At 38.5% G+C, this 144,179-nt stretch overlaps 1 protein-coding gene across 1 annotated transcript; it reads right to left on the bottom strand.

The window, feature by feature from the left end:
• Positions 1-23,279: 23,279 nt before the first annotated feature.
• Positions 23,280-120,999, bottom strand: TFEC (transcription factor EC). Its single transcript, XM_059816546.1, has 8 exons — positions 120,799-120,999; positions 60,326-60,577; positions 57,961-58,056; positions 38,325-38,439; positions 37,402-37,458; positions 32,853-32,928; positions 24,581-24,728; positions 23,280-23,660 (listed from the first exon to the last, which is right to left on the bottom strand). Exons 1-8 carry the CDS (start codon positions 120,997-120,999, stop codon positions 23,280-23,282), a joined length of 1,326 nt encoding a protein of 441 aa, XP_059672529.1.
• Between the last annotated feature and the right edge of the window lie 23,180 nt (positions 121,000-144,179).

The raw sequence follows: 144,179 nt of genomic DNA, 5'->3' as shown, positions 1-144,179 counted from the left end.
AAAATACATGTGGCTTTAAATTATTTGTTTATATTCCTCTGAATTTAACAGAAAGTAAAAATTTAACAGGCAGAATTATAGCTGGTATAAATCTGTACAGCTTCACTGACTGTTCTGATTTATATCATCTGGGGATTTGGCCCACAGTATTGCCTTGTCAAGGAAAACATTCTGTGTTTGCTTGATTATTAAAACCAATGTATGTTTCCTCATTTAACAACAAACTTTTTCCTTTCCTTTCCTTTCCTTTCCTTTCCTTTCCTTTCCTTTCCTTTCCTTTCCTTTCCTTTCCTTTCCTTTCCTTTCCTTTCCTTTCCTTTCCTTTCCTTTCCTTTCCTTTCCTTTCCTTTCCTTTCCTTTCCTTTCCTTTCCTTTCCTTTCCTTTCCTTTCCTTTCCTTTCCTTTCCTTTCCTTTCCTTTCCTCTCCTCGCCTCTCCTCGCCTCTCCCCTCCCCTCCCCTCCCCTCCCCTCCCCTCCCCTCTCCTCTCCTCTCCTCTCCTCTCCTCTCCTCTCCTCTCCTCTCCTCTCCTCTCCTCTCCTCTCCTCTCCTCTCCTTTGTTGAAAATTTCCAGAAACACAAAATGCAACTTGTAAATAATTTTTGGCTTGGCGAGCTCTCCTCTGCACTAACGGTTTACATATTGTTCTGATTAGGCAAGCTAAACATGGTACTAAATATGCAGACGTGTTTCAACTCATGATGACAGCTTGTGTATGATTTACAGCACTGGCTGCTAAAGGCAATTGTTCTGGTTCAATATTCCTATTTATTTATGCCAGCATTTTGCTGTAAACAAAACCATTTATGTATCAGATGGCTACTGACAAAGAGTTTTTTGAAAGCTCAGTCCCAATAAATGCGTGGACATATATCCACACTTCAAATAAGTATGCTGGTATTCTTTATACTTTTTTGGGTTGAATCAAGCTTAAAAGATGTTTCTATGGTAATTCAGAGGTTGTTTTTGTCCGATTCTCTTTCCTCATAAACAGAAATTTAATGCCAACCCAACAGTCTGGTAATATCCCAAACACCAAAACAATGCAAATGTGATGGCTAAGGAGTCTTCATTGTACAATTCATACAGGGAAAGAAGCCATCTCCAAATATTTCCTTTAAGTCAGAATTAATATTATAGTGAGAATTTTGTTTCGTTAGACTCACAATGGATCTCGGATGTAATATTATTCTCTTACTACCTATGCCCTGGTGAAGTAGGGTTACAAAGTTCAAAAGCCTTATAATCTGCTTCAAAATATGTAACTATGTGGCCAGAAGGCAATATTCTGATTTGCATAGGCAGAATGGGGAGCTTCCATTAACAATGACTGGCAATGAAAAAATCTGCCTTAGTGAGAAAATTTGTTATACTTTTAGCAAATGGGATGAAAATAGACTCTCTCTCTCTCAAGCTCTCCAAGGGTATTGGATCCTGGACTTTTGGTGGTTACACATGAACTATCACACGTAGTGTTTCCTAGGCAAAGGAGTTATACACATAGGCTTTTCTTTTTTCTAGGCTGGCAATTGTAAAGCTTAACCCATATTTCAACAAGAAAGTCACTGGATACCTGACCTGATCCTGCCAAACCAGTGGCAAGACCAGCAACTACCAGTCTGCACCGCAGTGAGCAGGCTACCGGCTTGGATCAGAAAGCACCAAGCTCTACCAAAGAGCAGCATGTGCAAACTGAAACCTCTGCATCAAAATATACGGATGTTTTTCCCTACCCAATATTATTTGCCTTTTGAGTTTTTTCAATTTGCGAACTTCACTCTCCTCTTTTATTTTACAAGATGAAAACCAGTCTCCAGAGCACATATGTTCTCCACAGCATCTTGGGAGGGGTCCTTCCTCCTACTCCAGGTAAAATGACCTTCTTGCGGTGCATGGTGGCCTTCTCCTCAGAAGCCATCCTTGGCCATTGGATTTTCTGACAATTGCAGCCTTCCCCAGAAATCTCCACCAAAGCCATTGTGAGGTCTGACATGCAGGGAAACATCTTCCCTAAAAAGTAGCATAGGATAATGATTTGGCTAGCACTGCTGCTAAAGAACATCACCTATAATCCTCCCACACTGACCATATATTTTTTGTCCTACGTGAATGTAAGAAAAAAAAACCTTACCAAAAAACCCCCTGCAAATCACAGGAGTAGGCTAATTGAAAGCTGTAGCTACTACTGACACCAGGTGAGGGGTCTGCAGAACAAGGACACTTCGAGAGATAATACAATCCTTTCTCATTTTCCTAATTTATAGTAATAGTCAAGCCAGAGTCCAGGAAAAGATGAACTAAAAATATTGGGGTCATGGGTCTATTTAATGCAGCAGTTAGCAGCAATGGATTTACGGGAGAAACTAAGGGGCACATACACTGGGTCATGAGCTGAAGAAAATGCTGCGCTCTCTGTATCACCATTACAGCTGCATCCAGCTCCAGCTAAGGATGTGGCAGCCCTTCCCCATCACTTACTAGGCTGGGATGTTTCCCCAAACAGGCAAGGCAGTGGGTCTCAGCCTTAGCTGTCACTTGCAGTCCCTAGTCCAAAGCAGTACTGAGGCTGCTCTGCCCCAGGAGATGGGTAGGAGTTACACAGCTTATTGGACAGACACTGGTACTTAATGCATTTCTTACCCCTGACGCATGCCAAAGACAGCATAGCCCAGTGGATACACTGCAAATCGGGAAAACTGCGTTCTGCCTATGACCACTCTGTCTCTCTGGATTCATTCCCTCTCCCTTCAGTACAAATGAATAATGAATCTGGTCTTTCTTTCCCCTCTTGTAAGCCCTAGCAGTAATGACAGCCCTCAGGCTACAACAATCCGTGTGGAACTACTGTAAAGGATGGAGAAATTAACTGCATTGAACATCCACCAGGATTTCGAAACAAAAATGGCCTCCTCATACAGGAGGAGAGGATGAGGAAGGATTCTTACCCCCACCTTCCTCCTATATAATGGAAAGACATTTGCAGCCAGTGGGCTTGGAGGACTGTGCAGCCTTGTCAGCCTCCCAGGAGGGACTTCCTTCTCCACACTGAGTCAAGAAGATGCTCACTGCTTACAGGAAAGTTCTGAGTTTAGTGATCTCGCTCTCCTACAGACTACTGGTTTTACCCTCATCATTGTCCTCTCTGACTTCAAAAAACTACTTCTTTCCTTGCTTGAACAACAGAATTTAAACACACAAGCTGGTGGCTGCACAATTGCCATTCTCCTCTGCAGAGGTAAAACAATGGTGTCTCATCAGAGACACCGCTTCGTTAAAGTAGGCCAATAGTCTCACTGTATGTATCAGCCTACCTTAGCATAGTCAGGGTGTCTGGCTCTGCGTAAGCCACGTAGTAGGAGTATGATGGTCCAAAATTTGGTCTATTAAACATTTAAACAACATAATTCTACTAAGAATTATGACTGCATGATTTTCTACTACCTAGCACCTGCACAGGTTTATGTGCTTTGGCAAACTGAGTGCCAAGGGGCAAAATTGGGAAGGTAGCATTCTACACCCATTCTGGAAAGGTGGAAACAGTGAGGGAGATGTAAATGGAAAATCAGGCCCTTTAAAATCTTTAAGAGAAATATTTTTTTGTTACTGAACAAGGAATTTGGAATCACAAAAGGAACAGCAAGAATATCTTTGCTTTTTAAGATACTGAGTGTGATCTCACTGTAAATAAGCAGTAACTCCACTGAGATTTCCAGCTGCACTACTGTGAAAGTAGTGCAAGCGAAATCAGAATCCGGACCTACGCTATCATTTTAACAATCCCAATAAGATATTGTGGGGAGTATGTATTCGCATCATAACCCCACTTCACAGTTTGTTAGTAGGAAATAGACTTCAGCTTGAATTCTTTCCGCACAGCCTGAATGGTGTGATTATTGCCCCATAATATTCCCTTACAGTGCCTTCTTGCTCAATTCCCAGTAATTTGTGCTACAGTATCTTTTTCCATAACTTTCTGGCTTTTTTTGATCTCCTAATTTTGGCCAGGTTGTATCACCCTACTGCTACTGATTCAAAACACTTTGTTTCCCTCCACTGTTACACAGTGCTTACCTCCATTTAACAGGGGAATCTCCTCCCTTATTCTGACTTCCTTCAGCATGATACTGGCATTGATTTGCTGTAGTATGTTCTTCTTTACCTCCTACATGCAACTCCCTGTGCTAAGAAGATGCTCTCCCCCTTTCTTCCTCCACCGTTCTTGGAAACTGGAAAATTCTTTTTATCCCATGGATATTTATATATCCTTCTAGCTATTATCAATGTGCTTTGCCATACTTTCTTCAAACACAGGTTTGCCTTGTTTATGGAGATCGGATTCTGTTTGCATTTCGTTCAGTTTTCACAGAATCACAGAATCGCAGAATCACTAAGGTTGGAAAAGACCTGTAAGATCATCAAGTCCAACCATCAACCCAACACCATCATGCCCATTAAACCATGTCCCACAATGCCTCATCCACACGTTCCATGAACACCTCCAGGAAGGGTGACTCCATCACTTGCCTGGGCAGCTTATTCCAGTGTTTCACCACTCTCTCAGTAAAGAAATTTTTCCTAATATCCAGCCTGAACCTTCCCTGGCGTAACTTGAGGCCATTTCCTCTTGTCCTGTCCTTTCTTCATGTCCTTTGCTTTTATTAATCGGAAGAACGTAACTTTATGTAAGTTGGATGATGCTGTGTTCCATCTGTGTAGCAAGTATAAGGAAAGCAAAATCCTACAAGAATTTAAAACAGTAAGAACATGGTAAACAAAGAAGTTTGATTTTTTTTTCATAATAAGGTTGCAATAAGAAAGATTACTACTACAGTTAATATCCCATTTTTTATTAAAATAAAAATGCATGACAAAGTGGAAGTAGTTGTACTCTAGAACTTTACTGCCAACTCATATGGGAAAATATGCCTCTTTTTTTCCCCCAAAAAGAAATAGAAATTAATGTAAAAGGGTCCACGTTTGCAATTACGGGATCTAAGTGTATACCAGATCCTAGGTGTCCTCAGGAGAGTTTGAAGTATCGTGCTGTCTGTCTCTCAATAGTAAGGCCCTTTTACCATAGCATATTGTCTTATCTGGTCAAATTTTCAACCTTTCGGAAGCCAAGGTGAAAGCTCCAACTTCTTTGCTAAAGTATATCCATTGTGTATTAAAATATCCAGGATGATTCATTCAGTCAACCCAACATCTACTCATCAGCAGGAGAACAAGCTAAGGAGGCATTATATCTTTCTCTAGCACACCACTTAAAGTGAGGCATTCCAATCTAAAAGGCAGGATTGTTCCTTTGAGTAAAATAATTAACGAGCGCGGGAGCGGGAAAGCTGTAACGAGAGAGACCTCTAGTGGCGGGAGCACCGCGCCCTGGCCGGGAAGGGCCTTATTGTCCTCGCCCCGCTCCGCACCGCCCGCCGCGCTCCCCGCTCCCCGCCGCGCCGCGCCCCGCTCCGCTCCGCTCCGCACCGCCCGCCGCCGCTCCCCGCCGCGCCCGGCGCTCGCCCCTGGGCGGAGGGCGGAGGGCGGACTGCGGGGCAGGCGCCGCCGAGAAAGGGGCTGCGCTTCTCTGCGGGGATGCCCGCCGGCATCTTGCTCCTGCCAGCGGACGGTTCGGCTAAATGGGCAAAAACGCCTTTCGCTCAGTTTCAGGCGTTAATTTACCGTGTTATGCAGCAGTGCGCTGGGGGACGCGATGTTCAAATGTTGCTATAACTCCCAGGTGACTTTTTTTTTAAATATAAAATATTTCAAGGTACAGAAAATTGGGTTTGGTTTGCTGCGACTGTTTGTTGAGTCCTCTTTTACTTACTTAGGAGAGTGATTTGGAAAAACACAGGATTCTGTGACGCAATTTGTGTTCTTACTCACTAAAAAGAGCCTACCCTCTGCTGTCACACCTTAATAATTCAGTATATTAGCGTCCTCTTACTTTACTTGTTTATGGGAAGGTTCTTGTTTACTTTTTTTATTTCAATTTCTATTTCATCTTAGCAGCCCAGACAGCAACTATCTGTCTCAAGTGATTTGCAGCTACAATCACTATTCAAAGCCTCGTCTCACAAAGTCTTCTTTCGTCCTGGATGTAAGTCTGTGCAAGTGGTCCCATTGGTATCACGGCTGTTAGCACAGAGATGTGTCCGTGGGACAGCTCAACCATCATGCCCAGTGCAAAGAGTTTGCACAATTAGGTCCAAAGTGTGTGAAATTCAGAAAAAAAAAAAAAAAATCAAGGCTATTTTTTATTTTAATAAGCAGATTCAAAATTCGCAGGGGCAGAGAGAGGGGAGACATGCAGTGTGTATTAAGTGCAGGTTATCAAAAAGAAACTGTCTCTGGATTATGTACAGTTTCACTTGACTGAAGCTTCATGGAAGATTAAGCTTCTTTTGTTCTCTGTGCTGTTTCACATAGATCAGTTGATGATGTGCAGAATAATTTTAACCACATATTAAACAGTGGTTAATCTAAGATAAAGAGATGAGCAAATATGAATAGTGAATAGTGTTTTTAGTGTTAATGCTAATTAGAGATGGAGCAAGCAGTTCATCAGAAATTTAAACTCCTTATGCAGGATTCTCAAAAATGTATGTACAAAGAGAAGGCCTGTTTACTATCGCAATGTTTACCAGCCAGTCTCCTGTGTGGTACACATAATTTATAAAGGAATCAATCACTCCTCTCTGATTTATGGAGAATAATAGCACTGGGGTGACTGACTTCTGGAACCGCTGCAGACATGGAAAATAAAATAGGCAGAAAGTGTTAAAATCCAGGACACTGTGTCAAAGAGTTGCGAGTATTAAGCTAGTTGGGTAGCATTTTTAACAGGAGAGGGAGGTAGAGTTGTGGGGTTCTGCAGCATATAAAAATAACACATTGTATTCTCCTAAATTATGGCATTTCCAAAATATTACACTTCAGACTTTTGCTGGCCCCACAGGAGACCTTTTCAGTGCTTTTTCTCTTGTAAAGATTTAATTGATCTCTTTTGAGGCTAGGAGAGATCTAATATTTTGCAGATCTATTTTTATTTTCAGCTTTTGCCTTAATCCCCTCATACACCTTTAATTTCTTCATTTGAATTAATTAAGCTCTCCTCAGATATATGAAGATGATGAGGTTTCTCGACCCCATTCATCACACAGGTTATTCACAGTTCTTTCAGGAATTTTACCAACAGTTCTCAGCAATTTGCTGAGGAAACATGTTTGTTACTTGTGTGTATTTTTGCAAGCCCATGAATCGGTCAACCGGCACTGTGGAATTTGCAGTGAGAGCATTTATCTTTTTCAATAGACTCTAATAGCATAAAATTTGTTCATATACCTTTGTTTTCTAGGTGACAATAGGACGTCACTGGGGAAAGAAATAAGTGCATAGTAGTTTAAGTAAGCAATGACATTACTAAAAGAGGGAGAAAAAGCTTGAGTCCTTCTTTCTGAATTTACCTTTTTTTTCTTTTTACTTTTTTTTCCTTCTTGCTTTCTTTTTCGTTTCCGAAGACAAAAGACAAGTTAATGGTACAGGTTATACGTTGTATTATCTCCTGTCAGAGACCTGCTTTTGTGCTCCGATCACATTTACCCTTACATGGTGCATCCTCGTTTTTCCTTCCTGATCTTTCAGACATTTATTGCGTGAAAAAGAGCCTTATCAATCAATTCCTTGAATATATTGCTGATGGCAGAAGAACTATGGGGTCTACTTTAGTGAATAACTTCATCTTCTTTGCATCTTCATTTCTGATCAGATAGGTGTCCGGGCTACTTTTCCCCTGTGGGTGGACTCCTCTCTAAACGTTATTTAGACTATTGCTGGAGGTGGTCTGCTGAAGAAATGTATTTGGCACTGTGATCTTTGTGCATAAAATATGTGCTGATCTTTTAAATATGGAAAGATTCATTGCTAGTCCTGCAAAAAGGTAAAAAAAATGGAGAAGCGTACCATATTAGGAACAAATAGGAAGAAAATGGTTAACCAAATGTAATTCACCAGTCCTATAAAGACAGACACATGGTTTCAATTTTCTTATTGGAATTGAATTATTGGTTTAGGACAGGTTGGCAGAGTAAAACAATTTCATATGTAGCTGGCCAATACTCCCTCCCTTTCCTTTTAATCTCCTGAATATATCTGGCAAGTTCAGAGATTGTTTTCTGGAGCCAAGGGATCCTAAATTACAGAATCTTCTCACTATGATATTCTTACTTGCTTCTTATTTTTCTATTTTCTGATAATACAAACAGATAGGACTTTGTAGACTTAAAATGTCAGAGAAGTCTTTTCTCTGCTTTTTGAGTATACTTCCCTTAAACATCTGTACAGGCAAACAAACTCTGTCCCTATATCCCTCACAGGAGAGGAATATGTTTAGGAGTATACTTTTTGTTGGGAATTAGGTTAACTACGTTCATAATCATTACTTGAATTACCAGGGAAAACACCTAGGAAATATTTTTATCCTTTTTATCACTATTGCAAGCCACCAGACACAAATATTCCAGTGCAAATGTGAAAGAATATCTCAGTAATCATTGAATTTATGTTAGTCTTACAGGGCACCTAAATTTCTCTTTAAACATCTGGGCAACATTTTGTGGCATTCACAAACTGCTGCTCAGCTGTCCCCCAGGTCTGTATGTGCACCATGCTTGCACCACAGTAGTGAGAAGTTTGCTTGCAAGATATCTGTAGCTGCTCTGTTTCTGAGGCTATTGCTGTTCACCTTCACTACAGTCTCTTCAGAGCTTGACTCAAGTGAACCTGTTTTTCCTTGTACTGGAGTCCACCATCGGAGGGCCTCACTATGAAACCTGAAGGGTGACAACCAACGACTGAGTTGCGGTTGCACCTCACATTGCTGTAGCTGCTTTGCAAACAAGGTTATGCCTACACACACAGTTTCTTTTCGTGAACATACACAAAACTACCAAAGTCCTGGAGATCCTCAGTCACTCAGAGCATCAGAACCTGTCAAAACCCATCTAGCAACCTGCATGTATTCCGCCTCCTCCACTTAACCCACCAGTGCTGATTTAGCATATATCTTTAGCGTACATCTAAGCTGCACGAGGTACACTCAGACAAGAAGACTGTATACAGTAATTCAAAGAGCAGCACTCTGGGGGTTCTTACGGGATGTCTGAACCTTAATGTCACTTAATCTGATCTGAGGTCTGTTGTTGTCAAAGAAGCTAGGCTGCTCCTACCGCTAGACTATTATACGCAGTTGAGTTTTTTTAATAATCTCTCCTGTCTGATTGAAACAATTTCATGTCCTATTAAAAAACCAAACCAAACCAAACCAAACCAAACAAACCCAAAAATGCGAAGTCAATTGGGAAGAGATTTATGTCTTATTTAAAGTGCTCATCAGTGACATGGATGGAAAAAGTGCTAAGCCTGACATGAAACAAGTACTTCAAAGCCAGATCTCTCATCCTTGGATGATTGCGTGAGCCACTCTTTTGCTGCGGCAGGCTTAATGGCTACATCTTTTTCTGAATTTTCCTCTAAATACCACTAACACATCATGCCAAAGAAAAATTAATGGCTACAAGAAGAACAAAATAATGTCCATCACTCAGGCACACAGAAAAAGGTGGAAGTTCTGCCCTTTTTGTGGCAGGTTCCTCTGGTCTTGGTCAGTTGGTTCCTGGTTCTCTACCCTGAGATGCTTAATTCCCCCTCCTCTTGTTACGGTGAGTTTGAGCTGGAGGCCCTGTGCACCTCGTTATGAAGTGCTGTGCTGGGTGCCAAGCCCAGAGGTGCCCCAGCCTGTTGGGGAGCGAATAAATGATGTGGGGAGGCAAACTGAAAGGTCCTAGAGAAAAAGAAAAAAGGACATTCAATGAGAATGAACAAATAGTGACAGCTGAAAAAGACTCCCCAGTTTGGGTCAATGTATCCCATAAAAGGAAAATATGTGGCAAACTTATTACTGCACAGGGGTGCAGTGAGCACCATAGCTTTATTCCCTTGCTTTGTTGACTTATCACGCCAAATGACATCACGGAGCTGGTGTCTGAGCTCCAGAATACAAAAATAGACTTTTTAATGAAAATAAACAAAATAGACCTGGGAGGAAAATAAGAACATGGCTCACAAACATTAGATCAAAGTCTGAAGAGCTATTTTTTTCAGATGGGTTTCTTTATTAACACCATTCCTTAATATCTATGTGAATAGCTTTTTGTTCATAAACCAGGGAGTGACTGATTAATAACTTTCACTAATTCAATCTGAGAGCAGGAACAACACCATTATATCTTGGAGAACAATCATTGCCATGAAAGAAATGCTGTACAGGTGAGGTAAAATGTGTGTGAAAAATTGGCTGAAATATGTTTTGATAATACATATAAAGCTCGGGAATTACAAATACTTCTGCAGAAACCAGGACTATGAAATAATTCCCAAATGAACAAAAGCTGGGAACACATTTGTGTCCAATTACGCTATGTGATTCGTTCTAATAAATATTATCATTTTCCCAGGTAGCTTTAAAAGTATGAAAAGATGAACATAAAGACCATTTCAAAATAACATACTTCCTTAGCATGATGGATAACATTTATTATTTATTTCATCAAATACTTCATTAACTCAATGAATGCTTCCAAGTTCCAAAAATAACATTTCCCAGGGTTAAAGTCTTTTAGACAAAGGATATGAGAAGAAAAGTGAGAGCAAGTACATTGAAAGTAGGAGAGAAAATCAAAGAAGAGAGAGGTGGTAAATACAAGCCTTAACTCAGGATGCTCTCCCACAGCAGGTCCTGCCGGTTCTATGAGCCGTTGCTGTCATCCTACTGCTTTGCCTGCCAGGCAGTCCCTGCAGGGATTTCCGAGCACGAGGGTGTGGATATGCTTTATGGTGGACTCCTCTTAATTTTTTTTTAGTATTGGAAAATATTTTTTGCCTTAGCTAGAAGACTGTATCTCTAGGGAACCCTGTCAACATCTGTTATTTCTTTTGATTTCTATAGACTTTTGGAAATATTGAAGAATTCATAGATTGCTTATACAGGTATAATTAAAAATTCATATTGTTTTTCTGGATTATAAAGCATCCTCTGAAGTAGCAGAAAATGAAATTATTTGTAAATACAAATTATAGTGCATATTTTCAGTGAAACTTAGAAACATTGACCATATATACTTTCAGAAGCTTGAAGAAGATATTTTCCCTTAAGGTGGAAGGAATTTTTCTTATTTTAACCAAATGTATTTTCTGTAGCACTTTCTAAATTATAATCCATTTGAACTGTGATGAGTGTAAGTCTAAGTACAAGTTGATCTGTTTGGTTCTGTTGATCAGTTTGGTTTATAAGCAGTCCTATTCACAAAGAAGATGATACAGACAAATAAAATGCTGTATTTGAAGCATGAGCAAATAAAAATCTACCTTCCAGATCGACCCACAGAAACAAAGTTCTGCTCTGAGACCCTTAGAGGGAAAATGGCCACTTGTCATATTACAATCACGAATATTTCTTATTTTCCAGCCATTACTGGGCATGTTTAAGATACTCATGAGCTGTTTTGGCAGATACTTACTGAGGCATTTTAAATCTTTTGTTAGCTATAGTCTTTAGTCATTTTAGTACATTGAGAACTAATCTCCAAGTCTGTCAGTCCCATTTTGCATTACAAATCATTTGTAGTTTTATAACTGTCATTTCCAAGGACATCTGGAAAAGATGGATTTATGAAAGGTTATCGTGCATTCTAAGGAGGCCGGGAATTAGCATGACTTTGTAAAGGTTCTTGTAAATTGAGCAGCAGCCATCACTGGCAATAAGCTGTTTTCTGCTCTAGTCAAGTATCTTTATTTAAATATTAAGGAAGAGGTATGACCTTTGGCCTCAAAGATCACTACGATACAGCGATAGCACAATCTATTAGCTGTCAATGAAGCATTATGGCCCTGGCTCTCTCAAGACACCTATTTGTGGACAGTGTTATAATAACCCTTCCATTAGGCATCCCCAAGGCAAATAACCTTGGCTTTAACAGAGTCAGTTTAAAATTCCTTGGAGTAACATTAAGAGAATATCTGGTTTGTGTCAGTTTAGGATCAACTACCAGCATTAGTCCCCTTCTGTAAATTGTAAGTAGCTGTGGATTTATTAGAATTATTTTATACATGCCCACAGGTAAATATTAAATACAAAGGATGTGAAAACTCATATTGCTTTCTACTTCCTACATGGAATGTATATAGATTAATGGACACCTGACAGGTCTGAGCGGTTTAAAACAGGATCCATTTTCTACTGTATACATTTCATTTCTTTTGTTGATGGAAATTATACAGTGCCACTAGAATTAAATAGCACAAAAAAAAAAAAAAAAAGAAAGAAAAAAAATAAAACAGTAAATGTGACAAAAAGTAGTCTAGGTAACGTCCCTATGAGTTGGTATGTTGTCCTGTGTAAATAGTTAGGTACAGCTACAATAAGATTAGGGGACTATCTAAAAAGCTGAGAAATCTTCACATGCTGTGTCTTGTTTGTCTCCACTGCATTTCCTGCTCTTCAGGTATCAGTATATTTAATACTCAAAGTTAAGTCCAAGACCAAGTATTTTTAAACTTGTGGGATGTTCAGAACAAGTCTTTTCTTCAGGTTTCCTCTGTTGTTCAGACAAAATAAATCTGATTATGCTCCCCTAATATCAGCTGAACTGCTTTGAAAACTACAAGAGTTTCCCTACATATATAAAATCAGCTAACGTTGATTTTTTGCACCTTCTGCAAGGGAACAGCTCTAAAACTACCTTCCTTCAGAGGTAACAATCAAGGTCAAACTCCATTTAAATACTTTGAAAAATCAGAGGTATCTGCAAGTATTAAAAATAAACTGCTAAAAATCCTATTAACATTTCAAATATTTTGGCCAGTATACTGGTTATAGTGTTTCTTCTGAATCCAGCTTTAATGTGTAATACAAACGGCTTTTGTTGCTGAAACACAGCAAACAATTGAATTGAATGTTGTGAAATCGGAAGAAGTTTAGCTGGTTCTGCAAGTACAGCTTCTCTACAACTTTATTTTCTGTTGATTTTTGGCGGTAGTAAATCATTCCTTAGGCAGTAATAAAAGCATTCACGTGATGGGAAACCACATGAGCAGTCCCCCAGTGAGGTTCCGTGCCTCCACACCGCCTCCCTGCCCCCAGAAGGGCTTTGATGGAGCCAAGACAGTGATGGATCCCCTCCAGCCACTGCCCCCAGGACTCCTCTGCTCAAGGAAGGTTTACACCTTGCAGAGGAAGAAAGCACCTGAATTAAAATAACTCAGTGCTAAATTGGCCAGTTCTCTCTGCTTAGTTTTGAAGAGTCCCCTTTCCACCCCCTCACCACCTGCAGTTCTTGACCTCCTTAGGGGGTTTTATAGGAGGAAGACGAATAGAGAGAAAAAAAGCTGTGGAGACAACAGTCTACCATGCTGCGATCCACCTCTTAATGGGTGCATTGGGATTTATCCCCTTGCCTAACGAAGTCAGAAGAGGCAATTTCTACCTGGGTCACGACTGGAAATATTCAAAACTCCAGTGCAGATTCACGCTACAGCCGAGAGAGTATTTGGCTCCTATACGAATGCCATCACTACCTGGACAACATGGGCTTCAGGACCAATCTTTCCAGCTAGGGAGCTCTGCTCTACCCCAGCAGATCCTGGCATGGCAGCCAGCCCCTGACAAGAGAAAGAAGCTCCTGAGTCACACTGGACAATGCCAAAATTTTGCAGCAGCTATTTTGTCCCTGACATTCTCAGAGTTAGAAGCTGTGGGTCCAAAAAGTACCGCACAATGAAAGATGGCGTCACCTTTCTTGTGACCCTGACAAGCTTATTTCAAACCAGTGCTAGGAAACTCCACATAGTTTCAAAGCAAACAATTAAGTTGAGGATTACAGTAGTTGTTTTCAAGTGTTTGGTTCTCACGTATTGCACACTGTGAAGGCAATATTCGCTGTCAATAAAGGGCACTTGACTTTTGGTTCATTCTCCCTTCAGCACTCCGCTTACAGTGACAGTGGATACAAAGCCATTTTCTTTCATAGGGCAATACACGGCAGAATCTAGGGTGTAATTTAAGGGGCTCTATTGATATCATAAATTACAAGAAGTCTGCTGAAGCAGTTTATGAATGGCAGTAAAAACCTGAAACTGAATTACATCGTTAGTATCATGCACCACATACATGTATTATTATTTATAATACAGACCTAAGTATCCCTATATTTTATAGACAAAGAAGATACCACAGAACCTTGTGCTGGATAGGAATAGGACTTTCACAGCATCTTGCTAGCAGACATGCTCCAATAATGGAATAGAAAAGCGATGTTTATGAAATTACTTCATAAAGGAGGAAAGAAAACCAGGTCTCTCAGCCTGGGAAAGTGCGGTATCACTGCAATGCTTTCTACAAGATCAGTTCCTTGTGCCATCCTCTGAGTAACACCTTTGCTGCACACACCAGAATTGAATTTGAGGAGGACACTGAGGATCTTAATTATTTCAGTATACAGAATCTATGTCCATATTTCAGAGTATATATATAAATCTGATTTGGGCAATAGCTGTCAATCAGATGATCACTGTCTCTGTGCTTTAAAATTTTCTGGCAGGTACCATGGTCTAGCACAAGCACTTTAAAAATACAGTTATTCAAAGAAGGAAGGAATAATAAGAAAGCTGTAGTCTTATAGAAACTGTGAACGGTCCCAAATCACTTGATCTCAGATGGCTTAAGAATTTAGTTCCCCAAAACAAACTAAGGCATGGCCTGTATTGAGACTCCAGACATCTGCTTCAGAAAAGGAGCTTTGAAGGGGTAAGACCAAACAGGGACATTTTTGCAAATATTTTCCTGTGAAACGTACTTACTTCTCTGCCTTGCTACGCTGGCAAAACAGGACATGAGGCTGATAGCTGCAGTAATAAGCATATTTTTATTGGCCTATCAAAAAGACAGTTTTGTAAGCTCAAGCATAAAACCCCTTATTTAGAAGAAAGTCCCAGTAAAGCCAACAGGCCCTTGGTGTAAAGTCTGTTCCCACCAGCAAGGTTATCAAGAGCAAGCCATGTGCACCTGCTGGTAACACTGAAAGTGCCTGGAGCCAACAACCATCCAGTTTGGGATTTCAGGGGCCTAAGGGAACCAAACATCTATTTATCACTGTATTTTGATACACTGAGCATCAAAACTAAGTTAGTTCCTCTGAAATGGCAAGGCTTAAAGGGCAAATAAGTTTATTTTATTCCCACGCTTGGTAATATTGAGGACCAAGATATGTAGAAAACTATTTCTGACCTTTCAAATAATCATATAATTACTTGTCACCAGTAGTGCATTGGCATTGTTGCACAGCTACCAACCTGTTAAACCACTGACCGATCTGCCAGGCTCAGCTGAGGCTGCAGCTGGTCTCTGAGAAGCGGGAGGAGCTGATGCTCCTCACACTTGCACCAGCCTCTGGAGGAGGAAGAGCGGTAAGGAAGGGAGGGAAGAATATTTGTGTTTTATCCTCCAGAATTTGGCACAGTTTGAAAAGGGAGAGAATGATGTGAGAGAGGTGGGTGAGGAGAGGTACTCATAACTTACCCCACTGGAAGCTGCAAATACCCTGAAATAAGCTCCTTTCTTTTCCTGTGGGGACAGGCTCTGCCAGAGCCCAGCCTGGTACTCCCCTACCTGCTTTTTGGGCTGACATTTGCCCTTGAGCAGAGATCTTCCCTTGGCTGCACCAGATCCCTTTTGTGATATTTTGGGATCAAGAATGTGTCTTCTTTTGTTTTTCATGCTCCTTAACCTCAGGTGTCTCAGGCTTTGCTTTCACTTGCCCAAAGGATGCTCTACCCACTGCAAAAGAGCAAGCCAAGTTTAGTGTAATTTAGAGTGTAAATTCCCAAGTGGAAACAATGCCCCTTGAGTTTTTGTTGCAGAAGTCAGTTCTCTGGTCCATGCTTACGGTTGACCATGCTTACTTTACTTCACAGTAAGACTAAATTTCTTTGTGTAGGTTTGTTTTTATGGCAAGCTGGCTGTGTATATTAGCTCCCTGCAGTAGAAACTGTTTTCCAGTGGAAATGATGGAATAGTATTTCTGCAAGGACTTTGGGTATTCACTTTACTTTCCTAATGGCTCTGTAGCAATGCAGGATTTTTTCTTGGTGAGGTTCCGCCCCCTAATGATGAGGAAAGGTGCCCATGCCACAGACCAACTAATTGATAAAAAGACATTATATTAAGAATTTTTAATGTTATCATCTTATGTTTTAAAAAGACACATTTCCTTTAACTCAGCCTATTCCTGGGAGAGTATGTAAAATACTTAGCTAACAAATTTTTTCCAAATTCTGTATATTAAACTTAAATAATTTGGAATCATTTGGTAACTGAAGGCAAGTCCGTTACAAGTAAATACAATGTACAACTGCGTGTTTATGTAAAATGCTTAAAAAAATAGCCAAAAACTCCTGTTAACCACCATTCACAAAATTAATGTTCTCACAGCATTTGTAGTAGGGAGAGCTCTTGGCCTGCGCTGGGCTTTGGCTAGCCTCCTGTTCAAACCCCCTCAGGCTCAGCCTGGGAGGTCTGCAGAGGAGCTCAAGCGCATTGCCAAATCCTCGCTCGCTATCATGGGCGACCAGATTGTGTAATCTCTGTTTTGTACTTCGGGATTTTGAACCTGTTAGGTGTTAGCAGGTTTGCAAGGTGACCCCCTCTGGATTTGAGGCATGACGATTAGGAGACCTGTGCCAGCTCCGAGGAAGAAATCCAGGTGGAAAGTGAAGCTGGGGAGAGGTGTCCCTCCTTGGAGAGATGGGAGGACGGGGCTCACCACCAGAGGCTTTGTTCATTTGACACTGCTGGTGATGGGACTGGTTGCAGAAGAGAGCAATTGCCGCCACTTCCGTCTGCATTGGACAGACACGCAGTCCTGGGACATCCCTGGGGTATCCTTGGGAGGTGACTTAGGGCACATATAAGTTATGTGCTTGAACTCCAGAGGCCTAAAAGAGAAAGTAAATTTCTAATCCAAGGAATAAGTTTTTAAAATGCAAAAGTACTTTGAGGGAGCCATTACTTTTTGAACGGTCCTCTTTTGCAAGCACAATGCCCATCTAGGAATGTTTCTGTTTTGATTTCAGAAAATTAATAGATACAGTAACACTTGAATAAAGGCACTTCACAGACAACACTGTTTATTGCCTCTTTTCACACAGAGGGGAGTTTCCAACGTTAATGTATCTGCTAATCGCAGCAATCTTTGATGTTGCCTTCTGGATAACCTGGCACCAAAAGAAATTATTTTTTTAGTAAGTGAAAATTAACATCTTAAGTCCCACCTAGAAATGAAAGGGAAAAAGATCTTGTCTAGGGTCTAGGTGCTAATGCAAGGACTGCTATGTTTTCCAAGGAAGCAAGATGATTAGGATAACTGGCCATCCAAATCTTTTGAGATCTACCCTGCTATACCACCCTGATATACTGCTGTAAAATAGGAGAGTAACAATGAGAGTCATGAAATTTTCTGAGGAAACTACATGGCAGGTGGGGATGACAACGTGCTAAAGTGCATGAATGAAATTAATGTATTAGTCACGATCTTAGCAATAAGTACATCTACTTAGGTACAGGGATCTTATTTGGGGGAAAAAATGCAGTTTGCAAAGTAACCGAGATGATGTATCTCAATGGCATTTGAAAAAAAATACTTGTTATTTCTTATCATTTGGGGCATTTCCCCTTCTTATACAAAGTGTTGTCTATCAAACTCATAAGCATAAGAATCTCTTTGACTATACTATTGTTCAATCCGCCTGTTCATAACTCAGCCTCTTATTCCATTATAATGCTTGAATGATTCACATGCAATGTTTCCAATCCACTTTTCCTATCTTGTGAAACTTTTCAATGAAATGTTAACATTTGCAGGCACCAGATGTTTTGACATAAGGAGAAGCAATATGTAAATTTTAATCCATGCTAGGAACAATAGCCTGGAGGCACCTTTTTCTTATTACATGAATCATATACTTAACCACAATGTGGTGGATTATATCAAAATCATCACCACCCTGAATATAGAACACTTGTCTTGTGGTTGCCAATTAATGAAACCGATATATATTTAACTTGATGGGTACCAGTGATTTAACCAATAAGCCTTAACATACTTCACTGCTGCAGCCTCCTTTATAATTAGACTTTTGGTCTGATTATTATCATAACTTCATACATTTTCCTCTAATCTCCCATTGGTTATCAGTACAAATGATGCTGACATTAAATCTGTCTGTTGATTGCAAATATCACTACTTTTAATCAAGCAGTGCTTTTCTAATCTCCGAAATAACTTTTGATTTTATTTTCTGATGCTGTTTATTTAATCGTTAAGTGTCTAAGTCTGCAAAAGACTGAGCACTGCCTTTCTTCAAAGTGAACTGAGGGCTCTCAGTCCCTCACAAAGGAGCTGAGTACCTTTTATGATCAAATCCTAAGTACATAATAAATATGTAAAAAAGCAAAGCTTCTTTCCATGGCTAATCACTGAACTTTAAATAATATTTATAATAATATTCTGTTTTAATACTGTTAGGGGTGTCTTAATGATTTGATGAAATAAAGAGCCTGGAGAACATCTTTATTACAAATAGAATGTTTATCTGATGTACACAAACAATGAGCACTATTTTACATGAAACAATGAACTATGACAAAACTATAGCTGAAATATGTATCACTACTCAACAACTTTTGCATCATTTCATGCACAGAAAGCACCAAATATCTTCTAAAGAAAGCAGCACTTTTGATATTAGGAACTCAAAATGCAATCCCAATCCTTACTTAATTCATTAAGGAAGAGTATCTTTTAGTGCCAAATGCTACTTAATTATCTGCTTTTAAAAAATGTTTTACATCTTAAAATACAATATTCTGTTTATCCTAGATTGTCTGGGGAACATCTAGTACATTAAAAGGTTTGTGTAGAGCTTCTTAGTGATTTAACTGATACCATCATGCCTGCTAGCAATTTTGCAACATTCTGAAAACACTTTCCATAAATCAAAGCCTTAGCAGCAGGAATAAGCAGATGGCAGGAGACCATATTAAAGAATGTATCAATTATTTTTATTAATGGGAGGCTACTGGATCATGATGTATCATAATGGACTAAATGTTTAGCAGTTGTGAAGTGTTTTGTCTGTTAGGTATCTCAGATGTTCTTAGCGGATGTTATTATATTGTCTTGTGATGGCATCCTTTGAGGGACTGGATAGTGAAGTTTCACAAGGGACATATAAAGAGATGTTTTAATTTCAGTCCTTTAATTGTATTCATATAACAAACATAAAATACCAGCATGTATAAAATGTAATTTTAAAAAGATTGCATGTACAGTGCGTAATAAAGTACATTCTGTCTGCATACATTGACTTAGAAAACAAGATACTGTACGGTTAACAATGAAAAATAGCAATTATTATAAAAATATTCTACAGTCTCATAATAGTAATGTAAATGCCTTTACTTATCTAAGAGACTTAACATAATTTTAAATTACAATAATTTTACATCCTCCATTCATATATACAGCCCTATTAAAGTCAAAAGGTATTATAATAACAATGTTCTTATTAAGATTAAATGACTGAATTATATTTAGTTATTTTATTATATAAAGCAACTGTGTTCCTGTTTGTTAAAACTGTTTGCACTTACTGTAGCTTTTCACACTATCCACGCTATGCACAATGAAATAATTTAGGTTTCTGTTCTTAGTATAGTATCTATATCCATTTCATGAATTAAACAGGATGTTAATATTTCAACTCCCTTTCCTTCTGTGTTAACATCAGTCCACTGTTTGGTGTATTCTGTAGGAATATGTCCACCAGCTTTGAACAGCTGCTACTGAAAACAAGCAAGAACTCTTCATTTAATACATCTTGGCAAAAATAGACGGTTCCCCTCACCCACTGCCCCACTTGAGGTCAAACTTTGTTAAGTCTTTAAATTCTTTTCTAGGCCCAGAGCCACAGACATATTATGCATCTCTTTCATGAGATTTCATTAAACAGATCTTTGTAGGAAATAGCTAAAAAGTGTATTTCGCTTGCACCACATTTTAGTCCAATAAAACTCGCATGAACAGCAAAGAAATTCTGCCTGAGGGAAGACGTCAGGATTTGTCCCTGTAGTCATGAAATCCCTTTCCTCTGTGCAAGCCGGTAGGACCCTGCTCTGCTCTGCTCTAACAGTCCTCTCAGCTTCACAGCAGCCTCATCAAACCTGGGGTGAGAAAGGGAGTGCTTACTCCAGAAAGTCTGAGATATGGTTGCCAGCACACATATCTCCTAAATGCCTTCAGTACCACCTATTTATCCCCAGAATGTCCTAGATTGCTGTTTCTTGCACCCTGTATCACCACTTAATTTCAAGGGTGATATTGTAATACAGGTTATAGTTATTAGCTAAAATAGTAATTACAATGACTTCCTACTAGAAAAAATGTAATGGTAGTGAAACAACATTGCCATAATACACACCTACAGGTATGGATACATTTAGTGTTTTGGGCAAGGGGGTTGGGGATTTTGTGTGAGTGAAGAGAGCTTGAATACGTTTAATGACAGGTGCAATATGGTATATTGCCAAAGAAGCATTCACTATCTTCTGTTAAGCTTTTCATGCAGGAAGAGAAAAAAAATCTGGTGCTTCAGACTGAAGCAATTGTCAGAAGAATAAAAATCAACTTTAAAAAATTTAATGGATGCACTATAATGTTTTTTTAGAACAGTGCTTATAAAAGTGATGAAATTCAGGATGTTATTTAAAGTCAATATAGTTCAGAAGTATGGTCTAACTCCCATGTAAAAGTTCAATGGGAAACTCATGTAATACATTCATATTTAATTTCTTTTTCTCCATTATGAGCAATCCACACTGGTGTATTTAAAACTAATGTAGTAGAAACTGCAGTACAAGGACAAATGGCATTTGATATCAACCAAGTATCCCCTCCTTTCATCAGCTGAAATGGACAATACACATCCTACATTAGACATAATGTAAGCATAAATGTTACTTTTAATTCATCGTATTTTGTATTCAGATGTCAATATTAGCTAGTCTTTGGCAAAACTATGACAAAGTGGTTCCTCTTTTAATGAGCTTAATTTATAGAAGCACTCCAATTAAAATGCTGATCAGTTCTACGTTCAATTACCTTTGGTTAATACTCATTTGTCTTTCCATTCTTTTCTTCCATGCGAAAAGAAAAAAAACAGAAATGACCAGAAGACTGTTTGTTGTTGTTATAATTTTAACCATGCAGTGGAAGCATATGTTAGCCTCTTTAGAGGGTCAGGTGTGTGCTGGTCTGTCTGGGACCCCACACATATGCAACAAGAAGATCAGTTCTGCTCATCCAAGTAGTTTGCTCAGGCTCATAGAAATCCTTGAGTTTCCTAAAAACATAAATATTCTTATGAAATTGGATACTCCATCATCTTTCGCAGCCATCCAGACGTAATTTTTTAGCCTACTGCTAACTTTCCAATTAAGAAACTATCGTGACACTATCTGGGTTGGTGAGGAATGCGCTATGGCCCTGGAGGAGCACAAACCTCACAAGGACTGCGAGAAGGACCCAGGTACCAATAACAGAAGAGGCAATAGGAAGAAACAGTTGCTCTGTTCTTGGGTAATATGTTTAAATACATTTAAAACATTAATGCAAACAACAATCCATTTTAATATCTTCTTACTATTTCCAATCCTGTGACACTTCTGGGGCGTGAGGCAGGTTCAGTGACAGCAAAATTAATAGACACTTCTGAAACATATTTTGAATTGTAGAGAACTCCCTAATGTGATCTTTTGGTTCTGGTTGAGGAAGAGCTATGAAGAACCTGTGCCAGCATATTTTCCTATGTATTAATATTACAATTAGAATGATTGCACTTAATGTCCTCCAGGAACATACATCACTCTCCAGAATTTCACTATGTATACAAAAGATATGCCTTCTACCTGCCCTCTAACTGCCAAGCCTTTACTGAGTCATCAAAAAACATTTTCTGAATGCCCCCTCCTAGCAAGCTAGTTATGAGCAGCACTGCATCACATCAACACTTCTGAATATCCCCTTCCTTTTGAAAAAGCTTCCTTTTCAGCTTTTCTGTAGTGAATCCAAAGCCAAATTTGAAATTACATTCTCTTTGTTTCAAGTGTATGCAATGGGAATCTTGTCATTTCCCTCCGTTTCCAAATGGATCAAAGGCATGCGTATGGATAGAGTCCTATTGGAAAAACCTTACTATGCTGCCAAAGGACACTGAAAGAGTTGTCCAGAAGCACATTGTTGTGTCTCTGAATTCTGATCTCTTCCACACAAAAAAGGACACAGTTTAAATATTCTTGGAATAAGCAGCTGACATAGCACTGTTACCAGTAGTGCTTGTTTTAAATTGTGCTAATTGTAACATGGAGTATCTTTGTTGAGTCTTGTACATCCATACAGTCTTTCTGCTGAAATGTCATATCTTTTTCTGAGTTCGTTTGAGTCTCTGTCATTATGTTAGTTTCCATTTTTCTTCTGTATCTTTAAAACATATATTAAAAGTGTGTTCTTTTTCTACAATTGAAATTTTTAAAAAATGGAATTCCATGAAAACCTTAATGGATTTTCTTCTTTTAAAGAGAAGCCTACGCAGTTTAAATTTTGTGCTCACTTTACTTGTGCAAAAGCACTACCATCTGTTTTTTCAGATTTTAAAACCTGTAACGTATCTATAGTTCCCAGCTTAAATATTTCCCTGTTGCCACATGTTTTGTAGAATTTTTAGTTATATATAAAAAAAGAAATTTAAAAATGACTAAAACTCATGTTTATAGCAGAGAATAGTGAATCCAGATTGAAGAGGGAGCTTGAATACACTTTTGTAACATGGGTATTCCTTTTGTGGTAACCGTTTTCATAGTGCTGTAAAAACATCCCAGTGAAGAAAGATTTGTGCAAATGTCAGCTGTGAACAGAAGGGTGTGAATTTAGGGCAAAGTGGTATGAGTTCATGTCCATCTCCTTTTCCGGTGAAGTAAGGGCTGATTTAAACCCTTGTCACGTAGTAACTTCACAGTGGCTCTCCTTATTCATGTTTAAAATAAGCACAAACACTATGCTTACGTTGAACTCAGTCTTTTATCAAGTGGTTTAGAGAAGTATGAGGCTCTTTCTGCTTTTATAAATCATCTCCATCATCTGTGCTAAAGCTGCTTCTCCTGCTGCTCTCTTTTGATGCAGCTGGGGATGTGGAGGACAAGAGTGGGTCGGTTCCAAATGGTGACACTCTGTCATCCAGTAAAATTTCCTCTAGCCGTTGCTCTTCTTTTAAAGCTGCGCTGAAGGACAAATCCGTGAAGTGTGAAAGTGGATCAGAAAAGGCTGTAGATCCATCGCAAACATCAGAATTTGGTCCATGTGCCAGAGGCATTTGTTGAGAGTAGTCTACAGAGTTCTCCTCTGGATAAGATTGTTGCTTGAAGACCTGTGCAGCTAAATCGACAGCACTGAGTGAAGACATGACTGGAAGGCCATGTGCACGTGCCTGGATCTCTAGTTCCTAACAGTTCAAACAAAAACAGTTAGATAAGGACTCTAAAAGACAAAACAGTGTCTTCAGAACTATCGCAATAAGTATACAGATCATACATACAATTTAATTTTACCTTTTGTCCAGCTGTGAGACTACGTTTTAAAATATGAAATTGTTAATCTATGAACATTTGACAGTGTTTTTCTTTTTCTTTCCCATCCTGTCTTTAAGCAATTGTCTTAGAGGAGCATGAGGTAGGACAGCTTCTCTAAAACCATTGCGTAGTGAACCCAGTAATAGTGACAGAAAAGCATTGCAACTTTCTAGTTCGTTATGCACTGCTATCCGGAGAAACAGAAGATACTCTACTTGATGATGCTTATGATATACAGACGTATGTGTAAATCACGATATATGATTGATTTTATGTCTGTCTATCTTTCTGATATCTATCTATCTCATCTTCATATGCGTCTATATTCAAATCTTGCATTTCAAGCCATGCAGGGCCATATTCTGCTGCTTCATGTCACAAGCAGATAGAACGTGGCACATTATACCCGAGGAAGTGTAACATGTGAAATCGTTACAAAGGGAAAATGAAATATTGAAGGGAGCTTTGTGTCCAGTATTGATTTTTGGCTGCAGGGATATACTTTTTTGCTTCCTTTTTTATATATCTCTGGCTCTAATACATACATAAGGAAACTGTTTGTACAAATACTTTATTAACTTTCCATGTATTCCTTTATGTAAGGTCTAATTATCAAAGCAATTTCCTAGAAATCTAAAAAATACCCCTCCATAATATACACAGCAATAAATAGGGAAAGCCAGTTCATTTTTAATAAATGCCATTTGGGGAAAAATGATATAGATTAATAAATTTTGATGAGGGATAAGTACTGAGAAAACTTTGTAGTCCATGGCGACGCTCTTATACAAACCTGAATTCGGAGTAGAAGTCTTCTGTTAGCATGCTCTAATTTCTTCTGCCTGTGTTCTAATTCTCTGGCTCTCTGTTGTTCTTTTTGTAGCCACTTGATGTACTCCACTGATGCTTTTAAAATAGTTCCTTTGTTCCAGCGCATATCACTGCAGAATGTAGAGATAACCTTTTCACAATTGTGCATGTCAGCAGAATTCATAAGAACTTACAAAATCTTTTACATTAATATGAAATAATGATTTACATGACTATTATTCACTCTTAGATATTATTGCTTCTGAATGGAAATTTTAATAGAATAGTTAAGAAGCCCTTATATAGTAAAATTAATCCCAGAATGAAAATAAGTGTCAAAAGAAAGTAATAAAGTGACTTTTTGTGGGAGAGCTAAATGCAATATCATGATTCTACCATTACAGTTTTTATATTTTTAGTGAAAATTGCTTTTATTATTAACTCTAAGATTAAAATCTATGTGCAGTATTTCTGCATTAATGAACTAGGAAATATACATTACTGAGGACTTAAGCCTAAATTTTTAAAGATCATTTTGAATATACTACTCCTTTTGCCTGACTTACTAATGAGGTTGCTTTTATGCTTGTTGAGAAAAAAATGGTCTGTGCTGAATGCCACTCCTCATTGATGATAGACCAGAGGAATCATACTTTGGTAACCATAATGGCTATGGAATGACAAAAATCCCATTCAAAAATCTTGAAACAATATAAACCAAGTTAAAACCCACAGCTACATGCAGACCCCTACTCAAAATATAAGCCTTGCAAAAAAATAAGATTAAACCTGTCCATCATTCAGGAAATCATAGCTTAACATCCAGCTTACAAGCAGTCTTACTAACAACAATACACTTGTTCAAATGCATCTGTTCAAGGACTTCCAAGTACCCCTTTATCAACTTTCCACGTATTCCTTTATGTAAGGTCTTGGAGGCCTTGGAACAAGAATGAAATTTGTTGAAAATGTTTAATTTCTAATAAAGTTCAGTATTTTATGATACAGGATGGGCCCATTGCATTAAATACACAGGCAGAAGGGTTTATCCAAATGATACACTTCACTGCAAGATGGCTTAGACGGAGCAGATTGGCAGAGGTTCTGGTCCTATAAAACAACCTGAGAAGGAAAAAGCTATTTAAATCAGTAAGAATTGGAGGTTGGGAGTGACAGGTAACCACCTTAGTGCATTGTTTTTTAGTACCTATTCAAAAAACAGATACTTATATGCTGTCATTTTTAGAGTCAAAAAGAAATATAAATTATACTCCAGTCAATCATCACTTTCCATCATTCCTTGGTTCCTTTAGTTAATGAGACTTGCTCTTACTCACATGCTCAGCTATGGTGTGTAAAACTGGTCTGGAGTGGATTTATTGCAGAAGTGTCTATGCTTTACATTTAGTCTCTCAGAGTTAGTGCCTAAGGAACCTTTCACCCTTACCCCAAGGCTAAGCACCCTTAGAGACTTCCACCAAGGCAGCTGTCTTTCTACTGAATATACAGGGCAAAAGCCAGGCAGGTAGAGGATCTGGGGACCCAGACAACCTGGCCTTTCCTGAATCACTGAACTAGGGATAAAACCTTATGGAGCTGATAGCTTTAAAGATGTTCAGAAGAACATGCAAAATTATTTGTGATAAAGCATCACAGTGTTTAACCATATCCTAGAATTTAGGTCATTTGCTAGAGATTTGAGAAAGCCAACTTTTTGGTCAGAGAAGGCTTGAATTCACATCTCTGTCCTCTCTGGGCAGCACACAAACAGTGGGCCTCCAGCACACTGGGACCTCCCGTTGTCTCAGTGATGTGGGCCAGGAATGCACAGCTTTTGGGATTAGAATGTGACGTCAGAAAGAAAATAATTATTGTCTCAGACCCTGCTGTCTACAAAGCCAAAACATCAGAGGCTGCTTGCTGAAGAGGGTATGCATTCTCATTTAGACCATCCCTGGTCAAAAAAAACTAAAGCAGAGGTGGGAGTGGGAGCCAAGACCAGAACCTGTCTCCCTCATGACAGCTGAATCATCCATCTCTTGGCAGTCCCTCTGCCTCCTCCTTCCTCTCCCTGTACTTCTTGCCCAGGTGGGAGGACAGAACATTTTCCTGACACCATCCCATGGACTCCCTCCTAGGAGAGGACTTCCTCCTCACGTGTGGGATACCTATGTTCAAACTGTAAAGGTTAAGGAAGCTTTTAGTACACATGATGATTATTTTCTGGACAAATCTTTGACTACCACATTATAATCTTGTTTTCTTCCTTCGGACCTCTTTGGAAAGTTAGGTAAAATACTGAGAGTTCCCTATTTACATCTGAATTTGAAAGGCAGCGAGGTGCCTGTCTGTCTACACCAGAGCACACCTGAATAGGTAGGAGCAGCTAAAGTTAGGAGGACAACAACATTTCAAACTGGGAATCTCCACTGCCATCTCAGATATGAGCTATATGTGCTATATGTAGCTCAGAATTACAGTAGGTTTTTGTTTAATTTCAAGTGAAAACAACTGATTTTTAGGACATACTCATGGCAACTTTGAAAAGTGCTATAGTAATAAGGAAACCTATAGCATAAACTCTGGAGAAACACAATCTGCCTAGGGAAGGAGGGGGTCAGCTCCTCCTAGCATGTAATTAAGACAAAACTAAGCCAGTTTTGGACTGATGGTCTGAACATAAAAACGTAGCAGTATGAAAATAGAAATTAATCCATAGCTGGCAAAATGGAAATAATTGAGACATGTAACAGCAGGAGAAAAATATGCATGTATCACATATTTGGCAAATATTTCATAGTGATTTCATAAACAATTTCATGTCAGTTATAAAATGTTATGAATTCAAAATCAAATTCAGACAAAATATTTTTGGTTAATTTTTCTGATTGACATATGAATAAGCCATATATTCAGGACTGTATTGGGAATCTTTCTGTCATTAAATTAATTCATGTTACACATAATTGACAACCTTTGTGATATTGCTTACTTTTAGTTCATTTTGCCTAGATAGTTTGAATTTTTATGTATATTGAAAATAATATTTTTTCTCATAGGTTGAAATAAATCTTCACTGGAGGATTAATTCCTGGATTCAAATTGCCAGAGGGATGGATCTGGTCAGCAGATTCTGCATGAGATACATATGGACAGATATCTCTTGTGGTAATATTTACAAATTTAAGAGGCAAAACTATCATGAAGATCTAGGATGAAAATGCTGTGGTTACTATTACCATTTAAGAGACTCTTATTTTACGTGTGTGTCTGTCTATCTGTGCACGTATCCCACATATCTTCTACATCTCTACTCCTATAGATATATACTGGTTAGTGTCTTACTAAATGAGGAATACTGAAGTTAAATCTTCCAATGTCTGAAGGAAACACAGCAAAGGATCAGCTGGTGACCTTAGAAGTCAACATGTCTTTCATTCCATGTCTCTCTATACCAGGAGCAAAAGAAAATACTGTAGATGTCTGTGTGGGTTCTGCATTGCAGACATTCTCCATCCATTTTAGCCCAGAGCACCATACAGCAGTCACAGGACTGTGCTATGGAGAAACAGAGGCTCTATGCAGGTGTGCAGGGTTGGAAGAGTAGCAATATAACTAGTGAAGATGATGGCAAATGGTGGGAATAGCACGGGGGAGGTGCCTGCATAGCAATAGTCTGCAACACATCTAGCTCTATTTTAGCAGGCAGGCAAGCAGATTCATCTCTGATGGGAAGAAAAAAACAACTCAGCATTTGAAGATGGATTAAATCCAAGCACAGCAAGTGCATAAGAAGAATTCAGAAATCAGTTATTGGTTTTCTGTTATTTCTCTGAAAATGTCGAATTCTAAATTGGGTGCAAATAAAGTTATCTGAAAAATTATAAAAGTGGCAGTAGGAAATTGTGGTTTTTGCTTTTTAGAGATTTATATATTGTGCTTGCTCAGTATATAATAGAGATAAAATTTGAAATGACAATGCCTACAAACCCATTTGAGAACCTTTAAAAACTGAGCAGCCACTGGCAGTTGTTAGTCATTTTATTGGAAACTGCTTCAGAAAAAATAGACAAAACAGTTGCATTCGTAACTGTTTTGAACCTACAAAGTTCAATATAGATCAAATATAGTCTTTGTAGATGGCAGGAGTTCTATTTTTCATTTTACTCTTTCATTGTCTATTAATTCTTTTCTTTCCTTTTTTTTCCTTTTTCTTCATTTTTATTGTATGTATGTAAGGTCCATTCTGTAAATACTGAAACACATGGGAAACTCTCCACGTGAAACAAGTCGGTTGAGAGCAGTAAGAAGTTTTGTTGGTCTGGTCATCAGCAATGACCTCTGCAAAGGAGGATTGTGTCTTTTTCTCTGTGTGTGCATGGGGTATAATAAATTGAAATTTTTAGCAAGCTATGCGTATGTTATCTAGTTTAATTAACAGAGGTCTACTACACTTAACATGATTTGCATGGAAAAGTAGCAAATAAGTAAAAAACACATGGTGTTTTACTAGTCTCTGAACCCTAGCTCCTCCTAACTTTACCAGCTGAATCTCTCTACAAATCTCAAATGCCCAGACCAAAACATGTAACTCTCACCTAGGTGAGTTTCTCATTTAGGAGAAAAGATATATAGCCATGAGACTGATCTTCAGCTCATTTCCATTAAGGTAACTTTTCTGAAGTCAAAGGAGCTTCCCTAGTTTATACAAGTTGAACTACTGAAGGACTGTAGAACTGTTCCTGTAGAACTCCTTCCGGATGAGAGCATCTGATCATTTAAGATTTAAACTAATTAATGGAAACAGAGTTTGGGAGATAGTGATAGTCACAGAGTTTACCAGCCACAGAGCAGTTACTAGTAACAAATACATTTGTGAAGTTGAGGCTGTTTGCAGACTATTTCTGAGAAATTAGCTTTAAACTATGCTTGCTAAAAAAATACTATGAAGGACTTCGTACTTGTTTTGATGACCTGCACAATTACAAAGTATATTCTTCCAAAAGGGGCAGGAAGTTTCCATTTTATAATAGCATGAGTGTACACAAGCTTTTCCTTTACAAGAAACATGACCATGATGACTGTTAGTGGGTCTGTCCACAGACAACAGACAGAAGGTCAGGCACAGGCATATGCAGAGAGCAGAGAGAGAGTGAGAGCAACCCACTAATTCTGCCCAAATCCTCAGTGGTTCTCTTAACATCCTGGTTCCATAAGATGACTAGAATTCTTAAAGGAAAGGGTTTTTTTCTTAGTATTTCTGGCAATTCTTGTCCAGCTACCAAAAAACAGTTCTTGCATAGGCATTTTCAGACTCTATCACAACATGAAGTCCTGTTAACCACCTAAAACTGGGTTCTGAAAGGCTGAACACCAAAGAACCGTGAATGGAAAGGTAGATATATTTAAAGGAGCAGGTTATGAGTTTTTCAGCAAGGTATGACTGCGTATTTTGGGCCTTTTTTAATCTATATTTGAATTATTCTGTATAACTGTTTTGCATTTCTGAATCATCTACCACTTGGATATCTAAGCATTGAAAATTAAACAAAAGAGTCAAAGTTCTTTGCAACTTATACTTATCTCCATTTTCTAATGCTGATGAAGTGAACTTAAAACACCCATTCATTTAAGCAATGTAATCCACACTTTTCATCATTAAATTAAAAGGAAAAAAAGTGAAAAGAATAGGGGTTTAAGCCAGTCAAAAGAAAGTCCCTGCGGAAGCTCTGCAGGAGCCAAACAAGTTCACTATATAACTAACAAAACAAAAGTGAAATAAAAACCCCACACACCACTTCTAAGAAATATAAATCATAAAAGGTTTCCAAATAGCATGAAAAAAGTTCTTTTCTGTTCCTGAGTCTGAATGCAATCTTCTTGAAGCAAGCCATCTGGGACAGGCATGCTAACCACAATGGCTTAGTTGTAGTAGTATTTGCTCTTCAATGCAAAGGCTGATTTGCTTCACTGTCATTAGTCCAAGCATCAGTAAAGTTTCTCCTTTTACAGCTAAGTTCCCACTATAAGAAGAATCTTCTAAAATCAATATATGAGGTGAAAATGCTATGTGTGATGAAATGTTACAGATAAAGTATTGTACGAGATGATACATCTCTTTCTTTCAAAGAAGAAGAGGGCAGATTGGGGGCACAGTAAGGTGTTATGAAGGAAAAAGCAAGAACTGAAAGAGAGAGTGAGGACACTGAGTTATGATTTGGCAACATACCAGAAAGAAATAATAATCCTGATCTGCTCAGCCAACAAAACAACATGGTCAAATTAATGTATTTCTACCTACAAATATAAAAAAATTGTGTTTACACTTCTTTGGCTTAATTTAACCTGGCACCAAGTTATAGCAAAGTTATGTTGTAGCCTCATTTTTCAAAAGTGTCCTGCACCTTTTGATGCCTCTTTTTTCTTAACACCAACTTGAAAGATTTTAAATAGGCCTATTTTCAAAAGGAGTACTGATTACCAGCCTTTTGAAGACAGCAGTCCTCAGAACATGAAACACTTAAGTCCACCTCGTGCTTTTGTAAACATAAGCCACTTTGGGACTGTCACACTGTTGAACTCAGTCACAGGTTTGCAGACTAAAACAAGAAAAGGCGATGCCTTCATGATCTATACCTGAAACTTTTTCATCAGGCAACAACACCAAAATCTGTGGGTAAAATCCATCATCCACTTATTGGAGCAAAATTACAGGTCCAGATCATTCATTTTAAGAAGAGCTTAAGTGATTGCTCTAGGTATTAATGTTTTGAATAAGTTCATAAACCAAACCTGAATCCAGACCAAAACATGTCGTTGAAAAACCTCTGTAGGCGATCAAAAATCACAACTGGAATTTGCACCTCATGCCCATTTCTAGTCGCAGTATAACTTGCTTCCATTATTGCTTTATAGCTGCAAACCAACAGTGCCATCCACTGTTTTTCTGAGAAATCTTTCAATTATTTGCCCAAATGGTCTTGAATACTGAAAGATGCACCAGCAAAATTAAAACTCTTCTACGAATCCGTGTTTGCAATGGATCACATGTGGCCAAAACTTTATTTAAGTACTTAAAGCAATTCTTATTTTAACTCAGCTGTAATACCTAATTCTATATTAATAACAAGAACATGCCCATTTCTCTAATCTTGGGTGGATGCTGTAGAAGGATCAGAGCTCATGAATTCTCTAAAATGGATGCGGTATGTTAACTTTCTCTCTGGTGATTTCACTCCAAGTGGCTTGTTATGCCAACCTTGTACTTATGTAATTCTCACACAGCTTTATATTGCTATAGAAATCCTTAATATAATCAAAAGTTTCTTAGTCCTAAGGAAAAAAAAAATAGGCTAAAATATCAATAGATGTTTTCATTTGAAGTATCATGCAGATCTGTATTGACATGCAAATGATAAAGACAAAATCTGTATAATCAATTTTATGCAAGTCACAATCATGCTAGTGCATGGTCTTAAGGCTTCCCTGAGTGACATGAGAAATCTAAGGCTAAAGTTCAGCATTAAATATCACACTGAACTGTTATTGCTAATCCTGCAATAGGCTTTCCTACCAAGGCGGCTTTTTTCATATTGATGACCAATATAAGCTTTAAGGGAATGCACGTATAGTTTAAGCAATATGCATTTTGTGTTGCTGTAAGTATATGCATTAGTATAAAATGCTGTTATTATAGCAATTACAGCAATTACTATTTTTAACCTTACATTTTAGGACTGTTGTTTTCCCTGCACTGAGTGGAGGACTTTTGAAAAATGCTCAGTCTACAGACTCTTAAGCTGATTGTTTTTTTTCTTAGGCAAAGGGCAGACAGTGACAATGTGCATTTTGTTTTATCCCACTAGAGGGCCCATGGCAAGGACTGAAAGCATCACTCCTTCCTTCTCCAGAGGCAGCACACAATTGCTCCCAGGGACAGAGAGCTGGACTTTCTGTTGTTTGGCTTATCTTCATTCTGGTTTTGTTTGGTTTTTGGTTCTTTTTCCCCTGATGTGGCAGTCTCTGTTAAATGCCCTGGAATTGCTTTTGTTTTATTATCCTTTCACGTAAGTTTTCCCAATAGGCACCAAAAATCTGTCAAAGGTTTGTTACTTTAACAGCCTGATCTGAGCCAGTGACCCGGCATGGAAGATTTTGTATCCCATTACTCAATCCTGTAGCCAGTATACGCAACTGTCTTTTTTTTCCTGTACTTAAACTATAAACATTATTATAGGAAAGACTGTTGAACTCACGGATCATTAGACTTGGGGATGAGTGTGCCAAGCTCCTTGATTCGGTAATTAATATTATACCTTCTTCTTCTCTCAACTGTTAAAAAGAAACAGTTATTATTTTTATGGTGAAATACTCTTGGAGAAATCCAATGTAAAACATTTTAATTACTTAAAAATAAGTCAGTCAATGTACAGAAAATGTCTTCCTCAAGTGGAAGTCCCAACACGATCTCTTACCTGTCTCTGACTTACTCCTAGGACAAACTCCATGATTACTACCATCTCAGTATCTTACCCTACCTGTAGGTTTCTCCCCATTTACAACTAGAGTCCTAGAGATTGAAATAGTCACATACTGTCTAAATGTGAGCTAACACTTCTTTTTTTTCTGATGTTTGTTTATCCTTTCTCCACTCTGCCCCCACACAATGGAGTTTTCAGCTTAGTGGAGTTTGGTGATGACTTCAACAGGGACACAAGACAACTCATCCAACGTTTTATATTTTGACACAACTCCTGCTACAGATCGTGGTTAACAGCTTTGTTGTCCCTTATCTACTGTTATCTGCATTGCAAACCATGGATGGGACATAACTGCAACCATAACCCTTCACTGAAAGTGAGAAAGACTGTGTACCAGAAACACTTCATCCCCAGCACAAGTGTATTTACAATAACTTTTAAATCACCCAGAAAATGAAGAAAAACCTCATTTAAACAATAATAAAAAAAAATTCTGGATTTAAATTTATGCTTCTCCTAAGACAAACTATTTGTGATATTTTGGTTTACTTGCAGTTCAGTTAGAAAGAAAAAAGAAAAGATAAGTATCTTAAAATCAGTTCCCCCTCTCTGTGCTCTCAGTCCACTTTATCAGCATTGGACTGGTATCCAGACTGAAGTGTGTGCCCCTTCTCTGCACAAAGGGTTTGTCAACTTCCTACTTCCCATTTCACCTATTTAGAGAAGATTCTCCTCTGCTTTCTCACCAGTTTTTCTCCAGCTGTTTTTACATGCAGAAATCTCACATTTTCTAGTGGATAGGCCTGAAGGACATCTCATCGCTTTGGGGGATTTCTTGTATATAGCCATCTCCTGGGTAGCCTAGTTATGACAAGACTGAAAGACAATGTAGAAATCCTGTACAAATGTCAAAAAGTTATTTTTCTACCAGAAAAAAATGTTTTGAGGAGGAAGGACAAATGCCACAGGAGTCCCATTGTGGTGCTGTTAGCTGTCAGAAACCAACAGTGATGTTCTACTGGCGTGATCTTGCACTTTTGTCCACTCCCTCCATGTGGTACTTTGACTCAATCCAAACCTCATTGAAGGGACAAGACTTAGCTTTGGTACATCACTAGCATTGCATTGAGCCATTTCTGTTATCCCTTCCTTCTTGGAAGACGTCACCTTGGGCTTGATATGCTAATGCCACTATACTCTGTCAGACCAGAGCTGACCCATGTAGGGCAGCCTAGAGCATGGATATATGCTCCCCTCATCCATGTATGGAGATGTGCACTTAAAGCTCAATGTCCTAATTTTGAATATAAGTATAAAAAGCCAGTCCTTAGAGCCTGGTAGAGCTAAATTAGAAGTGTGCAGTCAAGGGAAGCCTGGTGGGTCTTCCTAGGCTGACTTCTGCCTTCTCACAGTCACAAGCATATCGCTTTCAGTCTCGGCCCCACCACATAGATCATTTTCAGTTCCTTACTTCCTCCAGTACCTAAAGGTTTTTTTAATTCCTGTCTGTGTGAGGCTCTTAGATCTGTGCAGCAGTCAGCTATTTCCTCCCTAGCTGATTCCAGCTCAGGGAACTCCCTAGGTGTTATTATTTACCCTGGTGAAGTACTCTGCCTTGCTGAGACATATTATCTTGTCTTTGTCTAGAAACAGGAATTTCACTCAACAGATTAAAGCATCTCAGGTTTTGTAGTCATGATTCACATATTCAGGAGACAGGGTTATAATCCTTCTGAGTGTACTGTTAAGTGACACTTTGCATCCCATTGGCATGAATGTGCTGGATCTTGCAGGAGAACACAGCGTGCGTAAGCACATAGCAACTGAGCAGTTTAAAAGAGGTATTTCAGTTATGTTGGCAAAACAATGGCATGGCAAAAAGAATTAAAGAATGTGCATTAACTATATAGTCATATGGCATAATAGCAATTGTTTAATTAATATTTACAGCATGGAAAAGCTCTGCAAGAGACTCATCAAAAAGTAGTCAACTAAACATTGGCTAGAAAACAAGGCAAAGAAAAAATTTTCTTTACAAGTGGACACTTAAAATATTTTTTTTTCTGTTTTTGTAGTTCTTTCCTGAATAGAAACTCCAAATGATAATGCTAGTGAATTAGGGGGAAAATTTTGAAGCTTGGAAAAGTGTTTCAATAGAATTTTCCTGACTGATGTCTGTTGCAGTTCCAGTTGTATCCTGAGTTACCATTAATATTTCAAGTACTAAATTATACCAAAGCCAAACCAGAAAATTAACTTTTAAACTACATGGCCAGGATGACCATATAGCAAACAAATATTACACCATTAATTATTTGTTTGGAAAAAAAAAAACCCCAAAACACAAAACCGAAAGCAAACTACATTTAGTAATGGTTTAAACTGTTGCTGTTACAAGAAGAAGGGGTTCCATTTCTTAGATCTGAATCCCTTTTCATGATTTCATTGAGGATCCAATCTTTCAAAAGGAATTTTTTTCTAGTTTCTGCTTGGTATGAGGAGATACAAGAACATTTCTGTAAAACGTGGATCTTAACTTTACCTGAAACATGAATGTTTGTAAAAGTCAAAAAACCTGCTTTTTCAGACCATCTCTAAAAAAAACTGGTACTCATAAAAGAGTAAATCACACATATAAAGCCTTTATATGTGATGCATTAATACGTCCAAGCCATCAAACAGTAGAGCTATCTCCAGAGAGACTATGAGCTCTGAAGTATACAACTGGAGCCAAAACAGAAGAAATGTTGCAGGTCTGCATGTTATCATCCTGGCATGCAGCCTTCAGCTCAGTTGCCAGTGGTGAGGGACAGTTCTCAGATATGTCTTCTGTGTTCAGGAAGGATGATCTCAGAGCCAAAATAAACAATGGAGGCAACGGTAGGTCCTGGCATCCCTAATGTATGCCTGTGCCTGTCTTTTTCCTTCTCGCAGTTCCAGACAACTCCCACCCACCACCTTTCCTAGTCCAGCAAAAACACCCCATTCCTGCCCAAACAAGACAGGCAGCAGCTGCACTGGCGCTTCAGAGAAGATGTACTAGCAACAGGCCTAAAAATCGACATGGTCTGTCTGTAATCCACAAAAACATACAGACAGAAATAAGGATGCCTTCTGGAAAGTCTAAGTAGCAGAAAGCTGTCCACAGTGGTTGCTAACACATTGTACCAGTGGATGTATACTTCCAGGTACGTAATTTCATGGAAGTAGTCATAAATACCTCTAAGATTAATGGAACAGCCAGAGAACAAAGATATAAATAAGAGAACAAAGATATAAATAGTGGGTATTAACTAATTACCAATTAGGTTTAAATTCATAGAATCATAGAATATCTCAAGTTGGAAGGGGCTTATAAGGATCATCGAGCCCAAGTCCCAGACTATTTCTGTTGGAAAAAGTGGAAAGGAGAACTGGAAAATGTAATTGCTGTATTCAACTTTTTCCAAAAAGAATCCTTCAGGTTTTTTGTTTCAAACTACTCTTTAGAGGGAAAAATTGCCTAATTTTATAGGCAATTTTCTTTCAGCAGTAAAACCGATTTTTCTTCTATTTTGGATAAACCAAAATGTTGTTTATTTTTCTAAGTTTAATATTTAGACACTGAACTATGAATTTCACTATGTTCTAAGCCCAAACTACAGAAGACTATTCCTCTAGCACTGAAATGCCTAACATCTGTACATGGCTGCACTGTTCTTCATAAAGGAAACAAGTGTATCCCAGCCTACAGAAGTTACGGGGCTTGTGTATCAGAGCAGAATCAGAGCACTGTGAGTCTTATCCAGTCCTGCCCATACCTCCTTTTGTGACATACGGTTTCCACAACTTTAAGTGCTTAACTAACATTTAGAAGTGTCTGATATCCTCTGTAATTTTTTTTTTCCTTCCCATCACCCATAGAGAGATACATCCTCTCACTTGGGTGCTTCAGTAAGGAAGGTGTGAAGACTGGATTTTCACTGTTGTTTCTTTCATCGGCTGCCTACTTTCTTGTCTGTTCTGCACTGTAATTCTTGGAAACAACATCAAGTAAACTGTGCAGGATACACGTACAACTATAGAATAAAAATGTAGTAGCAGGAGATGATATGCAAAGAAATTCATTACAATATGGTAAGTATTTTGAAAGATAAAAGTCAAAGACAGAAGTTAATTTTAGGGAAGAAGACTGTGTGGTTGGCTGTGTTTGCAGACTGAGTTCAATTTTATTACCCTGGTAAGGTGCTGATCTAAAAGAGCAGAGATTTGGTAGCTAATGTATATTATTTCTGCATTCCCCATACATTTCGTTTAATGAGATGGAAGGTGAACATATACTTACTGAGATTGTGGTTATCCTTTTTTTGTCTCTCCTTTGCCATTGCTCGTGTATCTGCTTCTGACAGAAAGTAACATTTATTAAAACAGTCCTTAAGTTGCAATTCCAGTACTTCTTTCACCTTTTCAAAATGGCCTCTCGTCACAAATAGCAGCCTTCTAGTCTTTTTACTTCATTAATCTTTTCATCATTAAACAAGAACATAAGCAAATCTATATTGTACCAGTACTATATTTTTGAGCAAGTCTGGCAGGTTGCTTAAGATTTTTTCATTGCACATTTTTTATTTAAGAACATAGAAATGTTATGGAGGGGTATTTTTCTCCAATTTGCTGTATTTTACATCAGGATAAAACTTACAATACACTAATGTGAATATGGATTTGTATATCCCATAATGCAAGAGTTAATCAGATTTGTAAGATATTGAACAAATTCACTGTTTCCTCTGAGTGACACTAATAAACTGTACATGGTTGTTAGCATTCTTTGGATTAATTGAATGTAACTTTTAAAGTAGTTAATCCACGAATATAGATTTACCTTGAATAGTCTTATTGTAAGGTTTTAAAAGAACCATTTGTTCTACCCTGGAACAAATTTAATGGATGATAATTTATTTATACCGTTGATCAGGAGCCAACATGTGGAAGAATCCACTATGTTTCCTAAAATAATTAGGTTTATTAGAAGCATGATGTTCATAAAAAACAGGGGGCAAACATGGATTCTGAATGCTAAAAAGAAAAGAAAGAAAACATTTCTCCTTGGTCTTTGTTCTTTTCCTTGAATGAAACTACAAACTGCAAAATTCTCAGGAATTTAATTATGGACATCTATTTCATGGGGTAAGATTTATTCAACTTTTAAAAGAAACACCATCACTTCTGAAATTATAAAATACTAAAACCTCAGAGTTCTTTTACCTGTGAGTTCCCTTTTTACTGGTAGATTAGCTGGGCAAGAAGCATTTGTGAGACCCATATTAGCTGGTGCCATTCCCTGGTCACTGTTATATATATCCAAAATGCTGCTAGATAGCTTGAGGGGTAGGGGGAGGAAAGAAGAATAAGAAAAAAAAATTAAAATAAGTTAAAGACTTAAAAGATTAAAAAGACATAATTCAAAGAGCAAACTTCTTCGAATACGAGTCTGGTGTTCCTTAGAAGGATCTGTGAATATGTGTCTAAAGGGAAATTTTGCCGTTACATAGTATTAAGTAAAGTTGAAAGTGAAGGGTCACAGTCTGCCACTGTTCCGCAAGCAGCTTTCTAAGCGCCGTTTGTGTGAGTTTCAGATGCAGAGTGATGGCAGGATATGGCCCCCAGTGCCTGCTTTTTAATTACTGCTATCCAGTATTTTCCAATAACAGGATTACCACTACTGCACTTCAAACATGAATTATGTTGAAAGTAAAAATAACATTGCTGATTTTCAACCACTCCCCAGTGGTTTTTTAACCACATCACTAAACTCTGAACTGGTACTTCATACTGTGCCTGGTTTAACAATATAAAGATTTAGTGACCCAGTTAGATGCAATAGTTAGAATTAGAGTGGACAGAACATCAAAGAATATGCTTTAAGGAAAGAAACTGTGCTGTTGTCAGGATAGACTAGATAATGCTTTTAACATGCATAACATATATGATCACGTATACCATTATCCTTATTACCTTCCAAAATGTAATATATTATTATTTAAATAAACCCATAGAATGTACTTAAAGAGAAGTAGGGCTAAATTATGTTTCTATAGATTCTAGACATAACTTTTACTTGAATAATTTTACACATCTAAAATACGTAAAATATTTTGAGGGAGGTGATTCTCCCCCTCTACTCTGCTCTCGTGAGACCCCACCTGGAGTACTGCACCCAGCTCTGGGGTCCCCAACATAAGAAGGACATGGACCTGTTGGAGTGAGTCCAGAGGAGGGTCACAAAGATGATCAGAGGGCTGGAGCACCTCTCCTATGAGGACAGGCTGAGAGAGTTGGGGTTGTTCAGCCTGGAGAAGAGAAGGCTCTGGGGAGACCTTATAGCAACCTTCCAGTACCTGAAGGGGGCCTACAAGAAAGCTGGAGAGGGACTTTTTACAAGGGCATGTAGTGACAGGACAAGCGGTGATGGCTTTAAGCTGAAAGAGGGTAGATTTAGATTAGATATAAGGAAGAAATTCTTAACCATGAGGGTGGTGAGGCACTGGAACAGGCTGCCCAGAGAAGTTGTGGATGCCCCATCCCTGGAAGTGTTCAAGGCCAGGTTGGACAGGGCTTTGAGCAACCTGGTCTAGTGGAAGGTGTCCCTGCCCATGGCAGGGGGGTTGAAACTAGATGAACTTTAAGGTCCCTTCCAACCCAAACCAGTCTATGATTCTATGATTCTATGAAATAACTGTAAAATATGTAGAAGTTTATCAAAGAACAATTCAGGCTTTGCTCAGTTTCTATGACCATGTAATCAACCATTCAGCATTGATCATTATCTTATATATTTCTGTAGGTTCATGTGAAAACAGCTGTATAAAAAGAGTCCAAGTCCAGGATCACAAAAAAGGTTTTCATTATTATTGCCTTCTAAGGTAATAAGAGCAACTTTTCTTTTTTCATTTTATCATGCATACAAAGTTTGTGCAGACATTTTTTTTTTTCTTTCAGGGCCAATATACAGGACTCAGACATTGAGTTTGGGTCCACTTGGCCAAGAAACAAGAAGGAAGAAAAAGCGGGTGAAAAAAGTGAGGAAAATCGTGAGTAAAACTACTGACTTGAGACAGAAAATCATGAAAGGAAATTAGGAGTTATTTAAGAAAATTGCTTTTTATAGACAAGTTTTTACAGAACTGCACCCACGGATCCTGAAACAACCTGGAATTTTTCAGTCAGGACAGCAAGACACCAACCAAAGCTCTACTGGGAACCAGCTTTTTTTAGACTGATCATTTCTCTCCTTGTAGAGAATGTGAACTTCACCACAAGTTATTCTGAATGGCGACACTTTCCCAGTGACTTGTTCAGTGTAAAATTGTTCCATGGCTGTGCTTGCTATATTTTTATATTAACTATGAAATTGTAAATAAGCAGGTTTTTTAAATAATAATTTTACTAAATTAGCTAATAAAGTTACTAAATTATCTGAGAACCTAGTTAGTGTTAAATTCTCCTAGTTGTATAACCCACAATGGAATGAAGCAATCAGGATTCTTTTTGAATACACATAAATAACATGCTCATTTTTAAAGTAATTTGTAGAGGTTTATTATTTAGGGGAACTGACAATTCTTAAATACCATTAGAAATCACAACACCAAGTCAGTTTTGAAAATCTGCTTACATATTTGATCTCTCAATGAAAATATTTTTTAAAAATATGTTTGGAATTCAGTTGAGTATTACTCAAGAACAAGCTATGTTTAATATGCAGGATTTGAACGCTAAGCGCATTCACACTTTAAGCACCTTTATTTCATTCCTGAGTGGTAAACTGACAAGTATTACAGAACTCACTGCAGCTTTAACTTTGCACTTTCTTTGTTCCAGGGATAGTGTAACTATATTACAAGAGTGAACTTGTATTAGCTCTAGACACATATTTAATGGCTTCCTACATTCATGTAAATTAATTTGGCTTATTGTAATGATATGAAAAGAGAATTTTCATATTTAGTGCTGATATAAAAAATTAAGAGTCAATGTGACTCCTACATTTATTCCAGCGGACTTTGGATAAGGTTGTTATGTGGTTTAGGCTACTGTTTTTGTGAAATGCTAGGAAATAGTAACCACTGAAAAAGAATATAATCTAATAAATAATCCAGAAAATGAGAAATGCATATCTGTCATACTTTACATATTTCACCCAGCTGTGTACGTGATTTCAATAACTTGCATGAAACTTGTGGCAATCTTTTTAAGTTATAAGATTATCAATAACATTCATGAAAAAATCAGAATTGTAAATCACAGTTTGACACAAACGCATGAGATACATCGCAGAATCACAGAATCACTACGGTTGGAAAAGACCTGTAAGATCATCAAGTCCAACCTGAAAAAAAAAAAAAAAAAAAAAAACAAAAAACCACCTCACAACAACAACAAGCCACAACACACCAAAAACCAACCCACCCAACACCACACAGCACCATGTCCATCAAGCTACATCCCACAATGCCACATCCACACGCTCCTTGAATACCTCCAGGGAGGGTGACTCTACCACCTCCCTGGGCAGCCTATTCCAATGTTTCACTACTCTCTCAGTAAAGAACTTTTTCCTAATATCTAGCCTGAACCTCCCCTGGCGCAACTTGAGGGCATTTCCTCTAGTCCTGTCACTAGTCACTTGGGAGAAGAGACCAACACCCACCTCTCTGCAACCCCCTTTCAGGTAGTTGTAGAGAGCGATGAGGTCTCCCCTCAGCCTCCTCTTCTCCAGGCTGAACAACCCCAGCTCCCTCAGCCGCTCCTCATAAGACTTGTGCTCCAGACCCCTCACCAGCTTCGTCGCCCTTCTCTGGACACGCTCCAGCACCTCAATATGTTTCTTATAATGAGGGGCCCAAAACTGAACACACTATTCGAGGTGCGGCCTCACCAGTGGCAAGTACAGGGCCACGATCGCCTTCCTACTCCTGCTGGCCACACTATTTCTGATACAGGCCAGGATGCCGTTGGCCTTCTTGGCCACCTGGGCACACTGCTGGCTCATATTCAGCCAGCTGTCAATCAACACCCCCAGGTCCTTTTCTGCGGGGGAGCTTTCCAGCCACTCATCCCCAAGCCTGTAGCGTTGCCTGGGGTTGTTGTGACCCAAGTGCAGGACCCGGCACTTGGCCTTATTGAACTTCATCTGGTTGGCCTCAGCCCATCGATCCAGCCTGTCCAGATCCCTCTGCAGAGCCTTCCTACCCTCAAGCAGATCAACACTCCCTCCCAACTTGGTGTCGTCTGGAAACTTGCTGAGGGAATGATTACTATCAATGATTACTTCTAATTTTCAAGCAGTAATTAATCTTTATCCTCAAAATATAGTTAAATTTCTATAGTCTGTTCACAAAGAGGTGAATTCAAATGACAAGACCCAAATCCAAGACAAAAGGTCATGAATGGCCAACTTAGCTGGTAATGAAAAAATAATACCGACACACCTGAAAGTTCAGAAGTGTGTGAGGGTTCAAAAGAGGGTGAGTAAACTCAACTTCAAGCCAAAGGTAGGCATCTCAGCTGAATTTGATTACACAGTTGATGAAGGTACTTCCATCTAACTCAGCTGCCGTTGTCTGGAGTGATAAGAGTTCATATGCCTCCTTCCAGCAGCAGAACTGCTGGGGCAGTGTCATCCCACACAGCCAGGGCTGCATGTGAGTATCTATCCATGGTCTATGTCTGGCTGCACTAATGCTTCCATGATGCAGTGAAAGGCAGGAAATATTTTCCAAAATGTCCCATATCATCTTTTATCCAGCATTTTTCCCCTCATCATTTGGCAATTTTTATCAGTCATTAGAAAAGCAGAGTCATAAGTCCATGTGGAGATGGTGAAAATGAAACCCAAACCCAAGTCATTCATCTACTGATGGCTACAATCCTATTTGTAGGATTACTACTAATTAGAATGATTCACATATGTGTTAATCACTAAGAGTGTCAAAACCAGTGGTCTGCCACACCATTAAAGAAAAACTTTGATCTAATATTAACTGTCCTAAATTATTCTCCAGAACTTGGACGTCAGAGAAGAACCCTATTCAACAGCACTGTCATAGAGATCCTACAAAATTCTCACTCGTTTACCTATATGAAAGCACTAATTTCTGGGCTGCAGAATCTGTCTTTCCATTTGAAACATTCGCAGGTGTGACAAATATGGCCATTTTTAATAATCCATAGGTAGGGTACCCTTGGGGAATAGAGAATGGTAGGTTTACCCTCTTTAAGTCTGTCATCATCTCAGTTATTGCACTGAAGGATTGGATAACAGAATAAACAGCTTGCTTATCTGGCCATAAAAAGGACACACAAAAAAAAGGTTCTTTTCTTCATACCTACATCCCTTCCAGACAGGTTTGCTGTCTCCCTTCAGCATTTATCTGGGTGATTCTGCTCAGTACAAAAGCGGTTGTTCCAATTGCACTATCAACTGCCTCCTTCCTGTGCATTTAGTAGAAATCTCAAGTACATTATAATGGCCACTACAATGGGCAAGTGGCTTCTCTGTGGATAGAGCCACTGGTGTATTCTCCCTTTTACACTGTCTTCATTCTCAGTTAGCCAGCACAGCATTTTCACACTTACAGCAGGGCAAAGTGGGTATAAAGCACCAGTAAATTAGACTACCTTTGGCAGTCACTATGTTCCTACAGAAATGGTGACACACAGAAAAATCTGCTATGAATTACTCTGTGAGGAATAACTCTCAATGTCAGGAGTTAGGATCAGGAGAAGAATAGGAGGTGATTAACCTGACCTGTCTTGGACACTTAAAGTGAACTGAATCACCTCTGTTTCTTCTTACTGACTCCAAAGGAAGCCTGGGGTGACTCTTGCAGGCTTTCCACATGTATGTTCCTTCACGAAACCTCACTGTGCTCCTCATGTGAAAATTTCCAAATAAACTCTTATTTTAAAAATCACATAAGAAAAACAAAGCAAACCAGACTGGATCTTTCTCGACAAATATTCACATTTCTGATTATGGGGGAGTTTTAAAAATGCAAAGTCAAAAATGTATCAAAATATTTTGTTGACATTCTCTACCTGAATTTGCCCTGCATTGATATCAAGCATGAAAAATCCCAAGGAATTTCCTTGCTAATGTTACTAAACACTGAGAACAATCTTAAAATAGAAATTGGCCAATTTTGATACAACGTGAGGAAAGATACTTTTTTTGTCTGTCAAAGCAGGAAGCTTTTTTAGAAATGTAGACATCTGGGAAACAACTGATTTTTAAATTAAAAAATCAAAATATATATCACAATATATTATAGAAATTGTGTGTCAAAATACATTTAGTTGTTTGGATAGGCACTAAAACTCCATACACCATATTTAATTTATTGTAATTTATTTCTTATGTCATGTAGGTGGGGAAAGTTTTTACAGTACTGAGGCTTCAAATAGCTTCCAGTTCTACATTACAAGATAAATATATACATTGACATAATCTTACAAAAATCCAATGCAATCTTACTAAGAGTACAAATCATTTGCAATGGCATAATTATATGATATGTGTACAATGATGATCTTACAATTATATAGCACTGTCAAACCTGATGAATCCCAAAGCGCTTTAAAACTCCAGCTGATTACACTGCGTCAAAAGCATGTTCTTGCTTTCAGTTTAGAGATGTGGAAACACAGACATTTGGGTATGAAAATTCATAAGTCCCATGAAATAATCTATTTATCCTGCAGGTGTCATGAGCTATATTGGTTCACACCTATGTTGTTCTGAGAAGTCCTGGTAAGTCACATAATTTCCAACCTTTCCGTTTTTATGATACATAAATTTATGTATGTGTGTCTGAGAATTTAGATGCAAGTGGCTTGTAAGGGGTGAGCCCACACAGAGTAAAAATAGCAGTATATAATTAGCCAGTTTTCCTGCTTTTAAAATGCAGCCAGCTTTGGACAAAAGATTAATAACCTCTAACGCAGCAAATGGTTAAGTGGGAATAACCAGTGACAATCTGGTACAGGAAGAGAATAATACCATAGCTAATTAAAACTGCAAGGAGAATTAAAGAAAGCAGACTGTAATTAACAAAGTTAGCATTTGGCAAGGACACTGGGGTTAACGTTCTTCCTTTTGTATAAAATGTCATGGGATCTTCAATGCCTGTGTGCAAAGTCTGGAACATGAGAATTTCCATTCACGGGGCTCAGTCCTGAAAGATGCTCAACTTTGAAGCTTAGACCAATTATAAAAGCAAACTTCAGCTGAATTACCTGAACGAGTGCCTGGCTTGAGCTCAGCAGCACCTTGCAAAAGCCTGTGACCTTGTGCTTGCTGGCAATGCCCAAGACAAGTACTGTAAAAGCCTCATCCGGAGGAGCTTGTTATATTCAGCACTTGGGTCTGAACTGCTATGCAGGCAGGATTGTGTGGCAAATATTAAGGGTTTGTTACCTACATGGATGTCTAGCAATGGACAGCTGTGATCACAATTTACACTCTCTAATATCAAGCTATGCTTTTTTCCTAAAGGAAAACATTACTAAGCCAGGAAAAGCATTGCCTCATTAAGGGAAATAATGTGGTATTCCAAATCCCATAGCATAGCATGCTATTGGTAAATATCGTTTAATTTCAAGGAAGACTTAAACCAAATAGCATTTCCATATCTTCCAGGAATGAAAGAGAAGGACTCTTTATAAGATAATAAAATATATGGATACAGGTTGTCTGTGCCTGTTCACCTATATTCCCTAGACAGCTCTTTGTCACGGTAGTGTTCACTTGCATGATCACATACTATTTAAATATTTTTCCATTTTGGCTAATCTTTGCATGACGTGTTTGTCTTACAGTAACATTCAAGTCTGTAAGGACCATGGCTCTATCACAGTCAATGTTGCACAGCTAGAAAAAAACAGCCCAACCCTCTTCCAAAAAGTCAGCTAGATTTTTCTTAATTCAAAAATTCTGCTGAATGTGGTAATGCCCAGTCTGGATAGAAAGCATTTCCTGGCTGTTGGGTTCATTTAACATGTCATCACATAATCCATTTAATAAACCAATGTCTAAAATTTATTAGGTTTCATATCTCCAATATTTTTATTTGGGTATGTTCCAAAAGTTGAATGGTGGCAAATTATTGTTAAAAAGCTTTCTTTTTATTTCCATTCCTAGACAAATTTTATTTTGGTTTTGTGTTCCTTTAACTTATATAGCTCATTGTTTAACATCCCCATGTGATTATTTTGAGTGACCATAGCTCCCTTAAGCCTTTAGTTTTCTAAGTTGAACAGGACATGCTTCTTTAGCCAGACGTCCCATGCTATGATATGTCCTAACAGGCCTCTCTCTACCTTTCCTGCTTTGAATTAGTTTTTCTGAAGGGTGGACACCTTTTTTTTCTACAGCATTCTAACAATTTTGTACCCAGTGGATTCTGCAGTGGATATTTTCTTGTGTCTCTTGGAAATCTCTCTTGTGATAGATCCTAAGATCATATTTATCTCCTTTTTGCAGTCCCATCATTTTGATGGTTTATAGTCATCCTCTGAGCAACTAATGTAACCAGATCTTTCTCTGTCATCTCCAGTTAATGAGCTCTCAGCTTACTGCAGACATTCCTGTTATTAGTATTTAAATGAATGACCTTGCACTCAGTACTATTACATTCCTTCCATTTATACTATTCTGTCATCACAGTCATATAATCCTTCCTCTATGATATCCTCATCCTCCTTTGTATTGGCAATATTTTCTACTTTTGCTACCTCACTAAATTTCATCAGCATAAAAGTATTTTTTGTACCAAGGTCACTAATGAAAATATTAAATAAACTGAGGCTTGGGATTGATTCTTGGAGCACTTCATTAATATCTTCTCTTTTAACAAAATCTTTATCATCTCTTTAGCTTGCCCCTTAACCTGAAAAGAATCCCGTTCAGTTACTTTCTATATAGTCTATATTGCATTTTACTAATATGCATTCATAGAAGAAGGCTGCAATCAACAAACCCTGGACTTGCAGGACTAGCTAGAAAGACTAATTCCAGTAGCAAACAGCTCTCCAGACATCCAAAAGGATGTCACTAATCATGGAAGTGATGGTGGGTACATACATTTCTAAAGAGCAGACACCTTACATGTTCTGGTTACCTAAAATGGCTAAAGCCTAGGGTTGCAAGAGCTTTTCACCAAAGCCCGGTCCTGACCAGTCAAAACAATTCATCAACTAGCCTGCTTTCCCTTGAGGGACCTGGGAACAGGCAGCAGGATGGACTGTCCTGTTAGGAGAGGCTTATTTCCAGCTACCATTTCTCCCAGGATCTTATTTCCTCACAGTCCCATTCACAAGCCCAAGTGTGATCAGAAGGGTCAAGATGTCCTCAGAAAATACAGAGGTCAGGACCATACTGCCTCTACCAGAGGTCTTCATTCTGCCCAGGTCAGAAGAGCCCATGAAAAAGAGGGTAAGTGGGAAGCAAGCTGCAGGAATAGTCCTGCTAGCAGAAACTTCCTTTGCTACTCTCTTTTCCAGGGCGAATAACTGCAGACATGCAACTCACCAAGTGTGTCTACGTGACTATATTTCCTGCAGCAACGGAAGTATGGCATACATCCAGAGCAGTTGATGGGCAGTACAGACAGTTATGAGGATCATTGGCCCTGTTAAACATGGTCAGATTGCCTGTACTGCACCTACAGTCTTGGCAAACTCAAATAACAGGGAAGCATAACACATGCTGCTTTACTTGTCACAAGAAGAAACTATGAAGCTGCCTAACCTGAAAGGTTGAGCACTATATCTGCAAGAAAATTTCTTCTGGTGCTTCATAAAAATTAGTGCTTGCTCAGACTGCATCTAGAATAAAGTGTTCACATGTGAAATATTAGCACAATACTTTATTCTTTCCCCCCACTAAATATATCCCACTTAAATCATGTTCTCAAGAACCTAATTGATAGCATCACTTCAAAGAACAGTTTTGTAAAATGAGGCTACTTCTTCTTAGCCACAAAAAATATGTTAGCATCCATCCATTTCAATGTGGTTCTTGCTTATTCATTTTGATTAAAAAATCAAAGCAGGGATTTTATAGAGTTTTTATACTATTATCCCATATATGCATCCCAAATGTAGAAATCTAAATTTGGAACTGTGTCCACAGTTCATTTTACATATCAAGTAGAAGTTTGTTTAGTATTTGTGTTACTGGGGTACAAAACATAAAAAACACATATTTAATTCCTTGTCATTTCTTTCCTGTTTAATCATGACAGGTAAAGAAAACTTTTTCAGTCTTTCAAGTTCACAGATGAACTTCAAAATGTGCACTGAATTTGGCCAAATGGTGAGTTGATCAGTAAGTATATAGTAACTCAGTCATTGCAAATCCATTTTCTAAATAGTAATATCTGGTATACTGGGTGTTTCCAATTTTTGACAAGGGGAAAACTGGGGTAATTCTTGTATCTTCAATGTGTGTTTTAGTGAATTACGACTTTTCATCTAATTCAAAGGTATTGCAGACAGGATGAATAATCTGGTGGGTCAATACAAGTCCTATACTCAGAAGACTGGGGTTCAACCTCCGGCTTTCTTTTGTAATTGCTGTGTTGCTTGAAGGAAGTTGAACATAAACTGTGATATCATTTTTCTTTGTAAGGATGTGTTTACACTGTCAACTGTCAAAAACATAGTGTACTGGTTTTAGAGTCTAGAACAAGAAGAACCCATTCACAGCTAAATGTTTTAAGTCCTTTTGTAATTGCAATACGAAATACCTATATTTAAAAATAGAGGATCTTTAGTAATAACTAATACCCAAATGTTCCAGTTCCTCTTTTTATTATCTAAAGACAACAGCAGAAAAGCAAATGCTTCCCTTTTCAGACTTGTTTTCTTTTGAACAAATTGTATCTCCTTCTATATTTATCTTTAACATGGTTCATAATTACACACTTCTCAACCAGGGACTTAATGTTCAGATGTATTATATTACATATTATATATTATGCATGAAAACGGGTTCATTTTTTATCTTCAAATAATGATCATCAAGCTGGTTCATTATTCATCAGAGAAAAATGAACTCTGTTCATATTCGCAGTTACAGTACATTCCTGCCCTGATCATATACATAGAAGCCCATTGTCTAGATAAATGTCTGATCAGATATGACCAAGCAAAGGAATTTTCTGGAGAATCAGCCTTTTGCAGGAGAGTTCTGTTCTTTCAGTTATCATCTCTTAATTATATGTTTTTAGTTGTTCTTGGCTTTTCTGGTTACAAAACCAACGTAACAGACACGGACCAAAAGTGAAGTGATGTTGTGATACTGTCATCATCCAACTTGCAGCTGGAAATCAAATGACACAGGAGTACTGCCCCACTAACCTCCAGGGTCTGAAACCCAAATATAACAATTAAATGACAGCTGTGTTAGCTGTTTTACTAAGGTTATTTCACTAGTAACACCAGCTAATGCACTAATTCCTGGTTCCAACCAACTTCTATTTCTCTGGCTACCATATGTAAATGCATATACCAAATCATTCAAATTCTTCCTCTTAAAGCAATGAACAAACATCAGCACAAAAACACAAGAAAAGTGGAAAATTGAGGCTGAAGGACTAGAGAAAACCAGACTTTTTTGCAGGATTAGAATATGGGGCATTTTCTCTTAAATATGGAAGCTGACACCCCTGTTACCAGTATTTATATTATATATTTTATATATATAATATGCTTTATATTATATCCTCTTACATTTCACATATCACCTAAGTATCTGAATACATTACAGTAAGGTATTTACTGATCTTCAGGTGGACTAACATGTACCATGCAGGTTTTTTTTGGTTGGAATTCCTTTCTGTAGCAGTTGATTTCAGATATATTCCCAAGTGGTTATTTATAGTGTAAATATAAATGCATAATTAACTACTTCATAAACTACTGTAGATGTATATAGTAAAGGTCATAGAAGACCTTGGCTGATGGAGAAGGAGGTGCTAAGAAAAGCAATTGTATTTTTCAGGAGTTTATTTCTCAAAATGGCCTTCAAGAAATCTCTGTGTTTTCTACAAGTTAGCTTTATCTTTCAGTGAGAAGCTTGACTGTGCCTGGAGAATAAAGTAAGTGGCCACTGTTGTTGCCTCTGAGCAGACAAACCTTTTATTCAACCTATGTAAATGCCATTGAGAGAAATTCATAAAGTTTAGGTCCAGAACCAGTCATAACCTGTAAGTTACAGACCCCAAGGAGCTTAATGTAGCATTCTCTGTTATCTGTCATCTACTAAGGACCTCAGGTCTGGCATTGCTGTATACAGACAACAACACGAGACAAGCGCATCAGGGCTTTGTGATAAGACAGAATCTGCCTGGTTGCCCGAAATAGCAGGAATTTGCTTGCAGAGCCTGCTGCACAGGAGCTTAGAATTAGTGAGGAGTGCATATTAGGAGAATTAGAAACTTGTTTTATCTATTCTTTTCTCCTATCTTCGTTCAACATGTGTTAAGCTCTGAGATGAAGACCATGTTTGTAAGAGGTACTTACATACAAACAACTGTATATTTTGGAATAATACTTCCATTTATCTCTATTTACCTTTCTAAAAGAGAAAACCAAAGAGGAAAGAAGTAAAATATGAGAAAATTCACTCCAGTTGCATGAAGCTTAAGTCTTCTGGCTCCCTTCAGCCAGAGACATCTACCCCCAAAATAGAGAAGCGTTATTAGACATTGTGCCGTTAGAGTGTTAGATACAGATCTGAGCTATGTGGGCATTTTGCACAGCTTTTGAGTGCTGCAGCTATGTAAAAGTAGACCATAGTTCTTCTCCTGATCCAAAGTATCGTATGCTCTATGCTATGAAGACTTTTTCTACAGCATAAGGTAAATTGCAAACACTCATACCCAATCTATTTAGAGTACTTAGAGCATGCAAGAGAGCTGTACACTGCCCATTTCTGCCTCAAACTACTATATTGTGTGATATACTGAAAACAAGCCTTCACCTGGCACCTGTATGACATTCAAAACAGCAGTAGCAGTGATAGCAAAAGACACCTCCAGCTGCAGAAAACAGGCCTAAGGAGTTCTCAGTTTGTGTATTTCATTGTTAGTTCTCTGCAACTGAAAGACACAATTTCCCATCTAGCACCTTTATACTGTTGAAGAAAGACAAAGAAAATATTTGCTCACCAGTTTTATTTTTGAGGAGTCTATTATTTCCTCAATAGCTACCGACTGTTCTTTCTCCTTCATTTTTCTTTTTTGTTAAACTTGGAAATGATACCAGGGAGTGCTAGACAGAAGTTTATATACTTAGGTGAACTTTGATTCTTCCTTGGACTTTAAGACTAATCTAGTGTAGAATGTGATTGACAAAGCATTTTCATTGATGTTATGCAGCCTTTTCAAGTTACCCAACCTAAGCAAATGAGGTTGTTAATGTTTACTCTGGCCCTTTCTCTAAAATGGTTTTGAACTTTAGCAGATTTTATAAAACTTATAAAGGTTGCCAAATGACATCGGTATTCACTAAATAAAAAGTACTCATGATTATGCAGCGTGGGGCTGCCTAGATCAGCAATACTATATGCACCTCTAATAGAAACCTGTTTTTACTTCATGATTGAATAATCACAGCAATTATTGAATAAAATACTTTGGAGGATACCTACTTGAATTTCTTTTTTCTGTATGATTGCTGGGAATGGGACAGACACCAGTTTTTGTTATCCATCCAGATGGTAACCATTGGTATTTGACAAATAATTAATACAAAACAAATTATTAATGCCATGATGAGAAACCGTGACCTCAAAGACCTTGTAATAGCAGTGAGATTTCGCACACTGCACTGTGCTTTATCAATAAATAGCGTCTCCATAAAATCAAATGCAGAGTTACCAGATTTAATCAGAACTTTATAACAGCTGTAGTTAACAGAATCATAAAAATTAAAGAAGGAAAACTTCTGTACTGTCCTGTCCTGATCTAACCTCTAGTCCATGCTTGTACAACACAAGATTTTTTCAAATGCTGAAGGAGCTGACTAAATACATGTGAGTCACAGGGCAACCAAGGATTTTCTCCATGAGCTGTTTTCCTGCAAGAGTGACAGAAGTGGAGCAGTCCCCATGGAATTGACTCCAAAGTGGACTGGAAGCAGGCTGTAGCTCCCAATCTTAGTGAAGTAGTGTACTGTGAATGCGTGACATGAAGAGATGCAAGTGAAGCAGCAAAGCCTCGCAAGTTCCCTCAAGAGGTGACCTATTGCAAGGCAACGTCTTCGCACAGCTCTCCCTGCACTGCTGCCCTTCCCCACAGCCAGCTGGCCCACCGGCTGAGCCCTGACATCTAACAGCTAGCGAAACCCCTGCCTTTCAGCATGCCCAGGTGCTTTTGCTTCCCCTCTCTGTTAGTGATTCCTCTCTCCCAGTCTTTACACTCAGTCAGTTACAGAAGCCTTATAATGATTTCACTAGAGGCCCCTTTATCTTACAGCCAGCCACTTGAGTTCTTGGAAAGGGAACAAAGCAGATGGAAAGCTGAGAAGCACCTATCTACACCTTCTCTTGTTACAGTGCTGGGCAACATGGAACTCCTTAGTGTGCAAAGGAAAAGAGTGGCTGTCTTGGATTCAAAGTTGTATGGAGATGGCGCAGCAAATGAACAAACCACAGCAGGTAGTTCATTCTTTCTTTCTACCCTTATTCAAAACCAGAAGTAGCAGACAAACCAGATCTGTGCTGTTCTGTTTCGTCCTACACCATGCAACCAGGAGATGACTAGCAATGGGATCTGTGGGATCTGCTGCCCCTTAGCTGTTGCTTCTAATCATAGCAAATAATAATAGGTTATTATCCAATATAATGTTTTAATGTTATGCAATTATTCTCTGGTTATCTAATAATTAAACCAAGTTTCAATTGAGGTGCAATACCATTTCATTAAAATAGCCCAAACAGCAATAACTTTTTTTTTTAATTCTTCCTTTTCCAGCATATATATACCACATACATCGAGTCAGATTCAAAGGACTGAAGAAATTTTGTTATATTCACAGACAGACAAAGTTCCCAACAACAGATGCATTGTTTGCGGCAGCTCTAAATCTCTGAGATGATGTCAGCTTCAAAGCACCAATGACACCATAATGATTTCAGTATGCAGTTTGAGCTGGAGTTGTTGAAGGAATTAATGCTGTTTCAAATCTTTAAGTATTTCTGCCCTTTAAAGGAAAGAACAATTTTGGAAAATATTTTGCAGATTTTTTTTTTTTTAAATAACTTGTTTTAACAGCTATTTGTTCCAGCTTTGTCTAGTACTACCAAGGCTATTCTATTCCCTGGGTGAGAATAATTCTTCAGATCACACTCATGGTGCATTTATCCACATATGATAATAAAATCTGTATTTTCTATTGATTAGAAGCTATTGCTTTCAGGAAACATTCCCGCTGACAAGCTCGTTCAGGGGAATAATTAAAGAAAACATTTCTTAAATATTATGAATAAATCAAGATAGAAACATTTTTTCTTGGCTCTATTTACTACTGGACATGGTAAAAAATCAATGAAAAAGTTTTCCATGGAGAAGTTTTCCATTTTCTCCCAAGTGATCTGAAAGGAACTGCTCCATTCTGTTTAGTCATTCAATACCTACTAGTCCAGCAACAGTGAGCCCACCTGATTCAACAGATCACCAGCTGGGCCACTGCGGGGGATTTTTTGAAGTCCAGTTTTATGGCAGTGCTCTGCCCCAAGCACTACTCTGCACACTCCTTAGCTCTCGCCACCAGCCATCTAATTGCTACAGAGCTTCTCTCCCTGGGCTTCTTCAAGAATACTTCTGAAATCTCTTGTTTTCTTCTGCACCAGAACAGTAGACAACTTAGAATCCTTGGAAATGTTCATGAAATTAAATTCTTTTCCAGCCTGTCCCACCCAGGACAGTGCAAGAGAAGCCTGTGCCCTTGCAGAACATTAATACCCTCTCATTTTATTCTTATTCCAAGCCAGTCAATCTGCTAATGCTTTTGACGTAAGTTTTAGTGGACTGTATGTCAAGTAGGGGACATTATCCCAGTAGCTGTACAGTGATTATCTGGGATACAGCAGTTATTTCTGAATGAAAGTACTAGTAAAATGCCAAATGTTTTCATAGAGATCACTGTTGTGCTTGCTAAATTACTGGGTTTTCTGGTGATTCCTAGGGCTGTATACATGTATTAGCAAAACAAAACAACATTTAGTAACAAGTAGAGGTTCACTACATCACACACTGTCAAATCCAACCCTGAAAAGCACAGAGATCCTATTTTTCAACTCTGCTCTTTTCTGGCTCTCTTCGCTGAGACTAAAGCTCTCCACATCTCTCTAGATACAGCATGTTTCTTAAACTTTCCTTTTTCAGATATTAAAAGGGATGTAGACCATACCTTTTTAGAACATGTCCCAAACTTTTAATGATGGTGTCATATATGCTTTACATTAACAAACCTGAACTTCTACATTTCCTATGTTCTGAGCATTTGGAAGTTATGTGGAATAAACTGTGAGGATTTTGAATAAGAATGAAAGTCTGATAAAAATGAAAAATGTTTACTTTTCAAATGTCTGTCACCATATCTGACATACATAACATTATTTAGCTCATACTCACTCATATATTTTTTGTTTCATTTTTTCTAATGATTCCTATAAAGTCAGGAGAAACCTGTCACTCCTAATAAGAAACGCAGGGAAGAAATTATTTTCTTACAATACTAATGAATATGTTGCTGTCTGTTAGGAAAAAGTTTCATAAGACTAGATTATTATGACAAGGAAAAATTACTTTTAATTGGTGTCATCTTCAAGTTTTCTTTATTAAATCCTACCTTCTCCATGGTGAACAAACAATTTTCATCAAAGGATAGTTCATAAGAGTAGTTGCGATTTGATTTCAGCTATGTTTTCTGGACAAAGATATAACTGAGTTTACAAAAACTTTCAGAAGAATCAAGACCTCTTGCATATAGGGAGGACCTAGTCTTATATTTTAACTCAATTTCTAAAAAATAATTATAAAAAGTAGGTTTCTACCATTGGGGTACTGTTAAGAGCAACAGAAACATAAACAGAGAATTCCCTACCTTGAGCAATTCTTAAGTTGCCACCCAAAACCAGAGAGTTTTATAAAATTCTTAATTTAGGGCCAAACACAATAAAAGCCAGGCAATCCACTCTTCAGAAGCTGTAATAATTTTAATGAGAGATGGAGGGATGTTCTTGTTTTCACTTCTCTGATTCTACTAATACATGACTGTAATTCATTAATTCAGGGTCAGACAATGAGCCTCTGAGCAATTATTCACATGAGTGGTCTCATAGAATTCAATGTCCTCATTTAATGTGCCATTAAAATGGTACATGGGTGCATCTAACTAAAGCAAACATTAATTCACTGCAACACACAACAGGTAGCACTGCAAAGTCTCTAATCTCAGCCACCATCTACTGAGAAAAATGAGAAAAGAAAATGGCTTCATGAATTTGGCTTGTTCAAGAAAAGGTTTTGCAGAAAAACCCTCAAGCCTTATACCATATTCAGAAAACCAGGAGACAGATTTTTTCAGAATTTTAGAGACTACTTTGCACAGTTTGGACAAACTCAAGACAGTGCCAAGAAGGGAAAAATCTGAGATGCAATCCTAAAAATACTTAAGCATTACACTAGAGAAGTGTCAGGAGGAAGCAAACACCAAATGAACCAAGCACATGGGCAACTCAGTCGCACTTGTGATCTCACTTACTGTATGTTGATGGCAGCCACCATAGCCGGGCACCTTGCGTGGAAGTACATAAGAAGTAATATGAATTTCTGTTTAAGTACAGCACAACCCCAGTTCCTCTTCTCAGGGGAATTAGATGTTCTCTCATTCCTGATCATGTCTCCTAGTCCAACACTGTTGCAATATATACATTTTTAACTCAGATAAACAAAATGCCATTACGTTTAATGTGATGATGAAAAAATGGATCTAAAGAACATATTTTCTACCTGCCTCTCTATCTTTCTTTATCGCACAGCTTATGACCAAAATTTTGCAGGCAGGTTTAGGATGTTGCCTGAAAGATGCTATAAAACCCTGGGTCACAAGCTAAATGCCTGAAACCACCTCCATCTGCCCATTTCTTTCATATATTTTTGGACTACACATTGCCAAAAGAGAAAAGAGAAGAGGCAGACACACTGCTTGATTGCTTCCACACTGGCGCAGTTCGCTGCCTCGTTGAAGGCAGGCTTCATTTTGCCATAGTATTGCACAGAGAAATTTGGAAATACTCACTATTCCCTGGCTTACCTACTAGCCTGGTGATTTCCTCAGAACAAACAAAAATCTAAATACAATTACCTGGCCCACAGGCATTGCAGGAGTCTCAAATCTTTGCAAGTAAAATACCAGCTAGGCCTAAAAGTCACTGCATATTTCCTTGCTCATCAAGAATAGGGTATTCAATACATTTTAGAGAGATATGTCCTTCATGGCTGAAGATAAAGGCTAATGAGGCTGGAATTAGCATAGATTAACATCATCCAGTTTTAAAAGGTGTTGAGGGAGTGTGAGTCTAATCCAAAACCCAGAATTCATGCCTCTCATCACCATCCTACGGTACCACACCTGAAAGGATCCTCCCCTGCCTCATATTAATTTGAGCCAAAATATTAATTCACTCCCCAGGGAGCATTTCTTTGCTATGTTCTGTACTGAGATATGTATAAATCAGGCTGACTGTATTAGTTCTCTAGCTGCCATGCAAATGCCAGGTATTCATGGAATTATTAATTGCCATTAATACTGGACTGTGTAGTGGGCAACACAGAGGCATAGAGGTCTTATCTCCTAATGTATTTTTGTAGCCAGTGATGTTCTGTAGTCAGAAAAGGATGTTCCTCCAGTGGGTCATTAAGAGCAAGCACCTGACTCTCTATTCTGAAATGAACTTTGTAGACTGTCAAAGCCTGTGAAAATTCTTCTGCCTTCACCAGAGTGAAGTTTCCCTTTATCAGCACCCATTTTAAGGCCCTGAGGACAAAATCTGTGGAAAAAGGTTCACGAGACAAATCACAGTTGAGAGAACAAAGAACATCCCTTCTATAGAGTGTGTTGCATTACAGTTATTGATAGGTGTTATTTTCACAAATAATAGTGCTCTATGCATTGTTGTGTCCAGAAAGGGTCCATCCTTCCTCTTCAAATGTGTAACATATATGGAAATGTAAGTAGCATTTGTTAATCGTCTGTCATTTCTTTACAAAAAGACATTACAAAATTGTGATAATTTGTTACCATTATTCCTATAAAGCATTTCATCTGAAAAGTGACATTTCTCATCTTTGTTCTTGAAATTTTCAACTAAGGGCAACTTCCCTTTATGAAAGTCAAGAAATAGAGCCCACCTTTGCTTCAGCACAAGACACTGGAGAAACTACTGCACTGTAGAATCTATTACATGGGGAAGCTTTGACTTTTTTAGATGAGGTAGAAGGATCTTTAAGCAAGACTTTAAAAGGCCTTCTAGGGTCTATACACTCCTCATATTCGTAGTCCTGCATGGGAATTAGTACCTCCAATGGGTTATGCACCAGACCTCGTGCTGGGCTAGAACCCCAAATGCTATTCAGACCACTTAAAACAGCTGTGTCCCACCACATTGGTACCCTTTCCTGTAATATTTCTTGACAAAAAGACAAGCAACTGAAGAGAAAGGAGAATAATCCACTGATGGTACTGCTTTAGTCTCTGAAATGTGACATGTGCTTGAATCACTCAAATTCTCTATTATAAACAGCAAGAAGAAATTCCACAAAATACTTACAGTTCTTTGCATTAGTAGAGGAGTTTCAGAACAACCTATGCCTTCATCATTAAAACTTGATTCCATATTTATTATGTCTTCAATCACCTCTTCCATCTGATAAAATAATATTTTAAGACCAATCATTACAACTAATAATGGAAACAATGTTATTAGGAAAATACAGAGGAAATACTCTTGAGTATTTATTACATCAATAAAACTGAATTTCAGAAATTTATATCTTAAAATTTAAATAATTCAAGCTCTTTTACACAATATTCACATTTTTTACTTCTTGTGAAAACAGCTTTTGTGGTTTAGCAAGTTACTTCTTTCCTCCCAAACACCAGCCCATTCCCCTTTTTTAACCCCTTATTGCGACACCAAGATCAGATGACAGGAGTGCATTGCTAAGTTGTAACTGTGATCTGTCACCTTCATCAAATGTGTCACATCCACAGTGTATTGTTGCATTTGTGCAGGAAGGCTGAAGGGAACCTGTGGTTCTGCAAGAGCATGAATCACTCAAGATTCGGTATTACTGGTCTCAAGATTCAGCAGGCAGAGGTTTGTGTCGTGTTTGGCAGTGCACTGGATTCTTCTCCAGCCAGCCGCCTGGTCCCGCTTGTGTTCTAATTTGAATCGCAAACTACTGAAGCAGATGGAACAGCTAATTAATTACTTGGGATGAAACAGTGAATACTTTGCAGACATATATACGTACATTGATTTGGACAGGGTTCAGCATGAGTTTTCAATGATAATTTTGGTCTGGTTCCATTCACAAAGTAACTTTGGGAAAGATCCCATGATGAACCTGTCACTGTTAACTCTACCATCTGCAGGAGCAGTTGACTCGTGCTCTAAGGCTTTTCAAGCAGCTCTTGGGAACTCTCTGAAGAGCTGTAACTGAAGGAAATGTAAAGGGTCCTATGCAATGACAGAAAGTATCACGCAGGCCAGGGACCTTTCAACACAGACTTTTAGGCCCCGTGGCCACGCACTCTTCCCCCTCTCCAAAAATCAGATATGTGCTGTCAGAGGAGTTGTGCCTACATTTATTTAGGAAAGTGCTGTCTGGGCCAAAAGGATGCCAGGAAATGCCAGCAATTAGACAATATGAAGGAATACACTTCAGTGCACCAACCTGTGTGTTGGCTCTGTATTATTTACTGATATACCTACAGCCTACACTGAACCACAGGGCACATCTGCAACTAGGAAATTACCCTGTGCCAGTCATCTCCTTGAGGCTCTGGGATGGGATTATTCAAATTACTGGAGTGATACCTACAAGGACTTTGGCCTGTGCCAACTATCACTCTCCCAGTCATCACCAGGCACAGTTCAGGAGACTGGTTTACAAGCAGCTGTCTTGTTCTCAAGGACAGACAGTGGTACTAGGGTGGGCACCAGTTGTTCCTGGTCAGAAACCCAAAGTGCTGGAGAACGGTTCCAGCGCTTGCCAGCAGAAAGGTGAACACAGAGGCCTCCACAAAGGCCATCTAAAACAATTTTTGCTCCAGTAATCCATAATCCTGACATAAAATGTCAGTTGTCAATGCAGAAGGAATGAGGGGCCCCAGATGAGCTCTCCAGGAAGCGCTGGGTTTATTTTTTTCAGTTTCCTCACGCTTAGCTGCATAACATCCAAATGCTCAAATGGGTCACAGTGTATTTGTAAGATTCTTCTGTTCTGTTAAAGCCCAAGATATGATACAGCATCTCCATCTCTTATTTCTGTAGGAATTCCCCTTCTACCTAATAAGCACCCTCTCTTGAAATCTATTGAAGTATTAAAGGACATAATGATCTACATCTCACAGTAGCTGAGAATTTGACATTGTATAATAGCTGTACCTCTATTAAAATCGATGGTGGCACTAAAGTTAGCATATCTATGCCAATTTACCCAAGATAACCCATATATATATATATATATGTATATATATATATATCAGCTAACCGAAAAATGAATGAGCGATTCTTTCAGATACATCTTTAAGGTAATCAGTATTTAACTTTGTTATGCAGCTAGGATAATACTTTTAGACAGAAATAGCTCTCTGAAAAAAAAAAAGCTTTGCACTGCAAAGTACCTATTCAAAAAACGTAAGCAATATATGACACATAGATAAAAAAAATGCAATAGTACATTTTAACTGGCAGTGATTTAGAAGACTGCAATAACCTATTAACAGACATTCAAGGGAATCACCCACAGAATCCAAAAGGATTCAGGGAGCAAGTGCTGCAACCGAAGGCCCCGTGAAAGCAGAGAAAGTCATCTCTTGCCCACTACCAATAAAATGTGGGTCATGTAACTTTTTTGTAGAAGTTTGCAAAGCCCATTTCCCCATTCCTTTCACCAGCCTGGCCCTACCGCATTTTCGTGTTCTCCTCCAAGGGCCAGCAGCTTGGTAACAGGGCTTTCTGGTGTGCCAATATCGCTGACAGGAGGCATGTGTCCGTTTCTTAAAATGGAGGTCACTCCTGTGGGCTGGATTGTGTGGGAGTGGGACAAGGAGAGCGTCTGGCTGGACAGCTTGGTATCGAGGGTCAGGTACTGCTTCACCTGGTGCCTCTGGCTTTGCTGTATGTGGTATCTAGACTGATTTTCCAAATGTGTTTGTACCTGCGAAGTAATGGAAATAATTGCTGAAGTTTCAAGTTACTGGTACCAGTATTTGCCCATATGTTCACTTAAAAAACTTCAAAACAATAGATACGGCTTTGATAACACTTGGATAGGATTATTATTAACCTTACAATCTTTTTTTCAGTTTTGCACTCTTACACATTTCTTATTTGTGTACTATTTTCCCTAACACAGCTGAATAAACCTTCGGAATAATTATCAAAGAAAAATAGAATTAGAAAAGATAAACATGATCCTGAGAAAAGACCAGAAGTATGCTACACGTTTGTCTCTTCTCATTTAAGAATGATCTCTGTGGAAATCACTGATCATTACAATCAAATCTACAAGCATATATGTACTCTAAAATTAATATTACAGTGTATTTACTCTTTTGTGCTTGAAAGAGTAAATAAATGTATAAAGAAAAACATAATCCAACCAACTTCAAGTAATATCAACAGCAGCAGACATTGGCTCATACCTAAATTCACATTTGGCTCACCTTGTAATAAGTACAGTCAGTTAAATGAGGCATTGTTGTACTTTTGCAAAAAAACCCAAACAACAAAATAAAGAGTCCGAGCTACAGTCCTGGATGACTGTTCACTGTCCTCCAACTGTGCAGTCTTCTTGAAGTGCCTCTTGAGGACAGATAACTTTTTGAGTTGGTAGGACTTTATAAACTGAGTGGTCATGCCAAAATGGCTAATTGAGTAAGACTTTGGGCCATGCTTTGATTACAGAGATTGACAGTTGCTACTTCAAACAGCTCCCATTTCAGATCAATGTCACATTCCTGCAATTTAACTACCAGAGGAGCATTGCATACACAAACCTTACTGTCATTTCAGCCTTGTGGCTTTCTTCTCTTCCTATGGCATGACTGGTCACAAATTTCTTGTAATAAATTTTTCTCAAGTGGCCTCAGTGTAGGCATGATTAATATTAGTTAAATAATAGCAAGACTTGCTTTGCAGCCCTTTTTTCTCAAAAAAAAAATTAAGTCATTTAAAAAAACTTCTTTTTAATTCCCCTAACATACACAAGCAGAGAGAAATAGCCCATGGAAGGGGTTTGCATTTAAATTAGCTATATTTTTGTACGATTTGCAGTACCTACTTTATTTTTAATCATGTTATGGTGGCATGTCTACAATTATTTTAATTATGTTTCTTTAAACTAATTCTCTAGTCACATAAAAAAGATTAAGCTATGCAGTAATAAATATAATATTAATTATTTTGATGTAAGCCTTAAAGTTATTAAATGATATTCCATTAAAATTTTGATATAAAATCCTAAATACACTGTTTAGATTTTCCCCTGTTTCATGTTAGCAAGGTATGCATCCCATGTAAAGTTTTAAAAACTACATGTGTATTTGGGATTTAATTAAATCATATTACCTGTCTTAACTGAGATTTTTGTGTTAGTTTTAGAAAGTGTATAATGTTCTGTTAATTTAAGCTCTGATTTATCATGCTTAAGGATACATGTAAAACCATCCCAAACCATTCAGATACTTATGCACCTATTTACTCCTTGAGCTTCAGTAAGACTTAAGCTCATATTGAAAGTTAGACACTCAAGCAGTTTCTTAAATTAGAATCCAAACATGAAATCTACTGCATGCCAGTTCAACCAGAGTATTGATCTTGGGCAAAATGCAATGCAAGGGAGAGAAAATATGTCTCATTGTATGGCCAGAGCAGGGATTTCCTGTGCACCCTTGTTTTCTGATGCTGTTCCAGAAGCACCCCCAGACACTTCGTGCTTGTGCTGGACTCTAGGGTCACTGAATGAATGCATGCAAAGTGACCACTACCAGACCCTTGCACTGCCTAAACTGATGAAGATCTCTTTCCAGCAGTGCAAAGCACAGCTTTGAAAGCACAGCTTCTTCACGTGGCATAAATAGGAGTGGGCTCAAAGCATAGGCTACAAATGTATCTACTGTGTTTCGCCCCAGCTACTATTTTCTCTTAAATGAAGCTGATGATCACTCAGTAATGAGCAACGAATTGTTCTCTTAGAAATTCCACAAGCCTACCTGAAGCATGAAATCCAGAGTATTACATATCTTCAAATTAAATGGAAAACATAAGAAATTTACAGTGTCTGAAGTCTATACTACCTTGATTTAAAATTTGTTTTTAACAAGGAATTTTAATAAGAAAGTGGGTTCTGCCACAAGAAGATTGCCGAAAAGTCAATGGCTTGCTTTTTCGTTTCTCTGGACTTCAGATTGCTAGTGGCTGACCGAAACCTCTGAGCAGCCCAATTTCCTAGTGAACCACCACAGGGCCATCCCACCGGGCAAGGGGAGGATCTGTGAAAGACTATCAGCTAACTGCTGACTAAGTGAAAAATCAGGTTTATCAGGAGTGCTTATTTTGTATGACAGTCTTTGAGTGCTCATTTTGTATGACATTCTTTGAGTGCTCATATCCTGCCAGTACTGTCCTGAACTTCCACAAACAGGGAAAGATTTTAAAGCTTCGCTGACAGGATCTGTTACTATGGTTTTGCAAACCTCTCCATCCCCTTTACTGTGCCAGCTGCAGCCATTACAAAGCAGAACCATTGAGGTTAAAAACAGATCTATGCCCTGATTTTCAAAAACTACCTAATGTTGCAATCCCTGATCATCTTTATATATCTAAATAAGTCTTAGAAGTTAATGCTAACAATAAGGAGTAAAGCACTTTTGAAAGTCAGACCGCTATGTAAATAAAAAGCAGAGCTGGAATCCTATTTTTATAATCATACTGCTAGTGTATAATAAATGGGGGAAAAAAGTCAAGCTATGCTAAAGGAATACTAAAATTACAAATCAAGCTCCCAAAATTTAGAAATGACTGTTAAAACTGCCCATGCAACATGTGTGAAATAGGAGCAGCAACTCAAAATTTAATAATTTTGTGAAACCAGGTAGTCCAGTGTCAAACACCAAGTATGATTGGTTTATTCTCCACTGGGATGCTGGATGACTTCTATTATCTTATATCAATAGTATTAAGCTAAGCTTCAGTTTAAGTTTTCTGAAAATTTTAGATGAAATAAACTCTTTTAAATAACTATTACCATAATTACAAACATTAAACATTGACTTGATTTTGAGCTTCTTTTTAATGGTGTAAGAAGAGTGGCTAAGCACTGGCACAGGTTGCCCAGAGAGGTTGAGGAATCTCCATCCTTGGAGATTTTCAGAACTTGACTGGACAAGGCCTTGAGAACCTGAGGAAGCAAAAGAAATCTGAAATAGCCAGGTAAAATTTGAACTGGTAGTCTAAATATTGAAACTCTGGATAATCATTATCAAGTCTGGGGAAAAAATGGTATCAGGTTAGGTATCAGTGAAATAAATGCAAAAAGCAAAAGAACTGAAAGATCACTCCCACACATAAGTAATCCTACAAGTAAAACAGCCCAGATCAACATGTACTTAGCTGCTTACAGACCTTTATCATGTGTATGTCTTAGATCCACCAGATAAGGTGTTTCCACAAAAAAATGAAAAAAAAAAATATTTCAGAATAGAAACATACTTATTTTGCCCAGTAATTCCAGTACGGTATCCTCCAGCAGTGTTGGGAGACTAATTTTCTAATTCCTCATCTTGTGAGAGTTCCCATAATCTGTGAGAACATTTTTTCAGAGACTATGTGAAATTTTAAGGTGAGGGTCTCTAAATCTCTCCAGGCTAGGAGTCCTCCAATATATAAAACCATTAAAGCTTCTTTGGGCCAGGGACCTGCAATGTTGATGCTGACACACCCTTTACTGCCACAACAGTATGAATATAGGGTTACCTTCTTTTTTTTTCCTCTCTCTGGGTCAGTGAATATTTAATCATTTGTTTAAAGCAGAACAACTTTAAAGGAAGACCCTGAGATGGTTTTCAGGGTAGAGCAACCAAGAAGCTGGCAGCTTTGTGGAACCTGGGTTCTCATCTCTAACACTCATTAAGCAGTGTGATTTGATAAAGCATATCTTCTAGCTCTCAGCAGACTGTTTTATATTAAACATCTCTCTGCCTTCCTATTTTTTTGTGAAATGGATGACCTTGCTTCTTGACATGCCTGATTTATGGGAATGCCTAGCAGAAATAGGCACCCAGTGACCACCTGATGATCCAGATCCTGACTCAGACAAGCCTCAGGCACAGCCCAGGACTTAGCGCTGTCCTACTGGCACATCTGCTCTAGCTCTCGGTACAGTCAGTGACCTGACCCTTCCTGCCAAGTGCTGTTGAAGTTATATAGGTTCTTTTGACTATTGTGTGTGGAAGGTGTAACGAGGTGACGAATTTGTGCAGATGAACTGCTGGTTCTCCTCCCAGGCATTCTCTTGCAGCAGCTGTGGCCATGTACTTTAAATGCTAATTATTTCAGATTATTTGAGGAGTGAAGGATAGCATAAAGTTCAACAGTAAATAGATTATCTGTTCCTTCCTAGGCACTGCTTTTGTCTATTATCTGGCTTTCCTAATCACAGTGAAATTAAAGGCTATTCAGAACCATAAACATCAAGCATGCAGGGAGCCAAAAGCATCCAGCCCAAACTCAAATATTATAATTCCATCAGAACAAAGTTAGAACAGAAATGAACACCCTGAGATGGATTTTGTAATCCAGAAAAGATCCCAATGCACATGTAACTGACTGTACTTATTTCTATTTTATATCTCACTGACAAGCCAGTTCAGAGAAGAAGAACATAACAGCCTTTCAGAATTACAGATGCATATTCAAACTTCTTCAATTGCTCTTTCTAATTTCAGCACACATCATCGTGTTGTAAAACTGTGGTAGAGTTGTGTAACATCTTTTCCCACAGTCACACTAATTTTACTTTCATTTCTAGTATATCACACAATGGCATAACTAGGCCTTCAGTAGTTTATTTACGTGAACTGTTTCACTTCCACTTTTGCTGATGAGATTTTTCTTCCATTAGTAAAAGAATACCTAGCATGCCAAAAGTAAGAAAAAGGGCATATTTAGGGGACCTAAAAGAGGCATGAACAATGCCAATGATACTCCAGTAAATAGCAGTGCTACATCTGGTATTGGTATTCCGCTAAGATCAAGCAGTTGATACCTGTATTCCCAGGCTGCTTAGCCCAACATCAGTCCTGGGAGGAATAATACGAAAACTGAAAAGAGATTCAATTAATAAATTATTAAAAGATAGGAATATAATTAATGCTAGTCAACATAGTTCTGTGCAAAATAAGCCTTGTCAAACAAATCTACTTCTGTTCTTTGATGAGATTTCAAGTTAAGTTGCCAAAGGTAACGATGTAGGTATAATACACGTCAACTTTTGCGTGCCTTTTGACTTAGTATCATTCAATATTCTAATTAAAAATATAGCACTACACAATATCAATAAAGCGTGTTTTAAACTGGATTAAGAATTGTCTAAAGAACACGCGTAAGAAAGTAATCAGCAAAGGCTCAGCATCAGAAAGAAGGGCTCTTCAGTCTTGTACTATTCAACATTTCCATCAGTGATTCGGGACTAATGAAAAATAAAACTGACTAGAAAGAATAAATATTTTTTAGAGTGCTGATTCCATTGAAAGAAAATGTGTTCCCAGTCAGGCAAATACACATCTGCATATGCTGGAGGAAGAAATACTGGATGCAACAATGGAGAAAACTGAATGGAGAAAACTGAATGGAGAAAACACTGGAAGCAGAGAGATGTAAAGAATTTGGGGTCATAACAAGCCAGCAACTCAGCAGTAGTGTCCAGGTGATGCTATAGCAAGAAAGGGAAAATGGCGTAAAGGAAGTAGTGAACAGGAGCCTGGCTTTACTCTTCTTTTATTTATGGCTCAGGAGAGATCAATAATTGAATCCTAAAAATAATTCTACCCTAAATGTTTTTAAAACACTGTTGAAAAAATAGAAAGGATACAGAAAAGAACTATGGAAGTAACTGAAGACTGAGAAAAGGGTGTTTCAATGAAAGTTTAAAGAAACTCAGCTATGTTCTTGTTGTCAAACTGAAATTTGTGAAATTTGTGGGAGATGCTGAGTGCGATAGGGTCTTTCAGCTAGCACAGAATGCATGGCAAGAGCGGCTCACCACAAGCTGATGTTAGGCAAGCTGCTATCGGAAATTATGTGAATAAACAGTGAAATACTCAAAAGGAAATGCTCTAATTGCCGTTTTCTTCAAACTAAGGTCGATGACTTTCTGGAGGAGATGCATTAGCCAAATCCAAGATATACATTTATCGAACACATTTTTGGACTCAAAGCTGAGTACTAGGATAATAACTGAATGGAATACAAAAGCCTGTGATTTTAGAGGAATTAGAATGAGTGGTCTAATAGCACTTCCTTTGTTTAAGTTTTATGGACTTTTGGATCTGAGAACTGGTTACTATAATAGGAACTTTTTCTTTGATGAAAATTCACTCTGAATTTCATAAATGTTTAAATCTCTGCTACAAAATAATATGCTTAAATATGGTCACAGTATATTCAGTATATTAAGTAGACTTCAGTACAGTTTGCTATTTATGCTGTATGTTAATTTGTTACAGTGTTTTTAATAGCTTTTGAAGTAAAATTTCTCACCCTGACGGGATAGCATCATTTATCATTAGTCCTGAACAAAACACCCCTCTGCAACTGTTTGAGTTTTGGGGCCTCATGTTCTTTTCAGCCTCTGTACCAGAAAATAAACATCTAATTATGAACTTTTTAATTATTAAAATATTCTGTAAGTACCCAAAAAGTCTAATTCCATTTTAGGATAAGAAACACAGTCACAACACAGACTATTTTAGCTCTATTTCTGAGGACTTTCAAATGGATTTTAACAGTCAAGAAAAAAAAGCATTTTTAGTGATGAAATAATCCTTTTTAACTTCTATTACAAATGAACATCAGTTGTTTGTTTGTCCTGCTCTTTCTATTAAACTTTTTGAGAAAAGCGTATTTGTGAAATTTTTTCATAATAAAATGAAATTTCAATTTAACTTAGCAATTATACACTTCTGTTCTATCTTAAAAACTATCACCAACTCATGTAGCTGTTCACTTTAATGTTTAGTTTATAAAAGCATGGTGATTATGTCAATTAATTACTTAAGCTAAATACAGTAATTAATTTTTAAATGTGAATATTTTTCTTATTGGAACTTTGATCTGACTAGATGAGACCTTCTCCATTAATATGCATGAAGAGAGAATACAAAGCAAAAGACATCCAGTCTGGCAACTCACAGCTGTGTTTAGTTGATGCCTTACAGTAGCTTTCAAGTTAAGAAAAAATTCTCATGTGACTCTAATGCACTATTTTTCATCTTATTTAACCTTTGACATCATATTCATCAGGAACTTGTGAATGTTCTTTCAAGGGTGAAGAGACTGAATAAGAAATATTTTAAAGTTCTTTGACAAAGGCCATGTCTTCAACAATGACTACTGTTTCTGTATTTTGGTATCTCAATGTCTAAAAATAGCTGATAATTATAAATGCGGGGTAGGATGGGAGCAATCGGAAATTCTCCATCACACTGCCAATGATTATGAAAAGCAAGAGGAATGTGGGAGCAAAAGAGCTGCAGAATAGACTTTGCAGAAACCGGTATTGGGTAAGAAAACTTTCTCTGCACAGCATAGGCAGCAGAACAGCATTTCTCTCAGGCAGAGAAAGGCAGCAGAGCTCTCAGGGATGTGGCAGTTAGAGCTAGATCTTACAGCTAGCCATTTTCTGTCAAATCCCTGTGCAGACACAGGGATTTTGATAGCATTTCCCCATTGTGGTATTCTCCAGCACTCACTGAGCATTGATGGAGCTCAGTCCTTTCAGGTATTCCTCTGCGCTAACCTCCTTGTGCAATCAGAAATGAGTTGGGGGAAGCCAACTACCTGCACTGAACAGCTACAGAGACATTATCAAAGCAAGCACTTCCATTTGTGCCGGTATACCTGAGACACTCTTGGCTTCTTAATTGAACTCCTGCAGTTAAGATACACGCAGCTCTGATGGCTCCTTATCCATCACCAGCTTGACTTCTGAAGAAAGGATCCCTAAGGTCTTAAGGCCAGCTTGTCATGTTTTCAAATAACAATGAGTCTCGATGACTTTGTGGTCTTCACTGGCAGAAAAGACTCAAGTTTTTAACATCGCACTATAAAAACAGCCTATAAAGTTAAGCAAAGCAAACTACAGGAAGTATTTTTACAAAACTATCCCTTTGATTTAAGTTAGAATTTAAGCTGAAAACCTAAACTGTGAATAAAACCAACCACTACTTAATAGGCCACACAAGCGTAACAATGGACCACAATCAAATTATGAAACCTCGGCCAATATCCTTGCTTTGACTCTGCACAGTGACCCTGTCCATGCTCTCATTGATTCATGAGATCTGTGAATATAAGAAATCTTTACTTGTTCCAGTTCCTTTTTATTGTTGGTGTTATTAAAAGTCAGTGAATGTGACTCTTGCATTTGAAGAATGGCAAGAAACTTTTTGTACAGCTAGCTATGTTTAAAGAGCTACGTCTTGATACCTTTACTCAACTACTTGTTGCTACCTCCAGAAGTTATTCAAATGAGGTCAGCTAATGAGATGCTATTAAATGGAGAAGAGGGTATCACACACGCATTCAAGGAAAATCAGTTTTGAATATGGAAAGTACAATCATCTGCGTTGTAGTTAAAAAACATCTGCTAATGAACTTCTATCAGTGCAGTTTGTTCAGGCCTTGTAATAGAAACAAAACAGCAGCATTGAAAGTTCTTCTGTATTTCTCAACTGCAACAATTAGCACAGATCCATAAAAGTTACAGTTATAGCAGCACAGGAAATCTGTAACTAGAATGGTGTATTTTATTCAGAGATTCAAGATTTTCTGACAAATATCGTATGTCAAAAAGAAATCTACTCCAAAATATTGGATTTGTATAACACAGGCTGATACAGGAACTGGGAATAATTAAAATGTTTGCAGACGTGAAAGTTTATATTTTAAGGTCAGCTTTTTAAACTATTTAACTTCAGATGAAAGGGCTCAGAAAAGACAAAAGATGACTGTATTATGAGATCCATATATTCTATTTTCTAATCCATAGGTAAAGTTTGGAATATAGGTCTAACATGGCAGACAACCAGTAGGTATGTGTACTACCTTTATGTGTAGATGAGAAAGTGAGGTGGCTGAACTTCAAAATGAATGAACCAAAAGAAGAAAGATCACTGGTGTGATGACTACTTTAGTAAATTCCTGAATAGTTTCTAAAGACTCTGATTTGTTCTTTGATTTCTAACTGTTTTCATATGACAACTATCATTTTCTCACTTGTATCTCACTTTAAAGGTTAAAAGAACTCAGAGAGAAGTCAGCCTTAAAAAGTATGAAGAGGGAGCATGAAGTAACACGTTTCTTATTGTTTGCTACATATTTTTTCTGGCTCCCCAGGTTAGCAGACGCTGTATCATTTGAGACGCAATGATGGCAACAATATGCCTCCTGTTCAGTTACAGACAGCAAAACAATCCTAGAAGCTAGATCTAAAAAGTGTATTTTCCTGGTATGTAAGGATATGGACATCAAATATAATGTGGAAAAAAGTACTGATGGTAAAATTGTAAGAGAAGAATATAGGGTTTTTTTTAGTATACTGATATTTCTGAGGGAGGGGTATGTCTTCTTGTCCCTACTTCTTCATTCCATTGGACAAGTAGTGTTTGCGCAGAAATAATAACATTTATAATGCGCTTTCCAATAACTTTGTCATGTTTTGGCAGCACAAGCTAAAGAAGAAAAATACAAAACCTGAACACAGTAAGCCTACCTCGGGCATGCTATTCTTCTTCAAAAATGCAGTAAGTTCAAAAGGTTTAATGACTTTGCATAAAACCACTGGTTTTGCCATTTCTAATATGAAAGATTCGTGACTGTATGCCAAGGGGACTATATCGAGTTCCTCAAAAAAGTGAAACCCATTGGTTGAAAAGCACGATCAGTTTGTTAAAAAAGTGGTAACAATTTCACCACCAGATGACAGCACTGCTTATTACTAACCCCTTTTTGTGTGTTTCAGTCCTCCCTCATTTTGAAAACAAACTGTACCGAGGTATGCACCCCCCAGCCCATGCACTGCAAGAACGGAGGAAACAAAGCTGGTGGCATAAGGTGGTTTGGTGACGTAGTCACATCAGGGAGGCTAATCTGTTGGACAAGTTATTTTAAGTCTGTGAAGGGTTATAGCTTCTGTAAAGACACAGACAAAACCAGCTTCAGCCTAAGAAATGTGCTTTCTATTGCTTTCCTCAGTCTCAGAATGATAAAGAGGGCAAGGGGGGAAGCTTTCAAAGTAGGCATCTTAGGTTCAGCTTCACAACACGATTTTTGTGAAATCAAGGCAGCAACATCATTTTAAGCCAGCTTAGCATCTGGCCACAAAGTGTGCTTTCATACAAAGGGAGCAGACTGGGTTAGCTGACGGCAGTAGATGATGTTTCCATCAAAAATAGGAATGGCACATCAAGGACAGCTAGATGAGAAAAAAGTAATAAAAAATATTTCATATCAGTTGTTCAGAGCATTTTTTAAAATCCACCTGGACCATTTTGTGTTCAAATATGTTATATGGCTGTAAGTGGCAACGCATCTGACCATGTTCATACTTCAGGATGTTGTTGGCATGCTGTTCATGGGGTTAGCAAACATTACCTTCGGTACTTGAACACCAGCTACAAATCAGTATATTCTTTCAGCGATACACTTTCATTTATGTTCTGAGAGTAATAACAGTGGATTTACAGTGCAGTAATTATGTGGTCTTTGAAATATTTTAACAATTTCATAGGATTTATGTTAGCCACTATTCTTACAAATAAGAGTTAAATAAAGAGCCTTGCTGTTAGTGAAAAAAACACCTAATATTGTCAGAAAAGATAATGAATATAAATTTGTACTTAAAATTGTATAATTTATTTTGAGGATTCTTTTCTGAACTAGTTTTGTATGTTTGAGTCTGAAAAGATACTTTTCAGCCTGACACCAATGAGTATCTGCTAAAGAGGAGAAGGGAAGCCATGAATTCATTCAGAGAACACTTTCAGGGTGACAGGCTCCAAACAGTTATGTTTTGCTGTACTCCGCAGCTGACTGGAAATCTCACAAAAATAGCATAATTGCTACTTTCAGTACTGAACTGAGCAAGCAGTCTTGCCTTTTGATGTGTATTTAAAGTAATCTTAGTTCACAACATGTTCCATTCAGCAGTAACTCAATTAACCAAAAAAAAAAAAAAGATACTATATTAATACCATTTCTAATATACAGCAGATCAAAATTGAGTTCCTTTTTAAATTACTTAAATGCTGAAATCAGCCTTTAAAAACCTTTAGAACAAGAACTGCTGTAAAAACACCATAAATATAATAGAATCAAAAGGCAGCCTAGCAGAAACAAGTACATGTCCTTCAGTGTTAGAGTTGTACTTTACAGCATTTCCATTTCAATTCAGGTACAACAAACGTTTGTGCACTTAGTAGACACTACAGAATAGGAGCTGGATGAGTGATATATAGGGTAAGCTCAAACTACTCAACAGGTTTCAGCCAATATCAACTAAATAAAAACAAGTTAATTAACAAAAGATGATAGATTTTACTGGGATTAATCAAGAGAAACTCCCACTTAATTTAAATGAGATTCTGTGTGAATATGGAATTAATGATTACTACTGGTAAGTCATTATTAAGAGCATTAATTATAAGCTGTATTGTTCAGAACAAGTCTTTTAAATGCAATGCTCCTAATGAGAAAAGGAATGTACAAGTTAAAAATAAGTTCAGTTAGAATTGCCTAGAAAAATTATTGTCATAGCTATGTATCTGTGAAATTTTTCTGCCCCCAAAATTAATTTTTTTAGTTGAAAGTAAGAATATTTAATAATGATAATAGTATTTTAAAGAGTCTTCAATATGTTGCCACAGAACTTTCAGCAGGAAAACATGTTACACTTTTTGCACTGCAACAAAGTGCTGTGCTGTGAATGTTAACACTAAGATTTAGTAAGTGAGTTTATTAGTATTAACAAATTTATTTAATTACCAAGTGAGTTAATTAGTATTTGTCAGCATAATCAGTAGGCCATGTTACGGAAAGAAGGCAAACAGTAGTCTCTTTGGTCTGCCTTAAGATGATGGCAGATAAAACTGTGATTCCGTCACACATGCAAAACAAAGCAAGAACCAATTAGCCTGATTTTCATCACACAGTTAAAGTGCAGAAACATTGGTTTGCCAGCATAGTTACCTACCGGCAGTGGCTGGATTCTGTCAGTTTTTATCACCTTTACAAAACAGCATCGCCCCAGAGCCCAGGTACCCGAACACAGCAGGGCAAACAAGAAAAGACTAGTACAAATCTGGCCACGAATAATGTATGTCACTGTTTGTGTGTATCCAGTTGGTTCGAGGGAAAGAAAGGAGAAGTGGTTCATAAGGGTATTTCCTTAACTCTGGCTGGAATTTCAGTTAAAGAAGAAGAAATGATACAGCACTTTTAAGGAAAGAAACATCCTATCTGTGTCTTAAATGCATTATCAACTGAAGAATAGATGCTGAAAGAAATCAATAGCATAATAACATGGCCATGTTAGCAGTTTCCTTCAATCGTTTTGTCAGTCTGTCATCACTGTTGCCATTCAAAAGGCCACAAAGCCTAAACACAGAGGCAGAACTCTTCCTATTACAGTCTTCTATTATGATAATCTAGAATGAGCTAATTATCTTCAACATCAAACACTAGGGTTAGTCTCAAGCCAGTTCACAGTCCCAGTTTATTCAGCACTGTTTCAAAGTAGTTTAACACAATTTACTGAGATTGACTTGGGCTCATCACCTCAGCTGTATGCAGAGAATATATGTAAGCATTAATCCATGCATTTCCAGCCCAGCTAAATTTGACCCTCATTTTCAACTCCTGAAGCAAGATTTTCATGTCGACTACTAAAGTTTCATTTTCACTTCCAAAGGTACATTTTACATTATTGTAGATTTTCTCTCTTCAAAAACTTTTATGGTGCAGTTGAGTTGAAATTTACATTTGACAAGGTAAGTGAAAAGGTCCTTCTCAATTATATCACCAACCCCCTTTTCTCCCGCATGAAGGTCTCTAAACCTTGAATGAGAAACTAAGCATAACAGTATCAACGGAGAATACTCAAGTCACCTGAGATTTGTGGATGGCGTTATCTTCCTATTTGCTGGAAGCCTTTGAGGCAATGTTCAGAGTAGTGGGAAGAGTAGGAAATGCTGACTCAGGATGAATTAAGATTACAAGAATGCTGTCAGAGCATGCAGGGATGAAACGAGGAAAGCCAAGGCCTCCTTGGAATTAAACCTGGCAAGGGATGTCGAGGTCAACAGGCAGGGTTTCTTCAAGTACATCGGAGGCAAAAGGAAAACTAGAGAAAATGTGGGCCCGCTGTTGAATGAGACAGGTGCCATGGTGACAGATGATGCAGAGAAGGCAGAGTTACTGAATGCCTCCTTTGCTTCAGTCTTTACTGCTCTGGCCAGCCCTGAGGATTCCCAGACTTCGGAGGTAAAAGAGAAAGCCTAGAAGAAGGAAGACTTTCCCTTGGTTGTGGAGGATCAAGTTAGAGACCAGTTAAGTAAACTGGACATCCACAAGTCCATGGGTCCTGATGGGATGCACCCACGAGTGCTGAGGAAGCTGGCAGAAGTCATTGCTGGGCCACTGTCCATCATCTTTGAAAGGTCCTGGAGAACAGGCGAGGTGCCTGAGGACTGGAGAAAAGCCAATGTCACTCCAGCCTTCAAAAAGGGCAAGAAGGAAGACCCAGAAAACTACAGGCCAGTCAGCCTCACCTCCATCCCTGGAAAGATGATGGAACAGCTCATTCTGGGCATCATCTCAAAGCATCTGGAGGAAAAGAAAGTTATCAGAAATAGTCAACATGGATTCACCAAAGGGAAGTCATGCCTGACCAATCTACGACGGCATGACTGGATGGACAGATGAGGGGAGGGCAGTAGATGTTGTCTACCTTGACTTCAGCAAGGCTTTCGACACCATCTCCCACATCATGCAAGCTTAGGAAGTGTGGGTTAGATGAATAGACAGTGGGGTGGATTGAAAACTGGCTGATAGATAGAGCTCAGAGGGTTGTGATTAGTGGCACAGGGTCTAGTTGGAGGTCTGTAACAAGTGGTGTTCCCCAGTCCTGTTGAATATATTCATCAATGACCTGGATGAAGGGATAGAGTGTGCCCTCAGCAAGTTTGCTGATGACACAAAACTGGGAGGAGTGGCGGACACACCGGAAGGCTGTGCTGCCATTCAGCGTGACCTGGACAGGCTGGACAGTCGGGCAGAGAGGAACCTTATGAAATTCAACAAAGGCAAGTGTAGAGTACTGCACCTGGGGAGGAATAACCCCATGCATCAGTACAGGTTAGGGGCTGACCTGCTGGAGAGCAGCTCCGTGGAGAGGGACATGGGAGTCCTGGTGGACAACAGGATGACCACGAGCCAGCAATGTGCCCTTGTGGCCAAGAAGGCCAATGGCATCCTGGGGTGCATCAAGAAGAGAGTGGCTAGCAGGTCGAGGGAGGTTATCCTCCCCCTCTACTCTGACCTGGTAAGGCCGCATCTGGAGTACTGTGTCCAGTTCTGGGCTCCCCGGTTCGAGAAGGACAGGGAGCTGCTGGAGAGGGTACAGCAAAGGGCTACGAAGATGATTAGGGGACTGGAACATCTTTCTTATGAGGAAAGGCTGAGGGACTTGGGTCTTTTTAGTCTGGAGAAGAGAAGACTGAGGGGGCATCTTATTAATGCTTATAAATACTTACGGGGTGGGTGCCAGGAGGATGGGCCAGTCTTTTTTCAGTGGTGCCTGGTGACAGGACAAGAGGTAATGGGCACAAACTTGGTCATAGGAAGTTCCATCTAAACATGAGGAGGAACTTCTTTACTTTGAGGGTGGCAGAGCACTGGAACAAGCTGCCCCGAGTGGTTGTGGAGTCTCCTTCTCTGGAGATATTCAAAACTCGCCTGGACACATTCCTGTGCAACCTGCTCTAGGTGAAACTGCTCTGGCAGGGGGGTTGGACTAGATGATCTTCAGAGGTCCCTTCCAACCCCTATCATTCTGTGATTCTGTGATTCTCTGAATAGGCACAAAATGAGAACTGGGTTTAATACGATTATGAAAGAGGAAAACACTACAACTAAGAAAAATTAGAAAAGTTAGACCAACTGGCTAGATTAATGTGATAATGTAAGTAGAAAAAATTAGGGCTCAATAAAAAGCTGCCAGAAGACAAAGCAATGGAAAGAACAGTAAGTTCAGTTTCTACTTAGAACGTATTTTGGGTATCCCTCTATTCCTAGCCAGAAGACCTGAAAGGAAAAATAAAGCCCTTCACCAGGAAAATAGGTAGAATAAAACTGTGAGGGAAAAGAAAGAGGAGTCTGTCATCATAATGAAAACTAAACAACCTTAAAAGAAGAAAAGGAAAACCAAGATAAGGCAATTACACAAGCTGGGAAGTAAACAAAACAATAACAATCAGAGAATGCTGGAACACAACAATAAGAAGAAATTTAGACCCTATTCCAGTTTTCTAGTGGATAGTTTACTTAGGTCCAAGTCTAAAACTGGTCCTGGCAGTAAGCAGCATGAAGCAGTGCTGCCATAATAAACATAAAGGATTGGAGTTCCCAGTTTGGCACAAGAACATGTCCTGGGTGGTTATGTAGAAGAAATGTTTAACCATTAAATGAAACAAAGAAATAGACATAAAAACAAGCTTGGATGCAGAAAATCCTGATTATCTCACTTTCTGTATTTGCACAGAACAAATTACACCTGAAGTTACACCTGAAGCTGAAGAGACCACAGGAGTACCTCAGCCAGAACGTTCTTTGCCAGTGTGGGCTCGGGATCATACAAAAGACTACCAGCAAAACAAGAAACAGTGATACTCCCAGAAGGGTTTTCGATCATCTTACAGATCCAAAGTGGATCTGATTGTTTTGTTGCTAGGGTTTTCTTCAAGATGGCAAATTTTGGACCAGACAGTGAATAGGCAGGCAAATAATTTAAAGCTTTAACTGCTTCATTAAAGCAAATCCCAGTCTATCCTCCCTCATAGACAAGAAGGCAGTACCAGCAGTACAGTTCCACTGTTTAGAGGATGTACACAGAAACTTATTTGAAATAGATTTTATGTCGAAGTGTACAAGGTGTGTGTCCACTATGCAAAAACTGCCATGGATGGGAGGGGAAAGGGGTCTCATGGAAGAGCAGCCCTGGGCAACAGCTGATTTCATTACTAACCATACTTCAGATACTGAGAAGTGAGGGACCTGGGATCTTTTTTGTCTGAGGATTCAGTAAAAGCCACAGATTCAGTAACAGCCACAGAAAACTCCATAGTAAATATTTCTTCTCTCAATCCCAGTATACAGATCTCAGTTTCAGTGTACAGGGTGTCCAGTAGTCCTAGGATTTAGATTTCAATAATAAGAGGTGTCTGTACATGTACAGGAGAGATTAACATGGATATTAGTTTCCTAAACCTGCCATTATTAAAGCCCAGCATCTGGGAGGCATAATATAAGACATTCTGGGATTCCCTTGATGTGACAGATATAGAAAAAAGTCTTTGCATAGAAGCAGGACAAGTTAAAATGATTCATGGTACCAGTAACTGCTATACAGTAAAATTCTAAGTCTTTTTATTGTAGGCTTCAGATCTGGACACTGTTTCTGAATAAAATGTGTGGAGGGTAAGCAAAAGAGACAGGCTGGTAAGAAGATGAAAACAGGGGATTACAGCAAGAGATGGCCTGTGCAGCAGTAGGAAATAGAAGTCTACATATAAGCCTTGGTATATAAAGATCATTCACAATCTGATCAATGACATAAATTCCAGAGTCTGTTTTACAGCTGTACCGTAAAATCAATCAGTATTAAAATAGAGCATATAGAGTATTGCAGATCAGGAAAAAAAGGGACTTTTCAGAATTGTGATCTTCTCTATTAGTGATCAATGAAAGTTGAAGGCCATGTGTCCATCCTCCCAAGTCTGAACTCAGCAGCTTTAACAACACAGGGAAGACAGAAGATGGACACAAAAGCAGTAGTTGATTTGAGGTAGGGTGAAGATATAAATGTATTTAACAAACATTAATTCACAAGAATCACTTGGTTCCTTCCATTTTTCTGTTCCTCTAGAACTTTTTGTGGTTGTATAGTTTTTGATTCCACAGTTAAACACTTTTTATTTAACCTACTTATTTCCAATTCCCACATTTCCCCTTAGCTAAGTAGGAGCTTACTTTGTCTCTACTTACTTCCATCTCATTGGGGGTGGGGTGTGAAAGTGGGGGAATTGTTTGTTTTTGTTTAATCACTGCTTATTTGTACAAGAATGTCTTTATCCTTGCTAATACCCTTCTAGGCCCTGATCCTGCAACTACCTACACCTTTCCTATTTTATCCTATGAAGGACTTTCACTGTTTTCAGGGAAATACCTACATGGACAATTGCTTGTAGGACTGAAGCTTTAAGCAGGAATTGCCAAGGGCATCCTGCATTAGTGAGGTATGAAAAAAGTCCTTGAGAAGTGTACCACACTTCAGTTGTGCGACAAAAAAGTCATATTTTACGCCTATTTACATTACTGAGAACTGATCATAAAATTTTGACTAGCCAAAGGACACGTATGTCTTGGAAGAAGCAAGATGACAAGCTGGCATTTCTTGGCTCATGCTAACATTCTTTAATCACCCGACCATGTTATGGCTCCTCTACACTGGGTTCTTCCTGAATGCAGCAGAACAGACATGCCATTCAAAGGAAAATCACTCTTTCCACAACAATTGACAGTAATTTAAATTACAGTGGACTGGCACTCAGGAGTTCAGTGTATTCAGTCCTTGCCCTTGCTACATTTTCCCTGTATGGCCTTGAGCAAAACATGTAACCTATTTTCCTTGATAAATGTGAATAATTATCTTTATTTATCACGATTATTATATCATTTTCATTTTGGAACATCTTTGGGGCAAGGATTATTTCAGTCCATTGAGACAATGACACCACCTCTTCACTGGGATCTTTAGTTGAAACATCTCTTATAATGATCATCATCATCATCATCATCATCCCTTACTTATTCCCAGTAAAAAAACAGACTACACAATTTTATTTTTCAAGATAAGACATATGGCTTTGAAGTTAAATATAAAAATTCAGTGTTTTCTCTTGTATGATAACCAATTAATCCCGGTTAGTAGACTGGTAACTTATGGACAAGACTAGACATGCAAGTATTTTCTTACCAGTATAAGATTTATTCTCCCAGAATTCCTATAACAGCATATTAGTTGCATCACAAGAAAATTCACTTCAGCCTAGGTTGCTTTTTTTTTTTTAACTAGTGAAATATGTTTGCTCTAATATGTTTACAATGATGTAAACACCCACCCAGGGTATTTTTTCACCTGTAAGGGCTTGACAAGAGTATATGAAAGTCTATATATACCTTCTTGCTTTGTGCTTTTATTGATAGAACTTGATGTTTCTATCCTTAACTAGAAATGCCTTGTCTGCTCATGTTCATGCAAAACAGATTTTTTGGAATAGAAGAAAAGAAAGATGTACTGCAACATCAGAAGGAAACATCAAAGGACTAGTGGCAACATCTTAAGGCTTTTATCAAAGTAGTGAGAGAATGCATTAAAGCAACAATCTATGTAGCTTACAAATGATAGGACTATCAAATTCAACAGTATGTCTGATGAACATAGAGAACATATTTTTACATGCATTCTTTGTTTTAAAAGAAAGACTCAAACAGTGGTATTGCTTTCAAAACTATGAGAGAAATATAAAAAAAAGTTAGATGGGTCTTTAGGTTGTGTCAATCAATGCAGCTGCAGTGGAGTCAAAGGCAGCCAAGCCCACTTACACCTGATGATAAGTTACACTTTTATATTTTTTGAAGTCAGTGTCTTAAACACACACACAAAAAAATATTTTGGGCTTTTTAATGCTCTCCACTTGTGTACCTATATGAGGGTTGAGGAACAGAGTACTGAGATCTGGTCTAATGAATTAAAAGTGTAGATAGTTCTGGTAGCTCAGAACAAGTCTGTTATGAAATGGTGGAGCGTGTCCACAAAATATCTTTCATTCAACCCTTTCTTTCAACTTTCCCAAAAGTATTTCAAGAATCTCTAAGTGGCTTCACTTATTAGGAAAATGTTATTCATTGTTTCCTATTTAACCTTAAAACTTACATTTAAAAAGCTTTGTTTATACAAGTAGCAGAACCATCACCATGCGAAAAACTCCAGAACTGAATGAGTTATACACAGTCTCACCTCGACCACAACCCCAACCTCTGCGTGGAGCACAGCTGCCTGTTCTGTTCAAATTTACGGCTTTTGCAGTCTGCCATAGGAAAAAATGCAGATTATTAATCTACCCCAGGACGACATGGGTCCTCTCCCAGTCCCTGCAGTAGTAGTCAGCTACAAGTCCCAGCTAACCCTGGACCCAGACACTGCAACTTGTGATCCCAGCAAGTCCACCGACTGCTCCTATTATTTCACTAGTGCTCACTGCCATTAATACGCAAAAAGGCTTCAAACATTGGGGGATAATAACCATTCACCAGTTTTACAACTAAAATAACTGGGAGTTCATACAAAGCTAGTTCAGATAGAGCCGGGATTAAAACCTAGTTCTGTTATATGTGTGTGTCTGTGTGTATATATATAGATATAGATACAGGTATATATTTTAAAAGCCTAGTCTCAGTCACAGTGTCATACTGAGAATTTAGAAATAAGTCTGTCCCTCATAGCAGCAAGACAACATACAGAGAGGCATGGGAACAATTAACTTCCGTAATAAGAGATCTGGTTATTTAGTTCATGAGAAGAGTACATGTAAAAAATGTTCTGGGTCTACTTCATGCAAATTATTCCTGCTGGATCATTATTATAGCAGTTATGCTTTCTGGAACCATTGAACCCTGGTCAGGAAGGATGAGGAAGAGATAACAAATGTTCACCATCACTATACTCCCTCTGCATGACTGATTCACCCTGCAGTGATACACCGTGAGTGTATTGCTCCATGTAGGGTGATGTAGGGATGCTAAGCAGCTGCCTTCTATCGATTTGCAGCTCATGTTCTGTGGATCTGCAGGCTGTAAGTTCACAGGCAGCTGCTAATCCATGTGGAGGTAAAAAGCAATGGATAAAAATTAGCATAGGGACTTGGAAATAATGGACAGAATCACAAACCTCAACTTTTTTTTGCAGTTTTACTGCAAAGCACAGAACTTAGGAAAAAATCTGATGATTAGTCTTTACTATGTATTTTTTTTATTTGCTTTTGAATATGGGCACTCTCTTTTTCAGTATAGGATGTGACAGAGTTAGGGTCTATTTGAAGCTGGCAGCAATGCCTGTATGGCCAGAGAGCAGAAGACTCTCTTGGGGCAGGAGGCTTAAATTCAGAAAGTAGTTATTATTCTTGAAAGCGTAACTCTGAAGCTCATGGGATAACCAGGACATTTACTTATATGCATCAGGTCCCCAGACTGATTAATGCTCACTACAGCAGAGATTTATGGATCTTTCTTTCTAATAGCTCTTCCGTGAGCCCAATACAAGATGATTTTTGCACATCCTAAATCTCTCATCACAAGCTCTCCACCCATTTATACCACTTCAAAATGTCAGCAGGCCAAAGCTGTCTATTAAACCTTATTATTATTTATTAATTACATTATAGTAGCACAGAGAAGTGGTGGTAGAGCACAAGCAAGGAATGAAATGGAGTTCCAGCCTATCATCACGACTTACATCTACCTCCTGCCGTCTTGGCAGCCCAGCACCTGCAACCCGTTTGATCCATGCTGCTGCACTGCATGGACACTCAGTAGCCATGTTGCTCCTAAGAGCCTGTGATATACCAGAAACCCCTCATACTATACATTTCACAAAATCAGAACAAAATTTCAGGCTCTGTCCCACATTGCAGGTTGCTCAGGATGTACAATCAGACAATAGTTATAACCACCAGTTTTACAATGTGGCAGATTTCCTGCTTTTTGAACATGACTGGAAATTTTTGAGCTCCTGGAGTGCAACTCTGATTTTGAAATAAACTCTGAAAGTCTTGTTTCTCTAATAGTGGTAAAAATCCAATATATAAAAACCTCTTTGTTAAAACTGAGGAAGTCAAAAGGGCTGAGAAATTTGACAAACACACATTTCTGGCTATCTATTGGAGCACTTGATTAGGATCTCACAGATTTATGAAAGAAGTAATAATAAATACAGCTCTGAACTAAAGAGAGCAGGAACGAGAGACTGGGAATACACATTCAGTGCCTATTAATTGCCTTGCGATATGGTCCTCCGTGCTTGTGGGAAGTCATGTTTTAGAAACGTTCATGGAGATATCCAGCAGAGAGCATGATACTCTTTTCAGTAGATTTACTCATACACCTGCAACAGCTAATGAAACAATGTCAACTTTTCATGAATATTCAGAGTGCTTTTGTTAATAAAAAAAGAAGGCATTATAATAGCCAGCCATTATGTAGGCTGGCACCAACTGTTCAACTTTTCTAACAGAAAAAAATAATTGTGTGTGAATTGTATTGGTCATGAAAGTGAAACAGATGTAGGAATAAGGCAGGCAGACACCACAAACACTTGCATCCCACCTGAGGCTCCACCTGGAACACCAATTATTCAATTACCGGGGCTTATCTCAACAATCCATACAACCTAATGCAGCATTTGCACAATAGGACTATGTGGCTAAGAACTAGTTAATATATGCAGACAAATTTTCAAAACTACACCATGTTTGTAGACCTGCATATTTCAATACAGGAATTCTGAAAAAATAGCACTCAATAAGATCGAAACCAAAAAAAATAACGTTGTCCATTTATGGGCTAGTTTAGATCCAAAAGTTTTACATTCCCACAAGAAGTATATCAACAGGAATATGGTTTCTAAATCTAAGAGGTATGCTAAGCATACAAAGGCACAGTGACCCCTACTTCAGTGTGGCTCCTGTTCTAGAGAAAGAGCGGATAAGCTGCTGTTGATGAAAAAGGCTGTCTCTGGCAGTCTCACTTGCCCTGCAAAGGGTGGTTTTCATTTTTAGATGAGAGAACTCTGAATTCAGATACATAAAGGGGTGTAGATATCCTACAGCTAAGGAGGCAGTGCCTAACTTGAAGACATCTGCTACTCCTTTCCCCCTCCACTCTGCCTCCCAAATGAGAGCTCTGTCCCTGAGCACGGAGCAAAGGCAGACAGACAGACATTTAGAGCATTCAGAAAATGAACTTTTTTTTTTCCTAATTCGATCTTACACACTTATCAGAATTCCTCCTCGTGACTGAGTGAACTGAATTAAATTGCAATGATGTAATTATGTAATATTCTATTCATACAAAAAAAATCCAATAAACAATTCTCTATAAATCAAAATGTCTATTATTATTGGTGAGTTTGTCTCTTATCCTGACCTTTTCCACAAATATTCTTCCTGTACATGCCCTGTTTTCAGACCCAGCTCTACCATGGCTCTGGTAACAGATGTCCCAATGGGAGATAACCAAACTGTAGGGCAGGTCAACACAGCTGGCCTTTACTCAACTGTAAAAGAGAAAATCTCCTTCCCATCTTTCTGTTAGTAAAGAATGAGTAACTGAAATGATAACCTTAAATGGTAATTTATGGACTATATATATATAATTACATAGTCCTGCCAAACCTGAAAATATGCCCACTTTAAAAAAAAAACAAAACATAACATTGACATTCAAGTCAGAGAACAAAGGCCATTATAGGAGAACAAAGTTAGGAATGGTCTCTGAATCTCTTTTGTCCTGGATGCCGGTAGCAGCTTCATGTTCTGTACAGACACAAGTACTTTTAGGAAAGAGGAGTCGGGTGTTGATCTTTACCATGCAAAGAGAAACATGACTGTTTGATGCAGACTGATGAGAATTCCTTTGGATACTACATACAGTGACTACCTGGCTTCGCTGAGCTCTTGTGCATACTCTCAATCCCACTGTTAGTTTTTATGAGGATTGCAATAGTTCGACAATTTATTAGTTCTTATCACTTTATATTATTCTGGTCATTGTAGGAGTAGTTGAAACATCACTTCCACCAATTGTAATCGTATTTTCTAGAGGCATTAGTGTAATTTGAAGAGCAGTGTGTTTATCATGTTCCATCATCAGAACAAGAGAGCTCTATTCCATGCCCTGGTTGGGTCACTCCTTTTTAAATACTTAATTTTTGTGGAAGCCAGTAAAAACCGAGTCCTAAATATACCCTAAGTACTGTTGTGGATCTGTGTTTTAATCCTGTCTCATGAATTAAATATATATATACATCTCTAATCAGAGTTTAGTTTCATTACTTAACCTTGAGTTCCTATGTTTTTTGGACGAATCAGGCTCAGATTAGGCAGCTTAAGCTAACGTAACAATGAGAAAAAGTAGTCCAACTTACCTACTTGTCTCAAACAGTGTCCATTTTCAGGGGTTCAGCAAAAGGAAGGGAAATTATGATCATGAGAACCGCCATACAGACAATCCAAATAACGATGGGATTCACTGAGCTGAAAGTTAGTGACTGGCAACTTCCAGCTGAAAGTTAGTGATGGTGAAATAGGAAATTCTGAATAGGAGCTCTCTGAAGACATTTTACTTTAATGTTCCATAACATTAAGTTATGAATATTCCTCACTTGCACAAAGTCTGCACATGTGTATTGATGAATTCCACAGGCATATAAAGTTATGTTCAAAAATCTTAAATAACAACAATGTTTATATGATATTTTTAATTTCCTTGACAGTTTTCCTTGCACCTGTTCGATGAAAAGGAGCAAAAAAGCAATGGTACTCCCAGACTTTCAGTAGCTGCTGAATATGTATGTCTTTGAAGCTATCTTACTTAATTTAATTTAATAAAGTTGTTGACATTTTCCAAATATGAAATCGTGATTGTCCTCATTGTCACACACTCGGCACAGTTCCCTACATACAAATCTAACATAATTTCTCCTTAGCTAAAATTTAAAATAAAATCTAATTGCAATGGTACAAATTCAGAAATAGCAATGTGGAGAAAAATAATGAAGTCAATAGAATTAACATGAAAGAAGATGTCTAAAATTAAAGTCCTGTAAAAAAAAATTGGTAGACAAATGTTTCTGCATTAAAATAGTCAACTTTAAACAATATTCAAACAAACAGAAAATAAATTGTTTCAGTTATTTGCTGACATAAATAATTATGGTAATTCCAAAAATTGAATTCACAAGCATTAAGTTTTATCATTATGTATGAAGTTACATTATTAAATGTAACAGGAAATCTACAGTTTGGATCTAACCCTGTAGAAAGTCTTTTTATCATTTAAATATGATTTGAAGGAGGGGGAGGCTCTCCTGCATGTTCCTGTGTTCTATTTCATCTTTAATTTAACCCTTTGAGCATTTTGCAGAATGAACAGTAGTCGTGCACATCAAAGAAAAAGATAAATTTGATTAATTCAGTTTAGTTAAAAAGTAGGAGTATTTCAACTTGCTATCATGTTAGTAACTATAAAGATAAACTAAAATTTCTGTTGGTGTTTATAATTGGTTGGACATCTTTTTTCAAGGACTTCACTATAAAGCATGAGAAGCTGCAGACCTGATCAAACATCTGTAGGCACTAAGGTAACACATACACTCCTTTTACATGTGGGAGCCACAGGCACTTCCAGAATGATTTACTCCTCAGGGGAAACAGACAGTATTTAGGTTCTGTCTTTTCTGGGGGATTCTTTTAAGAAAGAGTATCTTTCTTTCCAGCCGCTGGGTGCTCTAAGCAACAACCCCAACATCATCCACCATGACAGGGAGCAGAAAACACCCCAGAGGCATTTGGCACACATCTGTCAGAGTCAATCCCAGTTGCCTGTGGTTCTCTGAATAGACTGGGAAACAGCTTCTCTTACTGTGGTGCCAGCCTCACACTTATCACCACCCACCTCAAGACACCCCTCCTTGAGTGGGGACTCAAGCACCCAGATACCAGCAGCAGGAATTATGTTACCCCAAAGGTCCTGCAACATTTATGGAAACAGAACTTGAAAATTTCCCATGCTGCAGTGGCAAGGCTTTGTTTTATCATCATTAAATGTATTAACGCCAATGAACTACAGTTGCTGTCAATTATATGGTTTTGGAGTTATCTCACATGAGTAAAGTAAATGACCATCCTTATCTTTGTATGCTGGTCACAGTGGCTGAGATCATGACTTGCTATAACTTGTTTCATTAAATCCTGAGATATAGTAGCTGGGTATCTGGATCCCTTTAATTAAAGTTTATATGGCATCATAATTTATACAACAAAAATTTGAGCTGTCTTTACCAAAGTTCTGCAAGAAAGATAGCCTAACATTAGCAAATAAAATTGAACAGAGGCCACCCTTAGTTTGAGTTGACAGTAGACTCTAAGAAAAAGTAGTCTGAGTCATGCCATTATTGCTCAAAGACATTACATTTCACTGTCCTATTTTTAGACTTTTTTTTAAATAGATGTCAAGCCTAAAGATTGAAGACTGAGGAAAGTTAAGATGAAAAAGGACATTGACGTTTTCCATTAGAAGACTCATTTTAAAACAGTGAGGCAAAATTTACTTGATTCAAGGGTTAAGTTTTGTTTAAGTAAACATCTGGAATGCTGATGTTTTTAAATTTTATCAACATCTTTCTTTTTATTCCATTCTACAAATCATTCTTAATTCTCATCTTTTGAGTTTGTCATCTCATCCATGGTTTTATTGGGTGGTGATTTGCCTGGTTTTGAAACTATTTTCATTTTGTTTCTGCTTTCCCTCCTTTTTTTCCCAGTGTGGAAAACCTAATGTTGAAGACTGTCAATATAATCCACTGACATTCACATACCATCTATGACACAGCTAAAGCAATTGCATTTCTGTAAAAAACAAAACTAGAAGTATATTTCATGCTTATCATGCATATTGGTTACATTTAGCCAATGGAAATTAAAAAGAGAAAAAGTGCAAAGTGATCTGGAAGGTATTTCCACATTTCCAACACATAACCCATGGGCTATAGATTGTGAATTTCCACTTACATCACTGTCATCATCAGTTTGTATAATAATCAGCAGAAATAAAGCTTCCCCTGTTTATTTGGCCATTTTAAAATCGGTACAAGCGAGAGCAAATGCAGTAAAGTCTGTTGCTGAACTGGTTTGCAGTGGAACTGAGTTTCACTCACTGCATCCATTAAACTGGCTCTGAACCTGGCTGCAGCACAGGCTGAACTTTTTTTTTTGAGGGTCTGATTATCTTGCAAAACTTTCAGCACTTCCTTTTTCAGATTAGACTGTGAAGTGTGAGAAGTCTCCTCTCATCCTTCCTTCTCCCCTTCCCCACCCTCAGGCTTTCAGCTATTGCTTAAGACTCCGACTTAACAAGGAAGTTCAGAGGAGCACGGCAAAATTAGTAATATAAACTAGATTAAAATGGATCCAAGTTATATGGTGAAGAACTTTGTCTCAGGACAGCAAGGGTGTATTCCCACGCAATGACTGAGGGGCAGGGTCACTTTGGCCAATTCCTGCCACCACTCTGTGCCCTTTTGCCTGCCTTCCCCAGATAAATGATAAACTGTTTTTTGATAATTCTTTTTTGATAAATGATGAATAAGCCAAGTCCTATTTCTTGCCATGCGTTTTTACCTGATGGGATTAATCTTGCCCAAGTTTAGACACTTCAAAGTTAAACATCTCTACCTGAGATGATCCTCTTACTGGAGAGAAATCTTCAGGAGGTGATTTGTTTGACCAGCCTTAGATAGCTAACTGAGGACTGCACAGAGGTCTCCTGAGTTCTCTCCTCTACTCCGTTTGTTATGAAGGCAACCTGGCATTAGTAACTCAGGCTAAGACATCCAACTTCTGGACACAGACATGAGAGCAGATGAAGTCTCTCTAATACAGCCTGTGCGGCTATTTAGACACTTCACACAACCTTAAGTAAAATTTTACCTGAATTTGGTTGGATTTGCTTTAGTTGAGCCGATTTACTCGTCATTTCAAAGTCACAATTCATTAAACACCTAAAAAGGGGAAAACGATTTTGTGCTGCAATGTCTCGCTTCATCCTCTAAAGCCTTTGCAGCACATCCAGCCACACAGCGATGTGAAGAGGGGGATTCCACTTATGCAAAGGCAGGCAGCTGGATTGAACACCCTCTGAAGAAGGGAGGCTTTGAAACATCATGCGAAACTGAGGAAAACGACAAGTATTTCTTACAGATGAGCCTGAGACTTGAAAAGCAGCTTCCCTTTAGCCTACACTTAATTTTTTCCTGAAAGAAACATCAAACCAACAGGTTTTGAACACACCTATATAGTCTCTGCCAGGATGAAAAGTTAATAGATCCCAATGGGTATGGCTGCTTGATCAGCAAGGTTATTTTGCACTTGGTTGTGCCTGGATTTGCAAGGGCTCCTTTACTGAACCGTTGTATAATTATTGCTTTCAGGAAAGAGTTTGTTCGGTTCCCAGCCTTGTGCTGACAACAGCCACCAGCCCTGTGCTGCTTCTCCTACTTTCACGGCTCAGCAGACTCTGTCCCACTGGAACAAGGCCAGTTAGAGACAGATGTGATCACAACGTTGCCTGGCCAGATTACCTATCATCTAGATGTGCAACATACTGGTACAGTCCCAAGAAGCCTTCAAAAGTAACAGAATGACTGTGAAACAAATCCTGGGCCTCTGCCCACTTACTGCTTCAAGGTGGCTTTGGGGCACTCCAGTGACACAACCCTCCTATGCCTTTGTGCAAAAGGATCCTCACAGAGATGTTCCCTTTCTCTTTTGGTGCAGGGGAAACAACTGCTAGGGAAAATTTACAGTTTTGTGCACTGGCAGTACAATGCTATAAAGGTGAAGCGACTTAGAGTGATGGATTAAAGCACAACACACCAGGGCAAAGCACAGCTCAAGGGCAACCTTGCCTTTTACTGACCTGGTTTAGAAACTTCTAATTTGCACCTTTGTTTTCTTAAATACATTTGCATTTACAATTGTGTACACCCTCACACCTGCATTCAACCAACACGACCACTTACCCTGGAGCAGAGTATGTAAGTGTGTCTCTAGTAAGCAACTGTTATTCCCCAAGACTTGTTGGTGGTCACATTTGTCTTCTCCCACTCAGCAAAGGTGTTGGGCATTCTTGAGGTTGGGGAGCATGCAGTAGGTCAATACGAAAATAAAAGAATGGCTTTTTTTTTACTATGTTTCTTCCATACAAATGCATGTTGGTTCCAGAATACAAGTTTTGGATTAAATTAGGGAGTTGTGTCCTGATTATGTCTAAAACAGGTAGGTTGATTGCTCTGTGTTAGATCTTGCTTCTCCACAATGGTAACTGGCTTAGCCCAGATGTCAAACTTTTAGAAAGACACAGATAAAACGAGCTAACTAGGAGCAGTTTTATAATATGACCTGGGATATATAAGTATGGATTTTTTAAACTTACCTTGATTTAAAATTAGTCATTTAAAATAGTACTCAGTCCTGTCAGTTGCCACGGTAGTACCAGAATATCTTTGTGTATAGCTCTCCAAAATTCAATTGCTCCCTTCAGCATTGCAGGGAACATATTGACTTTGATGTGAAATTATACGTTCAGGATATTCTTGTGAGAACCACAAAAGTGACTCAAGAATGCCAGTCCCCACTGATCTTATTGTAGACCATGCTCTTAAATCACTTTCAGGCTTTGAAAATTCATCTACATTTTGGACATCCAAATTTGAGAGATTTGTCCATGACCGTGGAGGCAAAAAGACCAAGTATGATTAAATTCTTTAGATACCGAATAGTAATTATAGGTTTGGGGGACAGAGAGGCGTTATTGTTTTTTTCCTTAGATCAGTGGGGTTTATTTTCCTTTCCCTTGGGGACAAATTGTCTATATTTAGAATCAAGTTTTTATGGTGGAGAGTTTAACTGTGAATGAATATAGCTGTCTATACATCCATATACATGGACTTAACATTTGTACAGACATGATTCTTAAAGTCCCCGTAGTTCTAAAAATTATTTCATAATTAAATATAAAATGGATGAGGGGAAGGGGTAAACTGCATAATGGAAAAGTGTGGTGTGATGCAAATACTATTTGAATACAGTCTTGCTCTGAATTTATTAGCTAAAGTTCCACCGAACTGAACAGAAGCTTTGTGTAAATAAGCAGTAAAGAGCATGTACTGTTTTATATAGTACAACAAATTTAATTCTATAAAACAGGGAAATGAAATCTTCTTGTCTCCTCAGAAAGCAGTCTATTAAGTTAATGGTCTAACTTAAACCCGGTTAGCTATGGTGAGATGCTATGGCTGTAGAAGTACAATAGTTTAATTGTAATTCAGTCCAAATCTAGATGGCATTGAAAATATCCTTTTAACCAACCAGTTCCTGCCACAAAAATACACTGCACGCTCAATGGCAGTTAAAATACGAGCATTAAAATCGATTATTAATGACTACACAATTAAGCCCGGTTGTGCAGTTGCTGCTCTCGCACCCCCCCGCTGGGAAGCAGGGTGCTGCCCACCAGGCTGGGATGGGCACTCAGGCTCTCCCCAGGGCTGCCACCACTGCTGCGAGGCCCTGCACCCTCTCCTGTGGTCCCTGAACCCAGGTTAGACCCTGCCAGCTGGTTGTCCCCACTACCAAGAAGCAGAATGATTCCTGCAGGCAGGTACTTGCCTGTCCCCGTTCTTACCCTAGCTCCTTACCCATACCGTGGGTGACCGACGTGACCAGTCAGCTGGAAGTCAGCAATGCCGAGGGAAGCAAGCACACACGGGGGTTTCACAGGGCCTGCTTCCCTTCCCATGAAGGGTGGGGACAAGGTTCGCCTCTTAAGGAACTACTGGAAATTTGGTTCTATGTTTGACTTTCGATGGCAGTTAAAGACAATTGCTCAGGGCAAAGTTTGCGTAACACCACCTTCCTCTCACAAACAAAACATGGTGTTTGGAAGTGAGGTGGAAATTTTAGCTATTACTTTAACAGCTTTAAAATTCTCAGAAATGTATGAGAAATCCTGCCCCAAAAGCTATATCATAATAATATTCCTTGTACCGAGACAAAATTAATACAAGATGAGACGACTCTTTCATCACAGCAGGGAGACACTAGAAAAAAAGCCCTGAATATGGATCAAGGTTTTGAGTGGTTAAAAGGGCAACTCAGGTGTATGTGGTGTTGAAGACATGTTTATCTTGGATTGAGATTAAAAAGTTCTGTAATCAGGATAGGCTCTTGTAATGCAATAATTTCCTCCAAATTATGAATAACTTGACATCACGCTAAGACCCCTAAGCCTTTTTTTTTTCCTTAAAGTAATGCCTATATGCTAAAGCCTTGAGGGAGGTAATTTTGTCTCTTATAAGCCCAGTTTTTGTAACTGCTGTAGGTGCTATGGGCATATTTGAATCTTCACATTCAAATACCTTCAAAAGTGGGAGTTACATCCCCGAGTCCTGTTTGAGAAGCACCCATTTTCTCTCACACTGTATTATTCTCTCTGTAATGTTAGAGTAAAGGATTCATCTAACCCTTCATGAAAGGCCAAAATTGGGATACACGAGCAATGACAGATGAGCTACAACTAGCACGGTATTTTCCTGTTTTAATTATTCTTTACCTGAAAGATGCTAAAATACTTTGAAAGGTCTCACACTCACAACCGAATTTGTGGTGCATTGCACAAAACCAAAAGCAAGGAGGCTGAGGTTCAAGCAGCAGCTCACAATTCTTAGTAACAATACTGAAAGAAGTCAATAGTGTCTCTGATCTCACCAAGCAAGAAAGAGGTCCAATACGGCAAAAAGTTATACAGGGACAAACCCATCAGACAGAGATAAAACATTTGGATGCTGTCCACCTTGGACACTGAAACAGAGCTGCTTTCTCTTAAAGCTGATGAAGATGCCACTGCTATTCTCACAGCATTGCAAAACTTAAAAAAAACCTCATGGGACCTGTACTTGCCTTCACCTGAGCTCTGCTCTAGACAGGGACAGCCTCACTCCCCACGGCGCACTTAAAAACCTGAGATGGATTCAAAGCTCCACAAACAAGACAATGTTCACAGAAGATTTTTTTTCATGAGAAAACCTGTTCAGACCTCCAGCCAGAGAAAATTCTGGCAAGTGATATAAAAAACATGGTGGAGGAGATCAGGGTGGCAAAGGGGACAGAAATGGAAGGCCTGGCCTTAGGGGAGAGAGGAGAGATGGACTAGTCACTCTCTTCTTGGTTGGCTAATGATACAATATCTAATACATTCTCCACCTCACTGATTTCCATGAGAAATGGCTGATCAGGGCTCTTTGTTCAGCATCCCTGTGCCCTTCAGCATCCTGCCACCCTTTTCCCTGAGGTCCAGAGGTACTTCTTATTCCTTTGTTTAAGGAATGTACTTTGCGAGAAAGTACAAACATTATTGACAACAGAGGTCAGCTCCCTCCTCTCCCCAAGCTATGAACATTTCATTTTGTCACTGTTAGAGAAATAATTAAACTGTCATTTTTGTAATATTTCCCTTCTACATAAACCTTTCACCTAAGAATCTCAAAAGGCTTTGTCCTGGTAAATATTGTCATCTTTGAGAGACTTGGTAATAAAGTTGGTTTTATGACACAGTTTAGGAATAAAACTCAGAAACACAGGTTGCACTCCCTGAGTCTAATTACTGCCATCCTATGCTTTTCCCTTTCTGGTACCCCAAAATCAGAAAAAAATATTATTTTCTCTCCCAGACCCATTTAGCCCATATTTTACTAATAGTCCTGGTAAGGCACTGTGCAGTAGATAACAGACCAAATGAAACCACACCAAATTAAGATAAAAAAATCATGTCTAAGAAGAGTCTGGATTTTTCTAAGTTTATAGCCTTTGAGATATTCAGGCACATAATATCAGCCAAATGAAGACCCTGCTTTAGAAAGCATTCGGCTTTTAGTCAGACACTTAAGGATATGCTGAAATGCCTTTTTTTCAGGGAACAGTGATTTGAACGGAAGCTCAGCACTAGCCTGACCACAGGCCAGCGTGGATCCAGCCCCTGGGTCCCTTCCTATAGGAACACTAGGCAGAGAGACCTCTTTTCAAAGGAGGTCAGCCTTTGAAACGGGAACTGACCTTCAGCAACCAAGACTCCCCCCTCCTTTGCAGCCTCCATACACTTTCTATTAGAAAGCAATGCAATGGGGCATATTCTAACTCTCATTTGCTAAACGTCCTTAAAAGCCTGGAGTTGTTCTTGTTCTCACTAAAAGACAGGAACTGAGCACGTTTGAGAGACAGGACTGGCCCTCAGCTCCTCTTCCTCTGCCTTTCCCATATATGGTTAGTTCTGCTATCAAACCTAATCCATTTTCAGTGTATAAGAGTAATTTTGATCATCAGGGGTAGAACGTATGAACTCCCTGTGTGTTTCTGGGAAACAATCTGTGGGATAACAAGGGTCCAAGCAGCTGCTCAGGAACATTCAGCTCTCTGCTGTTTCTCTGGAGAGCCAGAAGGAGTAGATGTCAGGGGTGCAGCTGCTTGCAGGAGAGGGAGAGCAGGGAACAGCCTTCTACCATTATCACTCCCAGGAGAGAGCAGAAAAGCAGGGGGCACCTCCTGGAAAGGATGCCCTCAAGGGGGTCCTGATCCCACATCCCAGCCAGGGATCCAGACTTGTATCCAGCTGCTACAGTCAGAACTACCCTAAGTAAAGATAGGCTTTCTTTCCTAGTCACATAAAGGGGAGCTGTTTAGATAAGCCCCATATCATAAATGCATTGTGATACCCAAAGTGAGAATAGCACTTTTCCCTATAAGAGCAGCTGCTCTTTTATGGAGGTTGATAGGTGAGAAAATGGAAAAGTTTTACATTTCATTTAAAATTGAGCCACAGAGCTTTCTAAATCAATATTGGTGCCCTCAAATCTCAGACCAAAAAATACCTGTCAAAGGAAGAGAATGACTGTTCTCATCATTCTAGCCATCAAAGTCATTTTGATCAAGTCTGTGTGTATTTTTAATAATGATTTTCCTTATCTTCCAAAGTCTTGCTATTCACTTGAAGGTAAAATTATACAAAAAGAGGAGTAACTTTCTGAAAAAGTGTCAAAACCTCTCGGACAAGATCAACCAGCATTTTGTCAACTCAGGATCTTGAAGGCACTCTGTGTGACAGAAGGCACTCTGAGAACGGCTCTTCACAATACAAATAGTTTTAAAATATTTATTTTAAAAACATGTAACAGTGGCAAGACTAAAATAAATCACAGTTTACTGTTTGTTTGCCCTCTCTAACATTAATTATTGTGAAGTTGATATATTTATGGCATCCGTGTCCCAGTGTGAACAGATGGAAAAGACTTCCTCAGTCCTATGAAAAGCCTCCATAAGAACTAGAATTTGAACTTAAAAGAACAGCAGTCCTGAAATTGACTCAAAGTGTTTCATATATCATCTCAGTCATGCTGAGATTTACACAAGAAACCTCTACCAAAACCAGCTGGAATCAGGGAGAGGGGAAAGCAAATGTTCTGACTAACAGCTTTGTCACACTAGGCTTGTAGCACTGTTCCCAGTGCTAAGCAGTGTCATACTACAAAGATTTACAATTTTTAAAAAATTCTAAGAAGTGTTACATAGAATTCATCAAAAAAACCTATTCAATTTAGACTATGTGCTAATAAAGCTTTCCAAAACCGGCATACTTTTGTACATGGCGCGGACAAAGTTATGGATAAGGCGTGGATTCTGATGGATTAATCTGCATGATAGAAGGTAACAACAAAGAACTACTACACACAGATAGTTGACAACATTATTTCAAACAGTATGAGTGTGTTTAAAGGGCAGGGAGGCTGCTGGTCATGCATCATATTTATACCTGTATTTATACACTGGTAAATCATACCTTTATTTGAATATTTCATATATCATTTTTATTTTCAGAAACATGGCTAACATCAAAATGAAATACCACAAGTTGCATCAGAAACTTTTTCTCTAACTTTATTATTATTCAAGATTCTACTTTATTATTTGAGAATTACAAAATTCAGTCCTCTTGAAATGAAATTCTGCATAAATTTTGTTCAAGCTATTTAAAAAAGACAGTGATATAATGGAGATCAGAATCTGACCTGTAACACTTAGGCAGTCAATAGTTGCACCAGAAGTTACCTCCTAACAGACTTGTCAGAGGTAATGGGAAGTTTTTAGATTGTTGCTCATAAGAATATGGAGCACAATTTGGTGTTTAAAATATTTACGGCATTTTGCATATTTGCTATGAACCGAAATTCAAAATAATGTCTCTTAACTTAAAAGAAAAATAATTTTACAACCATCTGTGCTTATAAGCATGCTTCTAAAATTAAAACTACTTCTCAAGTTTCTCAAATACTAAACCAAAAGGGCAGTTTTTAACCATAGTGTCATACGATTTTTAACTGCAATTAACGATTTTAAATGCAATTGTATTTAATGTGATGGTAAAAAAATAACAAACAACATAAGCTATAGCCTGTAAATAGGGAGAAACAATCATGGCAAAATGAAACAGCAGAGTAAAAATACACATCATTACCTCATTGAAGATGACTGCCCTAATATTCTGCTGCTTCTTCTATTCTTCATGAAAAGCTATTCTAATTAATTAAATACCCCCTCATCTGCTAAATCAACATCTTATGACAGCATGTACACTAGAAACAAAACAGAACAGTGGAGATTCCATTTCTGATTTTGGCCAAAAACCCCCTCAAATCCCCAGATAAAATTTTGCGGATCAGGAAGATATTTTTATGGATTAAAAATAATTAATTTTCCTTCTACTGCAATGCGGCCAAAATGGGGGGGAAAAAGCCTCTAAACTGTCTCCATTAGTATGTAAATAATGTCATGTACATGTGACACATGATGTCAAGAATTCTATTTCATTTCTTTCTTACAGCTGCAGGAACAGAATATAGATGCTGCTGCTATAATAGGTTTTGAAGTGGAGTTATACATACCTGCCCATACCAACTGTATTCCAGCATTGTAACCTCAGTGAACACCAAGTCTTAGAAAACTCAGAGCAAATTCGTGAATACCAGCTGTTTCATGTAAGTCAAAGCCTATGACTATGCTGCTACTTTCCTTTTCAAGGGAGTGTGCTACAGTCTACAACTTTTTACTTAGCCACCAGCACTGCTACAATCATAGCTTTGTTGAAGTGTTGTGCTCTTGCAGCTAAAACCTGTTGATAATGAACCTGAACCCATTATTTTGAGTCAATGAATTGAAAGAAATAGGGCAAAGAATGAAAGCCACAGGGCCAATTACCAGCATTCTTTGATGTATTACTTGCTAGCACCCACCAAATCACTTTGTGTCTTTGTCTTGATCCCCTCTGTTATTCATTAATTATTCTGGAAGGGTTAGAGTTCAGATAGCTAATTGCACAGACAGTCTTACTTGGTGGGGATTCTCCCTACACTGACACTTTCCCCAACTGTGCCCAGCCACCTTGTATTATGCCAATTAATCCAATTCTTGGCATTTTTGTACAGTCCTCCAGGTTCTTTTAAAGCTTTGCCTAAAATGTTTTCACTCAGGCTTGTACAACAGGCTGAAGAAGCTTTGTGAACTGGATAGATAATGTTTTACAATTCTTCTTCATTCTTTATGAAGGTCACTGGCCTTAGCGACCCTGTTTTCTTCCGCACATGCTTGTTTCTTTATTTACAAGCATAGTGTCTAGTACTTTTATTGCATATGTAGAAATGAGAATTATTTTACAATATTTCATTTTTCCTCTCCCTGCCCCTCCCCACTCTTCCTTTTTATCAGAAAGGATCTTTGTTAAATTGGGAAGTTGATATTGCTTTATGTCTTAAGAGCCAATTTCTAGGAATAACCTTGTATTTAACAAAAGGAAAATATCACATTTCTTTGTTGATATTAGCACTAGGAACGCTTCCATGTCCAAAATTTCATAACAAAAAAGGAATAAATTGTAATCATATGAATACAAAACAGGGAAATAAAAACTCTGTTCTATGAGGTCAAAGCCCAGGCCCCTGTTTGCAAACTCAGTAACTGTTCATGGGCTTGCAAGTCCAGAAAATGCGCACTTAGAACTCTCTTCATTTTCACTCAAAATGAGAAAGAAGACATCTGTTTCCTGGGTTTGACCACTAATTCCGTGTTTGTTATTCTACTGCCACAGATACCCACATTCCTGCTCCTACCACCCTAGAAAATAGGGAATTTGGGACAATAGTTTGGGGGCACAAATCAGAAGGGGCACAATTAGGACCAAGCCTATTCGCAATTAGGTATACCTTACTTTTTAAGTAGTTCCACTGCAGACAATGTCAGTAATTTCAGGTCCTCATAGTCACTGCCAGGTGGCTGGGAACTGTGAAATCAATGGCTCTACCTGAGAAGCTGGAAGCTAAAGAAAAGAGGTAAAACTGGGTCCTCAGAGACTACTCTGAGATTCAGTATGCACAGACAAGAGGTCCTTTTAAGAAAGTGGTCACTGAAATAAACAGAAAAGAGCAGCCACAGAGAACATGTTCTAATTATTTTAAATCATAATATTAGGTACCTAAATAATTATCCAGCTATGTAATTATTGTTTTTCAGAGATACCAGTTAGTTTATAACATTGTACTGCAGACGTTAGAGTGCTTAGTAAAATTTTACCCCAGAGAATGTCATCCTCTAATTACACTGAACAGATATTACAATGAGTTAAATGTGAATACTGAAGTCCAAGGTAGGGGAAAAAAAAGATTTTGTAATAAATCTGTTCAAAAAAATTAGCAGTATTTTAGCAGTTCAGGTGATCTGACTGCTAATCTCCATTTGCAGATAACAGAAATCCAATATCCTTCAAGCAACCAGGTCAGAAGAACAGTTCAATAATTACAGGAGTCTTATATAAGAATCTGTAAAACACCCAGGAGCATAGGGTAGTTGAGGAAGATTAAGAAAGAAAGTTTGTTTATAGATTTCGTTTTGCTGCCACAAGAATCTAAATAAGCTTAAGATGGTGCTTCTTTCCCCTTACAAAGTCCAAACAGAAAGTTATTAATCACAGTCCTGTGAAATGAGTTATACTTTGCGTATATATTCAGAACCACTCAAGCTCCATCTTCAAGTGAATGATGTGTGAAAGATTTCTGCTACTCTAAACAACATACTATCTCTGACCTCACTTCGTAAACTGACCTGTTGACTGGACTAATGCAAAACTCATCATCCGTGAATTCATACTTACTAAGCGTTCAATTTCAAACTTGGTTTCATAAGCTATGTTAGCATCAAAACTAAAAAACAAAGAGTTCTGTGAAGTAATTTATTTTTACATGGTTGTGTCCATGCATAAAATATGGATCTTTCACACTCCATGACTTGACTTTTTCCTCATTAAATATACCAAACATAAGGTTTCTGTCTTATTAATATGTAATTTAGGTAAACCAGATATCAAGTCATTTCTCTTCAAAGAACAGTAATTTTTAAATATCTGAACATGAAGATAGTTTATAGAAATAGGAGAATGTTATCTAACTCTAAAGCAGAAGAGTATTTGAGTCAGTGGTGCAGATTTGGGCTTGTGATACTATAAAGTTAAAAATTCAAAAGGCTAAAATATTCCCAAAGAATTATTCCTTAAAAGAGATAGAGATTTATACCAAATCCATAAATGCCAAAATTGGTTTTTGGAAAAGCTAGTCTTCGATCTCTGAATCCCTTGATAATGCTGAATATATCACATAAAAGGGGAAGCCACCATATATTGTGTTACCAGCAGCTGTGCTGAGGAACACCTTCACCGGGTAGAGGAGGCTAGGAGGAGCTCTGGTCCTCTGGGATCTAACTGCTCACGGAAGACTACCCACAGCTCAGCATGTGGCTGCTTTCTCCCACTAGTTTCTCCTTTCTCACTTGAAAAACGCAGCTGGCATGACTACTTACATTGCTGCTAAATAAAGGCAATATCGGACAACCCTCAGCTGCGGGGGCATCTGACCACAGAGGTTGATGCCCCACTCTCCTGAACCACGTCACAGCATTTAAAGCAGGGATGAAATAACCCACTCTGGGGCAAGACAGTGGAGAATTTGCAGACTCTGTGCACCTGGTAATTTCTATACATCAGTTTTCTAAATTTCTAAATATTGCTTTTCTACACTGAAGGATCCAATAAAAAATACTTTGCACAGAGTCCTGTTTTCAAGGAAGATTTCATTGTTACAGAACTATTTCAGGACTTTCCAGAACCCCCAGCCCCACTCCTTGAAGTGAGCCCCAGAGTTGAGAACAGCTTTTTATTTCAGAGAACAGCTTTTTATTTCAGAGAACAGATCTTTATTTTGAATATAGCTCCAACTACTTTTTTAATATAGAAAAGTAAGACATTGCCAACAGCACTTAAACAAACATACAACTTAAGTACCCGCATTGAATGATTACTGCTATCCGCTCCACTTTTTTCTGTATTGCTGGATTTGACATTGAGACTTTAGAAGTCTAAGACGTGCTTTCTGTCAATAAAGTCCTTTTTAGCTGTAAGGCCCTTAAGGAAGTGGTTTACTATGTCTGCATAATGCTTTGCACACTGGGGCACTGATGTGGTTGAGGAAACCAGAATTATCCAATAAGTTCTGACTACAAGCTCTTTCAGTCATGGCTGAGGCTTCTGAAAGTACTCTGTTGCTGAGGTCAATAGCAATTCTTTACAACTTCCACGGGAGCAGTCCAGTGCAGACATCTTTCAGAAGTCCCACCTCATGTGTGGTAGCTAAGTTTGGAAGTCTTCTAGACTCCTTTCTCTATAAATAAAGCAGTATGAAACATAAATTATTTCCTCCCTGAGTAATCAGGAAGAACAGAAATTCATATGTGAATAGGCTTATTACAGCTTACAGATTAATATTTAACTCCTAAATCAGAACACTAATAAAGGACCTCCAAGAGCCATGGCATAAGCTGAACTTGCAGTAGCTATGGAATACAGCAGAAAACAGAAATAGGGGTTGACTCCCGACAAGAGCAATTGTTCTGAACTTGAAGAAAAGCACAAACAGCAACAAAATTGCTCAGAGTAAAAGTCCAAGCTATACCAAACTAGATTCTTAACTGTATGCAAATTATGTTGCCCTGGTGGACTTAGGCCTGAGTATCTGAACCTTTTATGAACTGAGCATCATTAGGCTAAAACTGCCTGTTTTTCCAAAGTGGAAACAAATTAAATATCTTCTCAGTAATACAATAAATAAGATATATTAAGGATTCCATCAACCTTCTTAAATTCATTTAAAATGTTGCAGTCCAAAGTTAGATGTCTGCTAAATACAGCAAGAATATTATGTGATTCTGAAACTAGTCACATTAATGTATCTTTCTTCTTTCAGTAACGCAATTCAGAAATTGAGCTTTTTCCCTGGCAATTACATCTTATTTTTAGAACCTCTCTCTTAGCTAATAAGCAGTATATCTTACTTAAACAGTGGCAAAACCCTACCATTCTACTTTTAAATTGTTGCCGTTGATTAGGAACTTCGCCTGAATAATAGTTACGTGAATTGTTCTTGTTCTTGTTGTTGTTATCATTATTATTATTATATATTTTCCAGGAACTTTCTGCACTGCACAGGACTCTAACAAAGTAAATGAGCGCCTCAAGTTTTCAGAGGAAAAGGGTGTCTATTTTCACATGTGGAACATTGTTAGCATAGCAACCAAATACAAAACCTGGTTTGAAATTCAACACACCAGTCAAAAGCATTGATTTCTTACACTACCTTAACAACCTGCAGTACAAAAATACATAGATGATCAGCCTCAAAATGAGTGTGAGCTGAAGAAATATGATAAATAGAATGTAGCAGTTGTCCCTCTTCTCATGGCAATGTTACATATACGCAATATAATTTGAATGTTGCATATTAACAAGCTGGTTCATGAATAGTGAAACTGATACAGTGAGGTTTCTCATGGATTTATGTTGTATTTCCCTTAAAGCTTTCTTTCCCAGGACTCCCAGTGACCCTACTTTGGATTGTTTCTCATGATCACTGCACTGCACCTTCCAAGGGTTGACCACATCTGCGGCTTGGGAAGGGAGCTTGTAGCACACAGGCTTCTGAGCCAGAGCCCCACGTAAGCCAGAGAGCCCCCACGCATCAGCTGCCTGTGCTCACAACTCTGAGGAATCATGAAGAGCTTTCCTTCCCTGTGGTACAATTTATGCTTTTTTCCCTACCCACCTGTGGATTTCCATGACATCTCAGGGGACTTCCATTGAAATTGGCCTGCAGGTTCAAGAACTACTGAGATGGAAGGAAAGAAAGGTTGATGATGAGTAAACAGACGGCAACTGCCATAAAAATATGCCACATTTCTTCAGGAAGCTATGCTAAAAATGATCAAATATTGCTGCCTTGGGAAAGTGATGGGTGCCACTTTGAAACTGAGCCTCCTGGAACACTGATTCAGTATGAGGCATATTCAAAAGTTTCTTATTTATTTAATATAACACAACCTGAAGAAGCACCACAGACTTTATCCCCGTGGAAGATAACAGAAGAAAAACTGGAGTTCCACGGTATACTTCCTTACAAAAATGAAAATCAGATATATTTACTGAATCTGATTTTATAGAAATTTGGAGGTTTTACCCTAAACACAACTGATTTCAGAGAAGTTACGAAGTCCTTATGATATCCTTTGAATCCCAGAAAAGCTACAAGACCACATATCTACAATGATGTGAAGATGAGACAATACAGAAGTAATAATACTCTTTAAGCAAATATTATTTTGAAAAACCATTGTACTTTCTCATAATGTGAAGAATTCTTGTGGAACAACTGTCTAATGTTAACATTAACAGAAAGGTAAGAATAGATATGATTGAGAATATAACTTCAGTGTTTTTAATATGTAGCAAATAGCAGTCAGAAAATGTAGAAAAGGTTTTGCAAGAGCATGTATAGGAGAAAAAATCTGATGCAGTAAAATACTGATATCAAAAATACTGGAGGGGAAAAAAAAAACCCAAAATACTTGAAAATCAAATATGAATCAACCTACACTAAACTGCATTTTCAAGCTAGTGTATGGAAGCTCAAATCTTTCTATTAAGTTTCTGAAGTATTAGGATTTGTTCAAACATACCATCAGTGTCTTATATGATCTATTTGCTGACTAATATCTAATTGAAATTATAGTGACTTATTTACTGAAACATATTACATTAAAGATGTATATTGTATTTGTTGAAGTCTTGAAGAGCACCATTTAATACTTTTCCTGGGAAAATTCCCTTTTCAGTGACTATTTCAGAAATACTTTCTGAAAGAACTAACACGCATGATGAATTTAAGAGCTGCAAAGAAAGCCAGTGAACCAAATGGCTGCATACGGCCAACAATGGCAGAAAGGAAACTGTGTAAGAGGCTAATAATATGCTTATATTTAGAGGAACGTCATAGAGCTATAAAGAAAATCCACTTTCGTCTTCCAACTGTGAAAGAAATAAGTGTAGAAAAAGATAATTGGTAGTGTAGTTCAGGTTAACTGCATGAATGTTGTTGACACATCAGAGAGATTTAGATATTACTGTTGAATGAAGAAAATTATACATTCACCTGTTTGTTGCATAATTTGGCACTCATTAATTAACTGAAGTCATGGAGACTGCATTTCTAAGTCATGTAGGCATTTTTGCGAATCTCAGTTTAATGTGCCTCATCTAAGCATCTGATCTAGGCACATCTGATCTAGGAGTTTAATTTTGAATGTTTATCTTTTGCAACAACAACCAGTGGTTCAATTCTAGCCACTAGCTTTCTTTTTTTAAATAAAAGCGCAAATGTAGTAAATACTGTACTACAACCACCTTAGAGGCAATCATATTTTACCTGTTTGTTTGACTACAAGGTGCTATGTGTGAGGGAATCCTTATTTCTGTAATGAAACTGTTGTTGATTCATTAGGAATAGCCAGAGATTAGACTTCTAGGTAGCAGACATTTGGGGACTCTAGCTGACTGCTCATATGCATATTTATGGTGTCTTATACAATAGAGTGACAATGGGCCACTCCTCACAGCTTTTCAATTTTATATACAGTTCCACACATTCACACATACATATAGAAGATATTTTAAGCAGATATATGTATGTGTGTAGGGGGTGATATGCATGTTTATATATCAGGTAATACCAAATAATAGGGGGAAAAAATTATTGGCAAGAGCCTACCCCTTCTAGTAGATTCTCTTTTTATTAATTTGTCATTTTTGAGAATAAAGTCCAGTTAAGTCTCATTTCTTCCAAATCCATGTTCCATGGAGAAGTGTTTTAGTATTGTTTTTTGAATCAATGGGCATAATGCAGAGAAAGAGGTTTTTATCTGCAGAAGATAATCACATTTTTAGGAGTAATACTGCTGTTATCACAAGAGTGGCCCATTAACTGTAGCACAGCAGTGAGGGGATCACTTCTGAAATGTCATCAGCACTTCTTTTGGTAGAAAGTGTGCTTAAAATAGCCCTGTACACATGGACACCTAACTTGGTATAAAGGTTTCAAATAAAAGTACAGGAAAGTTTTGTGGATTTGTTTGGGTTTTTTTCCTTTTATGGGTGTTCAATTTTATTCACACAGACACGGGCTTTAAAGAGCTGGATTCCCCTTAAGTTTTATTACCTATGATCCAAAATAATACCTTCCATAGCATGTTTTTTTAATAATGATTTAAATACAAATCAACAGAGTGTCTGATCAGACCAAGTTGCTTGGAAGTATCACTGGCTGGAATGCTTTCAAAACGTTTTCAGTGTTATTTTTCTTTTTGAACACAGAATGATTCTTTTTGTAACCCTAAAAATGCTGCTTTTGTAGACTGAAAGTAAAGCTCGATAAAGTCAAATTGTTTTCAGTGGGCTTTGGAACTGGTCCCAGGTCTTTCAGTTTGCAGCTGGCAATCCTTAGCCATCCAGCAGGGAAGCTACATTTGTTTTACTGCAGAACTATTGTAGAAAACATTTTTACATTGTGAATACTCCAGATAATTAACACACAACATTTGACATGAAATATTTTGTGTTAGATATTGGAAGACATCACATTTACCAGTTCATCTTGTCCTACTTCTACCGGTGGTCAGCACCAGAGGAGAAGAAGGCTGTAAGATAAGCATACTGTCAGGCAGGTCATAAAGTTTTCCATATCGCTATCCTAAAATATGAGCTTTAGCACCCCACAGTCATTTGTGGAGCAGTGTTTGTTGTATTAGGTGCTGATCCTGCTGTGAAAGAATGAAGTACATATTACTGCCTTGAAGGGGAGAAAAGACTTCATGCTTCCCTTGGATGTAAGAGAAGTGGACTGAGTCTCTGGAGGAAGATCATCTCGGTTGCAAGAAGAATGGCTCAGTGGTTACCTGCTACACAGACTTCAAAGAGTCTGGTGCAATTTCTTACCTGAACATGTGTCCCTGGATAATTTTGAGCATTCATCACAAGTGATATTAATCTCTAAGAGATAGTTTTCTAGTCTAAAAGTTAAGAAAAAGTCTGTCTTTTGGACAATAGCAAGAGAAAGGACCTCCAGAAAGTGAATCACTTGCAGATACCTATGAGAGACTTTATATAAAGGCAGGATTTCTTTCTTTTTTTTTTTATTATTATTCCTCTGGAGGTGCCTATCTCTTAGCATTCATCACAGAGGAAGACTTGGGCAACTAGCTTTAATTAGACACTTATTATTTACATGACTAAAAATCTAGATCCATTTAGGTATTCGTGGAAGCTAAGCCTTATACTATGAGGAGTGAATTTGTGTCTCTGCATCTTAAATTTTCACCTGTAAAATGCGACACCTTCCTTACAGTGAGACTGTGGGGCATGAAACTTTAAAATTTATATGATGTTGAAACTACAGTTGGGGCCAGAAAATTGCTTAAGATAAATAGATAGAAAAGGATGCTGGAGGCAATGAGTCCCAACCCCCAAAAGGTATGAACTAAATGTTTGTATTCTAATGTTGCTGGCATTTTTACTAACTAAAGGAAAATCTAGAGACAGGACTAAATTTAGAGTTTGAATGAACTGGATGATACTTCAAGCACTGTGTATGAAATATCTTTTAAATATTAACACTTAAGCCACAAAATCCACATTTTCAGTAGCAGAAAGTGGGTGACATTGCTTATTTGTATTCAGTCCCACTGAATTTTTCAAGGCAAAATTTTCAAGGCATTTTTCAAGGCAAAATTCTCACTAAGTAAGTTGGAGGTTGTTGTAGCAACATTTGATTTTTTTTCAATCTCTATGTATTAGATACTATAGCTTATCTCAAGACCTAATGCAACCTATTTTTAATTATTCACCCCTTTGGCCTATAACTGTAATCTGCCTCTTTCGATATTAAAAAGGCAGGACACAGTTCAATTATTTATAGTTTAGATATGAAGAAAATGTGGAGTCCATTCTTCTTTAGAAATATGTCCATGATTCGTAACATCACTAATGAAAAGTTACAAGCTTATATTTATCATGTGGTTCCAATCCAGTTTTAATTTCATAATCTTTTGTGCAAAAAAATACCCCAAAACCCAAACCTTCCCATTTGCATTAGAAAGCAATTGAAATCTGTTCTGCATATGGAGTTGTCTATGACTACAGTCATATTAGTGTACCTCATGAAGTTACTAGACCTGCATGGACCCCAGTTTTGGCCCAACCTTGCATGGTCTTTCGATGCAACAAACTCTGCAGTAAATTAATATAAAATATTAATGGAAAATTGGCATATAAATAGACAAAGCTTTGATTATCTGTACATTTGTCGGTAATCACAGGACACAGAGCAAGTGTTTGCAATCAAGTATCTCACTCTGGAACCAGCTTTGCTACCGTTGCTAGTTATACATTTTGGCCAAATAAGTTGTTTAGACTATCTGCAATGTTCATATAACAGACAACCATTTCAATAGAAAAAATAAGCAACTGTTATCACATTTTATCACATCTAATGTAAAGTGAATAGTGGAGATACACAATATTTCTGGCTGTGTCCTTCTTGCTCTGCTGTTTTTAATGCTTTTCTCTCTGCCTAATTTTTTGTCTCTTCTTTGCTTCCTTTCTATGTTTTGATCTCTTTGCTTGTTTACTCTGACTTCCAGCATTACTTCTTATCGTTTTTCTTCCTCTCAGGACCTTTTTTTTTTCCTGGTATTCATGATATTTCAGCAAGATACAGCTCTGAGAAATATAGTTGTTATTGCTATGCTGCTGGAACGATTCCTGTGTTGTGGTCTCTATCCAGTTTGATCTCAAATCATTGATTATAGCAGTCCCAAGGGTAGAATGGTGAATATGCACTATGGGTATGATTAAAGCAAGAGCCTGTAATTCCCAATGCAAAGAATCAGAATAATAGAGAAAATAGAAATTACTTACAGAAATTCTTCATTAACTGGTTTTCCAAATATTCTTTAATCAGGGGGTAAAAATTATTTCCAAAGCCACCAAGTCAGTGGCCATTTTTCCTTTAATTTCTTTGACCTTTGAACAAATTAACCATTTGTGTCTTTGAACAACTTATTTTAGGCAAACAAATGTACTTGTTTAGGGATCTGAAATCAAAGGGGCGGTCTTTGTCCTGGGTGGTCTTTGTCCTTATTTTCAGTCATAAGCAATTAAGCCACCATTATGTGCATATCTTATGAGACATTCTGCTTCAAAATCACAGTTATTTAAAAAGTATTTGAATCCAAAATGTCATCCAAAAAGGGGATACTTTCCAGTTATCTGCAAAAGGCTAAATGGAAGATTTGAAACAAAATAGCTCCTGGGTTAGAATCTTGTATGTTGTAGTAGCCTTGAGCAAAATTTTACAGTGCAGCTACTTAACCTACAGCCAAATTTCATAATATGAATACTGAGAGACCTGTAGCTATAACCAATACTACTGGGCACCAGTATAATATTTCATTTACACTTCTTACAAAGCAATTTTTGTTAATCTTGCTGCATGAATGAAAAATCTCATCCCATAGTCTCCAATTCACTACCCTCATGAACTCATAAAAAGGTCTTTTAACCACTGCTGTGATTTTCAAGTGGAAATAATAAAATGGCAAGAGTTAAATATTAATATTCAGTCCTTGCATTGTGCCTTTCTTTGATACCAATTACAACTTGAACTTCACCTAACTCAAAAAGACTGCAGACTTCACTCAATTAGCAGTAATAGGATTAAAACATAGCTTTGGAACTGAAGATTTAAATAGGAAAAAAACTCTTGGCAAATGTACACTACATGTACCAAATTAATCTCAAAATAAATATGCAGCCCTGAGTGAAATAAGTGGAATGTGGAATGCTAGAGGTATAGGGCTTATTGTGGGTTGTTTTGCTTTCTTGACAACCTCTGCAGGTTGCATTGCTTTGAAAACTATCATGGCTGTAGAATAACAGTACTTTTTCTTCCTTTAGGTTTATGGATGCTAGAAAAAGTTGCTGCCATTCTCCTTTGAAGAGCACCAAAGCCATTTCTGTCTGTTACACTTTTCTCCATTATCAAATTTGTATGGTTCTCACCTTTGCGAAATTTAAGCAATCCCACAGATGCAAATTACTGCGTTCAAATAGCTGTCTCATGAGAAAGGGTAAATATGCCTTTTCATAGGTGAAAAGTGTCATGGGGACCAAAGCCATGTTTCTATGCTACAGATTTAAAGAGCAGGCAACTGAATTTGTGGAAGAGAATTCTTGTGTTACTTTACCCATGCTGAGTTGTTGGTAGTTTATTTTGTATTTGCATTTGATAGGCAATGAATCACTTTATTTTCACTGCATTTTGAGTATCTGCCTCTACAGTGTATGACACAATGCCCCAAACTGAAGATGCTTTTTGTTTTAGGGAGTACGTTTGACTTCTGAGATAAAATTGGAATGTCCTAGAATTCCCTGTCAAATCAAAAATTGCTTGACCTTGGTTATAAAGAGCTGTTTGTATCCTTTTCTCAGAGGCAAATATGAAAGATTTACATCATGTTTTACTCATCAAAAACTCATACAGCAGGACATTTGAAGTATAGCGAAAGAGATCCAGAACCAGCTGTGAGTCAGGACAGATGGAACTGACACACTTAGCTTTTTTTATTTCCTTCCAACTAGTGGAGAAATCAAGCCCAAGATTGGCCACAGGTTTCTGTTGACAATAACCATGTGTTTCATTTCTGGAAAAATGCACTTCAGGAAATACCAGAGAATTACTAAATGCCCTTTTTCAAAATAGTACAAGAAAATGCTACAGAGATTTGGAAATGAGCATCAGTGATTGCATATTTCCAAAATCTGGCCCTAATATTATGACAGATAATGACTCCACAAAAGAAAAGAAAGAGTAGTTCTTTCATGGGTAAAGATGATTACACAGGAGGGTTGTTAAAGACTGCTTTGTATTTAAGTTCACTAATAAAAAATTTTCATGGCAGTGGCTGTAACAGCAATCAGCATGAGAAAAGACAGTGTAGTCAAGATCACAACATTGCAGAGATCAACAAGGGTTTAGAAGAAACAGGGTTGGCAATAAAAGGAGTGGAAACACCATGATGGAGATACAGAGATACCTCAACTCATATGGGCCACCAATTGCAGCACTCCGGAGTACCAAGAAATAGGTCTGTTCCACTCCAAACCTTCAAAATAAGGAAAAAGTATGCGATCTCTTGAATCAGATTTGCTTCAGCCTCTGTTGTTTTGCTGGACTGCAGGTAATCACAGATAAATCACGACATCTTGACACTATTTCAATCATATTTCAGTTTGATTTCAACTAACTGCAGAGTCTATCTGGAGTTTCCATTCATTTCAATCTCTTTGCCTCTCACTCCAACAAAAGAAGCTAACCTGAAAGCAATTGATCTATAAATTGCAAGGATTCAGTCTGTTTTTTGTAGCAGACATTTTTAATGTCCTGCCTCTGAAAAAGTATTTCTTCCCCAAGTTTTGAAGTGCTAGCCTCCGCAGGTCCTAGATCTTTGCTCAGAAAATTATGTACAAAAGCTAATTCAATTATAATATAGCTTTAAAAGAACCTAACCCTGTCTGACACGGCTCAGGAAATAGACAGGCCACTTAGTTAGACAGGATCATCTGCCTCATGGTAAAAACGTACTGAACTTTTGGGGGTGGTTGGAAATAGTTTTGAATGAATGTATGAGATGCATTACCACTATTGCAGGGCTAGTAAATGGCAGCTGCAATAGCAAAATTCTCCCTCTACACAGCTGGATCACAATATAGCCCTGAGGTCTCTGGTATATCCAAAATAAAAATCTCACTGTCTTCTTTATAGAGTTTGATTTAAAATTCCCCCTCTATAAAGCAAAGAATCACCTAATCACCTTCTCCGATCTGTCCAGCTACAGAAGTGACCAACACATGAAAAAGACAGGCTGTAGAAGTTGATCTGGACAGATTTGGAACCAATAAATCCCACTTTGGTGAGGAGGCGAGAAGAATGGGATGAACACACAACACAGAGACTCCAGCCGTTTAGAGATGGTTGTCATTCTTTATGAAGATTAAGGGACTTGTAGCTCTGCATTCCTATATTAATCCAAAGGCCAGCCATTGTACAAGCTGCCAGAGTACAGGCTTCCAGACACTGCACTTGTGATCAGAGCGTTGAGCTAAATGGAATCCCATTTCTATGCTGGATTTTTTCTGGCTCTGCTATGTTAACTTTACATGGCAGATAAGCAACAATGATTGCAAAGATCGTTAGAAAACATTTAAGAACAAGAAGAGCAATGAATTAAGGCGGTTGAGGAGGAGTCTCTCATGCAGTGGCCAGTTTAGTTGTATATGGGAAGAATTAATATTTTTCAAAATAAGAAAGCTCTTATAGTAAGAGATAAGAGTCAGACTGTTGGATAACTTGCACATCTGATTTGCTTAAGGAGATCTACACAAACTGCAGAGCAAGTGAACTAAGGCTCACAGAATAATGTATGAGGACATGAGGGTTTTTTATTTTTAATATATTAATACAGTTAAAAAGAAAACAAATAATCATGATTTTTCTGGGGAGGTAAGGGAACCATAAACACTACAGGGACTTTGCCTCTAGCATCCAGTGATTTACATACTTTTTATAAAAGTCAGAGTTGGTTTGAAGTCACAAGAAGTAGACCAACCACTGTTAAAATGATTACTTTTTCCCTGTAATGCCTAGGTCCAGTCTATGCCATCAGATTCTCACTTTTATGAGCAATATAAAATTCAGACACAATTTCCAGTTAGAAAGGAAACCATTTCTGCTGGGTCTTCATAACAACCAACAGCTTCTTCCCTTATTTTTTTTTAAACTCAGTGACAACTCTGATATCCAAAGTGGCAACTAATTGCCCTGACAATTAAATGGTATTGCCACAGCACAGCCTTTATGCATTTGTCCTAATAAATGTCAGATGAAGCTCAACTGCTCACTTCAGCAGATGCTAATTTAGGCTGAATAGCACCACTATTCAGAGAGAGAATTTTTTCTTTAAATAAGATTAATCTCACAAATGAAGTGTGGGTTTCCTTCTTATAACAAAGGCCATTGGTTATTCATTAAATCTGAATTACAGGTTTAACAAACACTTGCATAAGAATCATTAATATCATCTGTTATGTGATTATTAATGCAGCGTATAATACTTAATATCTCAACAGTCAGGTCTCTTCGAAATTCAATTACTATAGCCCTTGTCATAGAAACTAGCACTCCTGTTTCAAAGCTCTTTTTTCCCCAGTAACCCATCGGCTTGACTACTTCTTGTTTGGCTGCCATTTGTCAGTTCAGGAATAGTATGACTGTCAAGTCTAGACTTATATCAGACTCCTAACTCCCATCATGGTTCCTACCTTTCCAGTGAAGTCAATAGGAAGCTGGGAGATCTGTTATGCTTTTAATCCTGAGCCAGCATTTCAAAAAATGCTGATCTGCTTTGCAAGTCTGTGGAGCTGATTCATTTTCTCTGTTGTAGGTGACAAGAAACTGAGCCTCCCTTCATTAACACTGGAAAAGCCTGCACACCCTCAAGGTAGGGCCAGCAGTGTTTGCACTATCGTTCTCTACTTTACAATTGCAAAACCTTTGCTAATTCCAGTTGGGACATGTTAATATTCCCCAGGGAAAAAAAAAATTTAAAAATTTCTTATCCCTTCTTGCAAATGTGTTCTGCCCCTATTTGCACCACCCAGTTTGAAATATACACTGAACAGCACATGGCTGTCAAAAGACAAGTTTTACAGGACCCTCTCAAGCTGTAATTTTATTCATAAAATTTATATGCTTGGGAATGGCAGTGGACACTGAGCCCAAAAGTCATGGAAGAGCCCATATTTTTGTCAGTAAATTCTTTACCAACTACAAGAACACAACTGTTTGCAAAATGGCAATTATGAACTGTCCCAGGACCTTGTAACTTCCAGTCCTCACTGAAGAAGAGCACTAGTTGGCATAGACCAAAACTGTGCCAAGAACTCTTCTAAGAGTTGCTGAAAGGATGACTGCCTGGACGTGTCCTGGACATACTTAATTGTACAAGTGTGGACAGACAGCTCACTGCTGCTCAGGGTTCTGAGCTAAGAATACATGGGAAGAAAACAGGAGATCCTGTGATTAAAGCATGACTATTTTTCTTCTTAGACCGGTCTTCCACACTTGTTGGCCTCCTTCATGCAAAGTATCAAAATACACATTAGGCTGAACCTTCCTAACAGTAGACAGCTTCAATTCCTTAGAGAATTGTTACTTGTGATTCTAATTTTGAGTCAAAAATCAAATTTTGATCCAGCATTAATGTTTTCTTCAGCTGATGAAGGTGACAGACCTGCTGAACTCACACAGTAGCAGGGACATCAGTGATTTCCATGCCACAGGAATTTATCGCACAGAAGTAGGTCAACAGCTGTGCTCAGATGTGAAGAGGTGTGTGTAAGAATAGACATAGCAAAAGTAAAAAGGTCTAAAAAAATGACAAAAAATGATGAGGTATATGGAGGAAGAATGGAGACTGTGGACTTTACACACTGTAAGGTTAAAAAGATGAAGTCTGTGAAGTTTGAAAAGGAGAAGAAAAGAAGAGATATTATAAAAGTCTACAAAATAATGAGTGAGACTGAGGATCCTACAAGATATCTCTATTTATTTCCCACTTACCCATATCTTTTGGTCTCTATTCTGCTTCTCGTCTTCCCAGATCTTCCAAAATGTATTTTGCTCTCCTTCCCATTTCCCTTTTCCCTCTTATTTCTGAACCCTTTCACCTCATTTCCACCCTTCCTCTTCTCTATATACTCTTTCTCATGATATAAATATCAATACCAAATATAAGGATTTTATTGATAACAACAAATGTAAGTATTACATTAAAAAATAATAACATTATAGTCCACAGAACTAAAAAGTAACATATTTCAAATGACTGCCATGAAAAAAATCTATGTGAATTCAGCTAACACACAGAGAGCTGTGCTGCTAGAAAACACTTCAGCAAACAGTTCAGGAAGACTTAAAAAGCATAACAACCTCAATTACTTTACTTGTGATAATTTGACATAAAATTAAATTTTAACCCTCAAGCATAAGCTTGTAAGCTAATTTTAAAGTGGAACCAAGAAGTTTTGAGACTTCTATCCTTTCTCTGAAGCAAAAGACATAGAGGTGGAATTCATTTGACTTTGTGTGTATGAGAAAATGAAGATGCCTACATCCAAGCTAATTATTTAGACTTCTTTTCAGTCAACAGGGAGAAAAAAGGCACTTTGAGGGTGTGATCCATCTTACTTGAAAGCAAACACTTAACATAAACCAGATAAACTGGATCTTAAAAAGGCCTGCTTGCCCCACTGCCTACAAAAAGTCACTAAGGCATCTAGTTCAGATTTAGACACTTTTTCAGAGATAGGGGAGATCCCAAGGAAGGCATTCTGAAACAGATTATTGAGCTATATGGACAACTGATCTATTCTAGCTTAACTATTCTTATGTTCCTGGGTGCTGCTAATATGTCATCTACACAGGAGTTGCGGCCTGGAGCAAAGCCTTAAGATGGTATTACAGAGCCTACAGAAGCAGAGGAGATATATACCTGGATCCAAAAAGGATCTTCTTGATTATATAGTGCATCTTCATGTTTTCAAATTATGTATTTTTGTGGGAGTAGTAAGACACTGCCATTCTGTTCTCCCTTTCATACTGTCCCTTAATCCATCAAAAACCTACCAAATTATGTGCCTATCCACCAAAAAACAAATCTGCTTTAGGAAGTGTTTGCATTGTCATATGAAATGTGGGAGTCACTGCAAACCAACAGTTGACAACTGACCAACAACACAGACATCAGAAAAGGAATTGAAAAGATGTCAGTGTGGCAGACACTGGGTAAATGACTCCCTACAAGGGAAACATAAGGCAGGCAGCACAGGACTTTTAAGTGTAACAGATAGTTGTGACTTTCAGAATACTTTTTTAAAGCCATGACTTCCCTCCTAACAATGTCTGGACTGGACCTATTCTGTTTTTAAATACAAAATTTGCCTGCAGAAAGGTTTTAAAAGAGTAAGTATTAAAATTAAGCCCCAGCAGCTTTAAAACCACTATTTCCAAAAGCAATGTAGCCATTTATAGATGTGTTTGCAAGAAGCTTACCTCCAAGCTTCCTCAGTGTGCTGGATCACTGCAATAGTATTATTCTCCCTAGCCACTCATACAGAAGATTGTAGTAGGGTGGGGATTTAAAACTGGTTAACAGACAGACCTTTATGCAGAGTTTTTCCCGGTATATGCAAGCAACAATCACTCTGGCCTCACTGGGAGCTATGGGAAAGTATTTATCAAATACTTACCATGTAGGTACCTGAAATCAGGTGTAAAGATTCTTATCCAGGGACTCCAGCTTCAGCTTCCAACCACTGTCCCCTGCATACCTTTGCTGTGTATATTGGAGTGCCTGTTCTCAATGTTTTGGTATCTCAACAGCTACTGGTGGATTTTCTGCAGGTCACCTTTAAACTTCATTTTACACTAGTTTAAGTGTAAAATCTTTCATGATAATTTATATCTTTTTATATTTTAATAATTTGCTGGACTCTTTGTCTAGTCCTTACCTTCTTATCAGTTTCCTACTGCATCTGTAGAGATCTGAATTGACAGTGTCCAGTAATGGTCAGACCAGCCCCAAGTGCACAGGTAAGCCAGTATCCCTGGTCCTATTCAAGGATTACTTAGTTATTTATATACATTTTTAGATATACAAATTTGATTAATTATTTTGCTGTAATGCTGCTCTGGCAGCTCATTTCCAGTTGATCAAGACTCCCAAGTCTTTGACAAAGTCACACGTTCCCAGGATAAAGTCCCCCATCTTGTTATGACCTGAAAGAGCTTTTCATTTTCCGGAGGTGTAGGTTTTGTACTTCTCATTAAAATACACATTATTTAGCTATGCACACAGTTTCACAGTTTGAAAAGCCCATGCTATTCTATACCAGTAGCATTTTTCTGCACTCTTTTCCACTCCTTCAGCAAAGAAGTCACTTACACGTGTAAACTGTTTTCAGCGGTTGATAATATATTCACAGAATCACACAGGATCACTAAGGTTGGAAAGGACCTGTAAGATGATCAAGTCCAACCATCAACCAAAAAAAAAAAAAACAACCCACCACCATGCCCATTAAGCCATGTCCTACAATGCCATGTCCACATGTTCCTTGAACACCTCCAGGAAGGGTGACTCCACCACTTCCCTGGGCAGCCTGTTCCAGTGTCTCACCACTCTCTCAGTAAAGAAATTTTTCCTAATATCCAGTCTGAATCTCCCCTGGCACAACTTGAGGCCATTTCCTCTTGTCCAGTCACTAGTCACTTGGGAGAAGAGACCAACACCCACCTCTCTGCAACACCCTTTCAGGTAGTTGTAGAGAGTGATAAGGTCTCCCCTCAGCCTCCTCTTCTCCAGGCTGAACAACCCCAGCTCCCTCAGCCGCTCCTCATAAGACTTGTGCTCCAGACCCCTCACCAGCTTCGTCGCCCTTCTCTGGACACGCTCCAGCACCTCAATGTCCTTCTTGTAGTGAGGGGCCCAAAACTGAACACAGTATTCCAGGTGCGGCCTCACCAGCGCTGAGTACAGGGGCACGATCACTTCCCTGGTCCTGCTGGCCACACTGTTTCCGATACAGGCCAGGATGCTGTTGGCCTTCTTGGCCACCTGGGCACACTGCTGGCTCATATTCAGCCGGCTGTCAATCAACACCCCCAGGTCCTTTTCTGCGGGGGAGCTTTCCAGCCACTCGTCCCCAAGCCTGTAGCGTTGCATGGGGTTGTTGTGACCCAAGTGCAGGACCCGGCACTTGGCCTTGTTGAACCTCATACAATTGGCCTCGGCCCATCGATCCAGCCTGTCCAGATCCCTCTGCAGAGCGTTCCGACCCTCCAGCAGATCAACACTCCCGACCAACTTGGTGTCATCTGCAAACTTGCTGAGGGTGCACTCAATCCCCTCATCCAGATCACCGATAAAGATATTAAACAAGACCAGTCCCAAAACTGAGCCCTGGGGGACTCCGCTTGTGACCAGCCACCAACTGGATTTCACTCCATTCACCACAACTCTCTGGGCTCGACCGTCCAGCCAGTTTTTAACCCAGCGAAGAGTGCACCTGTCTAAGCCACGAGTCGCCAGCTTCTCCAGGAGAATACTGTGGGAGATAGTGTCGAAGGCTTTAGTAAAGTCCAGGTAGACAACGCCAACAGCCTTTCCCTCATCCACTAGGCAGGTCACCTGGTCATAGAAGGAGATCAGGTTGGTCAAGCAGGACCTGCCCTTCATGAACACGTGCTGGCTGGGCCTGATCCCTTGGTTGTCCTGCACGTGCCCTCTGAGCGCCCTCAAGATGAACCTCTCCATAATCTTCCCCGGCACGGAGGTCAGGCTGACAGGCCTGTAGTTCCCCGGATCCTCCTTCTGGCCCTTCTTGTAGATGGGCGTCACGTTGGCAAACCTGCAGTCATCTGGGACCTCCCCCATTAACCAGGACTGTTGATAAATGATGGAGAGCGGCTTGGCAAGCTCCTCCGCCAGCTCCCTCAGCACCCTTGGGTGGATCCCATCAGGCCCCATAGACTTGTGAGTGTCCAGGTGGCATAGCAGGTCATTAACTGCTTCCTCCTGGATCACGGGGAGTCTATTTTGCTCTCCATCCTTGTCTTCCAGCTCAGGGAGCTGAATACCCTGAGGATACCTGGTGTGGCTATTAAAGACTGAGACAAAGAAGGCATTAAGTACCTCAGCCTTTTCCTCAGCCTTGGTGACAATGTTCCCCCCTGCATCCAGTAAAGGATGGAGATTCTCCTTGGCTCTCTTTTTGTTGTTAATGTATTTATAGAAGCATTTTTTGTTATCCCTTACGACCATGGCCAGGTTGAGCTCTAGCTGGGCTTTTGCCTTTCTAATTCCCTCTCTGCATGACCTAACGAGGTCCTTGTACTCTTCTTCAGCTGCCTGCCCCTTCTTCCAAAGGTGATAAATTCTCTTTTTTTCCCTGAGTCTCAGCAAAAGCTCCTTGTTCAGCCAGGCTGGTCGTCTTCCCCACCGGCTCTTCTTACGGCACATGGGGACTGCCTGCTCCTGCGCCTTCAAGATTTCCTTCTTGAAGAACGTCCAGCCTTCCTGGGCCCCTTTGCCCTTCAGGACTGTCTCCCAAGAGTCCCTCTCAACCAGTGTCCTGAACAGGCCAAAGTCTGCCCTCCAGAAGTCCATCGTAGTGGTATTGCTGACCCCCTTCCTTACTTGGCCAAGAATTGAGAATTCAATCATTTCATGGTCACTAAGCCATTCATGTAGCACTGGGCTGAAAACTCATTCTTGTGCTACTCCAAAGGACACACACTACACTTGATCTTAGCCAAAAAGCCAAGAAGCGATGGTTGGACTTGATGATCTTACAGGTCTTTTCCAACCTTAGCGATTCTGTGATTCTGTGATTCTGTGACTACAGCAAAATCAGCAACAATCCCCCATTTCCAAATCCATTTTCACATCTGTCAGTTATTTAGTTTATTAATCCAATTATTGCATGGAAAGTTAATTTGCCATGGGTACTAATCAAATACCTTGAAGAAGTCTGACTATATTATATTAACAATCTTACCTCTACCAACCAAACTTGAAATCAGATCAAAACAGATACAAAGTTAGTTTGAGAACATCAATTTTCCATAAGCCACATTATCTTTCTTTCATTCTTTGTTAAGCAAGTCCCATATCAGCCATTCTTTTGCTACTTATGATTAATAATCTGTTAACTCTTTTAAAATATTGCCATAACAATGGAGTCCTTCCAGTCATAACACCTTCTCACCAGGGAATATATCTTGTTTTGAATGTTTGTATTTTAATTATTATTTCTGGTTTTAGCAACGATGATTACTATAATATAATATTGCTCTTTTTACCTAAAAGTCACCAATGGTCTTTACAAAGGACATGCACAATCCTGAACTTGCAAACATACAGTGTATCACTGACAAGAGAGGCATGCCATAGAGAAGGGAGAGGCTGAAGAAGGATTATGTATGTTAATTAAACAATTTAACCTCCACTCAAATGTACCCATTAAAGGATGAGAGAGGGAACAAGATAAGTAGCAACCTGAAATGCTAAATAATTAGTTCGCTTTGATTGATTGCTTGAAGAATAAAAGACACTAAAATTTCCACCAAAACTAATATTTGATAAAAGCCATTCCTAAAGAAAATAAATTTTCCTTCAAATTGTGTTCCTAGTCATTATCTAAGCTGAACTTTGAGTAAGATACTGGAACACTCCTGAGAAAAGGGCAGCAGGGTGTAAACATGGAGAGTACCGACCTGGCCTTTGCCCACTGACTGAAGCATAGCATTTCTCACTACATGTTGACCTTCACCTCATCAGGCATTCATTCAAGAGCAGAAGTCACACTTTTTGAGTCACAAATGGCATCCTACTTTCCTCTGGATTTTCTTTCAAAATCTCCAATCCAGATGTTTGCTGAAGCCAAAGTTTCTTAGTTTATAGGGCTTACAAATACCGCAGGAGGAAACTTGGTAGCTCTTTTACTGCCTCTGGTATTTCTATAGGTTAACCTGCCTTCCTGGAGAGTATAGGTGACTCTCCCTGGTCAACACAGAAATTAATCTGGATCCAGGTTTTGTGCCATAAAAAGAGGCCTCAGCATGAGGCCTCAGACTTCGAACTCTCTTTATTAAGCCTTTGCTACTGTTTTTCTAAAATACCAAACTAACCCTTTCTTGCTACCTTTCTAAATCCTTGATCTCAAAGACAGTGTTCTCAATGGTATTTTATGGTAAATGTTCACTCAAGATGGATTCCTTGTTAGTGCTCACTCTGGGCAATGAAATACTGCTTTAAGATTTTTTATCATTTGACTGCCATGCAAATGTGCTACACCTATCAACACCAGAACTTCTGTGACTGCAAAGAAATTGTGGGACTTTCAGAAAGGTATAATGCTCTGTCCTTACATGCTGTGAACCCCAAGTTCCCACCTTAGACTTTATAACCCCTCAAAGATTTATAATTCCTCTATTCTTCCCAACCAATCCCTTTTAACCTTCCAGACAGCCAACAAAGGACAGATCGGCTTTGCTGTGAAGCCTCCGGTAGAAAATTTACTCAATCATAACTCTTGCTGCAGAGCAATGACAGTCAGTCCTTAACAGCGTGCTGGCAGCCCACAAATGGGCAAAAAGAAATCATGTCTAGAAGTCAACCTGTCTATAGGAATATAACTTAAAACACTGCTACTTAATTATGGATTGGGCATGATTTCTTGTCTAAAACTTGAAACCTGCCTTTGAAAAATTCCTCTGGTGGCCTGATCTTCTTTGAGACCTTTTGGACGTGTTGCTTCCTGTCTGCCCTGACTTCTTCACAGGAATATTTTTAGTTTTCTCTATTTTTTTATTCTACTTCTAGTATTTCTCTCCAGTAATATATGACTTTCCACATCCTTTTTATCATTACTTCTTTTTTTTTTTCCTCTCCTCTTACTTGGTTTCTCACCATTTTTCCTCAGTCCTTCCAGTTTCCCTATTTCCTGTTTCTTTCACCATTTCCCTCTCCTATCCCCTCCTTGCTTTACTTTTCCTCAGCCCCCTCCTTACTTTTTCTCCACCTTTTCCCACTTCTCTTTTCCTTGTGATTTCCAACCTGCAAAGAGCTATCCCTGCAGGCTCTTCAGCACCCTTTGATCACCTGCTAGCCTCTGCAGGTGAGCTCCTCCAGCAGCTCCACCTGTCCCAGTTAACCCAGAGACTCCAAAGGGGCTGAGAGGGACTTGTTTTCCAGCAGGAGCCAGAGGAGGGTTAGTACTGCCCTGAAAGTTGAAGCAGAGGGTCAGTTTGGCAAAGCAGGGAGATCGGCAAGAAGACATGGAGCCAGCCACACGCCACCTCATTTATGTTCCCCCAATTAAAGCAGCCTGTAAGGAAAGTAGCATGCCACTGTAGTGCACTGGTGTAGTGACCCCTCTGAGTGCTTGCTATTGCTCACCATACTCAGCATTTCCTCTCACTGATTGATAGGATGATACATGTGTGTATGGCAGAGAAGAGATTCATTACAGCACATTAGCCAGACAGGCAGATAAATGCCCACAGGGGCAGAAAAGCTGTAAGGAATAAATAAAAACTTTATTATTTTTCTTAAACTTCTTTTCCTCAGGCTACAGTGAGGAATACTGGAGGAACGGGAGAGCGGAGGAAGCCCAGAAGAGAAAGGGAGTGGCAAGAACTGGAGGGAAAGTTTAATAGCAGTCAAAGAAAGGTTTAAAATATTTATTGTTGGATTCAGAGTTTGGATAGTAGCTGAATCTCTACTTACCTTTTAATTTCCTTCACACTGCTAAATGAGAAAGAAAGGGTCAGCGCATCAGATACCAAGCTATCAGAACATTCTTGATGTAACATCTCTGAAATGGCTACCTGGCTGCTCCACTCACTGCAATTAATCATTCCTCAGTTTTAAAAATGAAAAACAAACTAGTATCAGCCTTTATCAACAGCTGCCACCATGTGGTATCTGAAATACCACAATTACTTCCCATTTGAATAGAGAGAAATATGGTGGCATCATCTGATCCGTTCAGTGATAGTTTTTAAGCATCAATTCCGTAACGCACAGCTCACAAGAGATGACATGTCTGACGTGCAGCAGCTCTGCACCCCTGCACACGCCCTGCTGAGGCCAAGGAGTGGGCAGCCTGTGTGATGTTGCCCCTGACACCATGGCCACTCTACCAAACCACTTCCCCATCGCTCGTCCTTGGAGCTGGGAGACCAGACCACAGTCCAGTACCGCCCCAGGCTGTCAACAGCAGTGCATGAAAAAAACGTATTCCCAAATGGCTGATGCCAAAAACACATCTGCTGGACACGGATTTACCAGGAGGCACCATCCTCTCTCCCCATGTCATGAGAAGCTGCCTGGTCTGCCACGGGCCAAGGGAGCAAACATGGAGCTGCTGGGCCCTGTTCCTGCTTCCCCTGGCTGGACCTCAGCCTGTCTGCTGCCTGGAAATACAGCATGATGTGGAAAGAAAACTCCAGAGACATTGCACTATCCAAAGGGAAGATGGAGTGTAAATTGCCAGCCCTAGATTATTAGGGAGTTGATTCTAAGATTAATGATTCAAGAAGCATGTATTGAGGCAGCATGGCGACAAGACCTAGTTAGTTAATACCCTGGCATTTGCTTGCTTGAGCCCCATGTATTTTGTAGAACATGTTAATTCCGACAGCTTTACCCCTCTTCTCCATCCTGGATTTCATTTAGGTGCCCTTCAAAATGAGCTAATTATGTTACAATTAAGAATAGCTTTCTGTAGGTAACACAGCATTCAGAAATCTGCTTTGTAAATATCTGTTGGTAGTAAAGGTACCTCTGAAATTGCTGGAGCTTTGTCTGATGAAAAGTGTGTTCCCACTGGCAAAAATCCGTTGAACCCTGGATGCTTTGAAACTGGCATATGACACTGTGAATAATGTGTATGGGCTTCTTCTTGAGGGTGCTTGTCCGTCCACTCTTGATTCTGTAGCTTTCCTCTGAGCTGAAACTGTAGTCCAGTCAGTGCCTGCAGCATTGCTTTATTTCTTCCCTTTCCACTATTCGCAGAGCTGAAAAAATCACTATAAAACACACACACAAAATAGAAGCAGCAATTTAATTTCTTGCACAATGTACCTCCACTATTGGAAAAAAAAAAAAAAAACTTAAATATAAAACCAAATTAATGTTATGGTTATAGGGTACCCATAAGGACATAATCCTTAACATACCACCAAAAAAAAAAAAAAAAAAGATGAGAAGAAACAGTTGGCATTCAGTTAACAATCATGTTTGGAGGTCTGTGACTGACTTTGTTATTCCAAGGGAAGCCAGGTACCAGTCTCTTGGGATTAGGTACAAAGGCGAGAAAAAAGTGGACGTGTATGACTCTCAAAGGTGACTGATGGGTTAATAAAACAGTGTGTTTTCTGTTCACCCACTCTTCCTCTCAGTGTGCAAGTACATTAAAATATGTCAAAAGGAAAGCCATTTGCTCGGGAAAAATAATTCAGCTAAAAGTCAAAATTTCCAGCTGGTGTATTGCCTTGGTGTGTGCAAGTGCAAGTTAACAAAGTGACCCACACATCTCACTGGATGAAAGTTGGTATCCTCATTAAAGTAGAAACAAACACTTTAAAATAGGAACAACTGCCAGTTAAAAAAAAAAAGGACCACAATTGATATGAGAAGCCTTCATTTTTCCACATTCTGTTTCCTACTTGCTCTATAGCAAATATGATATATACTTAAGTAACCTTTTGCAAAGTAATGAAGGTAAAACTGATTCTGTATGCAGTAACCATTCCCATTTGCTGGAGGAATTGTGTTGCTAACAACTATCCACATTATCATTCTATGTTTAGAAGAAGAAATATTTTCACAATCCAGTTTCTAAACTGCCACATACACCATAAGGATTGGTTCCTGTGAAGAGTTACCCTTTCAAAAGTGAATAGCTCTGGGGAAGAAAACTTTATATCAGAATTGCTCATGCTAGAAAGTATTTGTAGGATCAGCCTGCAACCCTTTAAAATAAAGGCACATTTATACTGGTCTATACTGCCTTTGCCCCCAGGAAATACATTGAGGCTTGAACACCATCACTAATTCATTGCAGTGTGGGCATTTTTTGTAATATGAACAGCATGAGACATTAGATCTCCTGTTCCTTGGCCCAGGCCCTGGGAGAAAGCACTATCACATAAAGAGAAAGCAAAATGAGGGAAGTGGTACACCGTGGTGTGAGCCACCTTTTGTTTATTGATGATGTGATTTTCTCAGGAAAAAAAAAGAGGAGTAAAGAAGTTTTCCAAAATCTGTAATGAGAAGAGTATATTACGATGAATTGTCTGAACCACAGAATCCCAACATGGGTGAGGTTGGAAAGGACCTCTGGAGACAATCTATTCCAACTGCCCTGCTCAAATCACGGTCAGCCACAGTACGTTACTCAGGGCCATGTTGGGTTTTAAATATCTCCAAGGACAGAGACTCTACAACCTCCCCAAGCAACCTATTCCAGTGTTTGACCACCCTCACAGTTAAAAAAGTTTTTTCTTATGGGGGAATTGAAATTTCCCCCATTTCAGTTTGTGCCTATTGCCTCTTGGCCTGTCATTGGGCACCACTCAGAAGAGCCTGGCTCCACCTTTTTTACTCCCCCCCATCAGGTATTTATACACATGAAGAAAATCCTCCTGAACCTTCTCTTCTCCAGGCTGAACAATGTCAGCTCTCTCACCCTCTCCATGTATCTCACATGCTCCAAACCCTTCAGCATCTTTGTGGCCCTTTGATGGACTCGCCCCAGTACATCCACATCCCTATCATACCAGGCAGCCCAGGACTGGATGCAGGACTCCAGCTGTAGCCTCCCCAGTGCTAAGGAGAGGGGAAGGATCACACCCTTAACTTGCAGGTGATGCAGTGCTGTTCCTGATGCACCCAAGGAGAGGCTGTTGGGCTTCCTTATTGAAAGGGTGCATTGCTGGCTCATGGTCCACCAGGACCCCCAGGGCCTTCTCTGCAAAGCTGCTTCCCAGACAGTCAGACCCAGCCTGCACAAGTGCATGCAGTTATTCCTCCCCCGGTGCAGGACTTGGCATTTCCATGTGTTGAATTTCTTGAGATTCCTGTCACCCCATTTCTCCAGGTTGTGAGTAGCCCCAAGAGCCCTTTGAGCTCTCCTGCATGGCAGCGGGCTGCACGCCAGGATTTCCCCTTGAGTAGGGACGCCTCTCAAGGTTACTCCTCGAGATTGAGAGGTTCCTTGCCGCAACAGATTCTCGGTAAGTGACTAATTGCATCCAAAACTTTGAAACCTTAGCTAAATGATATAAAGGATTGATTGTGCATACATAAACCTTTAGACACAAACCATTGACCAAGTCTGGGACTAAATCTGAATCCAGCCGCACCTAGACTCCTCTCTGAGAAGGAGTTTAGAAAGCAAGGGGGTCCTTTCTGAACCTCACAACTCAACAGGAGGGTCTTCCTGACAGTTTTGTTTGACCCTGTCCTGCATGCAGTAAACAGTCCAAGTGTACCTTGCCATCAAATCTGATTAAGATAATGTTGCATTTACCATCAAACTTTGTTAAATCAATATTTCATATCAATAAAATATATTGTTGCTTCTCTTTTACTAGTGAAGTGCACTCCCTATCACTCCCATCTGCAACATTTCCTAGCTCTTCTGCAGTGTGAACGGTTTCTCTTCCTTCCCTCACTGGCCCTCTCTCCTCTTTTGGCCAAATTACTCCAATGTGAATACCTGCAAAGTTCTAAAATATGAAAACTGAGAAGATGGCTGTAACTGCCCCTTCCTGGTCACTGCAGTCTTATCATGCCTATTTGGTTGTCACACTTGCATACTAAGAACCTAATATTGCAGTCCTTTTGCAAGCAAAACTCCCCATTGACTGGTATGTCTTTGTATTAAAAAATTTACTGGATATGAGGAGCGGCAGTTCTGAACAAAGGAATTTAGTCATTTTTCTTTTTGTTTTCCCCTTCAAAAATGCCCTAAGGCAGTCATCTATTTCAGTCAATGCAAGGCTGAAAATGTTCAATAAAAAAAAAATCTGGTTTTGAGCAATAGAAACATAAAAGACATCTAAAACCACAAATATTATTTTTGTACACATTGAGGACCAGATTTCTTCACATTTCATTGACCTTTTTGTTAACTCTTTGCTTGCCAACTCTTTTGCCTGGAGCAACTTTTGAGAGTGAAGGAATCTGTTTATTAAGGAATGTGTATTTATGATCTCTTAGTTATATTAGTGGGGGAGGAGGACAGTCACATATAAAAATGTTATGTATAAAAGACATACAGAATCTTGAAGTATATTTCTATTTATAAAAGTTTCATTTATCTCAGCAATTTTGAAATTAAATAAGTAAAAAGTAAGTGAAATTAATATTTTGAAACTGAAATCCAACTTATGATTTGCACAATAGCTTACAAATGGCTGAACAAAGTTAATCCTACTTAATTTCTGCAGTCATTTAAAATACAATTTGTCTCTTCCCATGCTGCTTTCTTCAGAACTAATCAAAAAAGTAGCATCCCAAAAAAACCATGTAATATCTTTTTCGTATTTTTATTTTTGTTGATAGTTCGAGGATTTAAAAATTTTCTAGTCAGACCAACAAGTCAAAGAACTCCAACGGAAACAAAAAAAATTTGAAAACTGTGTTAAAATTAAAAGTATGTATGAGTTATTTAAGAGTAAAAAAAATCTCATAAGAATTTTGTGTGAAGATTATGTTTACATGAAAGGTAAATATATACTGATTTGGAAATATCTAGTGAGTTTATCCAAAGAACCTTAACTCTGATCTGTAGGAATGCCAAGCAATAAATGTGTATTTATGTTGATAGCAGTTCAGTCTTTGCAGCTCCAGAAAAGATTAAATTGATTTTTAAAAATTCAATACAGTTTATGTAACTCAAAATCTGGCATAATGTATTTTTTTATTATTTCCAGTTTGAGTAAAACATAAGACACAGAAATTCTGCAAAAATGTTTTACATTTTACAAAAGGGCACAGGGAAATAAGTAGGATGAGTTAGAATATTAAATGATGAAGATAATGAACAAGTGGGCTTACTTGAGAACTGGAAGGATGATTCACTAAAATAGTATTTCAGCAGTGTGTAAAAGGTATATTGGTGCAATAAAAGACAAGAATGAGAACTGGTCAGAGAGCTGCATTAAGCTATAAAGGAGGACACCCAGGAGATATGGAATTACATATCCAGACACATCACATTATGACGCAGGCAAAAGCCTTGCTGTAGAACATTAACACCTGAGAATCACACCTAGAATAATCTAATGAGCAACACATATCTTTTTGAGCAGCATATACCAGAAAGATGAATAGAGTGGAAGGAAATTAAATGAAGGTAAACAGCAAACATTGATAAGGGACTTAGGAGCTGAGTTATGAAGAAAGCTGGAAAGAATTACATGACAAATACAGTGTTTTTAACATTATATATATGAAAAATACAACCACCAAGAAAGAAACAATTATTACAAAAAGAAAATATGTAATTATGGTGATGCTAAGATGATTAAGATTATTAAGAATATCATAACAATTCTTCACAGACAATATGAAGCAATAAGGATATATTGTCCCAAAGAAAGTGGTATAATCCCCATCATTTGATTCGTTTAAATTGAGACTTGGCAAAACATTAGTGAAGTTATTGTACAATAGGTCATGATCCTGTATTGGTAGGGGATGGACAAAATGACCTAGCAGATCTTTTCCCTCTCAATCTTCTTTGATTCTAAAAGGCTCTAAGTCAGATGCTTCCATCATTTGTCTGCGAGATCAGCAGACCTCAGAGCTACCACAGGGAGACCTGTAAGGGTGAGGGTGACTGTAGACTTGGCTAATAAAGTATCAGAAGCCCATAACAGTCAAGAAATTCTTTCTTTTGTATTGTTATAAATATATATGTACCTTCTTTTTAGGATTCAGTGTGAATGCACAGAAAACTAAATTTTAAGACATTGAAAGGCAAAATAAGTGTAGAGGTCACTACTGCAGAGGGATCAGGCTGCAGTACCAGCAAAAGAAAATGTACAGTCCCCTGCCATTGACTTTTTGAAAATGCAGGTCTCAAAGGTAAGGCAGTAGCAAGATTTCATGCACAAACTTATTTTTTTCTTGATTACCATACACATAGAAACAAATTTTTGTAGCAAACCTACCAAAAGCTTCATTTCTGCCCATCTATGCAGTTTTCTGTCTTTCTTTAACAATTGACAGAGTTAGAAAGTAATGTTTGAGAAACAACCTAGAACCAAAGAAAGCTATTTCATTTGAAGACATTCAGGAAAATTCAATACCCTGATGACAATTAGGGTTTCCTGTTATGAAGGCAGGAGGTAGTGAGACAGGATAGCAACTACTGGTTATAAAGGTCTGTCATGCCTGGGTCTGTTGTGACCATAGCATCTGACCATAACCCTGAGATTTCACTGAGGGCTTCCTACCTCAACTCTATGTCAGAAGTGTGTTCAAATGCATTGGGTGTCAGCCTAACATTGTGTGAATGGGACAACTAAATATTACTACCTACACCGCCATTAAGGCTGTGTGTTATGCTGACCTTGTGTAGAAGTGGGCAGCCTAAAGCACAAGTGTAAAAAGACATAGAGAAAGGGCAGCATCAGTAAGCCTCCAGGTGATGACCTACTGAAGTGGAAGTGGCTGTGCGTGTAGCCACCCTATCTTGCCTCCTTCTGAAGCTGAGGAGAAAGCCCGATGATTTGCTGCCAGCTTCATCTGAGGGAAAGATTAGTGTTAGTTCTTTCTTAAACTGACTGCTTGTGTGGTTCCAATGTTCATGCCACACAAACTGTTAGAGTTACAAAAGGGAGAGCCTGTTAGACACATACAATACCTGTAACGATGTAAGGAGATAGAGCTGATGAGGTTTTTGCTGAAAAAAAACCTGCCTTACAAATCTCTTAAATTTCTTTGAGGCAGTCACTGAGCATGTGGAAAAATTGGAGACAGATTGCATAGTTCACTGGGACTTCCAAAAGACTTTTAGAAAGTTCCCTCACCAACGGTGGCTAAAGAGGACTACGGTGCGGACTAAAGAGGACTCCTGAGAGCTCCTCACGAGGACTAATATCAGGCTGAAAAACAGGAAACAAAAAGTAGGGATAAATGGTCAGTTTTCTCAATGAAATTAGAATAGAATAGAATAGAATAGAATAGAATAGAATAGAATAGAATAGAATATTTCAGTTGGAAGGGACCTACAACAATCATCTAGTCCAACTGCCTGACCACTTCAGGGCTGACCAAAAGCTAAAGCATGTTATTAAGGGCATTGTCCAAATGCCTCTTAAACACTGACAGGCTTGGGGCATCAACCACCTCTCTAGGAAGCCTGTTCCGGTGTTTGACCACCCTCACGGTAAAGAAATGCTTCCTAATGTCCAGTCTAAACCTCCCCTGGTGCAGCTTTGAACCATTCCCACGTGTCCTATCACAGGATACCAGTGAGAAGAGATCAGCACCTCCCTCTCTATTTCCCCTCCTAAGGAATCTGTGGTGAGCAATGAGGTCGCCCCTCAGCCTCCTTTTCTCCAAACTAAACAACTTAGCCACTCCTCACAGGACATTCCTTCCAGCCCTTTCACCAACTTTATTGCCCTCCTCTGGATGTATTCAAAGACCTTCACATCCTTCTTAAATTATGAGGCCCAGAACTGCACACAGTACTCCACGTGAGGCCACACCAACACTGAATACAGAGGGATCATCACCTCTTTTGACCGGCTGGTTATGCTGTGTTTGATGCACCCCAGGATGCAGTTTGCCCTCTTGGCTGCCAGGGCACACTGCTGACTCGTGTTGAGCCTGCTGTCAACCAGCACCCCCAGACCCCTTTCTGCAGGGCTGCTCTCCAGCCAGTCCTCTCCCAGTTTATACTGGTGCCCAGTGTTACTCTGTCCTAGGTGCAGAATCCAGCATTTGTGCTAGTTAAATTTCATCCCATTAATCATTGTCCAATGCTCCAATCTATCTAGATCCCTTTTTGCCATTAGCAAAATCCCAGAGGTATCACCGGATGCTCCAAATGTTCAGAAATAGTTTCTAAAAACTGTAGAGGGGAAAGTAACTAAATTTGCTAGTTATTGAAGGTAGTATAACTGAAGGGTCTCATGACATTGACTAAACAGTTAAAAAATGGCAGATGAAATTCACTGTCAGCAAAAATTATGTGATGTACTTGGAGGAACACATTTCTAACTTTATACACTATTGGCAGAGGCTCTTATGGAAATAGTTGTTACCACTTAGGAAAGGGTTTTGAAGCTAAAACGTTCTCTAAGATGGCAAATCCAATGGTCAGTGGCAATCAAACTAGCAGACACAATATTAGAAACAAACTACACAGAAGAAAAGGTAATGTCATGGATTAAATTCAGTGTATTCATACCTCAAATGTAGTGTCCTTCTTGTCTATCTGTGTAAAAACAACACTGCAGAAACAGAAAGGTGCGAAAAAGAACAGCAAAGGTGGTTGAAGATATACCATGACTTCTTCATGAGGATCAAGTAAACAGACAAAATTCTCCATCCTGGAGAAAAGACACCTCAGGCAAGATAGGATATAGGTATGTGTAAAACATGCATGGAGGGAAGAAGGTGAAGAGAAAACACTTCATACTTTTCATTAGTTAAGAAGTAGGACCATCATGTCCATGATGAAATCACCACAGGACAAGCTCAGAATAAAGAAAAGGAAAACATTTTTACTATGTCTAAACTGTGGTACTTTTTGTCAGAGGATTACGTAGAGAGGGAAAAGTTACATAGGTTTGAAAAGTCACTGGGTTAACTAATGGAAAAACATCAAGGGCTATAAATTACAAAGACACCATATCTCTGGCTCAGGGATTACCAGAGCTGCAGATTGCTTGAAGCTGGGATTGTTTCCTGAAGGAGTATGATTGCTTTCTGGAAGTGTCCTTTGACTCTTATCTAGGCTTCTACTACTACTGACTGCTGAAGACTGGGTACTGAGCCAGAAAGACACATGGTGCGATCCACTATGGTCACTTATTACATTCTTACAAGGAAACAGAGAAGAGCATCTCTGGGGAGATAGGATTGTTTCCTGTGCAGTGTACATCATCAATACCTTTAACAATCAGCCAACTGTATAAGGCCCCACTGCACCAGAACGGTACTAGCCTTACAAAAGGTATTCATACATCCTAACAACTACTGAAAATCTTTCAGGCACCCAGTTGCCATAAATTTCATTAAGCTTTAATGTGACCAGTAGGACAAGAAAATCATTTGGCTTCTCTTCCAGAATGAAATTTTTTTCTAAACTGGGCCTCCTGCAGTCACTTGGGTGTCCCTTCAGTACAGGTCTTAGGACCTCCTAGGCAATGCAATGCAATGTTCTCAATGATCTGTGTTAGAGTAAGGGTCTTTCAGATGAATGAAGAACAAATTCAAGTTTCACAGACCCTCTAATGGAAAAACACTGTATCCAGTACAGAGTACAAATTCAGATCAGGTAAGTTTGACAGTCTCTCCTTATCTGAAGTATACCTAAAACAGTGTTATGAATCCATTGAGTTCAATAACTGTACAAAAACCATGGTATTTCATTAAATAAATTTAAAAAAAATCATCATCTGGGTTTAAGCTTCTTTACTCCAGATTTTTTTCAGTCTCAAAAGAGCCAAAAGCTTTTTTTGGAAGAGAGAATGTGTGAGATACTATTGTATTCACACAACTTGAGGGAGCGAGGCATTAAGAAAAACAGAAAAGAACATAACAAAAAAGAGCACTAACAATAATACCTTAATTGTATGTAAAGTCACACTACTTGTTAGGGGCTGCATCTCTGAAGAATACATCTGGTTCTATTTTTACATCAAGTATTAAAATTTTTAAGGCCAAATATCGAGGGAGGAGGGAAAGAGGAACACATTCAATAACACATTCAATAAACGGGCCTATACAGTTGATTAAAACCTGCCAATGATATGAACAGTTATGCCATGATGAGGCCTTGCACTCTAATACATTAAGAGTTATAGGAAAAAAATAACAGACCATCATGCTCTAGACCATGGGCTAGCCTGGCAGCAGCCAACCACAGAAATTGAGAACAAGGCAGAATCCTGTCATTCTTACATTTTCACTGAGAAATCTAACAAGGTGTGCAGCAGACCTGCTACCAGAAGCACAGTTGCTAGGTATTAAATAAGATGAAGAGCACAAAAATTCCCCCAGCAGACAGCCTAAACCTCACAGTGTGAATACCTGCTGTCCAGTTTTAAGTTCCTGACATTTCTCAACTTTTCAATAGCTGATTTTCCTGCTTCTACGTTCTTCTCCATCTCCCTGCCTCTGTACCAAGGGGAGTCCTGGAAATGAAGCTGAAGTTTCTCTTTGATCTTCTTTTTGTGACCTCAAGCAGGCAAAAGATCAGCTGTGCAAAAATTGTTCCTTAGTCTCTGCAACTATATGCTGGAAAAATGCTCAAAGGGATACAAGAGTTTTGTTTCTATAGGTTAACAAACCCCAAGAGATTATATGCAACCGACAACTATTGAATCTAATAATCTGGGATTTTTATTTTTTTGCTATTATGGGCTTTTTACATATATAAGAGCTTTCTGAGCCTCAATAGCCTGCTGGGCAAATGTAAAGTACCATCTCCACCTCATGGTAGCACAATTGCTTTTCAAATAGAGAGCTATAAGAGGTTTTAACATTGGCCTAATGTATTTTCTCCTTAACCTTGCTCTCAGAAATGATGGTGTTTTTTCTACAGAAACATGCACACAGAAATTTGCCTGGGGCTGTGCCCAGGAATGAGAACATTTCAACACAAGCTGTTAATAGTTCAGAAACAATCACGTGGTTAACAATTTTAGACAATCTAAACAATAGATGCTGCTGTCAGGTGCACCAGAATACACAGATATTTAAAAAAAATAAATTAATGCAGCCCAGGTATTTCCTCCTGTAAGTTTTGGGATAATTTGTATTCTAATATAACAACTTCTGGCACTGAGCATGGTATCACTCTCTAAGGGTGCCCTATGCTGACAAATATATTTATTTGTGATGTCTTGCTTGCTTGCTCGAGACCTCTTTTCGCTCATGGTAGGTGCTGGTATGATGAGGGAGGTGGATGGATAGACTCAGTGCTGAGTTTTTTTATGGAGTAAATGCTGATATATACTTCCTGCATTCAGAGCTCACTTCTCAGGACACTTGATCTCTCGTAACTCTACTCTGATCTATGATGTTGTAAAAATGATATATGCAATTTTGCAGCTTCCTTGCTAGAAAGTTACAACATCTGCAAAAACTGTCAAACTTTAACCTGGACAAGATTATAAATATCATTTTGTGATTACAGCAAACTGCTTTAGAGGAACAAAACCCTGATGTTTTTACCCTCCTCTTGCTATACATCCTTCATTTTTGCCTTCTCAACTCTGAAAAGTCACGACAAATGAATAGAAAAACGCCTCCCCAGGTAGCTGAAAAGATTTAGGGATTGTGGCTGCTATACACAGTTTCTTATTACTCATATTCAAAGCTCAGAGAGTGAACAGGGGTTTAAATGCAGGGCACACATCCCTGTTTTAAAACTAGGATATGTGTCTGCAAGCATAAGAAAAAGAGAAACAGAAAAATGTCAGAAAGTTTTATTTAATATAAGGAACATAAGCAAATGCCACCTGACTTCTCATACTGGGTGATGTTGATGTGGTACGTGTGTGGCACCAGGTAGAACTTCTCTCTCAACTCACCAGCAAACAGCCATGGAGTGAGACTCAAAGTGCTAGAGAAGAGGAGCAAAGCCTCTGCCTAACTGTAGCTATAACCATTTAAATGAGTCCTGAGACCAGGTTTTTAAGTCTTAGTGATGAGGCTTTAATAAATGCCACCACTGATGCATAGTTACCACGTTTAAGCTACCAGTTTGACTATGAAATTGGCAGCATCAGGCTACTAACATCAGTTATGAGGATCTTGTACATTCTTTATATGTCTTGCTATTTGCTTTCCCTCTGGGTCTCTGTCGTCTCTCTTATTATTCTCCCCGAGTAACATTCTTTCCATGCTGGACTGACAAGGGTAACAGGCCGATACTTTTTACTCAGAGAGTTTCCATCTTGTTCTTCTGGGATACAGTTTATTTTCCCATGACTGCCACAAAATGGAAGTTTGGCTGCCTAAATTACTGCATCTTATGACAGACTAGAAGGCCATTTACCTTTGCTTATCAGGGCCCCTTCAAGCACTGTGCTGCCCTTGCCTCACTGCACTTTGACTGTCTATTAGGTTGCTTCTGTGAGGTTTCTGAAAAATTTTCTCCTCTTCTCTTCCACCTTTCAGTCTTTGAGCATGAACCTGCAGGGCTGCATGGAAAGAATGCACAGAGGGGCCCGAGGACAAGCAGAATTAGTCTCAAGAGAAGACTAAATGCCACCCAACTGCTCTCTGATGTGGGAAGTAGAGATCAGTGCTCCTGTCCTGGCACCCTAGAAACCCTGGACCTAATTAAGTGATTGATTATACATACACTGTTTTACTATAAAGGTTTAAATGTATGTATGCAAAAATAAACATCAGTAAAAGAAACACCAGTTACTGAGGTCTTAAGATTTATTCTGTATTAATCACAACTGCTACCGTTTACAGAATGCTATGATTTAGGAACCCCTTCGTTCACCTGTCTCAAAGTAGCCATCACTAATGGGTTCGTTATGGAAACACATTTTAGAAATGGTATATCTCCCATTTATGTACAAAGCACTACCTTCTAATAAGGTTGCAGGTACAACCCCAAAGCCAAAGTATGGTTTATGGATGAATTATGTAACCATACAGTTTATAGATATGTGAGTCCCTGTTAATGATATTAATACAAAACAACATGTGACACATAACAACTTTTTACAAAGCAAACCAGCACTGTGCAATAGGTTAGGAAGTAAGAAACCTTATGGATGTATTTTCTTGCAATAGTAGAATCTAACCGATTCATCTGGAGTTTGATTAGGGTACAGGGCTCAGCATTCCTGCTCCTGCTAAAACGACCATGTATGATGTGGTGATTGCAATGAAACCCAGTCTTAGGTTTATGTTTCATCCAAACAATAACTCAGCAATGCATAATGTCTCACAGCTCCCTATAGTAACACTGGAACTTTCTCAACATAATGAACTAACCATTTGCTAAATCACTTCCATAGCAGCATACAGCACCCCGACTGTCCTTCTGTATGTCTCACGTTCATAAAACACCTTTCATAAATCCTGACAAGATCATAAAGCATGCACGGCATGATAACGCAGTATGCTTCTTTATGCAGTGCACAATAATATACAGAGAGGTATACATCTGCTTGCCAAGCATCACTCAGGTGTAGTTCACTGGAATGGTCTGTTTTCACCAAGTTAAAATTTTAAGGAACAATCCAAGATGTGGGGTATACTGATTTTAATCCAGCAATATTAAAACACAGATGCAGTTACTTTGGTACCAACAGACATTTCCTTTAGTACCAGCAGACATTTAGAGTGGCATCTTCACAGAAAATGCTGTGTTTAACACATCATATTCTAGAGTAGAAAGTTCCCAAGAAACGTTTTCTGTATTATAGGGATTACCCTTCCTTTTTCAAGATCTGCTGTAATACTTTGCCCAAAATGGCATGTAAGTCTGTTTCAAAAATATTGCAGACTTCTGTTTACTTAAAAAAAAAAAAAAAGAATTCACACTGAAAACCAAAACTGGATGAAATGAAGCTGCAAAAGTAACTTTGATACAACTATCAATGACTTTTCTGTACAATTGATATTTGATAAAAATTCAGAAGAGTTATATAAAGATACTAATTTTGCAAAATATTTCTAAAACTTTTAAACAAGATGCTTATGTAAGCACATCTTAAGTCACTTGTCAAATGAAAGAATATCAAATATTTTTGAAGACACCCTGAAATCAAACTACACTTCATGTTTTAATTAAAAAGATAAAATATATGCATGAAAACCATAAACTTACCAATAGATAGCAAATCACTAATAGTAATACAAATAAATACTCAACTAATAACAATACATAACATTAGTTATATGCATATACCATGGTGTTTATAAAATCTTACAGATATTTTAGTTTATGTACCATTCTATTTTGAGGATATCTGCCATTTAATGAAGAACGTCACTTCATGTTGATGAAAAAATTTAAATAATGTTTTTGGGTGTTGTTATGGGGTTTGGGTTTTTTTCTTTACCCAAAAAAGATTTTCACAGAAGACTAGTAGTTTAACTCTGATTACAGCAAACGCGTATATACATTTTTTTCCCAGATTATACCCATTTATTTTATGACGGTCTATAACTGTGGGGGTTTTTCAAAACTTACATCTCTGTGTATCAAGGAGCCGTTTTTGATTTTGTTTACATCAGTAGAAATCTGTTGCAGTCAGTGAAGTTATTAATTGGATTTAATGGCATTTAATTCAGGAACATTCTGTAGTGTATTCTTTTATGACAGCTATCTAAAAGTTTCCAGGAGCTGCCCACATTTGCTATCAAAGGACCGTACAACACTTTTGCGTTAAACAAAGAATCATTGATACTCTGATTATAAAAGCATACTTACTAGTAAAACTGCTCCAGGATTTCTACATCACAGCTTATCCACTCAAATCAAAGATTCTTTTCTCCTATCATGTTGATTCGCAAAACTTACACTTGTCATTACTGCCTGTAGATGTAGTTTGGGATAATTGAAAGCAAAATTCAGAATTTCAGAATCTCCTTTTCCTTCCTCTCTCTTTTTTGACATTTACTTTTCAATGCTTTGCTTACAGTCCTGTAACAAATACTGCTACCATGCGGGCTAAAAACTCTATGCATAACAGCTAATTGGCTATCCAAGACATCTTCTTTCAGCAAGCAATGGTTATTGAATAGAATACAGTGGTATTCTTGGAAAGGAAAAAAAGAGAAGAATAATGGGCACTACAATGACAATACAAGAAGAGGAGAAATCTCAGATTAGCCCAAAACTCCCAGGCCCTAATCATGGATAGAAGAATCTGGTAAATCAAGGAAAAAGACATCAATCCATTCAAACAGGATTAAAGGTTTAAACTGAAAACCAACAAACTTGTTAGCCTTTGTGAGAAAAATTTGCATTGGGATTTTTTTAGAGGTGAAACAGACAACTGTAATATTTCCAAATGCCCATTTAGTACTTCATGTGAAAGAGAAGAAAACTATACCACAGAAAATAAAATCAGTGTAAATGCTTAAGTAAACTGATTGATGGGAGAATGTTCCAGCGTGCAATGGCCTGGTAATCATTAATATTTAAAGTCGTAAGATTAATGGCATAAAAAGAAATATTTGTTACTAAAATGTATTTGTCAATGAGAGCATGCCTTTTTTAACTAATACATATATGTTTCTTTTGTAAACTTTCAATATTCAGGTTAGAATTACATACTTCAGATGGCGGACAGTTGCCAGTGCTCTTTACACCTGAAAAAAAGATGAATGAATCCACTATGACAGAGATTTCCTTTCTGATTACAGAAGAGAGTTACCAAATTCATTTTCTCCCTTTATTTGGTGGAAAACGAAGAAACAGGTGGCATACAGTATAGTTAATGTTATCCTTTCTTCTCCTAACATAGTGATTATAATTTAAAAGCATATGCGATGAAAGAATTACAATAGAATTTCTATGGCATGAGAAATAGCCTATCTACACCAGCTTTGTATCATTGTTGCTGATACTTTTCCGAATGAAATTTTATTACAACTATTCTAAAAAGAAAAAGAGCTGGTTTGTAATACAGTTCTTTCTATTTTAATGAATAGATAAGTAAGTTGCTTTTTAGCCAAATTATTAACTACAGCACCTGATTCATGAATGTTATTTGACATACATTTGTATTCTTTCTTACTGTTAGAAACCTTTGAAAAAGAGGTTTAGAAATCATGATTTTGATACCTATTTCTTTCACAGGAGCAATTGTTTATCAGGAGTAAAAACCATTGTCGATTGCTAGTTACTGGTATTTTTATAATTACTAGCAATCCTGAAGCTATTCCAGTTGTGAGATTTCTGCTTATGATGCCCATAACTTAGAATAATTATTTGATTTACTGGTATCTTCTCTCTGCTAATAGTGTCTCTAAATATTCTCAAGGAAGCTTTTTTCAAATAAGTGCACTGTAGTATACATCTTATTTATTAAATTTACGGTGCACTTCTTCAATCGTAGTCAGCATATGCAGTATGCCACAAATTTAAATAATGACATTCTATGTGGGACTTGTTATTGGCTGGGGATATTTGACCTGGCATGCCATTAACTTAACTTATACATTTTAAAATCACGTTTGAAATGCTGCAAAACTAAGATTGTAGTGAATTTAATTTCAAAGTCATTTTGGATGTCCTTTCAAACTGTATGTGGTAATCCTTGATTTTTGCACTGATGCTAAATGTTAATGAACAGAGCCACAGTGTACCATTTCACCTAGAGCAATGAAAACATTAAAATCTCTTTAGAAGACTGAATAAAACTTTATTTTATAAATATAATCCTTGTTGAAGCTCTACCATTTCACTGTACTTTTGAAATAAGGGCACATGGAAAATATGGAAGAGTTCCTTTGAGACAGCTAACTAAAGCTACAAAATGAGCACGGTACAGTATTTCCAAGGAACACGGTTCAAAAGTTGTACGATTACTACTAAGGTTGTTTTATTCTTTACCACATTTGGAACAGGAAGTCTGTGTTGTTCTTGAAGAATTCTGAAAAGCAATGTCACAGTCTGATGACCTCTTCTCCTCATTAAAACGTTCCCAAAGACAGCTCTCTGCATGATGTTTTGTAGCTTCAGCAGCCATGAACTAATTTGTACCTCTTATTTTGATCATGCACTGGTGAAAGAACCAAACAATATTTTTCTTTAAACACAGAGAGGTCTTTCAACAGCTCAGCATGCACTTCTACCCTCTTTTTAATCTTGGAGCACCTATTTATTTGCTCTTTTCACCACTAAATCTTCTTTGCTCCTTTCTGCCCCCCTGCAAAGCTGCTAGTTAAAATCTTCAGTGTTTTTTCTTCATAGGCTTAAACCATTTGAAGGGTATTACCGTAAAAAGGGAGACAAGGACTTAGAGACATGGTGCACCAGAATTTGCATTTCTAATTTTTAATCCAATTAAACTAAAATAATATTTATTTAGCGACAACCTTTCTATAAGGGGTATAAATTCACTAAAGCTAATGGAAAATTTTCTTCCTGAAGGAAATTAGTTATAGGTGTTCCCTGCAATAACTGATTGGTTCTGCATACTGAGTGTCTTCAGATTTTGCTTATAGGTAATTAGTATTCAACTAGTTAATGTGTTTATTTTGTATACCTTCTTTTTTGTGTGTGTGCAATTCATTAGACAAGTCATATTTTTTGCTCTACATAGTGGATTCAGTGTATGCAAATTGTTAGAAGGTACTGTAAGGGCATTAGCTTTCAATGCATAAGGCATATACCTGGAAAGAAAGGCTGTACGGGTCGGCATATTTGCATTACAACCGAGTGTGGTTTCTTCAGACAGCTATTGAATAAAAAATTATGGCATTATTACTTGTATTTCATTTTCAGTCAATACATTTTAATCAGTAATGTATATTTTGTGTACAAAGTATGCATTTTGTAAATCCAAACCTACCTAAACCCATGGAAAGCCTGGTTCTGCTCCCATTGATTTTGGTCCAAGTAATAAAGTCAGAACATTTTTTACCCTCTCTCAGGCTTTTCTAGTAAGGAGAGAGGGCAAACAAGGACCTCTTGGAGACAAAGTACTAAATCTTGCCTTTTAGGGGGAGAAAAGCTCAGTGTTCTGACTCATGAGCCCAGGGATAGCTGCAAGATGGGAAATTCCTTGCCCAGCAGAATGCTCCCCTCCACTCCTGTGCCTTCTGTGGGCACACATTGGCAGGGGCCACTCCACGCCTGAGCAGACACCCTGTCCACAGGGACTGCCCGCATGCCACTACTGGAGCACTGCGTATGGGCATCTGAAAAGATATCCACCCTTTTTGAGGGAAGTCTGCTATAAATCTCTATTCTTGCTCTCCCATCCTGGCTATCTGTTTCCAGAACTCTGGGGTCCAAACTATTCAGGGTAGTCATGGGCTCTGGGAATGACAGAAAGGACTGCAATGACACAGAAGCAGCATTCCCTGTATCCATAGCTCCCAGCGATGGCTATTCACCTGCAGAAGCAGGTGGGAGAACTGAGGCTGTGGAAGTACCTCACTCATTTTTTTAACATTGTACTGGATATTTTCCAGAAGTAGGAACCACTCCTATATCTGGAAAAAATTAAGCCACAGCCAGTTAACCTGAATATTAGGAAAATTTTCTTTACTGAGAGAGTGGTCAAGCATTGGCTGCTCAGGGAGGTGGTGGAGTCACCATCACTGGAGGTGTTCAAAAACCGTGTAGATGTGGCACTTCGGGACATGGTTTCGTGGGCATGGTGGTGTTGGGTTGATGGTTGGACTTGATGATCTTACAGGTCTTTTCCAACCTTAGTGATTCTGTGATTCCTGTTTGCTGCTATATATTCTACAAAGCAAGGAAATTCCTGGATCTAGGATAAGATGTTCCAATCTAGAGGATTCTTTTTGAAATTTCATTCTGATTTCTTGGGCTGCAGAGAGTTGCTCAAAAGGGCACAGTGGGAAAAAAAAAAAAAGTTGTCAGCCAACACTTGCATTACCCTTGGAGTAAACTTTTCAAATCCAAATAATCTTAAATTTATAGAAAAAAATTCTACCTTGCATTCTAAAAGGAACAGACATGTAAACACCAATTATATTTTTCAGTACTCCAAATAAGTACGTAGAATTATATTCACAACATCCCTACTTATTTTAAAGTATCCTGTGTACATGTACAGGTCAGTGAATGGTCATTGAGTACTCTCTTGTTAATATGTCTTGTTCCATATTTCTACACAAAGAACAATGTTTTATTCAGTCCCGTTCAGAATGAAGTTAATGTTCTTCTAACATATACCTCAGGAGGGAATTTCATATTATAATATGACTCCTCCTATCTTTATATGAATAATCAAGCTTTGTTAGAGGATGTAATTTATGCATTTGGCTTTGACTGGGCTTATGTTTTTCATAAGAAAGAGAAAGATCATTGGATTGGATTTTATGGTGGGGTATTTCTACTTGATTTTTAAAATTAAGACTGAAATAAATAATATAGCCTACATTAAAGTGAACTCCAGTAAAAAAAAAAGGCTGTTTTGTGAACACATCCCCAACTGAAAATGGGCCGTATACCGTTAGACTGGTCACCCCATCGCACTCTGGCAATTCTTGTTATGGCATTTTTCTGGAGCAACAAGACTTACCCTTGCTGGAGAAGGATCAGATTAGGGAACATTTAAAAAACTGGACATCAAACAGTGCATGTGACTTAATAGCATGTCATTGTGAGGCCAGTCTTTATTATCTTCCCTGGAAGAAAGCAAATGTTACTACTACCTTCAAGAAGGGTGAGAAGGAGGATCCAAGGAAAAACAGACTGGTCAGCCTCACCTCAGTCCCTGTGAAGCTGATGGAACAAATCCTTCTGGAAGCCATTTACAAAGAAGTTAAGCACAGGAAGGTGACTGGGAGTAGTCATCATGGATTTACAAAGAGGAAATTATGTCTGATCAACCTGATAGCCTTCCACAGTGATATGACTACCTTGGTGAACAAGGGTATAACAGTGGATGCCTATCTCAACTTCAGTAAGGCTTTCAAAAGAGTCCGCCATAGCATACTCATAGATAAAAGGATGAAGTTCAGACTAGACAAGCGCACAGTTAGGTGGACTAAAACCTGTCTGAAATACTGGACCCAAAGTGGCACAAAGTCCATCTGGAGGCCAGTCGTTAGCAGTGTCCCCCAGGGGTCAAAAGTGGGTCGAACATGGTTTAACATCTTCATTAATGACCTAGAGAATGGGACAGGCTGCACCCTTAGCAAGACTGAAAAAGATACAAAACTGGGAGGAGCGGTTGATACACTAGATGGTTGTGCTGCCTTTTACAGGGACCACGTCAACCTGGAGAAATGGGCCGACAAGAATCTCAAGAAGTTCAAGTAAAGGTAAATAGCCCTAGGGAGAAAACCCACATCCACTAGCACAGGCTGGAGGATGACTGGGGGAAAGGAACTTTGCAGAGAAGGCCTGGGGGTCCTGATAGACAATGAGGCAGCAATGAGCCCTTACAGCAAGGAAGGCTAACAGTCTCTCCTGGGCTGCATCAGGAACAGCATCACACTGCCTGCAAGTTGAGGGTGTGATCTCCTCAGCACTGGGAAGGCCACAGCTGGAGTGCTGGGTCCAGTCCTGTTCTCAGTGCAAGAGAGAAACACAGGCATACTGGTGCGAGTACAACAGAAGACCATGAAGATGATGAAGGGATTGGAGCATATGAGCTATGTGAAGAGGCTGAGAGGGCTGGAACTGGTCAGCCTGGAGAAGGCTAAATGCCTGATGGCAGCGAGTAAAGAAGATAGAGCCAGACTCTTCTCAGCGGTGCTCAGGGACAAGCCCAGGAGACAGTGGGCACAAACTGAAATACAGCAAATTCCAATTAAACATAAGAAAAAAAAAATTTACTATTCAAACACTGGAGCAGGTTGCCTGGGGAGGTTGTGGAGTCACCATCCTTGGAGATATTCCAAAGCCAACTGGACGTGGCCATGGGCAATGTGCTGTAGCTGACCCTGTTCTGAGCAGGGAAGGTGATACCCAGAGGTCCTTCAAGTTCAACCGTTCGGTGATCCTGTGTTTTTCCAGTGCAGTTGAATCAAAGACACCAGGAACAACTTCTGGGACAATGATAAATATTCTGAATTAGTTTCCACAGTCATGGAATAATCCCAGGGGAGCCCTGGGGCTGGCATTGCTTGCTGTTTGGATTAAAACTATTTACCAGACAGGGAGAGGCTGTATTTTCCATCATGAAAACGTAAAAAACTCTTCCAGTGTTGGGAAGGGTGATGTCAGTGGACTGGTATGGCTTGTTCATAGCCGAGGTAATCCAAATAACCACTACTAGGTTAGAGGGGTACATCAATTTTATGAAGATTTTTGTAGATTTGCAAATAAATTTACTCACAGCTAAAGAGATCCTACTGCAGCAGGAATAGGCTGGAATTTTGACAGGGAAAAAAAAAAAATCAACCCTGTTCTGCTGGAAAATTACTCTGTCTTCCCCCCGTAAGATCTGGTGTTTATATTACAATCTCTGTTTATTGTACGATCTTCTGGCCAGTTAATACCAGTTAGCTCTAGATTTAAGGTAGGAATTGTCACCACGATTGTGTATGGTGTAAATTGGTAAAGGTATTTTGCTCAATAAACTAATTTTCCAACTTTACCAAGCTTCAAACTTGTTAAACCCTTTTATTCAGATGAAAAATCACAGATAAGGGTATGACAAAACTGAGGAAGTTTCTGAGGCCTTCTGATTCCCTAGAACTGAGGTAGCTATTGAATGTGAGACAGAAACAGTCCCAGTTGCGCTAAGCAGCTGTCTATGACTGCTGTGTAATTTCCCCTAACTGCTGGGATAAAGAAGTACACTTCATTTATGAAAGACAGGCTCTGGGGAAAAAGAAGAAGATGCCACACTGTATATCAAAAATGTAGATCCTCACTCAACTGCCAGAAGAGGTGAGAGGTGCATTGAGCATCTCAAGGAAAAGGTAAAAAGGAAAAAAAATAAAGGCAATGTCGTAATAGGGACCTGCTAGAAATAACCTCCTCAGAAGGACACAGAAGAGCGGGTTTTGGTGCTTTTTTTTTTTTTTTTTTTTTTTGGGGGGGGGGTGGATTGTTTTTTGTTTTTTGGATTTTTTTGCAACTAATAGAAGCATCCAAGGGGTGCCCTCTTACTTGTAGTAATGGGAGGCTTGAATTATACACAGATACGTGCTGGAAAATAATGTCAGGATGAAGAAAGTCCAGTAGGCTTTCAGGACGTGTTGAGGACACCTTTCTTTTAGGAAGATGGAAGAATGTACTGAGAAGCTTGCAGCTGTTTTAGAACTGATTCTGACTAATAGGGAGGATCTGGATGAGAAGCTGGAGGTAGAAGGTAATTTCGGTTAAAGTGATTACAAAACTATAGAGTTCACGAATCTAAAGAAAGGGAGGAATGAGAGCAGCAGAATAAGGACAATGGAGTTCAAAAAAGCAGACTTCATCAAACTGAGGGAACTGGAAGGTAGGGTCTCTTGGGAATATATTCTAAGGAAAAAAAGACTGCAAGAGAGTTTGCAGTTACTGAATGGAACTATATTAAAGATACAATGGCAGATTGTCATGATGCAAAGGAAACATATGGAGCATAGTAAGAGAGCAATATGGCTCCATCAAAAGCTCTTTAAGGGCCAGGAAAAGAAAAAGGAAAGCAGAAAAATATAAATGTAAATACAAAAGCAGGAACAAGGACCTACAGGTATAGATGTAAAAGAGACTATAAAGGAATACGATGCAGCATAGATCAAAGTGAATCTGAGTTTCATCTAACAAGAAACATAAAATGCAACAAGAAAAATATTTCAGAAATGGGAAGACAGCAAGGAAAAGAATGCCTATTGCTTAACAAGGAAGGAAAGAGAACAGCAGATAGTAAAGGCTGAAAAGTTAGTATCATCTTTGCTGCAGCACTAAAAAAGGGTGAGATTTGATCAGATATTTGATATACACTGCACTTAGTAAGGCTACTGACACTGTTTTAAATATCATTCTTGCTAGCAAAATACACAAATACAGAGTACATATAGGTGTGTAACTACCCAGGAAAAAGAAAGCACTCACAAGGTAGTTACCAAAAATTATCTGTCTGACTGTCAGAAGATACCAAGTGACAGGTTGCAGATATCCATTGTAGGCTGCATTCACTATATTCCTCAATGCCTAGGATGACTGACTAGACAGCATGTTTGTAACATTTGCAGAGAAGTTCAAACTTGAACAGGTTGCAAATGCTCAGCAGAATAGGATTTCAATTTTAAGTAATGTTAATAAACGAAAGGCACGGCTTGAAATCAACATGATCAACAAATTCAATAAAGGCTAAGTAAAGGGCTTAGTAAGGAACATTCAAATGCATGAATACAACACGGGAATAGCTGACTAGTCGGCAATACTAAAGAAAAACTCTCTGGGCTTTCAGTGAATCAGACATTTAATTTAAGTCAAGAATATGATACTATTGCAAAAGGACATTCCAGGACATATTTTGAGGACCATCATCTACAAGACACAAGAGTTGTTCAGCATAGGAGAGATGTGACCTAGAGTGCAGTGTTCACTTTTGGGGCACTGCAATGTAATACAGAGATTACCTCTGCTTTGGGAGGCAGCCCAGCAGATAATAAGAAAGTAAGAGGTTTAGAAAATATAATCTGCAAAGTGTGTTAAAAGAAATGTTTAGTTTTAATCCAAAAAAAAAAAAAGAAAACATTTAGAGGAAACTTGGGAATATTCTTTGAATACATGAAAGGGTTTTATAGCTAGTATGACACCCACTGTTCTTGATGCCTTCTGCAGATTTGATGAAAACTAAAAGGATTAAGGTTTGCTACCAGTATGAACCTTTTACGGATGAAGATAGTAAAGTATTTTCATAGGTTACTTGGAAAACATCATTGGAGATTTGTAGGATTTCTGTAGATTTGATAAACAGAATGACAGAGCTGAAAAATCCCCAACACACTACCTGGTTGAGCTCCCCAGTATTGTGCTGTACTAATTACCCTACCTTGACTCTATTATATCAAGATTTCACTAGACTGCTGTTTCATTTATTCCTCTAAAAACTTTTCAGCATCTCCAAAATCACTGTATAACATGAGAAACATGAAGACATTTGCAGTAACAATGGGCAGCTTTTTCAAATCAAGCAGCTAAAATACTAGAAGTGAGTGTTTTAAACAGAACAGAGGGCAAAAGATTAGTGCCTACACAAAAACATTGTCAGGCTTCCTGTGCTGGTTTTGGCTGGGGTAGCGTTAATTTTCTTCATAGTAGCTAGTATGGGGCTGTGTTTTGGATTTGTG

This window comes from Gavia stellata, chromosome 4, assembly GCF_030936135.1.
Source record: "Gavia stellata isolate bGavSte3 chromosome 4, bGavSte3.hap2, whole genome shotgun sequence".
NCBI lineage: Eukaryota > Metazoa > Chordata > Aves > Gaviiformes > Gaviidae > Gavia > Gavia stellata.
The sequence above is the reverse complement of the archived record's forward strand: the minus strand, read 5'-3'. Positions and strand labels throughout refer to the sequence as shown.

Excerpts from the sequence above, each read along its gene's own strand:
- TFEC (XM_059816546.1), bottom strand. The coding sequence starts at position 120,999 with ATGCTGCAGGCACTGACTGGACTACAGTTTCAGCTCAGAGGAAAGCTA. Across the intron at positions 60,578-120,798 it reads AAGCTCCAGCAATTTCAGAG|GTACAAACACATTTGGAAAA; the intron begins GTACCTTTACTA and ends ATTACTTCGCAG. Across the intron at positions 58,057-60,325 it reads GAGGAGAACACGAAAATGCG|ATGGAAGAGGTGATTGAAGA; the intron begins GTAGGGCCAGGC and ends TTATTTTATCAG.